This window comes from Oncorhynchus tshawytscha, linkage group LG24, assembly GCF_018296145.1.
Source record: "Oncorhynchus tshawytscha isolate Ot180627B linkage group LG24, Otsh_v2.0, whole genome shotgun sequence".
Classification (NCBI taxonomy): Eukaryota; Metazoa; Chordata; class Actinopteri; order Salmoniformes; family Salmonidae; genus Oncorhynchus; species Oncorhynchus tshawytscha.
Window position 1 is genome coordinate 34,271,002 of NC_056452.1, and position 144,179 is coordinate 34,415,180.

At 44.2% G+C, this 144,179-nt stretch overlaps 3 protein-coding genes across 9 annotated transcripts; 2 read left to right on the forward strand and 1 right to left on the reverse strand.

The window, feature by feature from the left end:
• The first annotated feature begins 17,407 nt into the window (after positions 1 to 17,407).
• Positions 17,408 to 88,712, forward strand: LOC112245593 (kelch domain-containing protein 3). 6 transcript variants are annotated; one of them, XM_042305717.1, is made up of 12 exons: positions 17,409 to 17,535; positions 24,908 to 24,974; positions 28,497 to 28,773; positions 31,811 to 31,987; positions 32,187 to 32,302; positions 32,405 to 32,476; positions 37,923 to 38,136; positions 42,245 to 42,331; positions 48,827 to 48,935; positions 79,328 to 79,401; positions 86,045 to 86,123; positions 87,972 to 88,712. In XM_042305717.1, exons 3-12 carry the CDS (start codon positions 28,620 to 28,622, stop codon positions 88,036 to 88,038), a joined length of 1,149 nt encoding a protein of 382 aa, XP_042161651.1. In that variant the 5' UTR covers positions 17,409 to 17,535; positions 24,908 to 24,974; positions 28,497 to 28,619; the 3' UTR covers positions 88,039 to 88,712. The 6 variants fall into 6 exon arrangements, with proteins under 6 accessions (XP_042161655.1, XP_042161656.1, XP_042161651.1 ...); XM_042305718.1 differs by having other exon boundaries at positions 17,496 to 17,600; XM_042305721.1 differs by lacking the exons at positions 86,045 to 86,123; positions 87,972 to 88,712 and adding an exon at positions 82,054 to 82,162 and having other exon boundaries at positions 17,408 to 17,535.
• A 21,558-nt stretch (positions 88,713 to 110,270) lies between these two features.
• Positions 110,271 to 120,176, forward strand: npas4l (neuronal PAS domain protein 4 like). Of its 2 annotated transcripts, XM_024413939.2 has the most exons (9): positions 110,271 to 111,231; positions 111,498 to 111,618; positions 112,411 to 112,574; positions 114,446 to 114,603; positions 114,773 to 114,872; positions 114,983 to 115,384; positions 117,120 to 117,255; positions 117,455 to 118,920; positions 119,182 to 120,176. In XM_024413939.2, exons 2-9 carry the CDS (start codon positions 111,521 to 111,523, stop codon positions 119,208 to 119,210), a joined length of 2,553 nt encoding a protein of 850 aa, XP_024269707.2. In that variant the 5' UTR covers positions 110,271 to 111,231; positions 111,498 to 111,520; the 3' UTR covers positions 119,211 to 120,176. The 2 variants fall into 2 exon arrangements, with proteins under 2 accessions (XP_024269707.2, XP_024269706.2); XM_024413938.2 differs by lacking the exon at positions 110,271 to 111,231 and having other exon boundaries at positions 111,250 to 111,618.
• Positions 120,177 to 128,689: 8,513 nt separating this feature from the next.
• LOC112245615 (sphingomyelin synthase-related protein 1-like) lies at positions 128,690 to 139,822 on the reverse strand. Its single transcript, XM_042305735.1, has 6 exons — positions 139,745 to 139,822; positions 131,336 to 132,001; positions 131,104 to 131,199; positions 130,183 to 130,300; positions 129,853 to 130,003; positions 128,690 to 129,670 (listed from the first exon to the last, which is right to left on the reverse strand). Exons 2-6 carry the CDS (start codon positions 131,986 to 131,988, stop codon positions 129,366 to 129,368), a joined length of 1,323 nt encoding a protein of 440 aa, XP_042161669.1. The 5' UTR covers positions 131,989 to 132,001; positions 139,745 to 139,822; the 3' UTR covers positions 128,690 to 129,365.
• Between the last annotated feature and the right edge of the window lie 4,357 nt (positions 139,823 to 144,179).

Here is a 144,179-nt window from a genome sequence, read left to right on the forward strand (position 1 = left end):
GTGTTGTTTCCTCTTCATCACTGTGTTGGTGTGTTGTTTCCTCTTCATCACTGTGATGGTGTGTTGTTTCCTCTTCATCACTGTGTTGTTTCCTCTTCATCACTGTGTTGGTGTGTTGTTTCCTCTTCATCACTGTGTTGGTGTGTTGTTTCCTCTTCATCACTGTGTTGGTGTGTTGTTTCCTCTTCATCACTGTGTTGGTGTGTTGTTTCCTCTTCATCACTGTGTTGGTGTGTTGTTTCCTCTTCATCACTGTGTTGGTGTGTTGTTTCCTCTTCATCACTGTGTTGGTGTGTTGTTTCCTCTTCATCACTGTGTTTGTTTCCTCTTCATCACTGTGTGTTGTTTTTCCTCTTCATCACTGTGTTGGTGTTTTCCTCTTCATCACTGTGTTGGTGTGTTGTTTCCTCTTCATCACTGTGTTGGTGTGTTGTTTCCTCTTCATCACTGTGTTGGTTCCTCTTCATCACTGTGTTGTTTCCTCTTCATCACTGTGTTGGTGTTGTTGTTTCCTCTTCATCACTGTGTTGTTTCCTCTTCATCACTGTGTTGGTGTGTGTTGTTTCCTCTTCATCACTGTGTTGGTGTGTTGTTTCCTCTTCATCACTGTGTTGGTGTGTTGTTTCCTCTTCATCACTGTGTTGGTGTGTTGTTTCCTCTTCATCACTGTGTTGGTTTTGTTTCCTCTTCATCACTGTGTTGGTGTTGTTTCCTCTTCATCACTGTGTTGTTTCCTCTTCATCACTGTGTTGGTGTGTTGTTTCCTCTTGATCACTGTGTTGGTGTGTTGTTTCCTCTTCATCACTGTGTTGGTGTGTTGTTTCCTCTTCATCACTGTGTTGTTTCCTCTTCATCACTGTGTTGTTTCCTCTTCATCACTGTGTTGGTGTGTTGTTTCCTCTTCATCACTGTGTTGGTGTGTTGTTTCCTCTTCATCACTGTGTTGGTGTGTTGTTTCCTCTTCATCACTGTGTTGGTGTGTTGTTTCCTCTTCATCACTGTGTTGGTGTGTTGTTTCCTCTTCATCACTGTGTTGTTTCCTCTTCATCACTGTGTTGGTGTGTTGTTTCCTCTTCATCACTGTGTTGGTGTGTTGTTTCCTCTTCATCACTGTGTTGGTGTGTTGTTTCCTCTTCATCACTGTGTTGTTTCCTCTTCATCACTGTGTTGGTGTGTTGTTTCCTCTTCATCACTGTGTTGGTGTGTTGTTTCCTCTTCATCACTGTGTTGTTTCCTCTTCATCACTGTGTTGGTGTGTTGTTTCCTCTTCATCACTGTGTTGGTGTGTTGTTTCCTCTTCATCACTGTGTTGGTGTGTTGTTTCCTCTTCATCACTGTGTTGTTTCCTCTTCATCACTGTGTTGGTGTGTTGTTTCCTCTTCATCACTGTGTTGGTGTGTTGTTTCCTCTTCATCACTGTGTTGGTGTGTTGTTTCCTCTTCATCTCTGTGTTGTTTCCTCTTCATCACTGTGTTGTTTCCTCTTCATCACTGTGTTGTTTCCTCTTCATCACTGTGTTGTTTCCTCTTCATCACTGTGTTGGTGTGTTGTTTCCTCTTCATCACTGTGTTGGTGTGTTGTTTCCTCTTCATCACTGTGTTGGTGTGTTGTTTCCTCTTCATCACTGTGTTGTGTTTGTTTTCCTCTTCATGTGTGTTTCCTCTTCATCACTGTTGGTGTTTGTTTCCTCTTCATCACTGTGTTGTTTCCTCTTCATTGGTGTGTTGTTTCCTCTTCATCACTGTGTTGTTTCCTCTTCATCACTGTGTTGTTTTCCTCTTCATCACTGTTTTTCCTCTTCATCACTGTGTTGTTTCCTCTTCATCACTGTGTTGTTTCCTCTTCATCACTGTGTTGGTGTGTTGTTTCCTCTTCATCACTGTGTTGGTGTGTTGTTTCCTCTTCATCTATGTGTTGTTTCCTCTTCATCACTGTGTTGTTTGTTTCCTCTTCATCACTGTGTTGGTGTGTTGTTTCCTCTTCATCTCTGTGTTGTTTCCTCTTCATCACTGTGTTGTTTCCTCTTCATCACTGTGTTGTTTCCTCTTCATCACTGTGTTGTTTTGTTTCCTCTTCATCACTGTGTTGTGTTGTGTTTCCTCTTCATCACTGTGTTGGTGTGTTGTTTCCTCTTCATCACTGTGTTGGTGTGTTGTTTCCTCTTCATCACTGTGTTGTTTCCTCTTCATCACTGTGTTGTTTCCTCTTCATCACTGTGTTGGTCACTGTGTTGTTTCCTCTTCATCACTGTGTTGGTGTGTTGTTTCCTCTTCATCACTGTGTTGTTTCCTCTTCATCACTGTGTTGGTGTGTTGTTTCCTCTTCATCACTGTGTTGGTGTGTTGTTTCCTCTTCATCGCTGTGTTGGTGTGTTGTTTCCTCTTCATCACTGTGTTGGTGTGTTGTTTCCCTCAGAACAGCCAGAACCCTCAGAACAGTCAGAACCCTCAGAACAGCCAGAACCCTCAGAACAGTCAGAACCCTCAGAACAGCCAGAACCCTCAGAACCCTCAGAATAGCCAGAACCCTCAGAACAGTCAGAACCCTCAGAACAGCCAGAGACCTCAGAACAGTCAGAACCCTCAGAACTGCCAGAACCCTCAGAAAAGCCAGAATCCTTTGAACAGTCAGAACCCTCAGAACAGCCAGAACCCTCAGAACAGTCAGAACCCTCAGAACAGCCAGAATCCTTTGAACAGTCAGAACCCTCAGAACAGCCAGAACCCTCAGAACAGCCAGAACCCTCAGAACAGTCAGAACCCTCAGAACAGCCAGAGACCTCAGAACAGTCCGAACCCTCAGAACAGCCTGAACCCTCAGAACAGTCCGAACACTCTGAAGTGGGACAATATGGAGCCAACAGACATGGCAACTCTGCTTCTAGCTCCTAACAAACGTTGCAGTATTTTGTTTTTGTGTCTGTTATTTCTTACATTATTAGCCCAGAATGTTTTTTGTGTTATTACATACAGCCGGAAAGAACTTTTGGATATCAGTGCGGCGGTTTTTGTTAATTAGCCATCCCGAAATCGGCCTCCACTCAGGACCCTGCCCTGATCTTAGTCACTGTCACTAGCCAGCTACCACCCAGTCACTCAAACCTGTACCGTAGAGGCTGATGCCCTACTGTATACATAGACATCGAATCAATGGTCACTTTAATCATGTTTACATACTGCTTTATTCATTTCATATGTATATACTGTATTATATTCTACTGTATTTACTAACTAGTCACTTTAATCATGTTTACATACTGCTTTATTCATTTCATATGTATATACTGTATTATATTCTACTGTATTTACTAACTAGTCACTTTAATCATGTTTACATACTGCTTTATTCATTTCATATGTATATACTGTATTATATTCTACTGTATTTAGGTCAATGCCACTCCGACATTGCTCATCCTAGTATTTAGTTATTTCTTCATTACATAATTTATTTTTAGATTTGTGTGTTTGTTGTGAATTATTAGATACTATTGCACTGTTGAAGATAGGAATACAAATATTTCGCAACACCCGCAATAGCATCTGCTAAATATGTGTATGTGTAAGGTGACAAAACACACTAGACAGAAAATAACCACCCACAAAACACAATGGAAAACAGGCTCCCTAAATATGGTTCTCAATCAGGGACAACGATTGACAGCTGCCTCTGATTGAGAACCATACCAGGACAAACACAGAAATAGAAAATCATAGACAAACTAACATAGACAACCCACCCAACTCACACCCTGATCATACTAAAACAAAGGACAAAACAAAGGAACTAAGGTCAGAACGTGACAGTATGTGACCAATTTGATATGATTTGAAAACTCAGGTTTCCTTCCTGTCCTCTCAGTGGGCAGTAGGAGGGTTAACCAGCCCGACTACTTATAAGGAGAGGCTATACTTTCCCCTGCCCACAAGGCATGGCTAAGCTCTGTCATCTCCAGAACAACAGTTGGTGGTTTACCAGTTGTTATTGACTAGCAGAGCTGGACAGTTGGACACCTCCTGTTGGGTGTATCAGGTGGCAAGGCAGAGCAGCAGACGGACACACACCCTGTGTTAGGCTGTAAACATTGTAAAACACACCACAAAAAGTTGTTCACTATATAAGGAATAACGTGCTATTTGGGACAGGACATACAATTGAAGTCGGAAGTTTACATACACCTTAGCCGAATACATTTAAACTCAGTTTTTCACAAATCCTGACATTTAATCCTAGTAAAAATTCCCTGTCTTAGGTCAGATAGGATCACCACTTTATTATAAGAATGTGAAATGTCAGAATAATAGTAGAGAGAATTAATTATTTCAGCTTTTATTTCTTTCATCACATGGACCTGTTTACATGGTTTATAACACTGTGGACCTGTTTACATGGTTTATAACACTGTGGACCTGTTTACATGGGTTATGACATGGTCCACAATTGTGGCTGTGATTTCATCAGGGACTCTCATTCTTTGCATTCTACCTCTTCCTCTATGATGTCTTCCCCTAACACCACCACCACAACCACCACACCACCACCCCCACCACCCCCAACACCACCACCACCACCACACCACCACCCCCCTCTACCACCCCCAACACCACCACCACCACCACACCACCACCACCCCCAACACCACCACCACCCCCAACACCACCACCACCACCACCACCACAACACCACCACCACCACCACACCACCACCCCCAACACCACCACCACCACCACCCCACCACCACCACCACCCCAACACCACCACCCCACCACCACCACCACCACCACCACCACCACCACCACCACCACCACCACCCCACCACCACCACCCCACCACCACCACCACCACCACCACCACCACCCAACACCACCACCCCACCACCACCACCACCACCACCCCCAACACCACCACCACCACCACACCACCACCACCACCACCACCACCACCACCAACACCACCACCACCACCCCACCACCACCACCACCCCACCACCACCACCACCACCCCACCACCACCACCACCCCAGCACCACCACCCCACCACCACCACCACCACCACCACCACCACCACCACCACCACCACCACCACCACCACCACCACCACCCCACCACCACCACCAACACCACCACCACCACCAACACCACACCACCACCACCACCACCACACCACCACCACCACCACCCCACCACCCCCAACACCACCCCCAACACCACCACCACACCACCACCCCACCACCACCCCCAACACCACCACCACCACCACACCACCACACCACCCCCAACACCACCACCACCACCACCACACCACCACCACCACACCACCACCCCCAACACCACCACCACCACCACACCACCACTAACACCACCCCCAACACCACCACCACCACCACCACCCCCACACCACCACCACCAACACCACCACCACCACCACCAACACCACCACCACCACCACCACCCCACCACCACCACACCACCACCACCACCACCACACCACCACACCACCACCCCCAACACCACCACCACCACCACCACACCACCACCCCACCACCACCACCACCACCACCACCACCACCACCACCACCCCCACCACCACCACCACCACCACCACCACCACCACCAACACCAACAACACCACCACCCCACCACCATCACCACCCCACCACCACCACCACCACCACCACCACCACCACACCACCACCACCACCAACACCACCACCAACACCACCACCACCACCACCACCACCCACCATCACCACCACCACCACCACCCCACCACCACCATCATCACCACCACCCCAACACCACCATCATCACCACCACCACCCCAAGAATATCAGTCTGTCCCTGATGTTTTTCCTGGAGAGAAGTTGCTTCTTTGCTGCCCTTCTTGACACCAGGCCATCCTCCAAAAGTCTTCGCCTCATTGTGCGTGCAGATGCACTCACACCTGCCTGCTGCCATTCCTGAGTAAGCTCTGTACTGGTGGTGCCCCGATCCCGCAGCTGAATCAACTTTAGGAGACGGTCCTGGTGCTTGCTGGACTTTCTTGGGCGCCCTGAAGCCTTCTTCACAACAATTGAACCGCTCTCCTTGAAGTTCTTGATGATCCGACAAATGGTTGATTTAGGTGCAATCTTACTGGCAGCAATATCCTTGTCTGTGAAGCCCTTTTTGTGCAAATCAATGATGACGGGGCGTGTTTCCTTGCAGGTAAATCAAATCAAATCAAATGTTATTTGTCACATACACATGGTTAGCAGATGTTAACGCGAGTGTAGCGAAAGGCTTGTGCTTCTAGTTCCGACAATGCAGTAATAACCAACGAGTAATCTCACCTAATGATTCTAACCTAACAAGGTAACCATGATTGACAGAGGAAGAACAATGATTCCAAGCACCACCCTCCTTTTGAAGCTTCCAGTCTGTTATTTAAACTCAATCAGCATGACAGAGTGATCTCCAGCCTTGTCCTCGTCAACACTCACACCTGTGAAATGTTTTTGGGGGATTCAGTTAATTTGCATGGCAAAGAGGGACTTTGCAATTCATTGCAATTCATCTGATCACTCTTCATACCATTCTGGAGTATATGCAAATTGCCATCATACAAACTGAGGCAGCAGACTTTGTGAAAATTTATATTTGTGTCATTTTCAAAACTTTTGGCCACAACTGTACATTCCCCACCAGACACACCACTATGGGTTTCTTCACAGTACCCAAACCAAAAATGTATTTAAAAATTGATTTGTTCAGTTATGTATAGAGTCATGTCATCATGGAATGATCTGTTACCAGAGGTTACTCAGGTATATATAGAGTCACGTCATCATGGAATGATCTGTTACCAGAGGTTACTCAGGTATATGTAGAGTCATGTCATCGTGGAATGATCTGTTACCAGAGGTTACTCAGGTATATATAGAGTCATGTCATCGTGGAATGATCTGTTACCAGAGGTTACTCAGGTATATATAGAGTCATGTCATCATGGAATGATCTGTTACTAGAGGTTACTCAGTTACGTATAGAGTCATGCCATCATGGAATGATATGTTACTCAGTTATGTATAGAGTCATGTCATCATGGAATGATCTGTTACCAGCCAAATCCAAGATGGCGTAGCAGCCAGACATCTGTCTTTGTTTTGTCTCGTCCCATGTGTATATATATTTTTCTTTGCGTTCTTTAAAAAAAAATTCCTAAACCTCAACTTCAAAATACTCTCCTTCAACCTGCCTCAACCAATGTGGTGTGGATCTGTTTTTTTTTTCATAAAGTATTTATATTTACCTCCGAACTGGAATACCTCAACTGAAGCTAGCTAGCTAACTAGCTACCAGCTATCAGTCAGCTAACCACTGCTAGCAGCCATCAGCAAACCTTAGCTCGGGAAAGCTCTCGCCAGTTCGGACAACGCGTTTCAAACCAGAGCACACCGGATCTATTTTTCTCTCCATATCCCCAAATTCCTACCCCAAACTCTGAACCATTTCATCTGGATCATCACAGCTAGCTAACCACAACCAGGGTTGACTAGGGTTTACTGCCGGTACGGGGCACGGAACCCCGCCGATCCTCTACGACTGGAATACCGACATAATCTGCCCGAGGATTCCAACAGGCTCCTAAGGCGCGATTCCCGCTGAAGGCCCATTCTGCTAACCTGCTAGCTACCTAGAGCTACTTGGAACCCTACTAATTCCACGACTGGTCTATCGGCGTCACCGCATGAAGAGGCAAAGACAGACTTACCCCCATCGCGACGTCCCCCAAAGGCTAAATTGCTAGGCCCGGTTTACTAACTGCTAGCCCCTGCTAACTGCGTGCATGCCTACCTCGGTCTGCTTACTGCTAGCCCCTGCTAACTGCTTGCTTGCTAACCCGGTCTGCTAACTGCTAGCTTGTTTTGCCCCAGCCTACTAACTGTTAGTGTGTTAGCATCTGCCTGCTAACTGTCTGAATCGCCGTGTTCCCAGTCAGCCCAACCACACACTGGACCCATATGTTCACTTGGCTACGCATGCCTCTCTCTAATATCAATATGCCTTGTCCATTACTGTCCTGGTTAGTGATTACTGTCTTATTTCACTGTACAGCCTCTAGCCCTGCTCAATATGCCTTAACCAACCATGTTGTTCCACCTCCTACATATGCGATGACATCACCTGGTTTAAACATCTCTAGAGACTATATCTCTCTCTTCATTACTCAATGCCTAGGTTTACCTCCAATGTACTCACATCCTACCTTACCTTTGTCTGTACAATATGCCTTGAATCTATATCTATTGTGCCCAGAAACCTGCTCCTTTTACTCTCTGTTCCGAACGTGCTAGACGGCCAGTTCGTATAGCATTTAGCCGTAAACTTCTCCTACTTCTCCTCTGTTCCTCTGGTAATGTAGTGGTCAACCCAGGACCTACAGTGCCTAGCGCCACTCCCACTCCCCAGGTGCTCTCATTTGTTGACTTCTGTAACCGTAAAAGCCTTGGTTTCATGCATGTTAACATTAGAAGCCTACTCCCTAAGTTTGTTTTACTCACTGCATTAGCACACTCAGCCAACCCGGATGTCTTAGTCGTGTCTGTATCCTGGCTTAGGAAAACCACCAAAAACCTTGAAATCTCCATCGCTAACTAAAGCATTTTCCGTCAAGATAGAATTTCCAAAGTGGGCGGTGTTGGAATGTACTGCAAAGATAGCCTGCAGAGTTCTGTATTACTATCCATGTCTGTACCCAAACAATTCTAGCTTCTACTTCAAAAAATGTATCTTTCCAGAAACAAGTCTCTCACTGTTGTCGCTTGCTATAGACCTCCCTCTGCCCCCAGCTGTGCCCTCGATACCATATGTGAATTGATTGCCCCCCATCTATCTTCTGAGCTCTAGGTGACCTAAACTGAGACATACTTAACACCCCCGCCATCCTACAGTCCAAGCTTGATGCCCTCAATCTCACACAAATGATCAATGAACCTACCAGGTACAACCCCAAATCCTTTAACACGGACACCCTCATAGATGTCATCCTAACTAACTCACCCTCCAAATACACCTCTGCAGTTTTCAATCAAGATCTCAGCAATCACTGCCTCATTGCCTGCATCGGTAATGGGTCAGCGGTCAAACGGCCTCCACTCATCACTGTCAAACGCTTCTTAAAACACTTCTGCGAGTAGGCCTTTCTAATTGACCTGGCCAGGGTATCCTGGAATGACATTGACCTCATCCCGTCAGTAGATGATGCCTGGCTATTCTTTAAAAGTGCCTTCCTCACCATCTTAAATAAGCATGCCCCGTTCAAAAAAATGTAGAACTGGGAACAGATATAGTACTTGGTTCACTCCAGACCTGTCTGCCCTTGACCAGCACAAAAACATCCTGTGGCGTTATGCATTAGCATTGAATAGACCCCGTGATATGCAACTTTTTAGGGAAGTTAGGAACAAATATACACAGGCAGTTAGGAAAGCAAAGGCTAGCTTTTTCAAACAGAAATGTGCATCCTGTAGTACTAACTCCAAAAAGTTATGGGATACTGTACAGTCCATGGAGAATAAGAATAAGAACACCTCCTCCCAGCTGCCCACTGCTCTGAGGCTAGGAAACACTGTCACCACCGATAAATCCACTATAATTGAGAATTTCAATAAGCATTTCTCTACGGCTGGCCATGCTTTCCACATGGCTACCCCTACCCCGTTCAACTGCCCGGCACCCTCCACAGCAACCCGCCAAAGCCCCCACCATTTCCCAGTTACCCAAATCCAGATAGCTGATGTTCTGAAAGAGCTGCAAAATCTGGACCCCTACAAATCAGCTGGACTCGACAATCTGGACATTCTCTTTCTAAAATTATCTGCTGAAATTGTTACAACTCCTATTAATAGCCTGTTCAAACTCTCTTTCATATCGTCTGAGATTCCCAAAGATTGGAAAGCTGCCACGGTCATCCCCCTCTTCAAAGGGGGTGACACTCTAGACCCAAACTGCTACAGACCTATATCTATCCTACTCTGTCTTTCTAAGGTCTTCGAAAGCCAAGTTAACAAACAGATTACCGACCATTTCAAATCCCACCGTACCTTCTCCGCTATGCAGTCTGGTTTCAGAGCTGGTCATGGGTGCACCTCAGCCACGCTCAAGGTCCTAAACGACATCATAACTGCCATCGATAAGAGGCATTACTGTGCAGCCGTATTCATTGACCTGGCCAAGGCTTTCGACTCTGTCAATCACCACATTCTTATTGGCAGACTCGACAGCCTTGGTTTCTCAAATGATTGCCTCGCCTGGTTTTCCAACAACTTCTCTGATAGAGTTCAGTGTGTCAAATCGGAGGGCCTGTTGTCCGGACCTCTGACAGTCTCTATGGGGGTGCCACAGGGTTCAATCCTCGGGCCGATTCTCTTCTCTGTATACATCACTGATGTCGCTCTTGCTGCTGGTGAGTCTCTGATCCACCTCTACGCAGACGACACCATTCTGTATACTTCTGGCCCCTCTTTGGACACTGTGTTAACTAATCTTCAGACGACCTTCAATGCCATACAACTCTCCTTCCGTGGCCTCCAACTGCTCTTAAATGCAGGGAAAACTAAATGCATGCTATTCAACCGATCACTGCCCGCACCTGCTCGCCTGTCCAGCATCACTACTCTGGACGGCTCTGACTTAGAATGCGTGGACAACTACAAATACCTAGGTGTCTGGTTAGACTGTAAACTCTCCTTCCAGACTGTAAACTCTCCTCCTTCCTTCCAGACTCCTTCCAGCATCTCCAATCCAAAATTACATCTAGAATTGGCTTTCTGTATCGCAACAAAGTATCCTTCACTCATGCTGCCAAACATACTCTCGTAAAACTGACCATCCTACCGATCCTCGACATCGGTGATGTTCTATAAAATAGCCTCCAACACTCTACTCAACAAACTGGATGCAGTCTATCACAGTGCCATCCGTTTTGTCACCAAAGCCCCATACACTACCCACCATTGCGACCTGTACTCTCTCGTTGGTTGGCCCTCGCTTCATACTCGTCGCCAAACCCACTGGCTACAGGTTATCTACAAGTCTCTGCTAGGTAAAGCCCAGCCTTATCTCAGCTCACTGGTCACCATAGCAGCACCCACTCGTAGCACGCACTCCAGCAGGTATATCTCACTGGTCACCCCCAAAACCAATTCCTCTTTTGGTCATCTTTTCTTCTAGTTCTCTGCTGCCAATGACTGGAAAGAACTGCAAAAATATCTGAAGCTGGAGACTCATATCTCCCTCACTAGCTTCAAGCACCAGCTGTCAGAGCAGCTCACAGATCACTGCACCTGTACATAGCCCATCTGTAAATAGCCCATCTATCTACCTACCTCATCCCCATACAGTATTTATGTATTTATCTTGCTCCTTTGCACCCCAGTATCTCTACTTGCACATTCATCTTCTGCACATCTACCATTCCAGTGTTTAATTGCTCTATTGTAATTACTTCGCCACCATGGTCTACTCCCTTATCCTCATTTTCACTCATTGTTTATAGACTTTTTGTTTTCTTTTGTTCCACTGTATTATTGACTGTATGTTTGTTTATTCCATGTGTAACTCCGTGTTGTTGTATGTGTCGAACTGCTATGCTTTATCTTGGCCAGGTCGCAGCTGTAAATGAGAACTTGTTCTCAACTAGCCTACCTGGTTAAATAAAGGTGAAATAAAATAAATAAATAAAAATACCAGAGGTTACTCAGTTCTGTATAGAGCCATGTCATCATGTAATGATCTGTTACCAGAGGTTACTCAGGCAAAAAGCAAGTTTAGCTTTAAAAAACATATTGTATCACAGAGCCTCTCTTCTTCCTTAAATATTTAATTTAACTGTGCTGTATACAGTGCCTTGCGAAAGTATTCGGCCCCCTTGAACTTTGCGACCTTTTGCCACATTTCAGGCTTCAAACAAAGATATAAAACTGTATTTTTTTGTGAAGAATCAACAACAAGTGGGACACAATCATGAAGTGGAATGACATTTATTGGATATTTCAAACTTTTTTAACAAATCAAAAACTGAAAAATTGGGCGTGCAAAATTATTCAGCCCCCTTAAGTTAATACTTTGTAGCGCCACCTTTTGCTGCGATTACAGCTGTAAGTCGCTTGGGGTATGTCTCTATCAGTTTTGCACATCGAGAGACTGAATTTTTTCCCATTCCTCCTTGCAAAACAGCTCGAGCTCAGTGAGGTTGGATGGAGAGCATTTGTGAACAGCAGTTTTCAGTTCTTTCCACAGATTCTCGATTGGATTCAGGTCTGGACTTTGACTTGGCCATTCTAACACCTGGATATGTTTATTTTTGAACCATTCCTTTGTAGATTTTGCTTTATGTTTTGGATCAATGTCTTGTTGGAAGACAAATCTCCGTCCCAGTCTCAGGTCTTTTGCAGACCATCTTCCCTGTCCCTGCTGAAGAAAAGCAGGCCCAAACCATGATGCTGCCACCACCATGTTTGACAGTGGGGATGGTGTGTTCAGGGTGATGAGCTGTGTTGCTTTTACGCCAAACATAACGTTTTGCATTGTTGCCAAAAAGTTCAATTTTGGTTTCATCTGACCAGAGCACCTTCTTCCACATGTTTGGTGTGTCTCCCAGGTGGCTTGTGGCAAACTTTAAACGACACTTTTATGGATATCTTTAAGAAATGGCTTTCTTCTTGCCACTCTTCCATAAAGGCCAGATTTGTGCAATATACGACTGATTGTTGTCCTATGGACAGAGTCTCCCACCTCAGGGGTAGATCTCTGCAGTTCCAGAGTGATCCAGAGTGATCATGGGCCTCTTGGCTGCATCTCTGATCAGTCTTCTCCTTGTATGAGCTGAAAGTTTAGAAGGACGGCCAGGTCTTGGTAGATTTGCAGTGGTCTGATACTCCTTCCATTTCAATATTATCGCTTGCACAGTGCTCCTTGGGATGTTTAAAGCTTGGGAAATCTTTTTGCATCCAAATCCGGCTTTAAACTTCTTCACAACAGTATCTCGGACCTGCCTGGTGTGTTCCTTGTTCTTCATGATGCTCTCTGCGCTTTTAACGGACCTCTGAGACTATCACAGTGCAGGTGCATTTATACGGAGACTTGATTACACACAGGTGGATTGTATTTATCATCATTAGTCATTTAGGTCAACATTGGATCATTCAGAGATCCTCACTGAACTTCTGGAGAGAGTTTGCTGCACTGAAAGTAAAGGGGCTGAATCATTTTGCACGCCCAATTTTTCAGTTTGAAATATCCAATAAATGTCGTTCCACTTCATGATTGTGTCCCACTTGTTGTTGATTCTTCACAAAAAAATACAGTTTTATATCTTTATGTTTGAAGCCTGAAATGTGGCAAAAGATCGCAAAGTTCAAGGGGGCCGAATACTTTTGCAAGGCACTGTATAATAATATGTCTATATGAATCGTGTGGAAATAGTATTTTGTTGTCTCTTGGTGTCTTTCTAATATACTGTAGAACTGTTATTTTATTGTAGTTTTTTATTTCTTATGTTGTTCTTGTCTATAACTGTTTGTCTTTGTTGTGTATTTGTATGTTTTAGGAAGAGTAGCAGCTGCATGTGCAACAGTTAATTGGGATCCTAATAAACTAAACTGTCTGTCTGTCTTTCTGTCTGCCTGCCCGCCCGTCCGCCTGTCTTTCTCTGTGGTCAGTGACTGTAGAGTAGTAGACTTTGCCTGGACAGTGGAGACAGTGCAGTCAGCCTGAAGAGTAGACAGTCAGGGCCAGCCTGAAAAGTAGACAGTATGGGCCAGCCTGAAGAGTAGACAGTCAGGGCCAGCCTGAAGAGTAGACAGTATGGGCCAGACTGAAGAGTTGACAGTCAGGGCCAGCCTGGGGGCAGCTGTCGCTGGGCTGGTCAGACCATGATGCCAAGACAATCTCCTTATTGTCTTGCCTGGCCCTGGGCTGGACGTAGGCTGCAGCTGGCATGGAGAATCCCTCCCTCCCCTGGGGCTGTATGTATGCAGGGTTCTGGGTCTGGTTGTTTGTAAAACATGTAGTACAGCACTGTAACAACCCCATGTTGTAGGTACAGCACTGTAACAACCCCATGTTCTAGGGTTAGATATGACAGCGCCACCTAATGGAAAGCCACACAAAGTAGAATTATGAGTAACAAGATGCTGTTGTATAGGGCACAGAGAGATGTTTTATACTGACTACATGACCACAATCCATCACTCTCCACCTCTGCACAGCCTCAGTGGAAGATGATCCATTCCAAAACAAGTAAACACTGCCAGCTAACTAATAAAACTGAAACTTTCGCTTAGATACAGTGGTGGAAAAGTACCCAAATATCATACTTGAGCAAAAGTAAAGATAAGTTAATAGAAAATGACTCAAGTAAAACTGAAAGTCACCTAGTAAAATCCTACTTTTTTTATATATATACTTACGTGGCAAAAGTAGAAGTAAAATATTAAATTATTTCAAATTCCTATTCCTATTAAGCAAACCAGACGGCACCATTTCATATTTTTTTTTTTTTAAATTAGGGATTGCATTGGGCACGCTATGACATCTGCTCCTGCCACACCCCCTAGTGGACATCCGGTGTCTCCTTGACCTGCAGTCCCAGTCCCAGTTCTCTCTCTCTCTCTCTCTCTCTCTCTCTCTCTCTCTCTCCCCCCCTTCTCTCTCTCCCCCTCTCTCCCTCTCCCCCCCTCTCCCCTCCCCCTCCCCCTCCCTCTCCCCCCCTCTCCCCTCTCCCCCCTCTCTCTCCCTCTCCCCCTCCTCTCTCTCCCTCTCCCCCTCCTCTCTCTCCTCCCTCCCCCTCTCCCTCCCCCTCTCCCTCTCCCCCCCTCTCTCCCCTCTCTCCCCTCTCTCTCTCTCTCTCCCCTCTCTCTCTCTCTCTCTCTCTCTCTCTCTCTCTCTCTCTCTGTGATTGTGTGGTTGGAGACAGGTGTGCTGGAGTCAGAGCAGATCCCCACCAGCTGCTACCCGTTCCATAATCAAGACCTCCACAAATACTCAGTCCTGCCACTTCCACTCTGCCAGATCGTAGTCTCCGTTCAGTCAGTCATGCTTCTAGCTATTTGTTGTTATTTAAGATCCTGTATCCTGCTGTGCCTGTTTCTGCTGTTTACCTCACTGCAGTTATGCCACTCTGGTTCCTGTCTCCTGTTCCACATCTTGCTACATCATTTACAAATGAAGCATTTAGTGAGTCCACCAGATCAGAGGCAGTAGGGATGACCAGGGATGTTCTCTTGATAAGTGTGTGAATTGGACCATGTTCCTGTACTGCTAAGCATTAAAAATGTAACGAGTACTTTTGGGTGTCAGGGAAAATGTATGGAGTAAAAAGTACATTATTTTATTTAGGAATGTAGTGAAGTAAAAGTTTTCTAAAATATAAATAGTAAAATACAGATACCCCAAAAAACAACTTAAAGTGGTTTTTCTGTTATAATCTGCACCCGGCACAGTCAGAATAGGACTGGCCTCCCCTCATTGCCTGGTTTCTTCCTAGGTTTTGGCCTTTCTAGGGAGTTTTTCCTAGCCACCGTGCTTTTACACCTGCATTGCTTGGTGTTTGGAGTTTTAGGCTGGGTTTCTGTACAGCACTTTGAGATATCAGCTGATGTATGAAGGGCATTATAAATACATTTGATTTGATCATTGAGTTTGCCGATGACACAACAGTGGTAGACCTGATCACCAACAACGATGAGACATCCTATAGGGAGGAGGTCAGAGACCTGGCCTTGTGGTGCCAGGACAACAACCTCTCCCTCAATGTGATCAAGACAAAGGAGATGATTGTGGACTACAGGAAAAAGAAGACCAAGCACACCCCCATTCTCATAGACGGGGCTGTAGTGGAGCAGGTTGAGAGCTTCAAGTTCCTTGGTGTCCACATCACCAACAAACTAACATGGTCCAAGCACACCAAGACAATTGTGAAGAGGGCACGACAAGACCTATTCCCCCTCAGAAGACTGAAAATATTTGTCATTGGTCCTCAGATCCTCAAAAGGTTCTACAGCTGCACCATCGAGAGCATCCTGACTGGTTGCATCACTGCCTGGTATGGCAACTGCTCGGCCTCTGACCACAAGGCACTGACCACAAGAGTAGTGCAAATGGCCCAGTACATCACCTGGGCCATGCTTACTGCCTTCCAGTACCTATATACCAGGCGGTGTCAGAGGAAGGCCACAAAAAATGGTCAAAGACTCCAGCCACCCTAGTCATAGACTGTTCTGTCTGCTACCGCATGGCAAGCGGTACCGGAGTGCGAAGTCTTGGAGGCTTCTAAACAGCTTCTACCCCCAAGCCATAAGACTCCTGAACAGCTAATCAAATGGCTACCCAGACTAAGTGCATTGCCCCCCTCGTTTACTCCACTGCTACTTTCTGTCGTTATCATCTATACAGTCACTTTAATAACTCTACCTACATGTACATATTACCTCAACCAACCGGTGTCCCCGCACATTGACTCTGTACCGGTACCCCCTTGTATATAGTATATGGGGTGGCAGGGTAGCCTAGTGGTTAGAGCGTTGGACTAGTAACTGGAAAGTTGCAAGTTCAAACCCCTGAGCTGACAAGGTACAAATCTGTCGTTCTGCCCCTGAACAGGCAGTTAACCTGCTGTTCCTAGGCCGTCATTGAAAATAAGAATTGACTTGCCTAAAGTTAAAATTAAAATAAATAAAAAATATATACAGTATATATATTGGAGAGTTTTATTTCACCAACTTTAAACATCTGCTATCTGAGCAGCTAACCGATCGCTGCAGCTGTACATAGTTCATCTGTAAATAGCCCACCCAATTTACCTACCTCATCCCCATACTGTTTTTATTTATGTACTTTTCTGCTCTTTTGCACACCAGTCTCTCTACTTGCACATGATCATCTGATCATTTATCACTCCTGTGTTAATCTGCTAAATTGTAATTATTCGCTATTTATTGCCTACCTCCTCATGCTTTTGCACACAATGTATATAGACCCCTTTTTTCTACTGTGTTATTGACTTGTTTATTGTTTACTCCATGTATAACTCTGTGTTGTTGTCTGTTCACACTGCTATGCGTTATCTTGGCCAGGTCGCAGTTGTAAATGAGAACTTGTTCTCAACTAGCCTACCTGGTTAAATAAAGGTGAAATAAAAAAAATAAAAAAATAGTCTCGCTATTGATATTTTACTGCTGCTCTTTAATTAGTTGTTACTTTGATTTCTTATTCTTATCTGTATTTTTTTTTAACCTGCATTGTTGGTTAGGGGCTCGTAAGTAGGCATTTCACTGTAAGGTCTACTACACTTGTTGTATTCGGCGCATGTTACTAATAAAATACAATTTGATATGATTTGAACTGTGGTTGACCACACACTTCAGCACAGTAGGTGGCGGAATGACGCTTTAACGTCTGTTTGCGGACCGCCATTTTGTCGAAGTCGGAGAAGAAGTCTGACACCGTAAACATTGCGTCAGGAGGCCCGAGAAGGGACCGCCTGGTTTCCAAGGTAATGTTGGTTACGAATAACGGTCGCAAATACATGTTCGCGTTAACTCAGAGTGACACCTTTGGGTAATACACGGTTATCTTACTAACCTTTTTGTTAATTGGTAATTGCAATTGTGTAATAGATGTGGGTCGTTAGCTGTCAAGTTTGATAGCTATCTAGCTTGCATAGCACATTTTGGATAGCTGGCTTGCTAGCTAGGTAGATAACGTTAATTTACAAATGGCCAACGTTAGGATGTTAGCTATGAAGATATCTATGTTTTTTTTTGTTTTGGTCATGTTCAGTGTTGTCTACTAACGTTATATCCCAACTAAAGATAGATAAGTTAGCTGGTTGGCTAAACTAGCTGGCTGGGTAGCTAGCGTAGCTACTTTACTAAGCTAGCTATCGTTAGCTGGCTGCTCTTGATATGAGGTGAATTGCTAACGTTAGTTAGTTGGCTGGTGAGAGCTAGGTTAGCTTGCACTCGCAAAGTTGACATTATTCCTGAAACTGTGTGGACATTATTTAATCAGTCAAACCTAACTGTTTAGTTTGCTACTCTAGCCAGAGGTTGGTAGCTTAATATGTTATATTTGTCAGACGGCAACAGATCATTGCTAACTATCCAAGTTAGCTAACGACTTTGACACTTGCACAATCGTTTAGATAGCTAGAGAAACTCAGATCTTAGCTAGCTCAATCATATTTTTGTCTGTCTTGCTAGGTAAGGAACCATTTAGATAATGAAATCAGTAACTAGTAGTGTTTTGGCATGTGTCTTGTAGTAGGGGCCTTTATCCTTGAGGTCATCTGGAAATAGAAGGGTGTGCATTATTAGTCCTCTGAGGGTTTATTTATAAGAGCTGTTAGAGGTCACTGGAACAGCAGACACACACTGGTTGAGAGTGGACCTGTCTGAGTCCTAAATGGCACCCTATTCCCAAATAGTCCATAGAGCTCTGATTTTGAGTGCACTATAGTAGTGCACTATATAGTGGAGAGTGACATTTGGGACTTATTCCAGGGGATATGTTTTTAGGACTGGGGGTGGGGTTTTTGGCAGTGTACCTGGTAGTTAGGCACAACTAGCCAGCAATGTTCTGCAGAGGAGAGGGACATGGGGTTATGTTTTTAGGACTGGGGACTTTGTTTGGGCAGTGTACTTGGTAGTTATGTATACCTAGCTAGTTCTAGACAGATTGGCTAACTGGATCTGCATTGTCTATGCCAGTCAATTTCAGTGATCATCGCTTATTATTACCCAACTAGTATGTCTGACATTGAGAGACATCAGGGAGTATTGCACTCTGTTTTTCATGAGAACTTGTTCTCAACTAGCTTACCTGGTTAAATGAAGGTGAAAAAACAAACAAACAAAAAAACTAGCAGATGATGTCCAGAGCTTCTTGACATAAGAACAGCGATTACTCACCTCAAACTGGACAAAGATTTTTTTATTTTATGAGTCCAACGCTAAGGAAATACTGCTTTCTTGAGATCAGCCCCAAATCCCAGTCATTCACGGGAAGAAAAGACTGAGAAAACGGGGGCGGAGGTCGGGGTGCCATGTGAGAATTCGTAGGTGAGTGGGTAAACCACCACTACCATCCAGTACTATTGGCAACATGCAATCATTGGGAAAATAAACTTGATCTAGGATTAAGACTATCCTACCAAAGGGATATTAAACTAATATGTTATGTGTCACCGAGTCGTGGCTGAACGACGACATGGATAATATAGAGCTGGCTGGCTTCTCCGTGCATCGGCAGGACAGAGCAGCTACGTCTGGTAAGACGAGGGAGGAGTGTATATGGTGCGCGATGTCTAATATTAAAGAAGTCTCAAGGTATTGCCCGCCAGTAGACCACACTATCTACCAAGAGGAGTTCTCATCTATATTATTCGTAGCTGTCTATTTACCACCACAAACCGATGCTGGCGCTAAGACTCCACCCAATGAGCTGTGTAAGGTCATAACCAAACAAGAAAATACTCATCCAGAAGCGTTGCTCCTAGTGGCCGGGGACTTAATTGCAGGCAAACTTAAATCAGTTTTACCTCATTTCTACCAGCATGTCACATTGACTCGGTACCCCCTGTTTATAGCCTCGTTATTTCATTGTATTACTTTTTATTTTATTTCCTACTTTATTTATTCCTGCAAATATTTTCTTAACTCTATTCCTTGAACTGCATTGTTGGTTAAGGGCTTGTAAGTAAGCATTTCATGATGATAAGTTCAACACCTGTTGTATTCAGCATTTCATGATGATAAGGTCAACACCTGTTGTATTCAGCATTTCATGATGATAAGGTCAACACCTGTTGTATTCAGCATTTCATGATGATAAGGTCAACACCTGTTGTATTCAGCATTTTATGATGATAAGGTCAACACCTGTTGTATTCGGCATTTCATGATGATAAGGTCAACACCTGTTCTATTCGGCGCATGTGGCAAATACTATTTGATTTGACTTAAGGTCATTAACCATGATGTTGAAACTGAGTAGACTGCAAACATTCCACTGGCAGCATTTCCCCTCAGATGGTTTTAAAAGAGAGAGGTCATATTGTCTGGAGTGAATACCTTTCCAGGCCAGACCTAGGCTGAAGCTTTTTCATACTCAGAGTTGACCTTTTACTTCTTATGACAAATGGACTTAGTTTTGCATGATAGTCCCATGTCTACAGAGTAGGAAAGTGGCAGTTAAATTGGTCTCCCTCCCCTCTGCCAGTCAGTTGTGTTGTTGCTTCTGTCTACTTTCTGATGTATCAGTGTGCTGTTAACTGACTAGCTTTGAGATGGATTGTGGGGACCCAGAGGTTGCCCTGGCTCTCTCACCCAGAGGTTGCCCTGGCTCTCTCACCCAGAGGTTGCCCTGGCTCTCTCACCCAGAGGTTGCCCTGGCTCTCTCACCCAGAGGTTGCCCTGGCTCTCTCACCCAGAGGTTGCCCTGGCTCTCTCACCCAGAGGTTGCCCTGGCTCTCTCACCCAGAGGTTGCCCTGGCTCTCTCACCCAGAGGTTGCCCTGGCTCTCTCACCCAGAGGTTGCCCTGGCTCTCTCACCCAGAGGTTGCCCTGGCTCTCTCACCCAGAGGTTGCCCTGGCTCTCTCACCCAGAGGTTGCCCTGGCTCTCTCACCCAGAGGTTGCCCTGGCTCTCTCACCCAGAGGTTGCCCTGGCTCTCTCACCCAGAGGTTGCCCTGGCTCTCTCACCCAGAGGTTGCCCTGGCTCTCTCACCCAGAGGTTGCCCTGGCTCTCTCACCCAGAGGTTGCCCTGGCTCTCTCACCCAGAGGTTGCCCTGGCTCTCTCACCCAGAGGTTGCCCTGGCTCTCTCACCCAGAGGTTGCCCTGGCTCTCTCACCCAGAAACACACACACGTCTTGGCATAAGGAAACACACACACATACTTCTTGACCAGGCTCTATCTGAACTACAGTCTGCCTTCATTGTATTACATCAAACTTTATTGACCTGAAATTAGTATTGATTGCAGGTAACTAAGTATATGATGTTCTCTAGAGCGCATAAAAATAAGTCTGATAATTTAATCATTTGTACTGTTGATTGTGTCCACATTGATCGTGTCCGTGCTTACAAATACCTTGGCATCTGGATGGATGAAAAGCTGTCTTTTATAAATCATATTGTTCACTTAAACTGCATCCAACATCTTTAATGAAGTGTCAGCTGTGTTCATACAGATGTGGCCATGGCTCTCACCCCGAGGTTGGACTGTCAACGGAATAATCTGCCCTGGCTATTTCAGCCAGAGGTTGCCCTGGACCTTCATAGAAGTTGCCATTTTTCTTCTCCCAGCTTGCTTGACTAATCAGATCAGAGGTTGCCCTGGCTGTCACATGCAGAATACAACAGGCTGTACACCTTAGAGTGAAATGGCTTAAGAGGTTGCCCTGGCATTTCACTAGAGGTTGCCCTGGCTGTCTCACCCAGAGGTTGCCCTGGCTGTCTCAACAAATAAAATTGGCCTCACCCAGAGGTTGATGGCTAGTCACCCAGAGGTTGCCCTGGAGGTTGCCCTGGCTGTCTCACCCAGAGGTTGCCCTGGCTCTCTCACCCAGAGGTTTTCTCTCAGACAGAGGTTGCCCTGGCTCTCTTGGATGTCATCCCTGGTTCTCTATCAGACAGTTGGTTTGCCCTGGCTGTCATCACCCAGTTTTCATCAAACAGTTTGGCATGGCCCTCTTGGATGTCATCAGGCTTCTCTACCAGACAGTTGGTTGGTCCTCTTGGATTCATCAAACTTTCTTGACCAGAAATTAGTTGGATTGGTCCTCTTTGATGTCATCAGAGCTAAAAATAAGTCTGATTCTCTAATCAGACAGTTGATTGGTCCTCTTGGATGTCATCACTGCGTTCTCTATCAGACATTGGATGGATGGCCCTCTTGGATGTCATTACTGCATTCACTATCAGACAGTTGGTTGGTCCTCTTTGATGTCATCAATAATCTGCGTTCTCTATCAGACAGTTGGTCCTTTTGATGTCATCACTGCGTTCTCTATCAGACGGTTGGTCCTCTTGGATGTCATCACTGCGTTCTCTATCAGACGGTTGGTCCTCTTGGATGTCATCACTGAGTTCTCTATCAGACAGTTGGTTGGCCCTCTTGGATGTCATCAACAAATAAAATTAGTTCTCTATCAGACAGTTGGTTGGCCCTCTTGAATGTCATCACTGTGTTCTCTATCAGACAGTTGGTTGGCCCTCTTGGATGTCATCACTGCGTTCTCTATCAGACAGTTGGTCCTCTTGATGTCATCACTGCGTTCTCTATCAGACAGTTGGTTGGTCCTCTTGGATGTCATCACTGCGTTCTCTATCAGACAGTTGGTCCTCTTGGATGTCATCACTGCGTTCTCTACCAGACAGTTGGTTGGTCCTCTTGGATGTCATCACTGCGTTCTCTATCAGACAGTTGGTTGGCCCTCTTGGATGTCATCACTGCGTTCTCTATCAGACAGTTGGTTGGCCCTCTTGGATGTCATCACTGTGTTCTCTATCAGACAGTTGGTCCTCTTTGATGTCATCACTGTGTTCTCTATCAGACAGTTGGTCCTCTTGGATGTCATCACTGTGTTCTCTATCAGACGGTTGGTCCTCTTGGATGTCATCACTGCGTTCTCTATCAGACAGTTGGTTGGCCCTCTTGGATGTCATCACTGCATTCTCTATCAGACAGTTGGTTGGCCCTCTTGGATGTCATCACTGTGTTCACTATCAGACAGTTGGTTGGCCCTCTTGGATGTCATCACTGCGTTCTCTATCAGACAGTTGGTTGGCCCTCTTTGATGTCATCACTGCATTCTCTATCAGACAGTTGGTTGGTCCTCTTGATGTCATCACTGCGTTCTCTATCAGACAGTTGGTTGGCCCTCTTGGATGTCATCACTGCGTTCTCTATCAGACAGTTGGTTGGCCCTCTTGGATGTCATCACTGCGTTCTCTATCAGACAGTTGGTTGGCCCTCTTGGATGTCACGTAAGTTGATACATTGCTATGTTTTCATTTTATGAAGTCCTTTTACAAAAAGTCCCATTGTACCGAACATCATTACCAGGGGGTGAAACTTTCACAAAGCGTCAACGGTGTGCTTAAGGACTATCAGGACGCCTCTGAGCGGTCTGGTAGGCTGTGCAGTTTTCAGAAGGCTAGATTTAGGACCACGCCACACCACAGAGTGGGATGACAGGCTGTGTGAAGGCAAAAGTTCTGGAAGGCTGGCTGGATCAGGACAGGAGAGTTGATCATAGTGTAGAGTTTTAAAATACAACAGAGCAGTTGACTGATGTAGCTGGCACGGTGACTTCTTGGTGACGGGGCAGTATTTTCACGTCCGGATGAAATGCATGCCCAAATTCAACTGCCTGCTACTCATCCTCAGAAGATAAGATATGCATATTATGAGTACATTTAGATAGAAAACACTCAAACTGGTTGAATCATGTCTGTGAGTATAACATTTAGCTGGCGAAACCCCGAGGACAAACCTTTACGTTTTTGTTTTTTTGAGGTCACTCTCTTTTCAATGCGATTTCATTGGGAATTCAGATTTCTAAGGGACCTTGTTGCAGTTATATTTATTTAAAAATAGTCTGTATGATACATTTCTCATTACCGAACAGAAGTTCTCTCTACCGCAACTGGCCTTAAATTGTAGCGGTAAATGAGAATGGTGTTGCTGAGGATGAATAAACTTGGCATGTTTTGCTAACAATAGAGAATACATGATGACTAAGCACATTTTTATTCAATGTACATAATTAGGCATTATTTAAGTATATTTTCATAGAACATTTTAAATCAAACTTTTTTCTAATTGTGGAAAACTACCTTTATCTGTAATGATAATCAATAGTGTCGTGTACGCAGTCTGACAAGAGAATGTTTAACGTTGTAACTGGAGAAATATAAAGATATCTGCTTACCTGGTAGCCATCTTGAAGGTAGTGGCAGATGCTTACCTGGTAGCCATCTTGAAGGTAGTGGCAGATGCTTACCTGGTAGCCATCTTGAAGGTAGTGGCAGTTGCTTACCTGGTAGCCATCTTGAAGGTACTGGCAGATGCTTACCTGGTAGCCATCTTGAAGGTAGTGGCAGATGCTTACCTGGTAGCCATCTTGAAGGTAGTGGCAGATGCTTACCTGGTAGCCATCTTGAAGGTAGTGGCAGTTGCCCTGGTATCATCTTGAAGGTAGTGGCAGATGCTTACCTGGTAGCCATCTTGAAGGTAGTGGCAGATGCTTACCTGGTAGCCATCTTGAAGGTAGTGGCAGTTGCTTACCTGGTAGCCATCTTGAAGGTAGTGGCAGATGCTTACCTGGTAGCCATCTTGAAGGTACTGGCAGATGCTTACCTGGTAGCCATCTTGAAGGTACTGGCAGATGTTGCTTCATTGAAAATCAAACTTTATTTAAAATTCTCTGTGTGAACAGTCCTTCAAAAATGTTATGGAGGTGAGAACGTCAGTCAGGGATACTTGGATTTTCCACTATCTTTTCATAATTATTATTATACATAAATATTCAGTTATTAATTTCTGTCATTTTAAAACATCTAGTAGAACATCCATTAATTTTTTCCAGAATATTTTCATTGAAATGACTCTTTGTGCAAGGTAGAGAACACTATCTTTATTATGATATTTTGTTATATTACTAACTTCCATGTTTTACATTTAAAATCATTACTTGGTATTTGAATGGTTTCACGAGAATGACCCGGGTAGACCTACAGTAGCTACAGTCTGGGTTCTGGCAATGATGGTCATTTCAAATATTCAACCATTGATTCTGTTCTTGGGTAATATATTGTATAAATATACACCAAGGTCATTCTTTGCCATGCTTCATTTTAGGAGGATCAGAGAGTGACAGGGGTTTCAGCAGGATCAGGCAGCCAGGGAAGACCAGTCTGTGACAGAGGTGAGGTGAATTTTTACAAATAGAACACTTTATTCTCTGTGCATTAAACACTGGACAAGCTAGATGCTATTCTGTCAAACCTCAAAAGTTGATTTGCAAACTGTATCGAGGGTTGATACAGGCTTTTCCCGATGACACCACATGTCGAACAAAAATGTGAGGTAGACCAGGTAGAAGCTGATGATGAGTAGATGCAGATGTTTGAATCCCCAGTCATGTTCATATCTCAGACATAAATTAATACAGTTTATGACCATCCCATAGAACGTGCTATATGCTGGGTTTCGATGACCATCCCATAGAACGCTATATGCTGGGTTTCGATGACCATCCCATAGAATGCTATATGCTGGGTTTCGATGATGGCGCAGACAGACATGGCAGTATTTAAAAAATATTTGTGTTATTTCTTACATTATTAGCCAAGAACGTTTTTGTGTTACATACAGCCGGAAATAACTTTTGGATATCAGCGTGGTGGTAACTCTTCAGCATTACGACCAGGAATACGACTTTCCCGAATTGGATCCTTAGTTCGTACCCTCCAGGGCAATTGAACTTATCCCAGAGGCTGCTCCAAGACGCCGCCGGCGGAGAAGCGGTATTCGAGGTGGATTTCTATTACTCGCTAATGTTCAGTCTCTGGACCATAAAGTAGACAAGCTCAGGATGAGGATCACCTTCCAGAGAAACATAAGGGATTGTAACATACACTGTTTCACTGGAACATGGCTCTCGGGATATACTGTCCCCATCCATCCAGCCAGCTGGGTTCTCAGTACATTGCGCAGACAGGAATTAAGAACTCTCCGGGAAGAAGAAAGGCGGTAGTGTATGTTTCATGATTAACTACTGTGATTGTGACATACAGAAACTCCTTTTGTTCACCTGACCTAGAATACCTCACAATCAAATGCAGACTGTATTACCTCCCAAGAGGTACCTCCCAAGAGGTAGTCACAACCATGTATATTCCCACGATGGCCCTCAAGGAACTGAGGCCGCATTTATTGTAGCTGAGGATTTTAACAAAGCAAATTTGAGGAAAAATCTACCGAAGTTCTATCAACACATTGACTGTAGTACTTAGTGCTGGAAAAACACTCAACCACTGCTACTCCCCCTTCCGGGATGCCTACAAGGCCCTCCCCCGCCCTCCCTTCGGCAAATCCGGTCACAACTCTATTTTTGTCCTCCCTTCCTATAGGCTGAAGCTCAAACAGAAAGTACCCGTGCTTAAAGGTTAATCAACGCTGGTGTGACCAATCGGAATCCACGCTTCAAAATGGTTTTGATCTAACGGACTGGGATATGTTCCGGTAGCCTCTGAGAATAACATTGACTTATACACGGACACAGTGACTGAGTTCATCATGTATAGGGATGTTATTCCCACTGTGACTATTAAAACCTACCCAAAACAGAAACCGTGGATAGATGGCAGCATTCGAGCAAAACTGAAAACGTGAACCACCACATTTAACCATGGCAAAGTAACTGGGAATATGGTTGAATACAAGTCAGTGTAGTTATTATCTCCGAAAAGGCAATCAAACAGGCAAAATGTCAGTACAGAGACAGTGGAGTGGAAATTCAGCAGCTCAGACACGAGATGTATATGGTAGGGATTACAGACGTTCTACAGACAATCATGAATTACAAAGGAAAAACCAGCCATGTTGCAGACACTGAAGTCTTGCTCCGGGGCAAGCTAAAAACCTCAAATTGGGCGAATAAGGTGAACACAGTGCCTCCAAAGCGGCCAGACTCCCAAGAACTGTGGGCTCTCGTTCTCCGTGGCCGACGTGAGTAAGACATTTTAAGCGTGTTAACCCTCGCAGGGCCACCGGCCCAAACGACATCCCTAGCCGCATCCTCAGAGCATGTGGAGACCAGCTGGCTGGAGTGTTTACGGACATATTCAATCTCTCCCTGTCCCAGTCTGCTGTCCCCACATGCTTCAAATTGTCCACCATTGTTCCTGTACCCAAGAAAGCAAAGGTAACTGAGCTGAACGACTATCGCCCCGTAGCACTCACTTCAGTCATCATGAAGTGCTTTGAGAGACTAGTCAAGGATCATATCACCTCCACCCTACCTGACACCCTAGACCCACTCCAATTTGCTTACCGCCCAAATAGGTCCACATACGATGTAATCGCAATCGCATTGTCCTATCCCATCCGGACAAGAGGAATACCTATGGAAGAATGCTGTTCATTGACTATAGCTCAGTATTCAACACCATAGTACCCTCCAAGCTCATCATTAAGCTCAAGGGCCTGGGTCTGAACTCTGCCCTGTGCAACTGGGTCCTGGACTTTCTGACGGGTCGCCCCGAGGTGGTGAAGGTAGGAAACAACACCTCCACTTCGCTGATCCTCAACACGGGGGCCCCACAATGGTGCGTTCTGAGCCCTCTCCTGTACTCCCTGTTCACCCATGACTGCATGGACAAGCATGCCTCCAACTCGATCATCAAGTTTGCAGACGACACAACAGTGGCAGGCCTGATTAGCAACAACGACGAGACGGCCTACAGGGAGGAGGTGAGTGCCCTCAGAGTGTGGTGTCAGGAAAATAACCTTTCCCTCAACAAAACGAAGGAGCTGATCGTGGACTTCAGGAAACAGCAGAGGGAGCACCCCCCTATCCACATCAACAGGACCGTAGTGGACAAGGTGGAAAGCTTCATGTTCCTCTGCGTACATATCTCTGACAATCTGTTTTTATGCGCTACTCTTTTTAGTGTTATGTTGTCAGTGACCACCTCCTATAATACCCTCCTAGGGGCCCAACCAGTGACCACCTCCTATAATACCCTCCTAGCAGAGGCCATGACCACCACCTATAATACCCTCCAAGTAAAGGGGACAATTGGATTTAGAGGCCCAACCAGTGACCACCTCCTATAATACCCTCCTAGCAGAGGCCCAACCAGTGACCACCTCCTATAATACCCTCCTAGCAGAGGCCCAACCAGTGACCACCACCTATAATACCCTCCAAGCAGAGGCCCAACCAGTGACCGCCTCCTAGCAGAGGCCCAACCAGTGACCACCTCCTATAATACCCTCCTAGCAGAGGCCCAACCAGTGACCATCTAGCAGGGATAATACAGGGGCCTGAGGAGCTGTCAACAGCCAAACAGAAATGAACCCAGAGGACTGTCTTCATATCTCCTTCTCAGTCATCTTAATTTCTACTCAGAGTTAATGATTTTTCAACATACTCACTCCTACAATGGTGCTTTACTTGCAATGACTGATGTGGTTTTTGACCTTGCTTAGTTGAATGCATTTGACTAAGTCGTTCTGGTTAAGACTGTGATGGTGTAGGAATGCTGTAACATCTAACCTCTCTGTCTGGGTAGGTAGTGTCTGTCTGAATGACTGTAACATCTAACCTCTGTCTGGGTAGGTAGTGTCTGTCTGAATGACTGTAACATCTAACCTCTCTGTCTGGGTAGGTAGTGTGTGTCTGAATGGCTGTAACACCTCTCTTCTCTCTCTGTCTGGGTAGGTAGTGTCTGAGGGTGGATGAGGTGGCAGCAGAACACAGGGTGATGGTGTAGCACTGGGTGACAGGCTGCCAGGGTGAGGAGGACAGGTGCGGTGCTAGCTGAGTGGAGGGGCGTGGTGTGGGATGTGGCGCTGGACGACCCACCTGGACGGAGGGCCGCGGAGGGTGAACCATGCTGCCGTCTCCATGGGACACAAGGTGTACTCCTTCGGAGGGTACTGCTCTGGAGACGACTATGAGACGCTGAGACAGATAGATGTACATGTCTTCAACACAGGTAGGTTATTGTTATAGACCAAACAGAGCTCGATTATTAATGATATGACTGTCTAGGCTTAGGTTCCGTCAGTTCTAAGTATGTCCCATGCATGCTCGTCTTTCCCTAAATTACCTCCGGTTTTCTCAATTTCAAATGGCCAGTCCTTTGATATTGAAATCTAACCACTTTCATCTTAAGATCTATCATTTTGCCCTCTGATGTCATGGTGACATCAGGATCTGTCGGTCATTATGAAGTAGTGTAGTTCTTCAGATGAGTGTGGAAGAAAGGAAGTCAATCTGGAAGAGCAGGACGTGGGGAATGGGGTCAGTAGGTATAGAAGAGCAGGACGTGGGGAATGGGGTCAGTAGGTATAGAAGAGCAGGACGTGGGGAATGGGGTCAGTAGGTATAGAAGAGCAGGACGTGGGGAATGGGGTCAGTAGGTATAGAAGAGCAGGACGTGGGGAATGGGGTCAGTAGGTATAGAAGAGCAGGATGTGGGGAATGGGGTCAGTAGGGGAATGGGGGAATGGGGTCAGTAGGTATAGAAGAGCAGGACGTGGGGAATGGGGTCAGTAGGTATAGAAGAGCAGGATGTGGGGAATGGGGTCAGTAGGTATAGAAGAGCAGGACGTGGGGAATGGGGTCAGTAGGTATAGAAGAGCAGGACGTGGGGAATGGGGTCAGTAGGTATAGAAGAGCAGGACGTGGGGAATGGGGTCAGTAGGTATAGAAGAGCAGGACGTGGGGAATGGGGTCAGTAGGTATAGAAGAGCGGGACGTGGGGAATGGGGTCAGTAGGTATAGAAGATCCGGAGGTCTAACCTCCAGCACCTCTCTTGGGTTCCACACCATCTAGTCCTAATCTGTTTCTAACCTTTGTCTGTCTGCCACACACTCACAGGTGTTTTTCAGCACAGCTGAATAAAGAGAACCTTCACTGCTTGACACTATTTGGGGTGTAGTTTTCTCGCCAGAAGATACATTGGTTGGTAGAGCCTGCTGTCTGATCTAAAAATGAGTGAAGTCATGTTTTGTAGCATCAGTTATGGCCTTTTTTCAGGCTAGCAGAGAGTAGATATGGCTGTCCTTGTTCAATAGAGCCATTGGACTTGTCTCAACGATGTTGCTATCTGCCAGGACAATGCGGGATATGTAGGTTGACTCATTTTCCCTGGCTTTGTAAAGACTACAGCCTGACGGGAACCCTACTTCCTTGTCCCACCCTCAAAGGCAGGCTTTTCAAAACGAGGGCGGTACCAGTTTCTACAGGGAGCTATCTGAGATGGCGAAAACATTACAATCAAATCAAATGTATTTATATAGCCCTTCGTACATCAGCTGATATCTCAAAGTGCTGTACAGAAACCCAGCCTAAAACCCCAAACAGCAAGCAATGCAGGTGTAGAAGCACGGTGGCTAGGAAAAACTCCCTAGAAAGGCCAAAACCTAGGAAGAAACCTAGAGAGGAACCAGGCTATGTGGGGTGGCCAGTCCTCTTCTGGCTGTGCCGGGTGGAGATTATAACAGAACATGACCAGCATGTTCAAATAATAATAAGGCAGAACAGTTGAAACTGGAGCAGCAGCACGGCCAGGTGGACTGGGGACAGCAAGGAGTCATCATGTCAGGTAGTCCTGAGGCATGGTCCTAGGGCTCAGGTCCTCCGAGAGAGAGAAAGAAAGAGAGAATTAGAGTGAGCACACACACATTCACACAGGACACCGAATAGGACAGGAGAAGTACTCCAGATATAACAAACTGACCCTAGCCCCCCGACACAAACTACTGCAGCATAAATACTGGAGGCTGAGACAGGAGGGGTCAGGAGACACTGGCTGCTTCTGATGATTCATCTTTCCAAGAAGAGCTAGATGACGAAACAGGTTTTGATTTTCTTTTACAATCAAACAATTAAGTTGTTTTGAAACTATTATAAAGATACTTTTGGTATGTGGACACCTGCTCCTCCAACATCTCATTCCAAAATCATGGGCGTTAATATGGAGTTCTTCTGGGAAGGCTTTCCACTAGATGTAGGAACATTGCTGCCATAACAGCCTCCACTCTTCTGGGAAGGCTTTCCACTAGATGTAGGAACATTGCTGCCATAACAGCCTCCACTCTTCTGGGAAGGTTTTCTACTAGATGTTGGAACATTGCTGCTACAACAGCCTCCACTCTTCTGGGAAAGCTTTCCACTAGATGTTGGAACATTGCTGCTATAACAGCCTCCACTCTTCTGGGAAGGTTTTCTACTAAATGTAGGAACATTGCTGCCATAACAGCCTCCACTCTTCTGGGAAGGCTTTCTACTAGATGTAGGAACTATGCTGCTATAACAGTCTCCACTCGTGTCTCTCTGTAGTAATACTCGTCTCGGTCTCTTCTCTCTAGTGTCTCTGTAGTAATACTAGTGTCTCTCTGTAGTAATACTCGTCTCGGTCTCTTCTCTCTATTTTCTCTGTAGTAATACTCGTCTCCTCTAGTTTCTCTCTAGTAATACTGGTGTCTCTCTGTACTAATACTAGTGTCTCTGTAGTAATACTTGCGTCTCTCTGTAGTAATACTAGTGTGTCTCTGTAGTAATACTCGCGTCTCTCTGTAGTAATACTCGTCTGTCTCCTCTAGTTTCTCTGTAGTAATACTAGTGTGTCTCTGTAGTAATACTAGTGTGTCTCTGTAGTAATACTAGTGTGTCTCTGTAGTAATACTAGTGTGTCTCTGTAGTAATACTAGTGTGTCTCTGTAGTAATACTAGTGTGTCTCTTGTAGTAATACTAGTGTGTCTCTTGTAGTAATACTAGTGTGTCTCTTTGTAGTAATACTAGTGTGTGTCTCTGTAGTAATACTAGTGTGTCTCTGTAGTAATACTAGTGTGTCTCTGTAGTAATACTAGTGTGTGTCTCTCTCTGTAGTAATACTAGTGTGTGTCTCTCTCTGTAGTAATACTAGTGTGTCTCTCTCTGTAGTAATACTAGTGTGTCTCTCTCTGTAGTAATACTAGTGTGTCTCTCTGTAGTAATACTCGTGTCTCGGTCTCCTCTCTCTAGTTTCTCTGCGGTGGATGAAGTTGCCTCCAGTGAGAACAGGTGGTAGGGAACATGCCAGGGATGTCCCCTACATGCGTTACGGTCACACAGCCGTGCTGCTGGACGATACCATCTACATCTGGGGGGGTCGTAACGACACGGAGGGGGCCTGCAACGTCCTCTATGCCTTCCACGTCAGTAAGTACACCTGATGGTTTGTGTTGTATGTCGGCTTGATTTGGAAATGGAGATACACCCATTGTTGGAAGGAATAAAGCAGACCAAGCTCTAACACCTGCCTGGCTAACTATGTGGGTTAGATGTTTCCACTTGGTGTATCCATAGCTGCAGCCTCTAGAACAGTATCTCCTGGATAACATGCCTGTTTGGTCCCCAGACAACCACCGGTGGAACACCCCTAAGATATCTGGGACGGTTCCGGGAGCGAGAGACGGCCACTCAGCCTGCATCCTGGGGAAGGCCATGTACATCTTTGGAGGGTATGAGCAGCTGGTAAGAATCCTTGACCTCTAACCCTGACCCGTGTGTCCTGGGGAAGCTCCTCTGTTTGTTTGGTGTTACCATGACATTCCCCTGTTCTCTTCTGTCTTCCAGGCTGACTGCTTCTCTAATGACATTCACAAGCTGGACACTACCACCATGGCCTGGTCACTAGTCAACGCAAGGGTGAGTTACCCAACCCTAACCTCTGACCATTTCACTTCCTGGGGGTTGGCGTTACCAGTCCAGTTTGAGACCATTTCACTTCCTGGGGGTTGGCGTTACCAGTCCAGTTTGAGACCATTTCACTTCCTGGGGGTTGGCGTTACCAGTCCAGTTTGAGACCATTTCACTTCCTGGGGGTTGGCGTTACTAGTCCAGTTGAGACCATTTCACTTCCTGGGGGTTGGCGTTACCAGTCCAGTTTTATTGAGTGGACATAACAGAGAGGCCCTTAAACATCCTCTGGTAATCAGCCAAGAACTAAAAGGGAGAGAATTTTACACTACATTATACTGTTACCCTGCCCATACCTTGCCTGCTGAAAACGATATCACTACAGGGTGAAAACTGTAAAGTTTTATGTAGTGATAGGGGAAAATTCGGAAGTTACATATTGCTGTTATTTTGGACAATATTATACTGAAGGAAATGATATATGCAAAATGTACAGTACAGCTGCCGCTTTCAAGGAGCTTATAAGAAATCCCGCTATGCCCTCAAATAAAAACATCAAACAGGCAAAGCATCAATACAGGATTAAGATTCAATCATACTACACCGGCTCCGACGCTCGTCGGATGTGCCAGAGGTTGCAAACTATTACGGACTACAAAGGGAAGCACAGCCGCGAACTGCCCAGTGACATGAGCCTACCATACGAGCTAAATAACTTCTATTCTCACTTCGAGGCAAATAACACTGAAGCATGCATGAGAGTATCCGCTGTTCTGGAAGACTGTGTGATCACACTCTCCGTAGCCAATGTAAGTAAGACCTTTTAAACAGGTCAATATTCACAATGTCGCAGGGACAGACGGATTACCAGGTGTACCGCAAACATGCGCTAATATTCACTATTACTGCAATAGTCCCTCACACACCACTACCAGAGGTTCATCTTTGTGTTGTACATGTCATCAAACACTTTGCAGGAATGTTTAACTTCTTGACGCTACCCATCCCGTTAGCGGGATAATTGTCATCAACAACCGCTAAATTGCATAGTGCCACATTCAAATAATATTACTAAAAATATTTAATTTTCATGAAATCACAAGTGCAATATAGCAAAACCCATCTTAGCTTGTTGTTAATCCACCTGGTGTCAGATTTCAATACAGCTTTTTGGTGAAAGCATAACAAGCGTTTATGTAAGAACATCTCAGTAGACAAAATATTACAAACACTAGCAGCCAAGTAGATTGGTCACGAAAGTCAGAAAAGCAATAAATTAAATCGCTTACCTTTGATGATCTTTGGATGTTTGCACTCACGAGACTCCCAGTTACACAATAAATACTCATTGTTCCATAAAGATTATTTTTATATCCAAAATACCTCTGTTTGTTTGGCGCGTTATGTTCAGAAATCCACAGGCTCGAGCGGTCACGACAACGCAGACACAAATTCCAAATAGTATCCGTAATGTCCACAGAAACATGTCAAATGTTTTTTATAATCAATCCTCAGGTTGTTTTTAAAATATATCATCGATAATATATCAACAGGGACTGTAGCTTTTTCAATAGGAGAGGGAGAGACAATGGCTGCCCCACTCTGTTGCGCAAGCAAAACTCTGCAAACACCCAGCTATCCACTGACACGATGTGATCTCTCTCGCTCATTTTTCAAAATAAAAGCCTGAAACTATGTCTAAAGCCTGTTGACACATTGAGGATAGGAAAATTAATCTGGTTGATATCCCTTTAAATGGAGGCAAGGCATCCAATGGAACAGAGAGCTTTCAGGAAAAACAGGTTTTCCTCAGGTTTTCGCCTGCAATATCAGTTCTGTTATACTCACAGACAATATTTTGAAAGTTTTGGAAACTTTAGTGTTTTCTATCCTAATCTGCCAATTATATGCATATTCTAGTTTCTGGGCCTGAGAAATAGGCAGTTTCAAATGGGTATGTTTTATTGCCAAAAATGAAAATCCTGCCCCCTACACTCAAGAAGTTAAGGAAAAGCACCTTTAGGAAAAGCACCACCTCTCTGTGAGAGCTTCCCATGTCTGGAATACACTGCCATCAGACACACATAACTGAACCACATATCACACTTTCACAAAATGCATGAAGACATGGCTAAAGGTCAATCAGATTTGTGAACATAATCCCTAGCTGTGTATTGCTGTTTTCCATGTTGTCTGTTATCTGTAGCTTGTGAGGTGTGGAAACTTTTTACGTTTTTATGGATTTTGTTCTGTTGCCTTTTGTTCTATGTTTCTCTGCCTGCATGCTATGTCTTGCTTGTTCTATGTTGCTCTGTCTGTATGCTATGTCTTGCTTGTTCTATGTTCTGTGTGTATGCTACGTCTTGCTTGTTCTATGTTGCTCTGTCTGTATGCTATGTCTTGCTTGTCCTATGTTGCTCTGTGTGTATGCTTTGTCTTGCTTGTTCTATGTTGCTCTGTCTGTATGCTTTGTCTTGCTTGTTCTATGTTGCTCTGTCTGTATGCTATGTCTTGCTTGTCCTATGTTGTTCTGTGTGTATGCTATGTCTTGCTTGTCCTATGTTGCTCTGTCTGTATGCTATGTCTTGCTTGTCCTATGTTGTTCTGTGTGTATGCTATGTCTTGCTTGTCCTATGTTGTTCTGTGTGTATGCTATGTCTTGCTTGTCCTATGTTGCTCTGTCTGTATGCTATGTCTTGCTTGTCCTATGTTGTTCTGTGTGTATGCTATGTCTTGCTTGTTCTATGTTGCTCTGTCTGTATGCTATGTCTTGCTTGTTCTATGTTGTTCTGTGTGTATGCTATGTCTTGCTTGTCCTATGTTGCTCTGTGTGTATGCTATGTCTTGCTTGTCCTATGTTGCTCTGTGTGTATGCTATGTCTTGCTTGTCCTATGTTGCTCTGTGTGTATGCTATGTCTTGCTTGTCCTATGTTGCTCTGTGTGTATGCTATGTCTTGCTTGTCCTATGTTGCTCTGTGTGTATGCTATGTCTTGCTTGTCCTATGTTGTTCTGTGTGTATGCTATGTCTTGCTTGTTCTATGTTGTTCTGTGTGTATGCTATGTCTTGCTTGTTCTATGTTGCTCTGTCTGTATGCTATGTCTTGCTTGTCCTATGTTGTTCTGTGTGTGCTCACTGCTCAATGATTGTCTGTATTGTAATTGTCTTAATAACCTGCCCAGGGACTGCAGTTGAAAATGAGCTGGCTGGCTAAAACCGGCACTTTTACTGAAACATTGATTAATGTGCACTGTCCCTGTACAAATAAACTAAACTCCTAAACTCACTCACAACCAAAGGTCATTCTGACATGTATTGTGTAATGTGTGTATGAATAAGTAGTTGAATTTGTTTATTGTATTTTATTTTGTATATGAACAGGTAGTTGAATTAGTTTGTTATATATGAATGTGCAGTGTCATGTCTTTGGCATCATTAAAGTGAAGACTGTTATTTTATCAAATCAATTCTCCAGTTATTATTACGTGATTAAACTGATCATGTAAATGTAATTAACTAGGAAGTCGGGGCACCAAGGAAGATCTTCAGATTACAAAGTTATACTTTTCCTAATATAACTCTTCAGATATTTTAATATCTGATCAATTAGTCTTCTAATTAATGAATTATTCTTTACCTCACGTTAGTCTCATTCCAAACATTGTATATTGTTGGTTATCTGCACGAACCCAGTCTTTACTATGAATCATCCATACACCAATTGTCTTAATCATTTATTTACTAAATAACTAAATAAACACAGAAATGCATCAACAAACACAGTAGATATGGTTACAAGGAAATTATCCGGGAGGTTCCCTAGTGGGCTAAGCTGATATGACGGCTTGGTGGACAGAGGGAAGTGGGTGTGGACTGAAAACAGGCGGGAAAGAACAGAGGGCTCACTACACACAGTTGATAATTATATTAATTGAGATGCTAATCCTTTGCACATGAACGCTCACTAATTCGGGAATAATTGCAATCAATACATATATTTATGCCCAGTGTGTCGTCGTGATCTCCTTTGGAATCATCCGTTTTTCTGTTGGAAAGTTCATCCGAGCATCTTTCTCTCTTTCCTGAAGTCTTTTATGGTTAGAATGGGTACTTCAGAGTACCATTCAGGAATATTCTCATAGAATAGGTGTTTCGGCGGTTGTCGGTCTTCGCATCCCAGGTTGACATAATTTATAGCTGCAGACTAGTAATTAGTATCAAAGATTTGCTCTTATTCTGTCAGGATCGATAGTCTCAGAGTTTAACCATTTCCCGCCTTGTAGCCAATGCTCCACCTAACATCACCTTACATCATTTCACAAATAGTTTCATCTCTACCCATTCATTTTATACAATAATTAGATGCAAACCTCATAACAGAGGCACCTGTCTTAACAGAATTATGGTAATAAACATGAAACAAAACTGACCGGGTCGTAGATGGCTTCTCCACTGACTGTTTTAACACATTCTCCAAAACATTGATATTGTTCAGTTCTCAAGTTCCTTTGTTCTACTATGAAACTCTCTCTCAATACCGAATGAAGGAGAGAGTCTCCTCCAGGAATTTACGACCTGAGATAACAACCTGGGTGTAGGAGGGAGAGAGGGGGAAGCCACTAGCTATACCCAAAGAGGGCCACGTCATGACAGTAGTTTAGTGTGTTTATTGCATTGTGGTGCAATACAGGACTCATCTGGAAAGATACCTTGGTCTCAGCATTGACTCCCTGTCAAAATTACTTATGTAAATTAGATTTCTTTATTTCAATTTCAATAAATGTTAAAAATAAAATAAAAACATTCTAAAAACAAATGTTTACTTTGTCATTATGGGGTATTGTGTGTAGATGGGTGAAACATAAACTATTATTTAATCCATGATGAATTCAGGCTGTAACAACCAAATGTGGAATAAGTCAAAGGGTATGAATACTTTCTGAAGGCCCTGTATACCACAGGTAGATCACGTTTTTGACTGCATGGGGCCTTGAACAGGATTATAGACTGTGAATGTTATGGCATTAGATATGTTGAAGGAGATTCTCTCCTCTATTCTAGGATAATCCTGCTTGTTAGAGGGACTTCTTCTTCTCTGTCACCATCACCACTAACTCTCCTCCCCTCTCCGCCCTTCTCCTCTCCCCTCTCCACCCTTCTCCTCTTGCCCCCCTCTCCTCCTCTCTCTCTATCCCTCCCCTCTCCCTTCTTCTCTCTCTCTCTTCTCTATCCCCCCCTCCCTTCTCTCTTCCCCCTCTTCCTCTTCTCTCTTCCTTCTCTCTCCTCTCTTCTCCTCTATCCCCCTCCCTCTCTCTCTTCCCCTCTTCCCCCTTCTCTCTTCTTCTCTCTCCTCTCTTCTCCTCTATCCCCCTCCCCTCTCTCTCTTCCCCTCTTCACCCCCTTCTCTCTTCTCTCTCTCCTCTCTTCTCCTCTATCCCCCCTCTCTCCTCTCCAGGGTACTCCAGCTCGTTGGAGGGACTTCCACTCTGCCACAATAATTGGCACTAAGATGTTTGTGTTTGGAGGCAGAGCAGATCGCTTCGGTCCGTTCCACTCTAGTAATGAGATCTACTGCAACAAGATAAAGGTGTTTGATACAGAGACCAACAGCTGGCTGAACACTGCTACTGCTCAGCTCCCACCAGAGGGACGACGTAGCCACTCAGCCTGTAAGAGACAGACAGACAGACACACAGACAGACGTTGCATTTTTCAACCTTTTAACTGTTATTATAGCATTTTGGCTCTAAAGCACTTTCAGTTATGAACAGTGGCAATTAAAAGGCTCTGTCAATGCATTCATCATAAGTTCAACAGAGAAGACTTTAATGTCAATGGATTCATTATAAGTAAAACAGAGAAGGGTAAAATTGTCCCGCTTTCTTACTTTTATGATGTCATTATGTTATATTGACTGCAGTTCTCTCCTCCATGACCTTTCAGTCTCACTGTCACATGGGGTGTGTTTGTGTCATAAGGGCCCCACTGTTCCTGTTGGGGTCTTTAGGGCCCCACTGTCTTTAGGGCCCCACTGTTCCTGTTGGGGTGTCTTTAGGGCCCCACTGTTCCTGTTGGGGTGTCTTTAGGGCCCCACTGTTCCTGTTGGGGTGTCTTTAGGGCCCCACTGTTCCTGTTGGGGTGTCTTTAGGGCCCCACTGTTCCTGTTGGGGTGTCTTTAGGGCCCCACTGTTCCTGTTGGGGTGTCTTTAGGGCCCCACTGTTCCTGTTGGGGTGTCTTTAGGGCCCCACTGTTCCTGTTTTAGGGTGTCTTTAGGGCCCCACTGTTCCTGTTGGGGTGTCTTTAGGGCCCCACTGTTCCTGTTGGGGTGTCTTTAGGGCCCCACTGTTCCTGTTGGGGTGTCTTTAGGGCCCCACTTTTCCTGTTGGGGTGTGTTTAGGGCCCCACTATTCCTGTTGGGGTGTGTTTAGGGCCCCGCTGTTCCTGTTGGGGTGTGTTTAGGGCCCCCTGTTCCTGTTGGGGTGTCTTTAGGGCCCACCACTCCTGTTGGGGTGTCTTTAGGGCCCCACTACTCCTGTTGGGGTGTCTTTATGGCCCCACTGTTCCAGTTGGGGTGTCTTTAGGGCCCCACTGTTCCTGTTGGGGTGTCTTTAGGGCCCCACTGTTCCTGTTGGGGTGTCTTTAGGGCCCCACTGTTCCTGTTCTTTAGGGCCCCACTGTTCCTTTAGGGTGTCTTTTTAGGGCCCCACTGTTCCTGTTGGGGTGTCTTTAGGGCCCCACTGTTCCTTTGGGGTGTCTTTAGGGCCCCACTGTTCCTGTTGGGGTGTCTTTAGGGCCCCACTGTTCCTGGGGTGTCTTTAGGGCCCCACTGTTCCTGTTGGGGTGTCTTTAGGGCCCCACTGTTCCTGTTGGGGTGTCTTTAGGGCCCCACTGTTCCTGTTGGGGTGTCTTTAGGGCCCCACCACTCCTTTTGGGGCCCCACTACTCCTGTAGGGGTGTCTTTAGGGCCCCACTGTTCCAGTTGTGGTGTGTGTTTGTGTCTTTAGGGCCCCACTGTTCCTGTTGGGGTGTCTTTAGGGCCCCACTGTTCCTGTTGGGGTGTCTTTAGGGCCCCACTGTTCCTGTTGGGGTGTCTTTAGGGCCCCACTGTTCCTGTTGGGGTGTCTTTAGGGCCCCACTGTTCCTGTTGGGGTGTCTTTAGGGCCCCACTGTTCCTGTTGGGGTGTCTTTAGGGCCCCACTGTTCCTGTTGGGGTGTCTTTAGGGCCCCACTGTTCCTGTTGGGGTGTCTTTAGGGCCCCACTGTTCCTGTTGGGGGTGTCTTTAGGGCCCCACTGTTCCTGTTGGGGTGTCTTTAGGGCCCCACTGTTCCTGTTGGGGTGTCTTTAGGGCCCCACTGTTCCTGTTGGGGGTGTCTTTAGGGCCCCTGTTGGGGTGTCTTTACTGTTCCTGTTGGGGTGTCTTTAGGGCCCCACTGTTCCTGTTGGGGTGTCTTTAGGGCCCCACTGTTCCTGTTGGGGTGTCTTTAGGGCCCCACTGTTCCTGTTGGGGTGTCTTTAGGGCCCCACTGTTCCTGTTGGGGTGTCTTTAGGGCCCCACTGTTCCTGTTGGGGTGTCTTTAGGGCCCCACTGTTCCTGTTGGGGTGTCTTTAGGGCCCCACTGTTCCTGTTGGGGTGTCTTTAGGGCCCCACTGTTCCTGTTGGGGTGTCTTTAGGGCCCCACTGTTCCTGTTGGGGTGTCTTTAGGGCCCCACTGTTCCTGTTGGGGTGTCTTTAGGGCCCCACTGTTCCTCCCCCACTGTTCCTGTTGGGGTGTCTTTAGGGCCCCACTGTTCCTGTTGGGGTGTCTTTAGGGCCCCACTGTTCCTGTTGTTGGGTGTCTTTAGGGCCCCACTGTTCCTGTTGGGGTGTCTTTAGGGCCCCACTGTTCCTGTTGGGTCTTTAGTGTCTTTAGGGCCCCACTGTTCCTGTTCCTGGGGTGTCTTTAGGGCCCCACTGTTCCTGTTGGGGTGTCTTTAGGGCCCCACTGTTCCTGTTGGGGTGTCTTTAGGGCCCCACTGTTCCTGTTGGGGTGTCTTTAGGGCCCCACTGTTCCTGTTGGGGTGTCTTTAGGGCCCCACTGTTCCTGTTGGGGTGTCTTTAGGGCCCCACTGTTCCTGTTGGGGTGTCTTTAGGGCCCCACTGTTCCTGTTGGTGTTTGTGTCTTTAGGGCCCCACCCCACTGTTCCTGTTGGGGTGTCTTTAGGGCCCCACTGTTCCTGTTGGGGTGGGCCCCACCGTTCCTTTAGGGTGTCTTTAGGGCCCCACTGTTCCTTTAGTTGTTGGGTGTGTTTAGGGCCCCCCCCACTGTTCCTGTTGGGGTGTGTTTAGGGCCCCACTGTTCCTGTTGGGGTGTCTTTAGGGCCCCACTGTTCCTGTTGGGGTGTGTTTTCCTGTTGTGATTTAGGGCCCCACTGTTCCTGTTGGGGTGTTTAGGGCCCCACTTTAGGGCCCCACTGTTCCTGTTGGGGTGTCTTTAGGGCCCCACTCCTGTTGGTTCCAGTTGTTGGGTGTCTTTAGGGCCCCACTGTTCCTGTTGGGGTGTGTTTAGGGCCCCACTGTTCCTGTTGGGGTGTCTTTAGGGTCCCACTGTTCCAGTTGGGGTGTGTGTTCCTGTGTGTCTTTAGGGCCCCACTGTTCCTGTTGGGGTGTCTTTAGGGCCCCTGTACTCCTGTTGGGGTGTCTTTAGGGCCCCACTGTTCCTGTTGGGGTGTCTTTAGGGGTGTTCCTGTTTTGGTGTCTTAGAGCCCCACTGTTCCTGTTGGGGTGTCTTTAGGGCCCCACTGTTCCTGTTGGGGTGTGTTTAGGGCCCCACTGTTCCTGTTGGGGTGTCTTTAGTGTTCCTTTTTAGGGCCCCCCCACTGTTCCAGTTGGGGTTTGTGTGATTAGGGTGTCTTTAGGGCCCCACTGTTCCTGTTGGGGTGTCTTTAGGGCCCCACTGTTCCTGTTGGGGTGTGTTTTTAGGGCCCCCTGTTCCTGTTCCTGGGGTCTTTAGGCCCCACTGTTCTTTAGGGCCCCACTGTTCCTGTTGGGGTGTCTTTAGGGCCCCTGTTGGGGTGTCTTTATGGCCCCACTGTTCCAGTTGGGGTGTGTTTGTCTGATTAGGGCCCCACTGTTCCTGTTGGGGTGTGTTTAGGGCCCCACTGTTCCTGTTGGGGTGTGTTTAGGGCCCCACTGTTCCTGTTGGGGTGTGTTTAGGGCCCCACTGTTCCTGTTGGGGTGTCTTTAGGGCCCCACTGTTCCTGTTGTGTGTTTAGGGCCCCACTGTTCCTTTAGGGTGTGTTTAGGGCCCCTGTTCCTGTTCCTGTTCCTGGGGTGTCTTTAGGGCCCCACTGTTCCTGTTGGGTGTCTTTAGGGCCCCACTGCTCCTGTTGGGGTGTCTTTAGGGCCCCACTGTTCCTGTGTCTTTAGGGCCCCACTGCTCCTGTTGGTGTCTTTAGGGCCCCACTGTTCCTGTTGGGGTGTCTTTAGGGCCCCACTGTTCCTGTTGGGGTGTCTTTAGGGCCCCACTGTCCCTGTTGGGGTGTCTTCTGTAGGGCCCCACTGTTCCTGTTGGGGTGTCTTTCCTGTTGGGCCCCACTGTTCCTGTTGGGGTGTCTTTAGGGCCCCACTGTTCCTGTTGGGGTTTCTTTAGGGCCCCACTATTCCTGTTGAGGTGTGTTTGTGTCTTTAGGGTGGGTGGCTGTGTGACCTTGATACTGTTGATATATGTTTTTTAAACAGAAATACATTTCCCCTATGTTCATGTTATATTAATTTTCCTGTTTCCTTTTCCTCCAGTTTCCTACAACGGGGAGCTGTATATATTTGGGGGCTATAACGCTCGTCTGGACCGACACTTCAATGACCTCTGGAAGTTCAACCCAGGTGATCAACCGTTCTAAGAACAGAAAAGTATCCATCCATTCTACGCTCTGAGGTTTGGTAGGATACGTACGAGCTAGTGTTGGGTTGGTAGGACAGGCAGGGAGCTAGTGTTGGGTTGGTAGGACAGGCAGGGAGCTAGTGTTGGGTTGGTAGGACAGGCAGGGAGCTAGTGTTGGGTTGGTAGGACAGGCAGGGAGCTAGTGTTGGGTTGGTAGGACAGGCAGGGAGCTAGTGTTGGGTTGGTAGGACAGGCTGGGAGCTAGTGTTGGGTTGGTAGGACAGACTGGGAGCTAGTGTTGGGTTGGTAGGACAGTCATATTGGTTGGTAGGACAGGCAGGGAGCTAGTGTTGGATTGGTAGGACAGGCAAGGGAGCTATTGTTGGGTTGGTTGGACAGGCAGGGAGCTAGTGTTTGGTTGGTAGGACAGTCATGTGGGTTGAGAGGACAGTCATGTGGGTTGGGAGGACGGTCATGTGGGTTTGTTGGACAGGCAGGGAGCTAGTGTTGGGTTGGTAGGACAGGCAGGGACTGAACATCGCGGGCCTGGGTAGGGTAGGGACTGACCATTTCGGGTCTGTGCTCTGCTTTTGACCAGGGCCTGTAGTGATCTATAGGGGATATGGTGCCATTTGGGGCACTGTGTCACTGAGCCATCTATTCCCGCTGTTCTAAATCTGTCCACTAGATGGCAGCACAACCTCTCTGTTCAGGCCTTGATCTATGGCGCTGAAAGGCCTGAACAGCTTGTTGCCACAGCGGGTCCATGGTGATGCCTTATAAGGGATGATTGAATACTGATGCCTTATGAGGGATGATTGAATACTGAGCAGCCACACAGTCACTGATCTATCTGCCACACAGAGTGGAGAGAGAGAAAAATAGGTTATGCTGTTTCTGATGTACAAGGTTCTATATTAATAAACTAATGTTGTCCTCCTGGCTGTAACCTCTCTCTCCGTCCTATCGTTCTCTTTGTCTGTTTTAAATAAAGGGACCAGATGAATGAATTGAAGAGTTCAATAGAGACTAGATCAGGTTTATGTAAGATTAACTACCTGAGGTTGTCTACTTCTAAATAGAGATACAACACAGCCACCTACCTATTACCCATTACCTATTACCACCTACCCATGACCTATTACCACCTACCTATTATCCCATTCCTATTACCACCTACCTATTACCCATTACCACCTACCTATTACCCGTTACCTATTACCACCTACCCATGACCTATTACCCCATACCCATTACCTATTACCCCATACCCATTACCTATTACCCCATACCCATTACCTATTACCACCTACCCATTACCTATTACCACCTACCTATTACCTATTACCCCATACCCATTACATATTACCACCTACCTATTACCCATTACCTATTACCACCTACCCATGACCTATTACCCCATTACCTATTACCACCTACCCATGACCTATTACCACCTACCTATTACCCCATACCCATTACCACCTACCTATTACCCGTTACCTATTACCACCTACCCATGACCTATTACCACCTACCTATTACCCCATACCCATTACCTATTACCACCTACCTATTACCTATTGCCACTTACCTATTACCCCATACCCATTATCTATTACCACCTACCTATTACCCATGACCTATTACCCCATGCCCATTACCTATTACCACCTACATATGACCTATTACCCCATACTCGTTACCTATTACCAGCTACTTATTACCCCATACCCATTACCTATTACCCCATACCCATTACCTATTACCCCATGCCCATTACCTATTACCACCTACATATGACCTATTACCCCATACTCGTTACCTATTACCAGCTACCTATTACCCCATACCTATTACCCCATACCCATTACCTATTACCACCTACCTATTACCAATTAACTATTGCCCCACACCCATTACCTATTACCACCTACCCATTACCTATTACCACCTACCCATTACCTAATACCCCATACCCATTACCTATTACCTATTACCACCTACCATTACCTATTACCCCATACCCATTACCTACTACCCATTACCACTTACCCATTACCACCTACCTATTACCCATTACCTATTACCCTACACCCACTACCTATTACCACCTGCCTATTACCACCTACCTATTACCCACTACCTATTACCACCTACCTATTACCCCATACCCATGACCTATTATTACCCATTACCTATTACCCCATACCATTACCTATTACCACCTACCTACCCATTACCTATTACCCCATACCTATTACCACCTTATACCCATTGCCTACCCCATTACCTATTACCTATTACCCCTACCTACCCATTACCTATTACCACCCACCTATTACCACCTACCTATTACCCCATACCCATTGCCTATTACCACCTACCTATTACCCATAACCTATTACCCCATATCATTACCTATTACCCATAACCTATTACCCCATACACATGACCTATTACCACCTACCTATTACGCATGACCTATTACCCCATATCCATTACCCATTACACCTACCTATTACCACCTACCTATTACCACCTACCTATTACCCATAACCTATTACCCATAACCTATTACCCCATATCCATTACCTATTACCACCTACCTATTACCCCATACCAATTACCTATTACCACCTACCTATTACCCATAACCTATTACCCCATACCCATGACCTATTACCCCATACACATGACCTATTACCACCTACCTATTACCGTGACCTTACTTTTCAACCATTTAGCAGATTTGGTCCTTATTAGGATCCCCATTTAGCAGATTTGGTCCTTATTAGGATCCCCATTTAGCAGATGGTTATGGGTCTTTATTAGGATCCCTATTTTAGCAGATGGTAATTGGTCCTTATTAGGATCCCCATTTAGCAGATGGTATTGGTCTTTATTAGGATCCCCATTTAGCAGATGGTAATTGGTCCTTATTAGGATCCCCATTTAGCAGATGGTAATTGGTCCTTATTAGGATCCTATTACATTTAGCAGATGGTAATTACCTATTACCCCATTTAGCAGATGGTAATTGGTCCTTATTACCCCCCTATTTAGCAGATGGTATTGGTCTTTATTAGGATCCCCATTTACCAGATGGTAATTGGTCCTTATTAGGATCCCCATTTAGCAGATGGTAATTGGTCCTTATTAGGATCCCTATTTAGCCATGGTATTGGTCTTTATTAGGATCCCTATTTAGCAGATGGTATTGGTCTTTATTAGGATCCCCATTTAGCAGATGGTAATTGGTCTTTATTAGGATCCCCATTTAGCAGATGGTAATTGGTCCTTATTAGGATCCCCATTTAGCAGATGGTAATATTACCTTATAACCCCATTTACCCATAGATGGTAATTGGTCTTTATAGGATCCCCATTTACCAGATGGTAATATTACCCCTTACCATTACCTATTCCCATTTAGCAGATGGTATGACCTTTATTAGGATCCCCATTTAGCAGATGGTAATTGGTCTTTATTAGGATCCCCATTTAGCAGATTTGGTCCTTATTAGGATCCCTATTTAGCAGATGGTATTGGTCTTTATTAGGATCCCCATTTAGCAGATGGTAATTGGTCTTTATTAGGATCCCCATTTAGCAGATGGTAATTGGTCCTTATTAGGATCCCCATTTAGCAGATGGTAATTGGTCTTTATTAGGATCCCCATTTAGCAGATGGTAATTGGTCTTTATTAGGATCCCCATTTAGCAGATGGTAATTGGTCCTTATTAGGATCCCCATTTAGCAGATGGTAATTGGTCCTTATTAGGATCCCCATTTAGCAGATGGTAATTGGTCCTTATTAGGATCCCCATTTAGCAGATGGTAATTGGTCCTTATTAGGATCCCCATTTAGCAGATGGTAATTGGTCCTTATTAGGATCCCTATTTAGCAGATGGTATTGGTCTTTATTAGGATCCCCATTTAGCAGATGGTAATTGGTCGAAATCGGATTGTTTTTTGCAAATTCTTTTGATTCGACAGATTCTTTTGATTCAACAGATTCTTTTGATTCGACAGCCAATTAGTTTGCCCTACAGCCAATTCTGTCGAATCAAAAGAATTTGCAAAATACAATCCGATTCCGACAGAAATATGGCTGAGACGCAAAGAAAGTTCAAGGAGAGGGGCTACAAGAATGATCAGATTAATATTGCCATTGAGAAAATTCAAAACGAGACATGACCTTTTTCAAGGTCAGTCTCGCAAAAAGACGCATTCTTGCGTTCTAACTACCCGCTATTTAAAGTGCTCTGAACTAATTAAGGGAATTGTTCACAAACATTGGCACATCCTAAAATCCGATGATAGTCTTGGTAATGTGTTTTCGGACCTTCTCTTGGTCGTATTCTCGCGGGGCAGAAATCTCAGAGACCAATTGGTAAACTCTGATTTACCAACCCAAGATATTCCTGAACAACGTCTATTTGCGCCCCTACTGGATGGAAATTACAAATGTAATGGCTGTGCTCAATGCAATGGCACTTATAAATGTAGATCCTTCGAACACCCACAAACGGGGAAATCGATCCCAAAAAAGGTGTTATTACGTGTTCCACTAAGGCAGTTACTTATCTTATAACTTGTCCTTGTGGTAAAGATGATGTGGGTAAAACAAAGCGTGAATTAAAAGTATGTATCTCAGAGCATCGTAGCACCATTAGGTGTAAAAACTTTACTTATCCAGTTGCGGCCCACTTCTTGGAGGCAGGCCACTCGATTTCGTCTCTGCGTTGTATTGGCATCGAACATGTCACCCTCCCTAGGAGAGGGGGTGACCTTAATAATTTATTGTTAAAACGAGAGGCTGCCTGGATCTTTAATTTAAAGACCCTTGCTCCCTTCGGTCTCAACGTAGACTTTGATCTGAAGACATTCTTGTGATTAATGTGACTTTGCCATTGTAATTGTTTGTAAGCTTGTGTAGTCAAATTAATCTATGATCGTATGCTATCCATTTGTTGTTTGTATGCTGTTCTTTGTATGACATTTTAATATTTGATTATTAACCAATGATATTAGGCCACTCTTGGCCATGATTACAGACACCTGTGTCTTTTGACACTATATAAACGAGTCATCCCACAGTGTTTGTGATTATACCCTGATGAAGACAGCTTGGCTGTCGAAACGTTGGTAATTACATTTTTGCATCTGAGCTCCTAGAGTGTGCGGCTCTCTTTTATTTTAAAGCTTTTAAAGCTACCAGCAGATGGTTAAGTTCCATACATTTCAAATCAAATTGTATTTGTCACATACACATGGTTAGCAGATGTTAATGTGGGTGCATCGAAATGCTTGTGCTTCTAGTTTAGACCATGCAGTAATATCTAACAAGTAATCTAACAATTCCCCAACAACTACCTTATACACACAAGTGTAAAGGAATGAATAAGAATATGTACATTTAAATATCTGGATGAGTGATGGCCGAACGGCATAGGCAAGATGCAGTAGATGGTATAGAGTACAGTATATACATATGAGATTAGTAATGTAGGGTATGTAAACATTATATAAAATGGCATTGTTTAAGTGACTAGTGATACATTTATTACATCCAATTTTTTTATTATTAAAGTGGCTGGAGTTGAGTCAGTATGTTGGCAGCAGCCTCTCTGTGTTAGTGGTGGCTGTTTAACAGTCTGATGGCCTTGAGATAGAAGCTGTTTTTCAGTTTCTCGGTCCCAGCTTTGATGCACCTGTACTGACCTCGCCTTCTGGATGATAGCGAACAGGCAGTGGCTCAGGTGGTTGTTGTCCTTGATGATCTTTATGGCCTTCCTGTGACATCGGGTGGTGTAGGTGTCCTGGAGGGCAGGTAGTTTGCCCCCGGTGATGCGTTGTGCAGACCTCACTACCCTCGGTAGAGCCTTACGGTTGTGGGCGGCACAGTTGTCGTACCAGGCGGTGATACAGCCTGTCTGGATGCTCGATTGTGCATCTGTAAAAGTTTGAGAGAGTTTTAGATGACAAGCCAAATTTCTTCTGCCTACTTGTGCCTTCTTCACCACACTGTCTGTGTTGGTGGACCATTTCAGTTTGTCCGTGATGTGTACGCAGAGGAACTTAAAACTTACTACCCTCTCCACTGCTGTCCCATCGATGTGGATGGGGGCTGCTCCCTCTGCTGTTTCCTGAAGTCCACGATCATCTCCTTTGTTTTGTTGACGTTGAGTGTGAGGTTATTTTCCTGACAACACACCCCAAGGGCCTTCACCTCCTTCCTGTAGGCCGCCTCGTCGTTGTTGCTAATCAGGCCTACCACTGTTGTGTCGTCTGCAAACTTGATGATCGAGTTGGAGGCGTGCTTGTCCATGCAGTCATGGGTGAACAGGGAGTACAGGAGGGGGCTGAGAACGCACCCTTGTGAGGCCCCAGTGTTGAGGATCAGCGAAGATGAAATGCCATGGTGTGGTGGATAAACATTATTTTTCTCACATGATTGTGTGTGTGTGTGTGTGTGTGTGTGTCCTCCAGAGGCGTTCTCATGGAAGAAGGTGGAGCCTCAGGGTAAAGGTCCGTGTCCCAGGAGGAGACAGTGCTGCTGCTTGGTGGGAGATCGTATCATCCTGTTTGGAGGAACCAGGTAAGGGGCAGTAGTTTTTAGTACACATCATAGTAGTCTTTGACGGTTTGTCATACAGACCTTGTGCCTTACTGGGATATTCAGTAATACTGGCACTGAACAGAAGGGGCGCTGTTGTCAAACCCCACTCATACTCTGTAATCTGAAGGTTTAGCAATGCTAACAAGTACATGTAAATCCCCGTAGAGAATGCTACCTAAATGCTAACGAGAGCATTGTGAACATTTTCTACAGTCTCTGACCTAAAGTATTTGTAAAGTATTTGCAGGACAGACATCCCAGCTGATAAAGTTATACAAGTAACTAAAATATGCTACTCACTGTTTGCTCCATGCCCAAAACAGATAGTAGACAACATGGCTCTTTATCCAGGACGGAATTCTCTGCTGTTACCAAGCAAATTGATTTGAGAAGAAGGGAACTAGTTACTGAATTAACAAACCAAATGCACAACGGCAGAGCATTTAGCACATTTTAGACAGTTAATAGTTATCAGATATCTAGCTGGCAAACATCTAGTTGTGCATTCCCTCCTGTAACTAGATCAGCTGGCACATGCTGCACAACTTTATTTTTTAGGGTTAAAAATAAAATGGAACCTTTTTATTTGACTCCCAAGGCTCTGGTCTCTCGTTGTTGTGCTTGTTAACAAACACCACATGTATGGGAACTACCAGTAAGATTCAAAATCAAACAGTATATGACAGTTGAAATGAAGAACACAACCCTTTTTGTCTCATAACGTGTTGCACAGGTTGACTTCGGTATGCACTTAAAAAGTAGCTACAAATATTCACATTTATAGAAAATCTTTAAATAAATATTTTTAACAGCTCAGAGACCCAGCCCCCATGTCTTCCAGCCCCAACCCTGCTCAGCCCACCTCTGAACCCCACTGAGACAGCCTGATACTGGGGATAACAGCTCAGTCCCAGCCCCCATGTCTTCCAGCCCTGCTCTACCCACCTCTGAACCCCACTGAGACAGCCTGATACTGGGGATAACAGCTCAGTCCCAGCCCCCATGTCTTCCAGCCCCAGCCCTGCTCAGCCCACCTTTGAACCCCACTGAGACAGCCTGATACTGGGGATAACAGCTCAGAGTCTTACACTGCTGGAAGGGCCCGGCTGAAGGTTTCTACACTGACATCATTAGCTTTCACCTGCAGGAGAAAGTGTTTGATAAAATATTTTTATTAGAATGACTGGTGTTATTAGTCATGTAATGACAGGTGTTATTAGTCATGTAATGACTGGTGTTATTAGTCATGTAATGACAGGTGTTATTAGTCGTGTAATAACTGGTGTTATTAGTCATTTATAGACTGGTGTTATTATATTGACTGTGGTGTTATTAGTCATGTAATGACTGTGGTGTTATTAGTCATGTAATGACTGTGGTGTTATTAGTCATTTATAGACTGGTGTTATTATATTGACTGTGGTGTTATTAGTCATGTAATGACTGGTATTATTGATCATGTAATGACTGGTGTTATTAGTCATGTAATAAATGTGGTGTTAGTCATGTAATGACTGTGGTGTTATCAAATCAAATCAAATTTTATTTGTCACATACACATGGTTAGCAGATGTTAATGCGAGGGTAGCGAAATGCTTGTGTCATGTAGTCATGTAATGACTGGTGTTATTGGTCATGTAATGACTGGTGTTATTGGTCATGTAATGACTGGTGTTATTGGTCATGTAATGACTGGTGTTATTGGTCATGTAATGACTGGTGTTATTGGTCATGTAATGACTGGTGTTATTAGTCATGTAATGACTGGTGTTATTAGTCATGTAATGACTGGTGTTATTAGTCATGTAATGACTGGTGTTATTAGTCATGTAATGACTGGTGTTATTAGTCATGTAATGACTGGTGTTATTAGTCATGTAATGACTGGTGTTATTAGTCATGTAATGACTGGTGTTATTAGTCATGTAATGACTGGTGTTATTAGTCATGTAATGACTGGTGTTATTAGTCATGTAATGACTGGTGTTATTAGTCATGTAATGACTGGTGTTATTAGTCATGTAATGACTGGTGTTATTAGTCATGTAATGACTGGTGTTATTAGTCATGTAATGACTGGTGTTATTAGTCATGTAATGACTGGTGTTATTAGTCATGTAATTAATGACTGGTGTTATTAGTCATGTAATTAATGACTGGTGTTATTAGTCATGTAATTAATGACTGGTGTTATTAGTCATGTAATTAATGACTGGTGTTATTAGTCATGTGATGATTGCGTTCTGTGGGACTTCCCCTGGGATTTAGTTAGAAGGATAGTCTTACAGGAGTCATGATTTCCTGTCGTCAGGCAGCAGATAGGGAGGGGTCATGGTGTGGGTAAGATAGGGAAAACAAGCGTCTTTGTGATAGTCTGTTGTCTGACCAGTGGAGGAAATACAACACCTCTCGTCTCAGACAGACAGGCAGATGGGCTGATGACCTGGTCCTGTGGTAGGATCCCTTTATCTATATCTATCTACAGCCTACCGTTGTATCCACACACACCTACACATATCCACACACACCTACACATATCCACACACACCTACACATATACACACACACCTACACATATACATATACACACACCTACACATATACACTCACACCTACACGTATCCACACACACCTACACGTATCCACACACCTACACGTATCCACACACATCCACACACACCTACACGTATCCACACACACCTACACGTATCCACACACACCTACACGTATCCACACACCTACACATATCCACACACACCTACACATATACACACACACCTACACATATACATATACACACACCTACACATATACACTCACACCTACACGTATCCACACACACCTACACGTATCCACACACACCTACACGTATCCACACACACCTACACTAGAGGTCGACCGAATATGATTTTTCAACGCCGATACCTATACCGATTAATCGGCTGATTTAAAAATATATTTTTTATTTATTTATTTGTAATAATGACAATTACAACAATACTGAATGAACACTTATTTTAACTTAATATATTACATCAATAAAATCAATTTAGCCTCAAATAAATAATGAAACATGTTCAATTTGGTTTAAATATTGCAAAACCAAGTGTTGGAGAAGAAAGTAAAAGTGCAATATGTGCCATGTAAGAAAGCTAATGTTTAAGTTCCTTGCTCAGAACATGAGAACATATGAAAGCTGGTGGTTCCTTTTAACATGAGTCTTCAACATTCCCAGGTAGGAAGTTTTAGGTTGTAGTTATTATAGGAATTATAGGACAATTTCTCTCTCTACCATTTGTATTTCATTAAACTTTGACAATTAGATGTTCTTATAGGCACTTTAGTATTGCCAGTGTAACAGTATAGCTTCTGTCCCCCTCCTCGCTCCTCCCTGGGCTCGAACCAGCAACACAACGACAACAGCCACCCTCAAAGCAGCGTTACCTATGCAGAGCAAGGCGAACAACTTCTCTAAGTCTCAAATCGAGTGACGTTTGAAACGCTATTAGTGCACACCCCGCTAACTAGCCAGCCATTTCACATCGGTTACACCAGCTTAATCTCGGGAGTTGATAGGCTTGAAGTCATAAACAGCTCAATGCTTGAAGCACAACGAAGAGCTGCTGACAAAACGCAGTAAAGTGCAGTTTGAATGAATGCTTAAGAGCCTGCTGCTGCCTACCGCCGCTCAGTCAGACTGCTCTATCAAATCATAGACTTAGTTATAACATAATAACACACAGAAATACGAGCCTTAGGTCATTAATATGGTCGAATACGGAAACTATCATCTCGAAAACAAGACGTTTATTCTTTCAGTGAAATATGGAACCGTCCAGTATTTTATCTAACGGGTGGCATCCATCAGTCTAAATATTCCTGTTACATTGCACAACCTTCAATGTTATGTCATAATTACGTAAAATTCTGGCAAATTAGGCGGCCCAAATTGTTGCATATACACTGACTCTGCGTGCAATGAACGCAAGAGAAGTGACACAATTTCACCTGGTTAATATTGCCTGCTAACCTGGATTTAAATATGCCGATTTAAAAATATACTCTTCTGTGTATTGATTTTAAGAAAGGCATTGATGTTTATGGTTAGGCACACATTGTTTTTTATAAGATAAGTTTAATGCTAGCTACCAACTTACCTTGGTTTCCTGCATTCGCGTAACAGGCAGTCTCCTTGTGGAGTGCAATGAGAGGCAGGTGATTAGAGCTTTGGACTAGTTAACTGTAAGGTTGCAAGATTGAATCCCCCGAGCTGACATGGTAAACATCTGTCGTTCTGCCCCTGAACAAGGCAGTTAACCCACCGTTCCCAGGTCGTCATTGAAAATAAGAATGTGTTCTTAACTGACTTGTCTAGTTAAATAAAGATTAAATGAAGTAGTTAAAAAAAAAAAAAAAGTCAAAAATGACCGATTTCCGATTGTTATGAAAACATGAAATCGGTCCTAATTAACACACACCTACACATATCCACACACACCTACACATATACACACAGCTGGGTGTCTGTCTGTCTGTCTGTCTGTCTGTCTGTCTGTCTGACTTCCGGGTTTTGTTTCTGTCCGTCTGTCTGTCTATTTGGGTGTTGTTTCCTGATACTGTAAAAATGAGTCTGATCCCTACAAGACAACGTGGTCACCCACAGCTGATCCCCGATGCACTCTGAGCAACAACCCACAGACTGTCTGTTTAGTTACACTAAGACACTAGATCCACACACAGGTTCATATTAGGCTGGGCTGTTGTTGTTTACAATAAGACAATGGTTCCCATACTGTTTCAATCAGGCACCCATTCCATCATTAGGGAACATTTACAAGTTACAGAGCTAAGTTGAAAGCCGGACCCTAAAAAACTCCCCGCCGACCACTCGCGCGCCCCCTCCCCCCCGACCCCTCACGCGCCCCCTCCCCCAACCCCTCACGCGCCCCCTGACCACTCGCTCGCCCTCCCCCGACCACTCGCCCTCCCCCGACCACTCGCCCTCCCCCGACCACTCGCCCTCCCCCGACCACTCGCCCTCCCCCGACCACTCGCCCTCCCCCGACCACTCGTCCGCCCCCGACCACTCGTCCGCCCCCCGACCACTCGTCCGCCCCCGACCACTCGTCCGCCCCCCCGACCACTCGTCCGCCCCCGACCACTCGTCCGCCCCCGACCACTCGTCCGCCCCTGACCACTCACCCGCCCCCTCCCCCGACCACTCGTCCGCCCCCTGACCACTCGCCCTACCCCCTGACCACTCGTCCGCCCCCTGACCACTCGTCCGCCCCCTGACCACTCGTCCGCCCCCTGACCACTCGCCCGCCCCTGACCACTCGTCCGTCCGCCCCCTGACCACTCGCCCGTCCGCCCCTGACCACTCGCCCGTCCGCCCCTGACCACTCGCCCGTCCGCCCCCTGACCACTCGCCCGTCCGCCCCCTGACCACTCGCCCGTCCGCCCCCTGACCACTCGCCCGTCCGCCCCCTGACCACTCGCCCGTCCGCCCCCTGACCACTCGCCCGTCCGCCCCTGACCACTCGCCCGTCCGCCCCCTGACCACTCGCCCGTCCGCCCCCGACCACTCGCCCGTCCCCGACCACTCGCCCGTCCGCCCCCGACCACTCGCCCGTCCGCCCCCGACCACTCGCCCGTCCGCCCCCGACCACTCGACCACTCGCCCGTCCGCCCCCGACCACTCGCCCGTCCGCCCCCGACCACTCGCCCGTCCGCCCCCGACCACTCGCCCGCCCGCCCCCGACCACTCGCCCGTCCGCCCCCGACCACTCGACCACTCGCCCGTCCGCCCCCGACCACTCGCCCGTCCGCCCCCGACCACTCGCCCGTCCGCCCCCGACCACCGCCCGCCCGCCCCCCGACCACTCGTCCGCCCCCGACCACTCGTCCGCCCCCGACCACTCGTCCGCCCCCGACCACTCGTCCGCCCCCCGACCACTCGTCCGCCCCCTGACCACTCGCCCTCCCCCGACCACTCTCTCGCCCCCTCAGTTTGGGAACCACTGCACTAAGACACTTAAGACCCACACTCAGGCTGAGGACCAAGTCATAACAGCAGCTGATTTACTCTCCCTCCTATTTAAACAGTGAAGAGGAGAAGTGTGCCCTGAGTCGGAGGTGTCCTCCCTGTGTCCATCTTTATTGTGACACCTTACCTGCTTAGATTTCACACAGGACATTGTGTGTTCATTGAAATACCCACATGTATCTTATTCTTTGAGATGTATTACATGTTGATCATTTAGCCGTTATCTGTTATCCAGAGTGACATACAGTCAGTTCCGTTAACCAAGCTAGGATAGACATCCACATATCAGTCATTACCAGGAAATCAGAGCTAGTTACAAAAGACAAGTGTTAGTGCCAGAAAGGGGATCAGTTGAACAACTGAATGCATTCAACCCAAATGTGTCTTCTGCATTTTCTGCAGAATGGCAGATTTTTCCACCTTGCCGGCTCTGGGATTTGAACCAGCGACCTTTGGGTTACTGGCCCAACACTCTTAACCACTAGGCTACCTACCTGTATGTCTGTGGAACGTCTATAAGCCAATGTGCTCTGTGTTTTGTGTTTATTTTCCTGGGGCTTAACTACTTTCAGAGTCATTAGGCAGCTATTAACCCCAGCTTTAACCCTAGCTTTAACCAGCTAAAGACTTATTTGTTTCTGTCTACATTAAATAGACAAACGCCTGCTCGGCCCATCATGAATTACCCAGCAGACACCTTGCTTGTGTTCTTTATAACACTTCCGGATCCTAGGAAGCGTGGCAAGGAAACACTGTCAGATTTATGTGTGAGTGTGTTTGTGCGTAGGAGCGTGGCTAAGAAACACTGTGTAAATTTATGAGGACTCTTCTATACCACTATTGTTTATCTTTCAGTCTGAGCCAGACCAGAACACTGAATGATATTTATTTAAAACATTCTGTTGTATTTATTCACTCTTTATGATATTTACTTTACCTGCAGGAATTTGTTGGCCATTAATTTATTGTTTTAGTGAAGCATAATAAAAGGATTAAGTTGTGGGCCCGCTGTGTTCTCACTGTGTTCAAAGGGTCAGCTATAGGACTGGACTAGAGGTGTTTGTCTGGGAAACTCTCACCTTAACTAACCCTATTAGAACCCTGTGTGGGAATTATTACAGCAATATAGACTGGGGGAAACTGGGTACACAACAGAGCAAAATGGATGTTCATTAGGTTGAACCACCATGTGTAAGGGTTCACCATTAGGGGCTGTATTTTTATTCACTATTGACTGTTGTTTTAATGTGTGCTTTAGGACAGCAACTTGGAATTAGTTCCCATTTATAAAGTGATTTAGTGCAGCAGTTTAACCTGGGTGTGTATGAGAAAGAGATCTGCCAGCAACACACAGCCTCTCTCTCTCTCTCTCTCTCTCTCTCTCTCTCTCTCTCTCTCTCACACACACTCCTCACCTCCACTTACTCCAGAGTAAACAGCCTGCTGAGCTGTAGAGAGGCAAGACATTCTGTCCTGATTTATGAGCTCAGGGAGCCTCCTCTCTGTGTCACACAGCGACACCCGAACCCTAACCCTCTGTTACCCCTCACTGGTCCTCTGGGGCTCTGGTTAACTCATCTACTCAAACAGGCAGCATGCATGAGTGACTCCACCTGCACAGACCTTAGCCTAGCAACACTAGCTCTATAGTCACTCTCTATGTCTAATACTAGCTTCCTTCCGGTCACTAGTCCAACGCTCTAACCACTAGGCTACCCTGCCGCCCCATATGATACTAGCTCTATAGTCACTCTCTCTGTCATACTATTTCTATAGTCACTTTCTGTCTGTTATACTTGCTCTATAGTCACTATCTCTGTCATACTAGCTCTATAGTCACTCTCTGTCTGTTATACTAGCTCTATAGTCACTCTCTCTGTCTGTTATACTAGCTCTATAGTCACTCTCTAGGTCTGTTATACTAGCTCTATAGTCACTCTCTAGGTCTGTTATACTAGCTCTATAGTCACTCTCTATGTCTGTTATACTAGCTCTATAGTCACTCTCTATGTCTGTTATACTAGCTCTATAGTCACTCTCTAGGTCTGTTATACTAGCTCTATAGTCACTCTCTATGTCTGTTATACTAGCTCTATAGTCACTCTCTATGTCTGTTATACTAGCTCTATAGTCACTCTCTAGGTCTGTTATACAAGCTCTATAGTCACTCTCTATGTCTATTATACTAGCTCTATAGTCACTCTCTATCTATTGTTACACGTTCTAATACTAGCTCTATAGTCACACTCTGTCTTTTACATCCAGTCTAGTGAGTGTCTAGCTACCTCCAGTCTAGTGAGTGTCTAGCTACATCCAGTCTGGTGAGTGTCTAGCTACCTCCAGTCTGGTGAGTGTCTAGCTACCTCCAGTCTGGTGAGCGTCTAGCTACCTCCAGTCTGGTGAGCGTCTAGCTACCTCCAGTCTGGTGAGTGTCTAGCTACCTCCAGTCTGGTGAGTGTCTAGCTACCTCCAGTCTGGTGAGTGTCTAGCTACCTCCAGTCTGGTGAGCGTCTAGCTACCTCCAGTCTGGTGAGCGTCTAGCTACCTCCAGTCTGGTGAGCGTCTAGCTACCTCCAGTCTGGTGAGCGTCTAGCTACCTCCAGTCTGGTGAGCGTCTAGCTACCTCCAGTCTGGTGAGCGTCTAGCTACCTCCAGTCTGGTGAGCGTCTAGCTACCTCCAGTCTGGTGAGCGTCTAGCTACCTCCAGTCTGGTGAGGGTCTAGCTACCTCCTGTCTGGTGAGGGTCTAGCTACCTCCTGTCTGGTGAGGGTCTAGCTACCTCCTGTCTGGTGTGGGTCTAGCTACCTCCTGTCTGGTGTGGGTCTAGCTACCTCCAGTCTGGTGTGGGTCTAGCTACCTCCAGTCTGGTGTGGGTCTTCAAGCCAGTTAATGATTCACTGGTACAGGCAGCACCTGCTGGAACCCATGTAGTGTCAGTACACGTTGGCTCTCACATTTGTCTGTGTGTCTGTCTGAAGTTGGGGACGCCTTGACTTGTTTTGTGTGTATATATTAGGGATGTTGCTGCTGGCTAACAGGCCTTCATTAACCAGTGAACAAACAGTAAAATGACGTGTCCAACAGAATATACTCTGCATGCATACAAGGAACAGATTCGTATATACACTATCGTCATACAAGGAACATATTCATATATACACTATCGTCATACAAGGAACATATTCATATATACACTACCGTCATACAAGGAACATATTCATATATACACTACCGTCATACAAGGAACATATTCATATATACACTACCTTCATACAAGGAACAGATTCATATATACACTACCTTCATACAAGGAACGGACATTTTTCATAAAGAGCTTAATGGAAACGGGCTGGGTATTGCTGCATATCGTCTTACAGTCAAGCAGCTGTTGCCTATTATTAGACATGCAGCTCCTGTAATTAAGCAGCTAATTCAACGTCATTTAAACATGTCAAATTGTCTGGAAAAGTCTGTTGGAAACAGTTCACCTGAGTGTTTCTGTAGAAGCCAGTTGGAAACAGTTCACCTGAGTGTGTCTGTAGAAGACAGTTGGAAACAGTTCACCTGAGTGTTTCTGTAGAAGACAGTTGGAAACAGTTCACCTGAGTGTGTCTGTAAAAGACAGTTGGAAACAGTTCACCTGAGTGTGTCTGTAGAAGACAGTTGGAAACAGTTCACCTGAGTGTGTCTGTAGAAGACAGTTGGAAACAGTTCACCTGAGTGTGTCTGTAGAAGCCAGTTGGAAACAGTTCACCTGAGTGTGTCTGTAGAAGCCAGTTGGAAACAGTTCACCTGAGTGTGTCTGTAAAAGACAGTTGGAAACAGTTCACCTGAGTGTGTCTGTAGAAGACAGTTGGAAACAGTTCACCTGAGTGTTTCTGTAAAAGCCAGTTGGAAACAGTTCACCTGAGTGTGTCTGTAGAAGCCAGTTGGAAACAGTTCACCTGAGTGTTTCTGTAAAAGCCAGTTGGAAACAGTTCACCTGAGTGTGTCTGTAGAAGCCAGTTGGAAACAGTTCACCTGAGTGTGTCTGTAGAAGACAGTTGGAAACAGTTCACCTGAGTGTGTCTGTAGAAGACCAGTTGGAAACAGTTCACCTGAGTGTGTCTGTAGAAGCCAGTTGGAAACAGTTCACCTGAGTGTGTCTGTAAAAGACAGTTGGAAACAGTTCACCTGAGTGTGTCTGTAAAAGACAGTTGGAAACAGTTCACCTGAGTGTTTCTGTAAAAGACAGTTGGAAACAGTTCACCTGAGTGTTTCTGTAGAAGACAGTTGGAAACAGTTCACCTGAGTGTGTCTGTAGAAGACAGTTGGAAACAGTTCACCTGAGTGTGTCTGTAGAAGCCAGTTGGAAACAGTTCACCTGAGTGTGTCTGTAAAAGACAGTTGGAAACAGTTCACCTGAGTGTTTCATATGTGCCAGAGCTGAAAACCTCAAACGTAGAAAGACTGGGAACCTAATAGCAACAACTAGGATGGGTTGCCAATATGACTAGGATTGTACCTTTGGGCTTCTGGACAACGAAAGAAAGTTGATATGAAAATCAATAGAACAGGAGAGAAATGCTGGTTAATGACATGAGGAAGTCTTTATATAATAATTACCCCCACATTTCTATGGATGGATTTTGGCTAGGCTACTGTGAAGCAAGGTAAGACATGCCTCATTATCAGAAGTAAAGTAGTACGTTCAGCTTTCAAACAATGATACTGCCTCAAGCTCCCATTACATTATACTGCCTCAAGCTCCCATTACATTATACTGCCTCAAGCTCCCATTACATTGTACTGCCTCAAGCTCCCATTACATTATACTGCCTCAAGCTCTCATTACGTTATACTGCCTCAAGCTCCCATTATGTTATACTGCCTCAAGCTCCCATTACATTATACTGCCTCAAGCTCCCATTACATTGTACTGCCTCAAGCTCCCATTACATTATACTGCCTCAAGCTCCCATTACATTATACTGCCTCAAGCTCTCATTACGTTATACTGCCTCAAGCTCCCATTATGTTATACTGCCTCAAGCTCCCAATATGTTAAACTGCCTCAAGCTCCAATTACATTATACTGCCTCAAGCTCCCATTATGTTATACTGCCTCAAGCTCCCATTATGTTATACTGCCTCAAGCTCCCATTATGTTATACTGCCTCAAGCTCCCAATATGTTATACTGCCTCAAGTTCTCATTACGTTATACTGCCTCAAGCTCCCATTACGTTATACTGCCTCAAGCTCCCATTACGTTATACTGCCTCAAGCTCCCATTATGTTATACTGCCTCAAGCTCCCAATATGTTAAACTGCCTCAAGCTCCCATTTACACGATACTGCCTCAAGCTCCCATTACGTAAAAAATACTGTGACTTACCAAGACAGTTAGTGGATAAAGTATCCTGAGATTAAGTATTTTCGGAACAGAGCATTCGTTTCCGTACTTCCGAGAACACAAACACTCATGTGCGCTAGCTAGGGATGGATAGAGACGGGAGGGGCACAGTATAGGCAGGTCAGCCACCAGACCGACAGATCCGTGCACTAGGCGTATCTCAAATCAAATTATATTGGTCACATACACATGGTTAACAGATGTTAATGTGAGTGTAGCGAAATGCTTTTGCTTCTAGTTCTGACAGTGCAGCAATATCAAACATGTAATCTAACAATTCCACATCTACCTAATACACACAAATCTAAGTAAAGGAATGGAATAAGAATATGTACATGTAAATATATGGTTGAGCAATAACAGAGCGGCATAGGCAATGTGCAATAGGTGGTATAAAATACAGTATATACATATGAGATGAGGAATGCATTATTAAAGTGGCATTATTAAAGTGCCTAGTGATCAATTTGTTAGAGTGACCAATGATTTCAAGTCACTATGTTGGCAGCAGCCTCTCTGTGTTAGTGATGACTGTTTAACAGTCTGATGGCCTTGAGATAGAAGCTGTTTTTCAGTTTCTCGGTCCCAGCTTTGATGCATCTGTACTGACCTCGCCTTCTGGATGATAATAGGGTGAACAGGCAGTGGCTCAGGTGGTTGTTGTCCTTGATGATCTTTATGGCCTTTCTGTGACATCGGGTGGTGTAGGTGTCCTGGAGGGCAGGTAGTTTGCCCCTGGTGATGCGTTGTGCAGACCTCACCACCCTCTGGTAAGCCTTATGGTTTTGGGCGGAGTAGTTGCCGTACCAGGCGGTGATACAGCCTGACAGGATGCTCTCGATTGTGCATATGTAAAAGTTTGTCAGTGTTTTTGGTGACAAGACAAATCTCTTCAGTCTCCTGAGGTTGAAGAGGCGCTGCTGCGCCTTCTTCACCACACTGTCTGTGTTGGTGGACCAATTCAGTTTGTCTGTGATGTGTACGCCGAGGAACTTAAAACTTTCCACCTTCTCCACTACTGTCCCGTTGATGTGGATAGGGGGGTGCTCCCTCTGCTGTTTCCTGAAGTCCACGATCAACTCCTTTGTTTTGTTGATGTTGAGTGAGGGGTTGTTTTCCTGACACAACAATCTATCAGTATAGGCAGGTCAGCCACCAGACAGACCGTCAGAGCCGTGCACTAGGCCCATCTAGTGCACGGAGGTTGCGCGTTCCCCCAGAGGTTGCGCGTTCCCCCAGAGGTTGCGCGTTCCCCCAGAGGTTGCGCGTTCCCCCAGAGGTTGCGCGTTCCCCAGAGGTTGCGCGTTCCCCCAGAGGTTGCGCGTTCCCCCAGAGGTTGCGCGTTCCCCCAGAGGTTGCGCCCAGAGGTTGCGCGTTCCCCCAGAGGTTGCGCCCAGAGGTTGCGCGTTCCCCCAGAGGTTGCGCGTTCCCCCAGAGGTTGCGCGTTCCCCCAGAGGTTGCGCGTTCCCCCAGAGGTTGCGCGTTCCCCCAGAGGTTGCGCGTTCCCCCAGAGGTTGCGCGTTCCCCCAGAGGTTGCGCGTCGCCCCACCCTATCTGCTGTATGACCAATGAAACACTTTAACAAACTCCTGTTTCCAGCCGTCATCAGTTTTCTGTGCCTATAGTTGATGTATCTAGCGTCCTTCACAGTGTTTTAATTGGCTCATATGCATCACACCGAGAGTAAACAGCTCAGTAGCAGTCTTACGTGCTTCACTATGTTAAATTGACCTTTACTATGAATGACTGACTGAGAGGCTGATTGATGTTGTCTCTGCAGCTCCCCTCCATGCTCTCTCTGCCAGGCTGGAACAGGCCTGCTGTTATAGAATCCTACTGTCAGAAAGATCCGTCCTTACTTGGCCAGACACTGTTAGGACTGGGTGATATATCAGATTCATTTGAATCTGCAGTGCCTTCAGAAATTATTCATACCCCTAGATTTATTCCACATTTTGTTGTTACAGCCTGAATTCAACATGGATTAAATTGATTTTTCTCACCCATCTACGCACAATGTCCCATAATGACAAAGTGAAAATATGGTTTTAGACATTTTTGCACATTTATTGAAAATGAAATACAGAAATACTGTATTCATACCCCTAAGTCAATAATGTTACAATCACCTTTGGCATCGATTACAGCTGTCAGTCTTTCTGGGTAAGTCTCTAAGAGTGATTACAGCTGTGAGTCTTTCTGGGTAAGTCTCTAAGAGCTTTCCACACCTGGATTGAACAATATTTGCACATTATTAAAACAAATTTGTCAAGCTTTGTAAAGTTGGTTGTAGATCATTCCTAGACAGACATTTTTATGTCTTGCCATATATTTTCAAGGTGATTTAAGTCAAAACTGTTAATCGGCCACTAAGAAACATTCAATGTCTTCTTGGTAGGCAACTTCAGTGTACTCTTGAGTGTACAAAACATTAGGAACACCTTCCTAATATTGAGTTGTACCCCCTTTCCCTTCCCTTTACCTAGTCTATACAGGTCGATTTACACTGGGTGGACAAAACATTAGGAACACCTTCCTATTATTGAGTTGTACCCCTTTTTGCCCTCAGAACTGCCTCAGTTCATCCAGACATGGACTTTACAAGGTGTTGAATGCGTTCCACAGGGATGATGGCCCATGTTGACTCCAATGCTTCACACAGTTGTGTCAAGTTGGCTGGATGTCTTTTGGGTGGTGGACCATTCTTTATACACACGGGAAACCGTTGAGTGTGAAAAACCCAGCAGTGTTGCCGTTTGTAACACAAACTGGTGCGCCTGGCACCTACTACCATACCAAAGGCACTTACATTTTTTGTCTTGCCCACTGATTGAATTGGATTTAACGAGTGACATCAATTTTATTTTTTATTTTACCTTTATTTAACCAGGCAAGTCAGTTAAGAACACATTCTTATTTTCAATGACGGCCTGGGAACAGTGGGTTAACTGCCTGTTCAGGGGCAGAACGACAGATTTATACCTTGTCAGCTCGGGGTTTGAACTCACAACCTTCCGGTTACTAGTCCAACACTCTAACCACTAGGCTACCCTGCCACCCCGGCTACCCTGCCAATAAGGATCATAACTATCTTGGCATTCACATGGTCAGTTTCCTGGAAAGAGCAATTATTCCTAATGTTTTGTACACTCGGTGTATGTTTGGCCTTGTGTTGTAGGTTATTGTCCTGTTGAAAGGTGAATTTGTCTCCCAGTGTCTGGTGGAAAGCAGACTGAAGCAGGTTTTCCTCTAGGATTTTGCCTGTGCTTATCTCCATTCGGTTTATTTTTATCCTAAAGAACTACCCAGTCCTTGCCGATGAAAAGCATACCCATAACATGATGTAGCCACCACCATGCTTGAAAATATGCAGAGTGGTACTAAGTGATGTGTTGGATTTGCCCCAAACCATAACACTTCGTATTCAGGACATAAAGTTCATTTATTCTTCCATGTTTTTGTAGTTTTAATTTAGTGGCTTATTGCAAACATAATGCATGTTTTGAAAATTCTTTATTCTGTACATTGTCCTTTAGGTTAGTATTGTGGAGTAACTACAATGTTGTTGATCCATCCTCAGTTCTCTCTTATCACAGCTATTCAACTCTGTAACTGTTTTAAAGTTACCATTGGCCTCACGGTGAAAATCCCTGAGCGGTTTCCTTTCTCTCCAGCAACTGAGTTAAGAAGGACGCCTGTATCTTTGTAGTGACTGTGTGTATTGATACACCATCTAAAGTGTAACTAATAACTTCACAATGCCCAAAGAGATATTCATTGTATTTATTTTTGTATTTTTTTACCCATCTACCAATAGGTGCCCTTTTTTCCAAGGCATGGTCTTTGTGGTTAAATCTGTGTTTGAAATTCACTGCTCGACTGGGGGACCTTACAATTATCTGTATGTTTGGGGTACAGAGATGAGGTAGTCATTCAAAAATCATGTTAAACACTATTGAACAAAGTGAGTCCATTCAACTGATGTGAATTGTTAAGCACATTTTTACTCCTGAACTTATTTAGCCTTGCCATAACAAAGAGGTTGAATACTTATTGACCAAAGACATTTCAGATTGTAATTGTTTATACATTTGTAAAAAAAAATATATATATATATAAAAGCATAATTCCACTTTGACATTATATGGGGTATTGTGTGTAGGCCAGTGACACGCAATCTCAATTTAATCAATTTTAAATTCAGGCTGCAACACAACAAAATGTGGAAAAAGTTGAGGGGTGTGAAAACTTTCTGGAGGCACTGTATGTTTAAGGGTGATGTTCCAAATGTCCGTATCGCAAGAATCAAGGTTTTTATACATTTTTTTATCAGCGTTTTCTTTTTGGTCTTGTCTTCTGTGCTGTGTGCACTGTGCACCTTCACTCTCGTACACAGACACCAAACCCCTCCCCCTGCCACTTACAACCACTATGACTAAATATCACCTCTCTGACAACAAGCAGTTTCAACTCTAAAGATCACTTCTTCCTCTCTGACAACGAGCAGTTTCAACTCCATCTTTCCATTTGAGGTTTGGTCCAACAGAATTGGTCATATGGAGATCTGACTAGACTAGGTGTAGTGGAGGAGGTCTGACTAGGTGTAGTGGAGGAGGTCTGACTAGGTGTAGTGGAGGAGGTCTGACTAGGTGTAGTGGAGGAGGTCTGACTAGGTGTGGTGGAGGAGGTCTGACTAGGTGTGGTGGAGGAGGTCTGACTAGGTGTGGTGGAGGAGGTCTGACTAGGTGTGGTGGAGGAGGTCTGACTAGGTGTGGTGGAGGAGGTCTGACTAGGTGTGGTGGAGGAGGTCTGACTAGGTGTGGTGGAGGAGGTCTGACTAGGTGTGGTGGAGGAGGTCTGACTAGGTGTGGTGGAGGAGGTCTGACTAGGTGTGGGAGGAGGTGGGTGTAGGAGGTCTGACTAGGTGTAGTGGAGGAGGTCTGACTAGGTGTAGTGGAGGAGGTCTGACTAGGTGTAGTGGAGGAGGTCTGACTAGGTGTAGTGGAGGAGGTCTGACTAGGTGTAGTGGAGGAGGTCTGACTAGGTGTAGTGGAGGAGGTCTGACTAGGTGTAGTGGAGGAGGTCTGACTAGGTGTAGTGGAGGAGGTCTGACTAGGTGTAGTGGAGGAGGTCTGACTAGGTGTAGTGGAGGAGGTCTGACTAGGTGTAGTGGAGGAGGTCTGACTAGGTGTAGTGGAGGAGGTCTGACTAGGTGTAGTGGAGGAGGTCTGACTAGGTGTAGTGGAGGAGGTCTGACTAGGTGTAGTGGAGGAGGTCTGACTAGGTGTAGTGGAGGAGGTCTGACTAGGTGTAGTGGAGGAGGTCTGACTAGGTGTAGTGGAGGAGGTCTGACTAGGTGTAGTGGAGGAGGTCTGACTAGACTAGGTGTAGTGGAGGAGGTCTGACTAGACTAGGTGTAGTGGAGGAGGTCTGACTAGACTAGGTGTAGTGGAGGAGGTCTGACTAGACTAGGTGTAGTGGAGGAGGTCTGACTAGACTAGCTGTAGTGGAGGAGGTCTGACTAGACTAGCTGTAGTGGAGGAGGTCTGACTAGACTAGCTGTAGTGGAGGAGGTCTGACTAGACTAGCTGTAGTGGAGGAGGTCTGACTAGACTAGACTGTAGTGGAGGAGGTCTGACTAGACTAGCTGTAGTGGAGGAGGTCTGACTAGACTAGCTGTAGTGGAGGAGGTCTGACTAGACTAGCTGTAGTGGAGGAGGTCTGACTAGACTAGCTGTAGTGGAGGAGGTCTGACTAGACTAGACTAGCTGTAGTGGAGGAGGTCTGACTAGACTAGCTGTAGTGGAGGAGGTCTGACTAGACTAGCTGTAGTGGAGGAGGTCTGACTAGACTAGCTGTAGTGGAGGAGGTCTGACTAGACTAGCTGTAGTGGAGGAGGTCTGACTAGACTAGCTGTAGTGGAGGAGGTCTGACTAGACTAGCTGTAGTGGAGGAGGTCTGACTAGACTAGCTGTAGTGGAGGAGGTCTGACTAGACTAGGTGTAGTGGAGGAGGTCTGACTAGACTAGCTGTAGTGGAGGAGGTCTGACTAGACTAGCTGTAGTGGAGGAGGTCTGACTAGACTAGCTGTAGTGGAGGAGGTCTGACTAGACTAGCTGCTGTAGTGGAGGAGGTCTGACTAGACTAGCTGTAGTGGAGGAGGTCTGACTAGACTAGCTGTAGTGGAGGAGGTCTGACTAGACTAGCTGTAGTGGAGGAGGTCTGACTAGACTAGCTGTAGTGGAGGAGGTCTGACTAGACTAGCTGTAGTGGAGGAGGTCTGACTAGACTAGCTGTAGTGGAGGAGGTCTGACTAGACTAGCTGTAGTGGAGGAGGTCTGACTAGACTAGCTGTAGTGGAGGAGGTCTGACTAGACTAGCTGTAGTGGAGGAGGTCTGACTAGACTAGCTGTAGTGGAGGAGGTCTGACTAGACTAGCTGTAGTGGAGGAGGTCTGACTAGACTAGCTGTAGTGGAGGAGGTCTGACTAGACTAGCTGTAGTGGAGGAGGTCTGACTAGACTAGCTGTAGTGGAGGAGGTCTGACTAGACTAGGTGTAGTGGAGGAGGTCTGACTAGACTAGGTGTAGTGGAGGAGGTCTGACTAGACTAGCTGTAGTGGAGGAGGTCTGACTAGACTAGCTGTAGTGGAGGAGGTCTGACTAGACTAGCTGTAGTGGAGGAGGTCTGACTAGACTAGCTGTAGTGGAGGAGGTCTGACTAGACTAGGTGTAGTGGAGGAGGTCTGACTAGACTAGCTGTAGTGGAGGAGGTCTGACTAGACTAGCTGTAGTGGAGGAGGTCTGACTAGACTAGCTGTAGTGGAGGAGGTCTGACTAGACTAGCTGTAGTGGAGGAGGTCTGACTAGACTAGCTGTAGTGGGGGGGGGTTAGGGAACTGTAAAGGTTTAGAGGACCACAGAGGGAGTAATTCCTGTACATAGCCAAAACATCCCAGTCCCTAGCCTGTTCCTGTGCCTGGGGTTTAATCCCCATTACCAAACCACAACCTCACCCTTAATCCATGGCATGTAATCTGTACAGAACCTCCCAGTCTGCTGAAGGTTGTTCGAGCAGGGTGTTTCTTTGAGCTGCAGGTACCAGAGCTGTTTAGGGTTAGTGTATCAGATATGTCAGAATGTGTTGCTGCCACCATACAGCTTTACTGGCTGGTAGAGCTCCTAGTCCAGCTGCATATAAATCTATTATCTCTGTATTCTACATCAGGGTTCATAGGGCAGACTAACGCCAAGGCATTGAGATGGGCCAGAGAAGAGGAATAGCTACCTCATGCCAAGGTATTGAGATGGGCCAGAGAAGAGGAATAGCTACCTCATGCCAAGGCATTGAGATGGGCCAGAGAAGAGGAATAGCTACCTCATACCAAGGCATTGAGATGGGCCAGAGAAGAGGAATAGCTACCTCATGCCAAGGCATTGAGATGGGCCAGAGAAGAGGAATAGCTACCTCATGCCAAGGCATTGAGATGGGCGAGAGAAGAGGAATAGCTACCTCACGCCAAGGCATTGAGATGGGCGAGAGAAGAGGAATAGCTACCTCACGCCAAGGCATTGAGATGGGTGAGAGAAGAGGAATAGCTACCTCACGCCAAGGCATTGAGATGGGCCAGAGAAGAGGAATAGCTACCTCACACCAAGGCATTGAGATGGGCCAGAGAAGAGGAATAGCTACCTCACGCCAAGGCATTGAGATGGGCCAGAGAAGAGGAATAGCTACCTCACGCCAAGGCATTGAGATGGGCCAGAGAAGAGGAATAGCTACCTCACGCCAAGGCATTGAGATGGGCCAGAGAAGAGGAATAGCTACCTCACGCCAAGGCATTGAGATGGGCCATGCCATATTGTCTGTACTCCTGAAGGTCAGAGGTTTCTCCATAGTCAAGCCCTCCCAAACACACTCCCTGAGATGCAGCCTGTCACATGGATGTTCAGAACCTGGTCAGGACCTCAGGTCACTGTGGTCAGCACAGAGCAGTATCCGGCTCGTGGCTGAGAGACTGTCATTTACTCTTCAAATCTTCAACATGTCCTCTGTTCCCAAACCCACCTTATCTGTAACCCTTTAACCCACTACCTGGTTGTATACAGAGGCTTTGGGGGTTGAGTGTTACACATAAACACATGTGATGTGTGTAGTCTTGTCTCCCTTTCTGTCACAACAAATTAGGCAGTGATAAAACTGAAGAAGAGATTTGATGTTAGACTGAAGAACAATAGTCTAGTATGATCCCAGTTGAGCTGTTTGGATGGACACTATCTCTCCCAGATAACTGTCTCTCACCTCCAGAGTAGGACTGAAGTCTGTCTCACCTCCAGAGCAGAGCAGGACTGAAGTCTGTCTCACCTCCAGAGCAGAGCAGGACTGACGTCTGTCTCACCTCCAGAGCAGAGTAGGACTGACGTCTGTCTCACCTCCAGAGCAGAGTAGGACTGACGTCTGTCTCACCTCCAGAGCAGAGCTGTCTCACCTCCAGAGACTGAAGTCTGTCTCACCTCCAGAGCAGAGTAGGACTGAAGTCTGTCTCACCTCCAGAGCAGAGTAGGACTGAAGTCTGTCTCACCTCCAGAGCAGAGTAGGACTGAAGTCTGTCTCACCTCCAGAGCAGAGTAGGACTGACGTCTGTCTCACCTCCAGAGCAGAGTAGGACTGACGTCTGTCTCACCTCCAGAGCAGAGTAGGACTGACGTCTGTCTCACCTCCAGAGCAGAGTAGGACTGAAGTCTGTCTCACCTCCAGAGCAGAGTAGGACTGAAGTCTGTCTCACCTCCAGAGCAGAGCAGGACTGAAGTCTGTCTCACCTCCAGAGCAGAGTAGGACTGAAGTCTGTCTCACCTCCAGAGCAGAGTAGGATTGACGTCTGTCTCACCTCCAGAGCAGAGTAGGACTGACGTCTGTCTCACCTCCAGAGCAGAGTAGGACTGACGTCTGTCTCACCTCCAGAGCAGAGCAGGACTGACGTCTGTCTCACCTCCAGAGCAGAGCAGGACTGACGTCTGTCTCACCTCTAGAGCAGAGCAGGACTGACGTCTGTCTCACCTCTAGAGCAGAGCAGGACTGACGTCTGTCTCACCTCCAGAGTAGGACTGAAGTCTGTCTCACCTCCAGAGCAGAGCAGGACTGAAGTCTGTCTCACCTCCAGAGCAGAGCAGGACTGAAGTCTGTCTCACCTCCAGAGCAGAGCAGGACTGACGTCTGTCTCACCTCCAGAGTAGGACTGACGTCTGTCTCACCTCCAGAGCAGAGCAGGACTGAAGTCTGTCTCACCTAAACACATGTAGCAGACAGACCCGTAACAACTGATTTGAGTCTGGTCAGCCACTACTGTCTGGTCAGCCACTACAGTCTAGTCAACCACTATAGTCTAGTCAGCCACTACAGTCTAGTCAACCACTATAGTCTAGTCAGCCACTACAGCCTAGTCAGTCACTACAGTCTGGTCAGTCCCTACAGTCTGGTCAGCTACTACAGTCTAGTCAGCCACTACAGTCTGGTCAGTCCCTACAGTCTGGTCAGTCCCTACAGTCTAGTCAACCTCTATAGTCTAGTCAGCCACTACAGTCTAGGCAGCCACTACAGCCTGGTCAGTCACTACAGTCTAGTCAGTCACTACAGTCTGGTCAGTCACTACAGTCTGGTCAGTCACTACAGTCTGGTCAGTCACTACAGTCTGGTCAGTCACTACAGTCTGGTCAGTCACTACAGTCTGGTCAGTCACTACAGTCTGGTCAGTCACTACAGTCTGGTCAGCCACTACAGTCTGGTCAGCCACTACAGTCTGGTCAGCCCCTACAGTCTGGTCAGTCCCTACAGTCTAGTCAGCCACTACAGTCTAGTCAGCCACTACTTAGCCACTACCCAGGATGGGGCACAGATACATTGAAGGCTGCCTGAGATTCGGGCAAGTAAGTTTATCTACTCCCCCAGATTTAGATGAAATTGTGGTTACAATGTTTATGTTGTTGTATGAAGATAGGGGTAGTTTAGCAATCCAATGCTAACTAGCGTTAGCGCAGTAACTTGAAGTCTACAGCTAGGGTAGCGAATGTATGTTGTATCTCAGTTTCCCTTTGGAGGAAATGAGCCCTGTAGAGGAATGGAAGGATTCTCAGCGTTGGTTGCCCCACTTCAGGATCTGATTGGTTTGTCTGTGAGCTGGTGCCAGGATAGAGTAGACTTCAACATTAACTGTAGTCAGCACAGTGAGGACAGGACATTACGATACTTAAATATTCACTTGCCGACTACCCCTGTTCCTCCTTATAGTGTTGTGGTGCCAGGTAGGATAGATACCAGACTGGTTAGGTTTAGTCACATAAAGGGTGTGACTTCAACTATACCAGAGAGACCCCTTCACACCATGTTATAGAGACAAAGGCCCTACAACTATACCAGAGAGACCCCTTCACACCATGTTATAGAGACAAAGGCCCTACAACTATACCAGAGAGACCCCTTCACACCATGTTATAGAGACAAAGGCCCTACAACTAACCCAGAGGAACCTTGAAACAGCTCGAGAAAACACAATTGTTTGTGATTCCAACAACAACTTTCACATGTCCAACAACGATGCTACTCTTTAGCAGATAAGGAAATGCCATCACACCTTCATGTGCTATGCCTTCATGAAGACAAGCCCCAGTGATGATCTATCCCTGGCCTGAACAAGCACTGGGAGTCTGTTATCGGCTGTATCCTCAGTCTTGGACAGATTTGATGTGAGACTGCTTCCTGCTTCATCCTCTGTCCACTTCCTGTTAAGCTGTGGACCTTCAGAATCATTACACTACTTCCTGTTCATCCTTCAGAACCTTCTGGTCAGAGGAACTCATCATGCTACAATATGACTTCCTGTCAGACTCTTATCAGGAGGAACAGATACAGGCCCTAATGCTAACATCGTCTCACCGTGTGTCTCCCCCCTCTGTCTCTGGTGATCAGCCTAGTGTAACCCTATGAACTGCCGTTCTGCACAGTTTCCCATTTGTGTCAGAAATCTGCTGTACTGAACGAGAGAGAGGGGCATGTCTGTTTAAAGTGCAAATCTGCTGTACTGAACGAGAGAGCGGGGCATGTCTGTTTAAAGTGCAAATCTGCCACGTTTTAACATCTCCAGCACCAAACCTGTGTCTCCATCTGAAAACGGCGTGTTTCTATGAACTGTGGTTAAAAAGATAGGTCCTAAAATGCTTCTGCTGTGACATCACAGGGTAGGATTTAAATTTCTAAAACTTTCTAGCCAGAGAGAGGGTGTTGTCTTTCTCCCCACGTCACCTCTAATCTCATTGTGTTTGAAAATTGCTGTAAGCTGCTGGGGGAGGTTGGTGGGGTGGTCAGGGTTAGGGGACCTACCAAGGAGGGGGGTAGTAGAAGATCTGGGTGGGGGGGGTAGAGTTGGTGCGTAATGAGTTCCCCAGCTGGCCCCCTGGGACCTGTGGGCTCGTGCTCCGTTCCTCTCCTGGCCGCTTTAAATCCACAAGCTGTTTATTTAGTCAAGATTAGGAACGTAAAACCTTACAACATCCTGGGAACGCGGAGAGAGATGGATAATGATGGAGTAAGTAATGAAAATGAATGGAGAGAGCGAAAGGAGGAGATGGGAAAACAGAAGGAAGAGGGATAGTGAAATTCACCTTCTACAGGATGTCATTCAACAAATGGATGTTATTGTAATTAAGTGATAACTGTTTTCCTCTTATTTCAAGCAATATTGGCTTTCACATCCTCACACCGAATTGACTTTAGCCAAAGCAGACTGTACATGGTTCAGCTATTCCCTTGCCTTAGCTGCTACAGATAAATACTGTATACCTGATTCAACTGATGGCTGATTCAAAATGGTGGCAACAGACAACTATACCTGATTCAACTATAGCTACAGACAACTATACCTGATTCAACTGATAGCTACAGACAATTATACCTGATTCAACTGATAGCTACAGACAATTATACCTGATTCAACTGATAGCTACAGACAATTATACCTGATTCAACTGATAGCTACAGACAATTATACCTGATTCAACTGATAGCTACAGACAATTATACCTGATTCAACTGATAGCTACAGACAATTATACCTGATTCAACTGATAGCTACAGACAATTATACCTGATTCAACTATAGCTACAGACAATTATACCTGATTCAACTATAGCTACAGACAATTATACCTGATTCAACTATAGCTACAGACAATTATACCTGATTCAATTATACCTGATTCAACTATAGCTACAGACAATTATACCTGATTCAACTGATAGCTACAGACAATTACACCTGATTCAATTATACCTGATTCAATTATAGCTACAGACAACTATACCCGATTCAACTGATAGCTACAGACAATTATACCTGATTCAACTATAGCTACAGACAATTATACCTGATTCAACTATAGCTACAGACAGTTATACCTGATTCAACTATACCTGATTCAACTGATAGCTACAGACAATTATACCTGATTCAACTATAGCTACAGACAATTATACCTGATTCAACTATACTTGATTCAGTTATAGCTACAGACAACTATACCCGATTCAACTGATAGCTACAGACAATTATACCTGATTCAACTATAGCTACAGACAATTATACCTGATTCAACTATAGCTACAGACAGTTATACCTGATTCAACTATACCTGATTCAACTGATAGCTACAGACAACTATACCTGATTCAACTATAGCTACAGACAACTATACCTGATTCAATTATAGCTACAGACAACTATACCTGATTCAACTGATAGCTACAGACAACTATACCTGATTCAACTGATAGCTACAGACAACTATACCTGATTCAACTATAGCTACAGACAACTATACCTGATTCAACTGATAGCTACAGACAATTATACCCGATTCAATTATAGCTACAGACAACTATACCTGATTCAACTATACCTGATTCAACTATAGCTACAGACAATTATAACTGATTCAACTATAGCTACAGACAATTATACCTGATTCAACTATAGCTACAGGCAACTATACCTGATTCAACTATAGCTACAGACAATTATACCTGATTCAACTAAACCTGATTCAACTATAGCTACAGACAATTATACCTGATTCAACTGATAGCTACAGACAATTATACCTGATTCAACTATAGCTACAGACAACTATACCTGATTCAACTATACCTGATTCAACTGATAGCTACAGACAATTACACCTGATTCAATTATACCTGATTCAACTATAGCTACAGACAATTATACCTGATTCAACTATAGCTACAGACAATTATACCTGATTCAATTATACCTGATTATACTATAGCTACAGACAATTATAACTGATTCAACTATAGCTACAGGCAACTATACCTGATTCAACTATAGCTACAGACAACTATACCTGATTCAACTGATAGCTACAGACAATTATAACTGATTCAACTATAGCTACAGACAATTATACCTGATTCAACTATACCTACAGGCAACTATACCTGATTCAACTATAGCTACAGGCAACTATACCTGATTCAACTATAGCTACAGACAATTATACCTGATTCAACTAAACCTGATTCAACTATAGCTACAGACAATTATACCTGATTCAACTGATAGCTACAGACAACTATACCTGATTCAACTATAGCTACAGACAATTATACCTGATTCAACTATAGCTACAGACAATTATACCTGATTCAACTATAGCTACAGACAATTATACCTGATTCAACTATAGCTACAGACAATTATACCTGATTCAACTATAGCTACAGACAGTTATACCTGATTCAACTATACCTGATTCAACTGATAGCTACAGTCAATTATACCTGATTCAACTGATAGCTACAGACAATTATACCTGATTCAACTATAGCTACAGACAACTATACCTGATTCAACTGATAGCTACAGACAACTATACCTGATTCAACTATAGCTACAGACAACTATACCTGATTCAATTATAGCTACAGACAACTATACCTGATTCAACTGATAGCTACAGACAACTATACCTGATTCAACTATAGCTACAGACAACTATACCTGATTCAACTATAGCTACAGACAACTATACCTGATTCAACTGATAGCTACAGACAATTATACCTGATTCAACTATAGCTACAGACAACTATACCTGATTCAACTATACCTGATTCAACTATAGCTACAGACAATTATAACTGATTCAACTATAGCTACAGACAATTATACCTGATTCAACTATACCTACAGGCAACTATACCTGATTCAACTATAGCTACAGACAACTATACCTGATTCAACTATAGCTACAGACAATTATAACTGATTCAACTATAGCTACAGACAATTATACCTGATTCAACTATAGCTACAGACAACTATACCTGATTCAACTATACCTGATTCAACTATAGCTACAGACAATTATAACTGATTCAACTATAGCTACAGACAATTATACCTGATTCAACTATACCTGATTCAACTGATAGCTACAGACAATTACACCTGATTCAATTATACCTGATTCAATTATAGCTACAGACAACTATACCTGATTCAACTGATAGCTACAGACAATTATACCTGATTCAATTATACCTGATTCAACTATAGCTACAGACAATTATACCTGATTCAATTATACCTGATTCAACTATAGCTACAGACAATACACCTGATTCAAATATAGCTACAGACAATTATACCTGATTCAACTATAGCTACAGACAACTATACCTGATTCAACTATAGCTACAGACAATTATACCTGATTCAACTATAGCTACAGACAATTATACCTGATTCAACTATAGCTACAGACAATACCTATACTATACCTGATTCAACTGATAGCTACAGACAATTATACCTGATTCAACTATAGCTACAGACAATTATACCTGATTCAACTGATAGCTACAGACAACTATACCTGATTCAACTATAGCTACAGACAACTATACCTGATTCAATTATAGCTACAGACAACTATACCTGATTCAACTATAGCTACAGACAATTATACCTGATTCAACTAAACCTGATTCAACTGATAGCTACAGACAATTACACCTGATTCAATTATACCTGATTCAACTATGGCTGATTCAACTATACCTACAGGCAACTATACCTGATTCAACTATAGCTACAGGCAACTATACCTGATTCAACTATACCTGATTCAACTATAGCTACAGACAACTATACCTGATTCAACTATAGCTACAGACAATTATACCTGATTCAACTATAGCTACAGACAATTATACCTGATTCAACTATACCTACAGGCAACTATACCTGATTCAACTATAGCTACAGACAATTATACCTGATTCAACTAAACCTGATTCAACTATAGCTACAGACAATTATACCTGATTCAACTGATAGCTACAGACAACTATACCTGATTCAACTATAGCTACAGACAACTATACCTGATTCAACTATAGCTACAGACAATTATACCTGATTCAACTATAGCTACAGACAATTATACCTGATTCAACTATAGCTACAGACAATTATACCTGATTCAATTATACTATAGCTACAGACAATTATACCTGATTCAACTATACCTGATTCAACTGATAGCTACAGACAATTATACCTGATTCAACTATAGCTACAGCAACTATACCTGACAACTATAGCTACAGACAATTATACCTGATTCAACTATAGCTACAGACAACTATACCTGATTCAACTATAGCTACAGACAATTATACCTGATTCAACTATAGCTACAGACAACTATACCTGATTCAACTATAGCTACAGACAATTATACCTGATTCAACTATAGCTACAGACAATTATACCTGATTCAACTATACCTGATTCAACTATAGCTACAGACAATTATACCTGATTCAACTGATAGCTACAGACAATTATACCTGATTCAACTATAGCTACAGACAACTATACCTGATTCAACTATAGCTACAGACAACTATACCTGATTCAACTATAGCTACAGACAATTATACCTGATTCAACTATAGCTACAGACAATTATACCTGATTCAACTATACCTACAGGCAACTATACCTGATTCAACTATAGCTACAGACAATTATACCTGATTCAACAATATACCTGATTCAACTATACCTGATTCAACTATAGCTACAGACAATTATACCTGATTCAACTATAGCTACAGACAATTATACCTGATTCAACTATAGCTACAGACAATTATACCTGATTCAACTATACCTGATTCAACTATAGCTACAGACAATTATACCTGATTCAACTGATAGCTACAGACAATTATACCTGATTCAACTATACCTGATTCAACTGATAGCTACAGACAATTACACCTGATTCAATTATACCTGATTCAATTATAGCTACAGACAACTATACCTGATTCAACTATAGCTACAGACAATTATACCTGATTCAACTATAGCTACAGACAATTATACCTGATTCAACTATAGCTACAGACAACTATACCTGATTCAACTATAGCTACAGACAACTATACCTGATTCAATTATAGCTACAGACAACTATACCTGATTCAACTGATAGCTACAGACAACTATACCTGATTCAACTGATAGCTACAGACAACTATACCTGATTCAACTATAGCTACAGACAACTATACCTGATTCAACTGATAGCTACAGACAATTATACCCGATTCAATTATAGCTACAGACAACTATACCTGATTCAACTATACCTGATTCAACTATAGCTACAGACAATTATAACTGATTCAACTATAGCTACAGACAATTATACCTGATTCAACTATACCTACAGACATACCTGATTCAACTATAGCTACTGATTCAACTATAGCTACAGACAATTATACCTGATTCAACTAAACCTGATTCAACTGATAGCTACAGACAACTATACCTGATTCAACTATAGCTACAGACAACTATACCTGATTCAACTGATAGCTACAGACAATTATACCTGATTCAACTATAGCTACAGACAATTATACCTGATTCAACTATAGCTACAGACAATTATACCTGATTCAACTATACCTGATTCAACTGATAGCTACAGACAATTACACCTGATTCAATTATACCTGATTCAACTATGGCTGATTCAACTATAGCTACAGACAATTATACCTGATTCAACTATAGCTACAGACAATTATACCTGATTCAACTATACCTGATTCAACTGGATAGCTACAGACAATTACACCTGATGCAATTATTACAGACAACTTACCAGTGATTCAATTATAGCTACAGACAACTATACCTGATTCAACTGATAGCTACAGACAATTATACCTGATTCAACTATACCTACAGACAATTATACCCTGACGGTTCATGTCATAGCTACAGACATGTTATACCTGCATTCAACTATACCTGTTTCAACTGATAGCTACAGTCAATTATACCTGATTCAACTGATAGCTACAGACAATTATACCTGACATTCAACTATAGCTACAGACAACTATACCTTCAACTATAGCTACAGACAACCCCTACCTGATTCAGAGGGTCAGTATTGTCTACAGACAACTATACCTGATTCAACTGATAGCTACAGACAATTATACCTGATTCAACTACATGACAACTATACCTGATTCAACTGATAGCTACAGACAACTATACCTGATTCAACTATAGCTACAGACAACTATACCTGATTCAACTGTAGCTACAGACAATTATACCCGATTCAATTATAGCTACAGACAACTTATAACTGATTCAACTATAGCTACAGACAATTATACCTGATTCAACTATACCTACAGGCAACTAAACTGATTCCTATAGCTACAGACATTATACCTGACTATAGCTACAGACAATTATAGCTGCAACTATACCTGATTCAACTATGGCTGATTCAACTATGGCTACAGCAATTATAACTGATTCAACTATACCTGATTCAACTATAGCTACAGGCAACTATACCTGATTCAACTATAGCTACAGGCAACTATACCTGATTCAACTATAGCTACAGACAATTATACCTGATTCAACTATAGCTACAGACAATTATAACTGATTCAACTATACCTACAGGCAACTATAGTTGGTTCGACGATACCCGATTAGACGATAGCTTATTCAAGTGATAGCTGCAGTGTTGGTTGTGTGTGAGAGGCTAATGGATGTGATGTGTGTTGTACTAGGTCTTCTGTGGTGCACCAGTCTGCCCCAGCAGACAGCAGGACATGACAGGTGTGTGTAGTACTAGGTCTGAGGCAGGGCAGGAAACAGATGTGTTGTGATGCTAGATGCTACAGAGGGCTTTAAGAGGGGGGTGCTACTATCAGTACTGTCGTCTGACCACCTCTCTCCTCTCTCCTTCCTGTGGGCCTAATAAGAGCTGCTCTCATCTTCTGATAACAACCCCAAAACACAGGATGCAGGTCCTTCTGATCACCATGTACCCTAGGTCTATGTGTGACCGACTGGCTCCCTGTCTGGTCCTTGTTCCTGAGATCTTGAATTTGTACCTCCTGGGTTTACTACCAGGTCTGGGGCTGACAGGGCTCAACCTGGGTGATGAAAGGGTTAACACTGGAGGAGGTGCAGGTCAAGTGTTCCCTGCAGGGGTTCTGTGGTCAATATGGACATACAGTTCATGTCTCAATCACACCAGTCATAGTACCACATGGATGGGATGCTAGGTAGATGCTTTGGTTGGAGGAGAAACACTATCTCCAGTGAGACCAAGGAGAGACACAGGAAGTAGGGGGTTAATGTGGACTTCCTGTATGTGTTAGAAGCCTTGAACAGTATGCTTCCTCTTCCTGCTAACCCTGTGTGATGACACCTCTATGGCCCTGTACGGTGTGATGTCATGAGCTCTCAGACATGTCCAGAACAGCAGTGTAACTAACATGTTGTCTCCTCTCTACAGCCCATGTCCAGAGCAGGGGATGGGAGATGAGTTTAACCTCATGGATCATTCAGACATCTACATACTAGACTTCAGTAAGTTGTTATTTTTTCACACACACACACACACACACACACACACACACACACACACACACACACACCCTGTTCCTCCCACAGCCCCTACAAAGCCATGGCCAGCTGGCAGAGGGTCAGTCTCATTGTCACAGAGAGGGTCAATGTTTGTGGGCTGTAAATAAACCTGAGGACAGTGTGGACTGGCAGTGCCCATCCTGTCCCTGTCTCTGTGCCAGCAGCATGCCAACCCCTGAGCCTCTGTCTGTCTGTCCGTATTGCAGCAGCAGCCAACCCCTGAGCCTCTCTCTGTCTGTCCGTATTGCAGCAGCATGCCAACCCCTGAGCCTCTGTCTGTCTGTCCGTCTGGTTGCAGCAGCAGCCAACCCCTGAGCTCTGTCTCTCTGTCTGTCTCATATACTAAACAGCATCATAACCCTGAGACAGTCTGTCAGCCGTCTTCAGACCTTGCCAACCTCTGAGCTCTCTGTCTGTCCATATTGCAGCAGCATGACTCAGAGCCTTTGTCTGTCCATGACTGCAGCAGCATGGTTCCCCTGAGCCTCTGTCTGTCTGTCCGTCAAATGGCAGCAGCAGCCAACCCCTGAGCCTCTGTCTGTCTGTCCATATTGCAGCAGCATGCCAACCCTGAGCCTCTGTCTGTCTGTCTGTCCGTGCCAGCAGGGTTCAACCCCTGAGCCTCTTCTCTGTCTGTCCGTATCTGCAGCAGCATGCCAACCCTGAGCCTCTGTCTGTCTCATTGTCTAACCCCAAGCCTCTCTGCCATATTAAGCAGCAGCCAACCCCTGAGCCTCTGTCTGTCTGTCCGCTAGTAAGCAGCAAATGCATGTCTGTCCATATTCAACCCAACCCCTGAGCCTCTGTCTGTCCATATGCAGCTGCATGCCAACCCCTGAGCCTTTGTCTGTCCATATTGCAGCTGCATGCCAACCCCTGAGCCTCTGTCTGTCTGTCCATATTGCAGCAGCATGCCAACCCCTGAGCCTCTGTCTGTCCATATTACAGCAGCAGCATGATACCAGCGGTGGCACAACCCTTTTAAGGGCACAAGCTGAATGGAAGTTTGTTTCTTCTCACGGGAGTGGGGGTGGGTTACGGGGACTTTATTAGAGTGATTAAGTCTGGTTATAGTATATCAAGATGGCGCCAATAGAGATAGTCGCCTCGCCTCTAGCTCTTCGGAAACCATGCAGTATTTTGTTAGCCCAGAAAATCGTAAGTGTTATTACATACAGCCAGGGAAGAACTATTGGATATCAGAGCGACGTCAACTTACCAACATTACGACCAGGAATATGACTTTCCCGAAGTGGATCCTTAGTTCGAACTACCCAAGGCATTCAAACTGTTTCCAGAGGCTGACCCAAAACAACGTCGCCACAGGAGAGGTAGACAGGGTGGCCTTCTGGTCAGACTTCAGAGGCACGCACACCACCCAACGCTTCTGCATATTTTACTCACTAATGTCCAGTCTCTAGATAACAAAGTAGACTAAATTAGGGCTAGGGTTGCTTTCCAGAGAGACATCAGGGATTGTAACATACTCTGTTTCACAGAAACATGGCTCTCTGGGGACATGCTCTTGGAGTCGGTACAGCCACTGGGATTCTTTATGCGCCGCGCCGACAAAATAAACATCTCTTAGAGAAGAAGAAAGGCAGGGGTGTATGCTTCATGATTAACGACTCGTGGTGTAATTGTAACAAAACAAATGTTATTGGTCACATACACGTGATTAGCAGATGTTATTGGCTGTAGCGAAATGCTTGTGCTTCTAGCGCCGACAGTGCAGTAATATCTAACGAGTAATATCTAACAATTACACAACATGTACTCAATACACACCAATCTAAGTAGGAATGAATAAAGACTATATACATATGGACGAGTGATGTCAGAGCGGAACCGACTAAGATACAGGTGAATAGTATAGAAAGCAGTATATACATATGAGATAAGTAATGCAAGATATGTAAACATGAAGTGACTAAGATACCGTAGAATAGTATAGAATACAGTATATGCAGTTGAAGTCGGAAGTTGACATACACTTAGGTTGGAGTCATTAAAACTGATTTTTCAACCACTCCACAAATGTATTATGTATAGTTTTGGCAAGTCGGTTAGGACATTACTTTGTGCATGACACAAGTAATTTTTCCAACAATTGTTTACAGACAGATTATTTCACTTATAATTCACTGTATCACAATTCCAGTGGGTCAGAAGTTTACATACATGAAGTTGACTGTGCTTTTAAATAGCTTAGAAAATTCCAGAAATTATTTCATTGCTTTAGAAGCTTCTGATAGGCTAATTGACATAATTTGAGTCAATTGGAGGCATACCTGTGAATGTATTTCAAGGCCTACCTTCAAACTCAGTGCCTCTATGCTTCACATCATGGGAAAATCAAAATCAATCAGCCAAGAACTCAACAAGTCTGGCTATATCTCCATCCTGAGGCTGCTATTTATTATAGCTGGGGATTTTAACAAATTCTAAATTCTATCTGGATATTGATTGCAGTACACAGGCGAGTAACACGCTCAATCACTGCTACTCTAACTTCCGCGATGCATACAAGGCCCTCCCCCGCCATCCGTTCTGCAAATCCGACCACGACTCCATTTTGCTTCTCCCCTCCTACAGGCAGAATCTCAATCAGGATGTTCCCGTGACTAGAGCTGGTCTGACCAATCGGAATCCATACTTCAAGATTGTTTTGATCACGCGGACTGGGAAATGTTCCGGTCAGCCTCAGAGAATAACATTGATTTATACGCTGACTCTGTGAGTGACTTTATAAGGAAGTGCATTGGAGATGTTGCACCCACTGTGACTATTAAAACCTACCCCAACCAGAAACCGTGGATAGATGGCGGCATTTGCGCAAAACTGAAAGCGCGAACCACTGCATTTAACAATGGAAAGATGTCTGGGAATATGGCCGAATATAAACAGTGTAGTTATTCCCTCCGCACAGCAATCAAACAAGTGAAATGCCGGTACAGGGACAAAGTGGAGTAGCAAATTAACGTCTCAGACATGAGACATGTGGCAAGGTCTACAGACAATCATGGATTACAAAAAGAAAACCAGCCCCGTCGCGGACACCGACGTCTTGCTTCCAGACAAACTAAACACCTCCTTTGCTCGCTTTGAGGATAATACAGTGCCACTGACGCGGCCCGTTACCAAGAACTGTGGGCTCTCATTCTTCGTGGCCGACATGAAAAAGACATTTAAACGTGTTAACACTCACAGGTCTGCTGGCCCAGACGGCATCCTGAGCCGCGTCCTCAGAGCATGTGCAGACCAGCTGGCTGGTGTGTTTACGGACATATTCAATCTCTCCCTATTGAATGTTGTCCCCACATGCTTCAAGATGGCCACCATTGGTTCTGTACCCAAGAAGGTAAAGATAACTGAATTGAATGTCTATTGCCATGTAGCACTCACTTCTGTCATCATGAAGTGCTTTGAGAGACTAGTCAAGGATCATATCACCTCCACCTTACCTGACACTCTAGACTCACTTCAGTTTGCATACTGCCACAATAGGTCCGCAGACGATGTAATCGCCATCACACTGTACACTGCCCTATTCCATCTGGACGAGAGGGATACCTATGTAAGAATGCTGTTCATTGACTACAGCTCAGCATTCAACACCATACTGACTCCAAGCTCATCATTAAGCTTGAGGCCCTGGGTCTCAACCTCGCCCTGTGCAATTTGGGTCCTGGACTTCCTGACAGGTTCCCCCGAGGTGGTGAAGGTAGGAAACAACATCTCCACTTCGCTGATCCTCAACACAGGGGCTCCACAAGGTTGTGTGCTCAGCCTCCTCCTGTACTCCCTATTCACCCATGACTGCATGGCCATGCAGGCCTCCAACTCAATCATCAAGTTTGCAGGCGACACAACAATAGTGGGTTTGATTCCCAACAACAGCGAGACAGCCTACAGGGAGGATGTGAGGGCACTCGGAGTGTGGTGTCTGGAAAACAACCTTACACTCAACGTCAATAAAACAAAGGAGATGATTGTGGACTTCAGGAAGCAACAGAGGGAGCCCCCCCCTATCCACATCGACGGAACAGTAGTGGAGAAGGTGGAAAGTTTTAAGTTTGTCGGCGTACACATCAAGGACAAAGTGAAATGGTCCACCCACACAGTGTGGTGAAGAAGGCCCAGCAGCGCCTCTTCAACCTCAGGAGGCTGAAGAAATTTGTCTTGTCACCTAAAACCCTCAAACTTCTACAGGATGAGAGCATCCTGTAGGGCTGTATCACAGCCTGGGAAGGCAACTGCACCGCCCACAACTGCAGGGCACTCCAGAGGGTGGTGAGGTCTGCACAACTCATCACCGGGGGCAAACTACCTGCCCTCCAGGACACCTACAGCACCTGATGTCACAAGAAGGCCAAAAAGATCATCAAGGACATCAACCTCCTGAGCCACTGCCTGTTCACCCCGCTATCATCCAGAAGGTGAGGTCAGTACAGGTGCATCTTAGCTGGGACCAAGAGACTGAAAAACAGCTTCTATCTCAAGGCCATCAGACTGTTAAACAGTCATCACTAACACAGAGAGGCTGCTGCCAACATAGTGACTTGAAATCATTGGTCACTCTAACAAATGGATCACTAGTCACTTTAAACAATGCCACTTTAGTAATGTTTACATACCTTCCATTACTCATATCATATGTATATACTGTATTTTATACCATCTACTGCATCTTGCCTATGCCGCTCTGTCATCGCTCATCCATATATTTATTTGTACATATTCTTATTGCACCCCTTTAGATTTGTGTGTATTAGGTGGTTGTTTGTTGATTACATGTTTGATATTGCTGCACTGTCAGAACTAGAAGCACAAGCATTTCACTACACCCACATTAACATCTGCTAACCATGTGTATGTGACATAAAAAAAATTAAACAATTAAGTTAACACACTGGATCATCATCCAGACCTCTACTGGTAATAGTTAACACACTGGATCATCATCCAGACATCTACTGGTTATAGTTAACACACTGGATCATCATCCAGACCTCTACTGGTTATAGTTAACACACTGGATCATCATCCAGACCTCTACTGGTTATAGTTAACACACTGGATCATCATCCAGACCTCTACTGGTTATAGTTAACACACTGGATCATCCAGACCTCTACTGGTTATAGTTAACACACTGGATCATCATCCAGACCTACTACTAAACACACTGGATCATCATCCAGACCTAGTTAACACACTGGATCATCATCCAGACATCTACTGGTTATAGTAAACACACTGGATCATCATCCAGACCTCTACTGGTTATAGTAAACACACTGGATCATCATCAGACCTCTACTGGTTATAGTAAACACACTGGATCATCATCCAGACCTCTACTGGTTATAGTAAACACACTGGATCATCATCCAGACCTCTACTGGTTATAGTAAACACACTGGATCATCATCCAGACCTCTACTCTGGATCATCATGGTTATAGTTAAACACACTGGATCATCATCCAGACCTCTACTGGTTATAGTAAACACACTGGATCATCATCCAGACCTCTACTGGTTATAGTAAACACACTGGATCATCATCCAGACCTCTACTGGTTATAGTTAACACACTGGATCATCCAGACCTCTACTGGTTATAGTTAACACACTGGATCATCATCCAGACCTCTACTGGTTATAGTAAACACACTGGATCATCATCCAGACCTCTACTGGTTATAGTTAACACACTGGATCATCATCCAGACACACTGGATCATAGACTGGTTATAGTAAACACACTGGATCATCCAGACCTCTACTGGTTATAGTTAACACACTGGATCATCATCCAGACATCTACTGGTTATAGTAAACACACTGGATCATCCAGACCTCTACTGGTTATAGTAAACACACTGGATCATCATCCAGACCTCTACTGGTTATAGTAAACACACTGGATCATCATCCAGACCTCTACTGGTTATAGTAAACACACTGGATCATCATCCAGACCTCTACTGGTTATAGTAAACACACTGGATCATCATCCAGACCTCTACTGGTTATAGTAAACACACTGGATCATCATCCAGACCTCTACTGGTTATAGTAAACACACTGGATCATCATGCAGACCTCTACTGGTTATAGTAAACACACTGGATCATCATCCAGACATCTACTGGTTATAGTAAACACACTGGATCATCATCCAGACCTCTACTGGTTATAGTTAACACACTGGATCATCATCCAGACCTCTACTGGTTATAGTAAACACACTGGATCATCATCCAGACCTCTACTGGTTATAGTAAACACACTGGATCATCATCCAGACCTCTACTGGTTATAGTTAACACACTGGATCACACTGGTATAGCTCTGCCTCTCTGACCTTCTACTGAGTCAGGCTGATGTTGTATATCTCTGCCTCTCTGACCAGTGGTTAGATAAGGATTTTTTGTTGACTCTGACTTTCTCTCTGTCTCTGTCACTTTGTCTCTCTGTATCTGTGTCTCTCTGTGTCTGTCTCTGTGTCTCTGTCTCAGTGTGTGATTAGCTCTGCCTGATGGCAATGTTAAAGGTGTTAATATCCTTTCCTGTCTCAGGTCCTAATCTGAAGACGTTATGCAAGCTAGCTGTTATTAACTACAGTCTGGACCAGCAGGGACTACCACACGACATCAGGTAACACCTTCCCCTAACCCTTAACCCCTGACCCTAACGCAAGCTAGCTGTTATTAACTAGTCTGGGCCAGGGTGGTCTACCACACAACCTCAGGTAACCCCTTCCCCTAACCCTTAACCCCTAACCCAAGCTAGATATTATTAACTAGTCTGGACCAACTAGGACTACCACACTCTCTTCTCTTCTCCTCCTCACCTCTTTCTATCTACTCTTTTCTCTCTTCTCTCGTCCAGTAAAAGGTTTTATTTTCCATGCTAATGTTCTGCTAGTCGACACGTTTATCTGCTACCACTACTAATGTTCACCTGATAATTAACTGAATACGCGTGTGTGAACACACACACCACTCTGGTGGGATCAGGCGGGTCCCAGTGACTGATCTTCAACCCCCTGTCCCACAACACACTGGAGTCATCCCCCTCCTCACACACGCTTCCAGCAAGTCAGAAAAAGTGTGTGTTACAAGAGAGAGAGAAAGGGAGGGAGTGAGTTTGAAAGGCGAGCCAGTGAAAACAACCAGTGACCTGTCATCAGGCCAGCTCTCATCTCCGTCCCTCTAGTCTCCCTCTGTAACCCTCAGCCACTCTAGTCTCATCAGTCTCTCTCCCGAGCCCACAGCCTCTCTAGTCTCATCAGTCTCTCTCCCTAGCCCTCAGCCTCTCTAGTCTCATCAGTCTCTCTCCCTAGCCCACAGCCTCTCTAGTCTCATCAGTCTCTCTCCCTAACCCTCAGCCTCTCTAGTCTCATCAGTCTCTCTCCCTAAAAGCCCACAGCCTCTCTAGTCTCATCAGTCTCTCTCCCGTGTAACCCTCAGCCTCTCTAGTCTCATCAGTCTCTCATCCCCCTCCTAACCCTCAGCCTCTCTAGTCTCATCAGTCTCTCTCCGTCCCTAGCCCTCAGCCTCTCTAGTCTCATCAGTCTCTCTCCCTAGCCCACAGCCTCTCTAGTCTCATCAGTCTCTCTCCCTAACCCTCAGCCTCTCTAGTCTCATCAGTCTCTCTCCCTAACCCTCAGCCTCTCTAGTCTCATCAGTCTCTCTCCCTAACCCTCAGCCTCTCTAGTCTCATCAGTCTCTCTCCCTAGCCCACAGCCTCTCTAGTCTCATCAGTCTCTCTCCCTAACCCTCAGCCTCTCTAGTCTCATCAGTCAAGCTCCCTAACCCTCAGCCTCTCTAGTCTCCCTCTGTAATCCTCACCACTAGTTGTGCTGCTCCCTTATTGTCATGTTACTGCCTACTCAAAGCCTCAGTGCGGCTTCCCTGAGCCTGTCTACAGAATCACTGAGAGAACAAACAACCAGAGGTCCTCAATGAATGACAAAGGATGTTGATTTAGCCAATTGTTACGCATTGACTCTTTCTCTCTCTTTCTGTGTCTCCTGTCTGGGTCTCCTGTCTGGGTCTCCTGTCTGGGTCTCCTGTCTGGGTCTCCTGTCTGGGTCTCCTGTCTGGGTCTCCTGTCTCCTGTCTGGGTCTCCTGTCTGGGTCTCCTGTCTGGGTCTCTTGTCTCCTGTCTGGGTCTCTTGTCTCTTGTCTCCTGTCTGGGTCTCTTGTCTCCTGTCTGGGTCTCTGTCTCTCTCCGTTTGTCACCTGTCTGGGTCTCTCTCTCTCTCTCTCTGTCTGGGTCTCTCTCTCTCTTGTCTCCTGTCTGGGTCTCTTGTCTCTCTCTCTGTCTCTCTTGTCTGTCTCCTTTCTGGGTCTCCTGTCTCTTTCTCCTGTCTGGGTCTTCTGTCTGGGTCTCTCTCCTGTCTGGGTCTCCTGTCTGGGTCTCTCTCCTGTCTGGGTCTCCTGTCTGGGTCTCTCTCCTGTCTGGGTCTCTCTCCTGTCTGGGTCTCTGTGTTCCATGTAGGTGGGAGTTGAACGCCATGACGACCAACAGTAACATCAGTAGACCCATCTTCTCCTCTCACGGCTAATCTGGACTGGTACCCTCCCCAGTACCAGAACACCAGGGCTGAACTGACCCAGAGATACCACAGTATCTGAACACCAGGGCTGAACTGACCCAGAGCTACCACAGTACCAGAACACCAGGGCTGAACTGACCCAGAGCTACCACAGTACCAGAACACCAGGGCTGAACTGACCCAGAGATACCACAGTACCAGAACACCAGGGCTGAACTGACCCAGAGATACCACAGTATCAGAACACCAGGGCTGAACTGACCCAGAGATACCACAGTACCTGAACACCAGGGCTGAACTGACCCAGAGCTACCACAGTATCTGAACACCAGGGCTGAACTGACCCAGAGATACCACAGTACCAGAACACCAGGGCTGAACTGACCCAGATATACCACAGTATCTGAACACCAGGGCTGAACTGACCCAGAGATACCACAGTATCTGAACACCAGGGCTGAACTGACACAGAGATACCACAGTACCTGAACACCAGGGCTGAACTGACCCAGAGCTACCACAGTACCAGAACACCAGGGCTGAACTGACCCAGAGATACCACCGTATCTGAACCCTACTGTCTGGACTGATTCAACCAGAACCCTACTGTCTGGACTGATTCCACCAGAACCCTACTGTCTGGACTGACTCCACCAGAACCCTACTGTCTGGACTGATTCCACCAGAACCCTACTGTCTGGACTGATTCCACCAGAACCCTACTGTCTGGACTGACTCCACCAGAACCCTACTGTCTGGACTGATTCCACCAGAACCCTACTGTCTGGACTGACTCCACCAGAACCCTACTGTCTGGACTGATTCCACCAAAACCCTACTGTCTCTTGCTGTTGGCTAAGTAAAATCATTGATCTCCCAGTTCACCAGATCTTCTCTATTTTAGCCCCTGGACACTGACAGGAGGGGTTCTATTGGTGCTGAATGCTGTTTTAGTATCTGGGTTTGTGTTGCTCTAATACTCACAACTCAATGAGAATCACTTTGATTGTTAACTAGTGTTACAATGAGCCGAACATATTCTCCCTGATTGTTTTACCACTATTATAATGAGCAGAACATATTCTCCCTGATTGTTTTACCAGTATTATAATGAGCAGAACATATTCTCCCTGATTGTTTTACCAGTATTATAATGAGCAGAACATATTCTCCCTGATTGTTTTACCAGTATTATAATGAGCAGAACATATTCTCCCTGATTGTTTTACCAGTATTATAATGAGCAGAACATATTCTCCCTGATTGTTTTACCAGTATTATAATGAGCAGAACATATTCTCCCTGATTGTTTTACCACTATTATAATGAGCAGAACATATTCTCCCTGATTGTTTTACCACTATTATAATAAGCAGAACATATTCTTCACTCAACACTGATATTTTTTTAAAATTGCAATGATAATGCTGACATGTTCTTGTTTTCTCTGGTCCGTTCTCTTCTCTCTGACTGATCAGATCAGTCTGTAGTGATTATCATGTTTTTAAAGGAGAAATCCGCCATTAGAAAAGCATCTACAGTGGGGCAAAAAAGTATTTAGTCAGCCACCAATTGTGCAAGTTCTCCCACTTAAAAAGATGAGAGAGGCCTGTAATTTTCATCATAGGTGCACTTCAACTATGACGGACAAAATGCGGAAAAAAATCCAGAAAATCACATTGTAGGATTTTTAATGAATTTATTTGCAAATTATGGTGGAAAATAAATATTTGGTCAATAACAAAAATGTATCTCAATACTTTGTTATGTACCCTTTGTTGGCAATGACAGAGGTCAAACATTTTCTGTAAGTCTTCAAGGTTTTCACACACAGTTGCTGGTATTTTGGCCCATTCCTCCATGCAGATCTCCTCTAGAGCAGTGATGTTTTGGGGCTGTTGCTGGGCAACACGGACTTTCAACTCCCTCCAAAGATTTTCTATGGGGTTGAGATCTGGAGACTGGCTAGGCCACTCCAGGACCTTGAAATGCCTCTTACGAAGCCACTCCTTCATTGTCCGGGGGGTGTGTTTGGGATCATTGTCATGCTGAAAGACCCAGCCACGTTTCATCATCGATGCCCTTGCTGATGGAAGGTTTTCACTCAAAATCTCACGATACATGGCCCCATTCATTCTTTCCTTTACACGGATCAGTCGTCCTGGTCCCGTTGCAGAAAAACAGCCCCAAAGCATGATGTTTCCACCCCCATGCTTCACAGTAGGTATGGTGTTCTTTGGCTGCAACTCAGCATTCTTTGTCCTCCAAACACGACGAGTTGAGTTTTTACCAAAAGTTCTATTTTGGTTTCATCTGACCATATGACATTCTCCCAATCTTCTTCTGGATTATCCAAATGCTCTCTAGCAAACTTCAGACGGGCCTGGACATGTACTGGCTTAAGCAGGAGGACACGTCTGGCACTGCAGGATTTGAGTCCCTGGCGGTGTAGTGTGTTACTGATGGTAGGCTTTGTTACTTTGGTCCCAGCTCTCTGTAGGTCATTCACTAGGTCCCCCCGTGTGGTTCTGGGATTTTTAATCACTGTTCTTGTGGTCATTTTGACCCCACGGGGTGAGATCTTGCGTGGAGCCCCAGATCGAGGGAGATTATCAGTGGTCTTGTATGTCTTCCATTTCCTAATAATTGCTCCCACAGATGATTTCTTCAAACCAAGCTGCTTACCTATTGCAGATTCAGTCTTCCCAGCCTGGTGCAGGTCTACAATTTTGTTTCTGGTGTCCTTTGACAGCTCTTTGGTCTTGGCCATAGTGGAGTTTGGAGTGTGACTGTTTGAGGTTGTGGACAGGTGTCTTTTATACTGATAACAAGTTCAAACAGGTGCCATTAATACAGGTAACGAGTGGAGGACAGAGGAGCCTCTTAAAGAAGAAGTTACAGGTCTGTGAGAGACAGAAATCTTGCTTGTTTGTAGGTGACCAAATACTTATTTTCCACCATAATTTGCAAATAAATTCATTAAAAATCCTATGTGATTTTCTGGATTTTTTTTCTCATTTTGTCTGTCATAGTTGAAGTGTACCTATGATGACAATTACAGGCCTCTCTCATCTTTTTAAGTGGGAGACCTTGCACAATTGGTGGCTGACTAAATACTTTTTTTGCCCCACTGTAAGTGGTTACACAGCTCACATTGGGAAAGTTCCGTTATTCATCAGGAGTTCTGTCATCTCTTCTCTCTGTGGAACAACTGGACGCCACAAAAATGTCTTCTACCTGACAGAATGCCTCCAACTAACCCCCATAGTTTACTGAGATGATCCTAACCCCCATAGTTTACTGAGATGATCCCAACCCCCATAGTTTACTGAGATGATCCCAACCCCCATAGTTTACTGAGATGATCCCAACCCACATAGTTTACTGAGATGATCCCAACCACCTAGAACAAGTTAACAAAGATTATATCCATCTCCTGGTTAGTCATTTATACAAAAATACCAGTTACCTTGCTTTTCTTGCTCTGATTTTACCTATCCTGGCACAGCAGAGTATACAGCTTACCTATACTGGCACAGCAGAGTATACAGCTTACCTATACTGGCACAGCAGAGTATACAGCTTACCTATACTGGCACAGCAGAGTATACATCTTACCTATACTGGCACAGCAGAATATATAGCTTACCTATACTGGCACAGCAGAGTATATAGCTTACCTATACTGGCACAACAAAGTGTACAGCTTACCTATACCACTCCCGTAACCTAGCCAACCGTTAGCAGCTGATGCCAGCCAGATGGCTGTGTCCTGTCTGTCTAATGTACAGTCTACCTGTTCTGTACCCTGTCAGTACATTCTGAAAGTATTCAGACCCCTTGACTTTTTTCACATTTTGCTACGTTACAGCCTTATTCTAAAATGGATTACATTGTTGTTTTTTGCCTCATCAATCTTCACACAGTACCCCATAATGACATCACAGTACCCCATAATGACATCACAGTACCCCATTATGACATCACAGTACCCCATAATGACGTCACAATACCTCATAATGACATCACAATACTGCATAATGATGAAGCAAAATAAATAAATCACATTTACCTAAGTATTCAGACCCTTTACTCAGTACTTTGTTGAAGCACCTTTGGCAGCGATTACAGCCTCAACTCTTCTTGGGTATGATGCTACAAGCTTGGCACACCTCTATTTGGGGATCTGCAGACCCTCTCAAGCTCTGTCAGGTTGGATGGTGAGTGTCGCTGCACAGCTATTTTCAGGTCTCTCCAGAGATTTGATCGGGTTCAAGTCCAGGCTCTGCTGGGCCACTCAGGGACATTCAAAGACTTGTCTCGAAGCCACTCCTGCGTTGTCTTGGCTGTGTGGCTAGGGTTTTTGTCCTGGTGGAAGGTGAACCTTCGCCCCAGTCTGAGGTCCTGAGCGCTCTGGAGACGGTTTTCATCAAGGATCTCTCTATAGTTTACTCCGTTCATCTTCACCTCGATCCTGACTAGTCTCCCAGTCCCTGCCGCTGTAAAACCTCCCCACAGCATGATGCTGCCACCACCATGCTTCACCATAGGGATTGTGCCAGTTTTCCTCCAGATGTGACGCTTGGCATTCACGCCAAAAAGTTCAATCCTGTTCAATCCTGGTTTCATCACACCTGTCTTTTGGCAAACTCCAAGCGGGCTGTCATGTGCCTTTTACTGAGGAGTGGCTTCCATCTGGCCACTCTACCATAAAGACCTGATTGATGGAGTGTTGCAGAGATGGTTGTCCTTCTGGAAGGTTCTCCCATCTCCACAGAGGAACTCTGGAGCTCTGTCAAAGTGACCATCAGGTTCTTGGTCACCTCCCTGACCAAGACCCTTCTTCCCTGATTGCTCAGTTTGCCCAGGCGGCCAGCTCTAGGAAGAGTCTTGGTGGTTCCAAACTTTTTCCATTTAAGAATGTTGGAGGCCACTGTGTTCTTTGAACTTTTTTTTGGTACCCTTCTCCATATCTGTGCCTCGACACAATCCTGTCTCAAAGCTCTACGGACAATTCCTTTGACCTCATGGCTTGGTTTTTGCGCTGACTTGCATTGTCAACTGTGGGACCTTATATAGACAGGTGTTTGCCTTTCCAAATAATGTCCAATCAATTGAATTTACCACCGGTGAACTCCAATCAAGTTGTACAAACATCTCAAAGATGATCAATGGAAACAGGATGAACCTGAGCTCAATTTCAAGTCTCATAGCAAAGGGTCTGAATACTTTTGTAAATCAGATATTTCTGCAAACATTTCAGGATTTTTATTTAATCAATTTTAGAATAAGGCTGCAACATAACAAAATGTGGAATAAGTCAAGGGGTCTGAATACTTTCAGAATGCCCTGTATATTAATATGGGCTATGTTCAGCCCTTTATTGTGTAGCTTATCAGAGATAGATATAATATGGAAAAGAGCAAACAAAGCAAGATAAATATATATAAATTCAGCACTCCATTAATCAGTTGGTGTGTGTCCCGTGGGGTTGAGGCTACGAACCCATAGGCTTGGCTCTCTCATACCTTCTGGGAGGGAGGGTGGACAATGAGCCTGTCATAGTGGATGTCCCCATGTGCTCTGGCAGCTTTCATGGCTGTGATCAGTTCTTTCCTCTTCTGGCAAACAGCTTCAGGATAGTCCTCGTTGAGGAAGATATACGTCCCTCTCATGTTCTTGGCTCTTTCCAGAACAGCTACCTTGTCCTTGAACCTCAGGAACTTGACCACTATCAGACTGGGTCTGTAACCTGGGCAGACGGTGGGTTTTCTAGTCCTGTGAACGTGCTCCACCTCAATCTTCCTGTGGTCCATCTTCAATTTCTCAGAGATCATTTCCCTCACTTTGTCCTCAGACTCTGTCCAGGTCCCATGTGGAGATTCTGCAATTCTGTCCACAACCATGTTGTTTCCGCCTTATCCGTCATTGTTATCATGGATTCACACACATAACTGATGTCCTCAATGACTTGCAGGTTGCTTTCATCTTGCTGTTGTCCTGTTTCAACTCATCGAGCTGATCCTGGGGGAACTGCAGACTGGTCTTCAGGTCGTCCAATCTTTTGTTAGTTGAATCCACCAGTATTTGGACAAAACACTTGAAGCTGTGTCAGTGTGTTGTGACAACTACACATTTTAGAGTGGCCTTTTATTGTCCCCAGCACAATGTGCACCTGTGTAATGATCATGCTGTTTAATCAGCTTCTTGATATGCCACACCTATCAGGTGGATGGATTATCTTGACAAAGGAGAAATGCTCACTAACAGGGATGTAAACAAATGTGTGCATAACATTTGAGAGAAATATGTTTTTTGTGCATATGGAACATTTCTGGTATTTTTTATTTCAGCTCATGAAACATGAGACCAACACTTAATATGTTGCGTTAATGTTTTTGTTCAGTGTATGTTTGCATATAATGACAATAAATTTAAAAAACTATACTGGTATTCTTTTGTCGATTTATTTACTTGTTTATTAAATTATATTCTTAGCTCAAAGTGACTATTTAATAGTAGTAGCCATAATTCATAAATGGCAGCTTGCAGGGTTCTAGTTCAGTGAAGAAGAACCTCTAGGTTTCTGACGAAAGGACCCTATAAAAGGGGGATATGACGCAATCATGGTTCTTTAAGGAACCTTTTCTACTAAAAGTGTATAAACTGTGTGCACACAGGCTAATGATAAGCACAATCTCACACCAAGTTCAGTTTTTAGAAAGAGCAACTTTTGAGTGAAAACTGGCACTGGTATATTTTGTGCACCATGTTTATATATTAGACACCTTTCTCTGGGAAGCCGAACGAGGAGGTTACAGCAGAGAATGTGTCTAAAGGAGAGAATCCCAACAGTAAGTCTAGACTACAGCAGAGAATCCCAACAATAAGTCTAGACTACAGCAGAGAATCCCAACAGTATGTCAAGGCTACAGCAGAGAATCCCAACAGTAAGGCTAGACTACAGCAGAGAATCCCAACAGTAAGTCTAGACTACAGCAGAGAATCCCAACAGTAAATCTAGACTACAGCAGAGAATCCCAACAGTAAGTCTAGGTTACAGCAGAGACTGTGTCTAAAGTAGAGAATCCTGCACATGTGCAGAAGCTTGTACCCCTAAAGAAAGGTCCTACCAATGTTTGTTGTTTGTCCAGTTTTGTGACCATGTTGACTTCTGAGGTTTTATAGTTTTGGTTTTTTTGACTGATAAGTTGAACTACAAGGACATTATCCAGTATGCCTTTGTTATGAACTACAAGGACATTCTCCAGTATGCCTGGGTTATGAACTACAAGGACATTATCCAGTATGCCTGGGTCATGAACTACAAGGACATTATCCAGTATGCCTGGGTTATGAACTACAAGAACATTATCCAGTATGCCTGGGTCATGAACTACAAGGACATTATCCAGTATGCCTGGGTCATGAACTACAAGGACATTATCCAGTATGCCTAGGTTATGAACTACAAGGACATTATCCAGTATGCCTGGGTTATGAACTACAAGGACATTATCCAGTATGCCTGGGTCATGAACTACAAGGACATTATCCAGTATGCCTGGGTCATGAACTACAAGGACATTATCCCGTATGCCTGGGTCATGAACTACAAGGACATTATCCAGTATGCCTGGGTCATAAACTACAATGACATTATCCAGTATGTCTAGGTTATGAACTACAAGGACATTATCCAGTATGCCTGGGTTATGAACTACAAGGACATTATCCAGTATGCCTGGGTTATGAACTACAAGGACATTATCCAGTATGCCTGGGTCATACTTTACACACTATTTAACTTGTGTTGTTGACCAATGTTGTTAACCGCTGTGGTAGCTCTGCTTTGTTGTGGTCAAGTTTACTAACCATATTAACCACTGTTGTTAATCTCCTAGCTGCAGCTTGTTGTCAAGGTTGTCAGGGTCAGAGGTTAAGTATCAGAGTTGGTCAGTCCTAATGGACGCTTTCTCTTGGGTGTCTGGTTTCCCTGTGTGTAGCTCCTAATGGCCTGGGTGATGACTTGTGGGTGTGTGTGTGTCTGTCCTCGGGGAGAGCTACTTAAGGCAGACCCTGAATCTAAATGAGTTTTGTGTGAATGAGGCTAAGGGTTGTTATGACTTGGTATTCCCATGGCGGTCTACTGCAAGTCACAACCATTCTAGATGGATCTTAAATTAGTTCACCGTTGTGATTGATTATCAGGTAAAGACATTTCATCTGTCAATCATCTGAGATATTTTAACAACACATTAATCACAAGTCAACTTTAGTCAATATGTGTTTAATGAGATCACAGTAAGTCAAGATTGGTATTGTCCTGTTTTCTTACGTTAATATTCCGTTAGAGCTTAGGGTCTCACTCACAAATATCTTAGGATCTTTCTTAGGGTCTAAGTTCTTGGGGGCCAAATGCCCATTAAACAGTCTGTCGTCACTCTGTTGTGAGTCCCGTCTTGTGGCGCTTCATGGTCCCCAGACTACTGCCATGTGGCCTCTGAGGCTCCCTGGCGGAGGCCCCCTGGCCCCTGGTGGTGTCCTGCTAAAAGCCAGTGTATGAATGCCCTCTGCTCCAGTCGTCACGTCTGCCTGGCCCCGGACAGACCACTCAAGTGGCCATTTTGGGACGTCCTGTCTTGTGGCACCCCACCCTCTTTCTGCACTTGGCCAACACTAGGCTGCTAGAGAACGTATGTCTCATCATAAGGGGAGTGTCCCATAGCCAACCCTGCCTGCCCTGCTCTTTCTCAATTTCAATTCAATTTCAATTTAAGGGACTTCATTGGCATGGGAAACCATATGTTAATATTGCTAAAGCGAGTGAAATAGATAAACAAAAGGGAACTAAACAATAAAAAAAATAACAGTTAACATTACACTCAAAAAAGTTCCAAAAGAATAAAGACATTTCAAATGTCCTATTTTGAGGTGGCAGCCTAGTGGTTAGAGCGTTGGGCCAGTAACCAAAAGGTTGCTGGATTGAATCCCCGAGCTGACAAAGTAAAACTCTGTTTTAAACCCACTGTTCCCCTGTAGGCCGTCACTGTAAATAAGAATTTGTTCTTAACTGACTTGCCTAGTTGAAGTCGGAAGTTTACATACACCTTAGCCAAATACATTAAAACTCAATTTTTCACAATTCCTGACAGGTAATCCTTGTAATAATTCCCTGTTTTAGGTCAGTTAAGATCACCACTTTATTTATTTTAAGAACGTGAAATGTCAGAATAATAGGAGAGAGAATGATTTATTTCAGATTTTATTTCTTTCATCACATTCCCAGTGGGTCAGAAGTTTACATACACTCAATTACTCTTTGGTAGTATTGCCTTTAAATTGTTTAACTTGGGTCAAATGTCTCGGGGTAGCCTTCCACAAGCTTCCCACAATAAGTTGGGTTTAGGCCCAATCCTCCTGACAGAGCTGGTGTAACTGAGTCAGGTTTGTAGGCCTGCTTGCTCGCACATGCTTTTTCAGTTCTGCCCACAAATTTTCAATAGGATTGAGGTCAGGGCTTTGTGGTGGCCACTCCAAAACCTTGACTTTGTTGTCCTTAAGCCATTTTTCCACAACTTTGGATGTGTGCTTGAGGTCATTGTCCATGATGTCTTGAGATGTTGCTTTAATATATCCACGTAATTTTCTTCTCTCATGATGCTATCTATTTTGTGAAGTGCACTAGTCCCTCCTGCAGCAAAGCACCCACACAACATGATGCTGCCACCCCTGTGCTTCATGGTTGGGATAGTGACCTCTGGCTTGCAAGCCTCCCCCTTTTTCCTCCAAACATAACCATGGTCATTATGGCCAAACAGTTCTATTTTTGTTTCATCAGACCAGAGGACATTTCTCCAAAAAGTACAATCTTTGTCCCCATGTGCAGTTGCAAACCATAGTCTGGCTTTTTAATGGCGGTTTTGGAGCAGTGGCTTCTTCCTAGCTGAGCGGCCTTTCAGGTTATGTCAATATAGGACTAGTTTAACTCTGGATATAGATACTTTTGTTCCTGTTTCCTTCAGCATCTTCACAAGGTCCTTTGCCGTTGTCTGGGATTGATTTGCACTTTTCGCATCGAAGTTCGTTCATCTCTAGGAAACAGAACGCGTCTCCTTCCTGAGCGGTATGACGGCTGCGTGGTCCCATGGTGTTTATACTTGCGTACTATTGTTTGTACAGATGAATGTGGTACCTTCAGGTGTTTGGAAATTGCTCCCAAGGATGAACCAGACTTGTGGAGGTCTACAATTATTTTTCTGAGGTATTGGCTGTTTTATTTTTTAGATTTTCCCATGATGTCAGCAAAGAGGCACTGAGTTTGAAGGTCAGCCTTGAAATACATCCACAGGTACACCTCCAATTGACTCAAATTATGTCAATTAGCCTATCAGAAGCTGCTAAAGCCATGACATCATTTTCTGGAATTTTCCAAGCTGTTTGAAGGCACAGTCAACTTAGTGTATGTAAACTTCTGACCCACTGGAATTGTGATACAGTGAATTATAAATGAAATAATCTGTCTGTAAACAATTGTTGGAAAAACTACTTGTGTCATGCACAAAGTAGATGTCCTAACCGACTTGCCAAAACTATAGTTTGTTAACAAGAAATGTGTGTTGTGGTTGAAAAACAAGTTTTAATGACTCCAACCTAAGTGTATGTTAACTAGTTTTAATGACTCCAACCTAAGTGTATGTAATGACTCCAACCTAAGTGGATGTAAACTAGTTTTAATGACTCCAACCTAAGTGTATGTTAACTAGTTTTAATGACTCCAACCTAAGTGGATGTAAACTAGTTTTAATGACTCCAACCTAAGTGTATGTTAACTAGTTTTAATGACTCCAACCTAAGTGGATGTAAACTAGTTTTAATGACTCCAACCTAAGTGGATGTAAACTAGTTTTAATGACTCCAACCTAAGTGGATGTAAACTAGTTGTAATGACTCCAACCTAAGTGTATGTAAACCTCCGACTTCAACTGAAAATGAAGATCAAATATATATACACTGCTCAAAAAAATAAAGGGAACACTTAAACAACACAATGTAACTCCAAGTCAATCACACTTATATATATATATATATATATATATATATATATATATATATATATATCTGTCCCAAAATCAAACTGTCCAAAATAAAGGGAACACTTAAACAACACAATGTAACTCCAAGTCAATCACACTTCTGTAAAATCAAACTGCAAGGAAGCAACTGATTGACAATACATTTCACATGCTGTTGTGCAAATGGAATAGACAACAGGTGGAAATTATAGGCAATTAGCAAGACACCCCCAATAAAGGAGTGGTTCTACAGGTGGTGAACACAGACCACTTCTCAGTTCCTATGCTTCCTGGCTGATGTTTTGGTCACTTTTGAATGCTGGCGGTGCTTTCACTCTAGTGGTAGCATGAGAAGGAGTCTACAACCCACACAAGTGGCTCAGGTAGTGCAGCTCATCCAGGATGGCACATCAATGCGAGCTGTGGCAAGAAGGTTTGCTGTGTCTGTCAGCGTAGTGTCCAGAGCATGGAGGCCCTACCAGGAGACAGACCAGTACATCAGGAGATGTGGAGGAGGCCGTAGGAGGGCAACAACCCAGCAGCAGAACCGCTACCTCCGCCTTTGTGCAAGGAGGAGCAGGAGGAGCACTGCCAGAGCCCTGCAAAATGACCTCCAGCAGGCCACAAATGTGCATGTGTCTGCTCAAACGGTCAGAAACAGACTCCATGAGGGTGGTATGAGGGCCCGATGTCCACAGGTGGGGGTTGTGCTTACAGCCCAAAACCGTGCAGGACGTTTGGCATTTGCCAGAGAACACGAAGATTGGCAAATTCGCCACTGGCACCCTGTGCTCTTCACAGATGAAAGCAGGTTCACACTGAGCACATGTGACAGAGTCTGGAGATGCCGTGGAGAACGTTCTGCTGCCTGCAACATCCTCCAGCATGACTGGTTTGGCGGAGGGCAGTCATGGTGTGGGGTGGCATTTCTTTGGGGGGCCACACAGCCCTCCATGTGCTCGCCAGAGGTAGCCTGACTGCCATTAGGTACCGAGATGGCCCTCATGTGGCTGGAGTGTGTCAGCAGTTCCTGCAAAGGAAGTCATTGATGCTATGGACTGGCCCGCCCGTTCCCCAGACCTGAATCCAATTGAGCACATCTGGGACATCATGTCTCGCTCCATCCACCAACGCCATGTTGCACCACAGACTGTCCAGGAGTTGGCGGATGCTTTAGTCCAGGTCTGGGAGGAGATCCCTCAGGAGACCATCCGCCACCTCATCAGGATTATGCCCAGGCGTTGTAGGGAGGTCATACAGGCACGTGGAGGCCACACACACTACTGAGCCTCATTTTGACTTGTTTTAAGGACATTACATCAAAGTTGGATCAGCCTGTAGTGTGGTTTTCCACTTTAATCTTGAGTGTGACTCCAAATCCAGACCTCCATGGGTTGATACATTTGATTTCCATTGATAATTTGTGTGATTTTGTTGTCAGCACATTCAACTATGTAAAGAAAAAGTATTTCATAACAATATTTCATTCATTCAGATCTAGGATGTGTTATTTTAGTGTTCCCTTCATTTTTTTGAGCAGTGTATATTTTTTTAACATGTCTATATACAGTGTTGTAATGATGTGAAAAATGTTCAAAAGGGAAAATAAATAAACATAAATATGGGTTGTATCTAAAATGGTGTTTGTTCTTCACTGGTTGACCTTTTCTTGTGGCAGCTGATCAAAAATATTGATGCTGTGATTACTCACTATGGTTTTTGGCACAGTATATATGAGAGTATCAAAATTGGGTTTTTTCGAATTCTTTGTGTATCTGTGTAATCTCTGTGAAATATGTGTCTCTAATATGGTCATACATTTGGCAGGAGGTTAGGAAGTGCAGCTCAGTTTCCACCTCATTTTGTGAGGCAGTGAGCACATAGCTTGTCTTCTCTTGAGAGCCATGTCTGCCCACGGCGGCCTTTCTCAATAGCAAGGCAATGCTCACTGAGTCTACATAGTCACAGCTTTCCTTAAGTTTGGGTCAGTCACAGAGGTCAGGTATTCTGCCACTGTGTACTCTCTGTTTGGGGCCAAATAGCATTCTAGTTTGCTCTGTTTTTTTGTTCATTCTTTCCAATATGTCAAGTAATTATCTTTTTGTTTTCTCATGATTTGGTTGGGTCTAATTGTGTTGTTGTCCGGGGGCTATATGGGGTGTGTTTGTGAACAGAGCCCCAGGACCAGCTTGCTTAGGGGACTCTTCTCGAGGTTCATCTCTCTGTAGGTGATGGCTTTGTTATGGAAGGTTTGGGAATCGCTTCCTTTTAGGTGGTTATCTGCTCTCTCTCTCTGCCCCTCTCTCCCTGCTCTCTCTCTGCCTTCTCTCTCTCTGTCCCTCTGCCTGCTCTCTCTCTCTGCCCCTCTCCCTGCTCTCTCTCTCTCTGCCCCTCTCCCTGCTCTCTCTCTCCCTGCTCTCTCTCTCTCTGCCCCTCTCCCTGCTCTCTCTCTCCCTGCTCTCTCTCTCTCTGCCCCTCTCCCTGCTCTCTCTCTCTCTGCCCCTCTCCCTGCTCTCTCTCTCCCTGCTCTCTCTCTCCCTGCTCTCAATTCAATTCAAGGGCTTTATTGGCATGGGAAACATGTGTTAACATTGCCAAAGCAAGTGAGGTAGATAATATATAAAGTGAAATAAACAAAAATTAACAGTAAACATTACACATACAGAAGTTTCAAAACAATAAAGACATTACAAATGTCATATTATATATATATACAGTGTTTTAACCATGTACAAATGGTTAAAGGACACAAGATATAATAAATAAGCATAAATATGGGTTGTATTTACAATGGTGTGTGTTCTTCACTGGTTGCCCTTTTCTCGTGGCAACAGGTCACAAATCTTGCTGCTGTGATGGCACACTGTGGAATTTCACCCAGTAGATATGGGAGTTTATCAAAATTGGATTTGTTTTCGAATTCTTTGTGGATCTGTGTAATCTGAGGGAAATATGTCTCTCTAATATGGTCATACATTGGGCAGGAGGTTAGGAAGTGCAGCTCAGTTTCCACCTCATTTTGTGGGCAGTGAGCACATAGCCTGTCTTCTCTTGAGAGCCATGTCTGCCTACGGTGGCCTTTCTCAATAGCAAGGCTATGCTCACTGAGTCTGTACATAGTCAAAGCTTTCCTTAATTTTGGGTCAGTCTCTCTCTGCCTGCTCTCTCTCTGCCCCTCTCTCCATGCTCTCACTCTGTCCCTCTCCCTGTTCTCTCTCTGCCCCTCTCCTTGCTCTCTCTGCCTGCTCTCTCTCTCTGCCCCTCTCTCCCTGCTCTCACTCTGTCCCTCTCCCTTCTCCATCGCTCTGCCTGCTCTCTCAATTCTCAATTCAAGGGCTTTATTGGCATTGCCATCTTCCTGCTCTCCCCTTTCTGCCTCTCTCTGTCCCTCTGCCTGCTCTCTTTCTGCCTGCTCTCTCTCTGTCTCTCTCCCTGCTTTCTCTCTGCTCTCTCTCTGCTCTCTCTCTGCTCTCTCTCCCTGCTTTCTCCGCCTGACAGTTTGTCCCTGCTGTCAGTAGCCTCCTCCTATAAAGCCAGTGTTATCTGTAGTTTTAAGTGCAGCTCACAGACGCCACAGACAGACGGCAGGAGCGGAGCAGCAGAGACACCCTACTCTGGGCCTGCCTTTGGTTGCACACAGGAAGTGGGTCCCTAGCAGATCCAGAGCCCCCCGGACTCCCTGTCTGGCCCCAGTCCAGACACCTAATCCCAGACCTCCAGGTGCCTCCAGTCCAGACCCCTCGACCCAGTCCAGACCCCTCAACCCAGTCCAGACCCCTCGACCTAGTCCAGACCCCTAGACCCAGACCAGACCCCTTGACCCAGACCTCCAGGTGCCTCTAGTCCAGACCCCTCGACCCAGTCCCCTCAACCCAGACCCCCAGGGGCCTTCAGTCCAGACCCCTCGACCCTGTCCAGACCCCTCGACCCAGTCAAGTCCCCTCGACCCAGACCAGACCCCTCGACCCAGGGGCCTTCAGTCCAGATGTTAATGGAGGGAGACACAGCATATTAACTCGATGTGGCCTTGAGAATGACTGACCTGATCCATTGTTTAAATCTTCTAGTTTCTCTCTTTCCTCCCCCTCATAAATTACTATGAGACCGTTAGAGAGTAACTTGTTACAACTAGTTAATTACCTGCTGTAACTGGTTTATAACCTGTTGGTTTATAACCTGTTGTAACTGGTTTTTAACCTGTTGGTTTATAACCTTTTGTAACTGGTTTATAACCTGTTGGTTTATAACCTGTTGTAACTGGTTTATAACCTGTTGGTTTATAACCTGTTGGTTAATAATCTGTTGGTTTATAACCTGTTGGTTTACAACCTGTTGTGACTGGTTTATAACCTGTTGGTTTATAACCTGTTGTAACTGCTTTATAACCTGTTGGTTTATAACCTGTTGGTTTATAACATGTTGTAACTGGTTTATAACCTGTTGGTTTATAACCTGTTGTAACTGCTTTATAACCTGTTGGTTTATAACCTGTTGGTTTATAACATGTTGTAACTGGTTTATAACCTGTTGGTTTATAACCTGTTGTAACTGCTTTATAACCTGTTGGTTTATAACCTGTTGTAAATGGTTTATAACCTGTTGTAACTGGTTAATAACCTGTTGGTTTATAACCTGTTGGTTTATAACCTGTTGTAACTGGTTTATAACCTGTTGGTTAATTACCTGTTGGTTTATAACCTGTTGTAACTGGTTTATAACCTGTTGGTTTATAACCTGTTGGTTTGTAACCTGTTGTAACTGGTTTATAACCTGTTGGTTTGTAACCTGTTGGTTTATAACCTGTTGGTTTATAACCTGTTGTAACTGGTTTATAACCTGTTGGTTTATAACCTGTTGTAACTGGTTTATAACCTGTTGGTTTATAACCTGTTGGTTTATAACCTGTTGTAACTGGTTTATAACCTGTTGGTTTATAACCTGTTGGTTTATAACCTGTTGTAACTGGTTTATAACCTGTTGGTTTATAACCTGTTGTAACTGGTTTATAACCTGTTGGTTTATAACCTGTTGTAACTGGTTTATAACCTGTTGGTTTATAACCTGTTGGTTTATAACCTGTTGTAACTGGTTTATAACCTGTTGGTTTATAACCTGTTGGTTTGTAACCTGTTGTAACTGGTTTATAACCTGTTGGTTTATAACCTGTTGGTTTATAACCTGTTGGTTTATAACCTGTTGGTTTATAACCTGTTGTAACTGGTTTATAACCTGTTGGTTTATTACCTGTTGTAACTGGTTTATAACCTGTTGGTTTATTACCTGTTGGTTTATAACCTGTTGTTTTATTACCTGTTGGTTTATAACCTGTTGGTTTATAACCTGTTGGTTTATTACCTGTTGGTTTATAACCTGTTGTTTTATTACCTGTTGGTTTATAACCTGTTGGTTTATAACCTGTTGGTTTATTACCTGTTGTTTTATTACCTGTTGGTTTATAACCTGTTGTTTTATTACCTGTTGGTTTATAACCTGTTGTAACTGTAACCTGTTGGTTTATAACCTGTTGGTTTATAACCTGTTGTAAGTGTAACCTGTTGGTTTATAACCTGTTGTTTTATTACCTGTTGGTTTATAACCTGTTGTAACTGTAACCTGTTGGTTTATAACCTGTTGTAACTGTAACCTGTTGGTTTATAACCTGTTGGTTTATAACCTGTTGGTTTATTACCTGTTGGTTTATAACCTGTTGGTTTATAACCTGTTGTAACTGGTTTATAACCTGTTGGTTAATTACCTGTTGGTTTATAACCTGTTGGTTTATAACCTGTTGTAACTGTAACCTGTTGGTTTATAACCTGTTGGTTTATTACCTGTTGGTTTATAACCTGTTGGTTTATTACCTGTTGGTTTATAACCTGTTGTAACTGTAACCTGTTGGTTTATAACCTGTTGGTTTATTACCTGTTGGTTTATAACCTGTTGGTTTATTACCTGTTGGTTTATAACCTGTTGGTTTATTACCTGTTGTAACTGGTTTATAACCTGTTGGTTTATAACCTGTTGGTTTATTACTTGTTGGTTTATAACCTGTTGTTTTATTACCTGTTGGTTTATAACCTGTTGGTTTATAACCTGTTGGTTTATTACCTGTTGGTTTATAACCTGTTGTTTTATTACCTGTTGGTTTATAACCTGTTGGTTTATTACCTGTTGTTTTATTACCTGTTGGTTTATAACCTGTTGTTTTATTACCTGTTGGTTTATAACCTGTTGTAACTGTAACCTGTTGGTTTATAACCTGTTGGTTTATAACCTGTTGGTTTATAACCTGTTGTAACTGTAACCTGTTGGTTTATAACCTGTTGTTTTATTACCTGTTGGTTTATAACCTGTTGTAACTGTAACCTGTTGGTTTATAACCTGTTGTAACTGTAACCTATTGTTTTATAACCTGTTGGTTTATAACCTGTTGGTCTATTACCTGTTGGTTTATAACCTGTTGGTTTATAACCTGTTGTAACTTGTTTATAACCTGTTGGTTTATAACCTGTTGGTTTATAACCTGTTGTAACTGGTTTATAACCTGTTGGTTTATAACCTGTTGGTTTATAACCTGTTGTAACTGTAACCTGTTGGTTTATAACCTGTTGGTTTATTACCTGTTGGTTTATAACCTGTTGGTTTATTACCTGTTGGTTTATAACCTGTTGGTTTATAACCTGTTGTAACTGTAACCTGTTGGTTTATAACCTGTTGTAACTGTAACCTGTTGGTTTATAACCTGTTGTAACTGTAACCTGTTGGTTTATAACCTGTTGTAACTGTAACCTGTTGGTTTATAACCTGTTGGTTTATTACCCGTTGGTTTATTACCTGTTGGTTTATAACCTGTTGTAACTGGTTTATAACCTGTTGTAACTGTAACCTGTTGGTTTATAACCTGTTGGTTTATAACCTGTTGGTTTATAATCTGTTGTTTTATTACCTGTTGTTTTATTACCTGTTGGTTTATAACCTATTGTAACTGTAACCTGTTGGTTTATAACCTGTTGGTTTATAACCTGTTGTTTTATTACCTGTTGGTTTATAACCTGTTGTAACTGGTTTATAACCTGTTGTAACTGGTTTTATTACCTGTTGGTTTATAACCTGTTGTAACTGGTTTATAACCTGTTGTAACTGTAACCTGTTCTATCCACTAAAGAATAACTTTTAAATCATTAAAAAAAAAACTTTATAGCAACAGAGCAATTTGCCTTGCTTATGTTGTCCACATGTCTTCAGCCAATCAGTTAGTAGTGAAGCCAGTCCAGAGTTCCTCTCTTCCTCCCCTCTTCACCCTCTCAGACCCATCCTTTACCCAAAACAATATGCCGACCACTGGTATCAAAACTGGTAACTTCAAACCACTAACAGCCTAAAGAGGATGTTACTGGGACATGGCAGCTCATACAGACAAACTTGACATTGTGTCTGAGTAAGGCCCTGTCGGCAACCTGAGACACGGCTCTCTCTCTTACACTCCCTCTCACCCAGTCCCTTAGCACTCATGCAACGCGTGGGCACATAGGTAGGGCTGGCTCTCGAGAGATGACTGCCTGTGGCGACCTCTCTCAATAGCAAGGCTATGCTCACTGAGTCTGTACATAGTCAAAACTTTCCTTAAGTTTGGGTCAGTCACAGTGGTCAGGTATTCTGTGTACTCTCTGTTTAGGGCCAAATAGCATTCTAGTTTGCTCTGTTTTTTGGTTGATTCTTTCCAGTGTGTCAAATAGTGATCTTTTTGCTCTCTCATAATTTCCCTCTCATTGAATATAAGGTTCTTTATTGGCATGGGAAACATATGTTTACGTTGCCAAAGCAAGTGATAATAAATAATAAACAAAAGTGAAATAAACAGTAAACATTACACTGACAAAAGTTCCAAAACATCCAAGACATTACAAATGTCATATTATGCACAAATAGTTCAAGTTCAAAATGGAAAATAAATATACAAAGATATTGGTTGTATTTACAATGGTGTTTGTTCTTCACTGGTTGTCCTTTTCTTGTAGCTGTGGTATTTCACCCAATAGATATGGGAGCTTAGCAAGATTGGATTTGTTTTCGAATTCTTTGTGGGTCTGTGTAATCTGAGGTAAATATGTGTCTAATATGGTCATACATTTGGCAGGAGGTTAGGAAGTCTCTCTCTCTCTCTCTCTAGACTACCTGCCTCTCTCTCAATTCAGTTCAAAGTGATTTATTGGCATGGGAAACATATGTACAGGGTTGTAATTATGTGTATTTGATGTGTGAAAATTAAGAAACTGATATATACAGTTCCCTTTTTTCATATTTTGTATTCAGACCCTTTACTCAGCCTCAAGTTTTCTTGGGTATGATGCTACAAGCTTGACACACCTGTATTTTGGGATCTGCAGATCCTATCAAGCATTGTCAGGTTGGATGGGGAGCGTTGCTGCACAGCTATTTTCAGGTCTCTCCAGAGGTGTTCGATCGGGTTCAAGCCCGGGCTCTGGATGGGCCTCTCAATGACATTCATAGACTTGTCCCGAAGCCACTCAGTCTAAGGTCCTGGCTCTCAAGAGAAGACAGGCTATGGCGGCCTCTCTCAATAGCAAGGCTTCGCTCACTGATTCATACTCTCTCTCTAGGCTCCCTGCTACCCTCTCTCTCTCTCTCTCTGTTACCGGCTTCTCTCTCTATCTCATCATCACTATCCCTCTCTCAAACCTTCATCACTATCCCTCTCAGACCTTGATCACTGTCCCGCTCTCAGACCTTCATCACTGTCCCTCTCTCAGACCTTCATCACTGTCCCTCTCTCAGACCTTCATCACTGTCCCGCTCTCAAACCTTCATCACTGTCCCTCTATGACCTTCATCACTGTACCTCTCTGACCTTCATCACTGTCTCCCTCTCAGACCTTCATCACTATCCCTATCTGATCTTCATCACTATCCCTCTCTCAGACTTTCATCACTGTCCCTCTCTGACCTTCATCACTGTCCCTTTCTCAGACTTTCATCACTGTCCCGCTCTCAAACCTTCACTGTCCCTCTCTGACATTCATCACTGTCCCTCTCTCAGACCTTCATCACTGTCCCTCTCTGGTCTTCATCACTGTCCCTTTCTCAGACCTTCATCACGGTCACTCTCAGACCTTCATCACTGTCTCTCTCTCAAACCTTCATCACTTTCCCTCTCTCAGACCTTCATCACTTTCCCTCTCTCAGACCTTCATCACGGTCACTCTCAGACCTTCATCACTGTCTCTCTCTCAAACCTTCATCACTTTCCCTCTCTCAGACCTTCATCACTTTCCCTCTCTCAGACCTTCATCACTGTCCCTTTCTCAGTCCTTCATCACTATCCCTCTCTCATACTTTCATCACTGTCCCTCTCTCAGACCTTCTTCACTGTCCCTCTCTCAAACCTTCATCACTGTCGCTCTCTCAGACCATCATCACTGTCCCTCTCTCACACCTTCATCACTGTCCCGCTCTCAAACCTTCATCACTGTCCCTCTCTGACCTTCATCACTGTCCCTCTGACCTTCATCACTGTCCCTCTGACCTTCATCACTGTCCCTCTCTGACCTTCATCACTGTCCCTCTCTCAAACATTCATCACTGTCCCTCTCAGACCTTCATCACTGTCCCTCTCTCAGACCTTCATCACTGTCCCTCTCATGTCTTCATCACTTTCTCTCTCTCAGACTTTCATCACTGTGCCTCTCTCAAATCTTCATCAATGTCCCTCTCTGACCTTCATTACTGTCCCTCTGACCTTCATCACTGTCCCTCTCTCAGACCTTCATCACTGTCCCTCTCTGATCTTCATCACTGTCCCTCTCAGACCTTCATCACGGTCCCTCCCTCAGACCTTCATCACTGTCCTCTCTCAGACCTTCATCAATATCCCTCTCTCAGACTTTCATCACTGTCCCTCTCTGACCTTCATCACTGTCGCTCTCTCAGACCTTCATCACTGTCCCTCTCTCAGAACTTCATCACTGTCCCACTCTCAAACCTTCATCACTGTTACTCTCAGACCTTCATCGCGGTCCCTCTCTCAGATCTTCAGCACTGTCCCTCTCTCAGACCTTCATCGCTGTCCCTCTCTCAGACCTTCATCACTGTCCCGCTCTCAAACCTTCATCACTGTTCCTCTCTGAATTTCATCACTGTCCCTCTCTGACCTTCATCACTGTCCCTCTCTGACCTTCATCACTGTTCCTCTCAGACCTTCATCACGGTCCCTCTCGCAGATCTTCATCACTGTCACTCTCTCAGAGCTTCATCACGGTCCTTCTCTCAGACCGTCATCACGGTCCCTCTCTGACCTTCATCACTGTCCCTCTCTGACCTTCATCACTGTCACTCTCTCAGACCTTCATCACTGTCCCTCTCTCAGACCTTCATCACTGTCCCTCTCTCAGACCTTCATCACTGTTGCTCTCTCAGACCTTCATCACTGTCCCTCTCTCAGACCTTCATCACTGTCCTGCTCTCAAACCTTCATCACTGTTCCTCTCTGACCTTCATCACTGTCCCTCTCTGACCTTCATCACTGTCCCTCTCTGACCTTCATCACTGTCTCTCTCTCAGACCTTCATCACGGTCTTTCTCTCAGACCTTCATCACTGTCCCGCTCTCAAACCTTCATTGCTGTTCCTCTCTGACCTTCATCACTGTCCCTCTCTGACCTTCATCACTGTCTCTCTCTCAGACCTTCATCACGGTCTTTCTCTCAGACCGTCATCACGGTCCCTCTCTGACCTTCATCACTGTCCCTCTCAGACCTTCATCACTGTCCCTCTCAGACCTTCATCACTGTCCCTCTCTCAGACCTTCATCACTGTCCCTTTCTCAGACCTTCATCACTGTCCCTCTCTCAGACCTTCATCACTGTCCCTCTCTCAGACCTTCATCACCATCCCTCTCTCAGACCTTCATCGCTGTCCCTCTCTCAGACCTTCATCACTGTCCCTCTCTCAGACCTTCATCACTGTCCCTCTCTCAGACCTTCATCACTGTACCTCTCAGACCTTCATCACTGTCCCTCTTTCAGACCTTCATCACTGTCCCTCTCTCAGACCATACTGGAGCTGAGTCAGCGTCCCTGCTCCCTGACCCGGACATAGATTGTATTTAGCCATTGTGTGTCATAACTTCAACATTATCATTAATAGTATCTACAAAAGAGGTTATCGTCAACATGATCATTCATAGTATCTACAACAGAGGTTATCGTCAACATGATCATTCATAGTATCTACAACAGACGTTATTCTCAACATGATCATTCATAGTATCTACAACAGAGGTTATTCTCAACATGATCATTCATAGTATCTACAACAGAGGTTATTCTCAACATTATCATTCATACTATCTATAAAACAGAGGTTATCCTCAACATTATCATTCCTAGTGATGCTCCAACCATGGAGAGATATAGGTTACCATTCTCCTACTGATCTGTTTCTCCCACTAGGTCTATTACATGTTTTTATTAGATCCATGGTATGTTACTGAACAACTACTATTAGGCTATAACATGGAATTGGAAGATTGCCTGTCCTTAACCCCGACTGGGCACACTGGTTGAATCAACATTGTATCCTTGTCATTGAAATTAAATTACATTGCAAAGTAGAATATAATTTACTTCTGTGCCCAGTGGGCCACTTTTTCCCAGTTTAGTCATGTAACCACATTTTAAATGACAGGAAGTTGAGATTCTTTTGATTTCACAGTGTGTAGACCTATGATCATTATTAGCTGCAGTTCGAGACGAATGTTTGAAGCCCTGTAGCATAGCCCATTATGTACAGTCCAGTTCTCTACAGTTGGATTTCAGTCTGATAAAATGGGAATTCCCGATATCGTTAGATAGTCTTTGTTTTTGCTCTTAGTTGTTTGTATATCTGTTATCGCACCGCTCCACTCTGGCGGGGCTCCGTCCGACGCTGCAGTTATTTTTTACAGAGCGCGTAAGGAACCTCTACTTGTCCTACGTCACAACACGTAACGTTACACGGGTTTCTTCTCTTTCTGCCGCAGAGTTGAAACAAGGTGTCGGGTTAAGACGGCACGACTATAAAGGAGAGGGGCAGGCAGGCTGGACACAACCAAATAGATAGACCGTCTGAAAGTAAGGAGAATATCGGAATTTTTAGGCTAAACACATCTCAATGTTTTATTCCCAGCGGTACATTGGGTTTCCAAACGATGTTGTCTTTAATATGTATTTAAATGGATAACCAATAGTTAATGTATTAATATGGGAATTGTATTTTCCCTTGTTCATTTCTGTTTATTGGAAATAGTTTATTTCTCTTCTATGTTTGCGTTGCAAAGTCGATTGTATTTATCACGAAGATGGATAAATGTCTGATTTGATCATATCTGTACTTTTAGGTGTTGAAACAACGAGTGGCAGAATGACGGTTTGTTGTGAGTCGTGGAGCAGTGAGCGCTGCTCCTTTCATCTGTTCAGCGGGGAGACAGAAAGCCGCCTGGGACTCTGCAAGAGATTCAGGTTAGTGCAGCCAGACTGGCTCCATCCGTGCGCGGCTTCTAGTGGTCAAACCGCTACAATCTGGACTCAGGGGTGGCAATAACATACCTACTGTACATACCATACCTTGGTATATATTAACTTGTGGATGTCATTCATACAGTTTGTTTGCTATGTTTCTAATTACAATTTGTGTGTTATGTTATGAATTACGATTCATACAATATGTTACGAATTTGCAATTCCAATTTGTTGTGGCTGGTGTTAGCTAGGGAAAGAGGAGCGTATGCAGTCCAGCCTCCTACTTTCTGTCTGACACCCACACTCTCTGATGCTGCCTTTGGCTCTACCAACAAAAACCGGCTAGAGAGCTCTCTTCTCTACTGATAAAACCGGCTGATCACACAGAGCAGCTAGAGAGCTCTCTTCTCTACTGATAAAACCGGCTGATCACACAGAGCAGCTAGAGATCTCTCTTCTCTACCTCAGATAGACAGAGCCACATACAGCAACAGTTGTTTCCATAGGAACCACAGAAGCTCACACTTTAGCAAACTGCTATCCATCCCCATCCAGTCTGTGGCTAGGGTACACCGCCTTTCCTTCAGTAAGGCACAGTGAGAAGCCGGAAAGTAACACATTTTCTCAGTTTTGACTTTGGATTATTTTTGCCATGTAACAAAGAGCAGCTTTTCACTAGACTGAGAGAGACTAGGAAGAGTTTGGACGTAGTAGGATACCCTGTGCTCAGTTCTACCTCTGCCCTCTCTGGGCCGTCACATCCTGACCTGTGAACATGGTGTTGCTACACAGGTCTACTAAGGGAGCATCTAAAGCCAGGAGGGACCAGATCAACTCTGAGATCAGGAACATGAGAACTCTGCTCCCCATCCCTCAGGAGGACCAGGACAGACTGTCATACCTCCACAGCATGGCGGTTATCACAGCATACATCAGGAAGAGCCTTCTGTATAAGGGTGAGTACAAAACCAGGAGAGGAACTGTCATGTACAGATGGCAATCTGTAGTTAGTACATCCATGTTTGGACTTATAAATGATATACATGAATGTAAAGATATAATTTAATCATATTATTATACATAGTAGAAAGCATTAGAAGAAGCCCACATAACCAACCCATGAAGGAAAATGTAACATCCATATATGGCCAGCTATGTAAACTTTAACATGGATTTATCCTGCAATAGATGTCGTTCAATTGGTAACATACATGTTGTCTTCTTCTAGTACCTCTTAATTAAGGGAAAATACATCTAAAAGTAACTGAATGTAGTCAGATTACATTTCTGAGTTTGGGTAATCCAAAAGTTACTGATTATAATTTTGGACAGGTAACTAGTAACTGTAAAGGAACTACATTTAAAAAGTAACCTACCCAAACCCAGTTAGAACTGTAGGACATTTTCAACTTGAAGAATGGATGCTAAGGCATCTTAGAATTGATGATTGAAACGTCCTGTCAATTTAAACATGTATTTTTAACAGTATATCTTCCAAGGTCTTGTGATGGATCCATACCTACTGAGACCTGTAATGTTGTGATGGATCCATACCTACTGAGACCTGTAATGTTGTGATGGATCCATACCTACTGAGACCTGTAATGTTGTGATGGATCCATACCTACTGAGACCTGTAATGTTGTGATGGATCCATACCTACTGAGACCTGTGATGTTGTGATGGATCCATACCTACTGAGACCTGTGATGTTGTGATGGATCCATACCTACTGAGACCTGTGATGTTGTGATGGATCCATACCTACTGAGACCTGTAATGTTGTGATGGATCCATACCTACTGAGACCTGTGATGTTGTGATGGATCCATACCTACTGAGACCTGTGATGTTGTGATGGATCCATACCTACTGAGACCTGTAATGTTGTGATGGATCCATACCTACTGAGACCTGTGATGTTGTGATGGATCCATACCTACTGAGACCTGTGATGTTGTGATGGATCCATACCTACTGAGACCTGTGATGTTGTGATGGATCCATACCTACTGAGACCTGTGATGTTGTGATGGATCCATACCTACTGAGACCTGTGATGTTGTGATGGATCCATACCTACTGAGACCTGTGATGTTGTGATGGATCCATACCTGCTGAGTTCTCTGATGTTGTGATGGATCCATACCTACTGAGTTCTCTGTGATGCTGTGATGGATCCATACCTACTGAGTTCTCTGATGTTGTGATGGATCCATACCTGCTGAGTTCTCTGTGATGTTGTGATGGATCCATACCTACTGAGTTCTCTGTGATGTTGTGATGGATCCATACCTACTGAGTTCTCTGATGTTGTGATGGATCCATACCTGCTGAGTTCTCTGTGATGTTGTGATGGATCCATACCTACTGAGTTCTCTGTGATGTTGTGATGGATCCATACCTACTGAGTTCTCTGATGTTGTGATGGATCCATACCTGCTGAGTTCTCTGTGATGTTGTGATGGATCCATACCTGCTGAGTTCTCTGTGATGTTGTGATGGATCCATACCTACTGAGTTCTCTGATGTTGTGATGGATCCATACCTACTGAGTTCTCTGATGTTGTGATGGATCCATACCTGCTGAGTTCTCTGTGATGTTGTGATGGATCCATACCTACTGAGTTCTCTGATGTTGTGATGGATCCATACCTGCTGAGTTCTCTGTGATGTTGTGATGGATCCATACCTACTGAGTTCTCTGATGTTGTGATGGATCCATACCTGCTGAGTTCTCTGTGATGTTGTGATGGATCCATACCTACTGAGTTCTCTGTGATGTTGTGATGAAACTAATCCTGAGTTGTATTTCTTCCGCTTCCAGGATTATCAGCTGATCAGAGTCGTCTCTCCTCTTCCTCCTCCTATCCTCTGTACGAGACCTTCCTCCCAGCCGTGCATGGTTTCATTCTGATCCTCTCCTCCCGGGGCAGGCTGGTCTACGTCTCTGAGAACGTCTCTGATTACCTGGGGCTCTCCATGGTGAGTACCAACCTGATGAAGACCTGGCGTCCAAAATATATGGAATTGTATAGGAAATAGAACATTGTTTTTCTGTGGTTGTGTAACATTACATCTGCTGTGTTACTGAATGCTGTGTAGGGCAGGGTGTTAGTCACTAAAGTTGATCCTTTCTTCTTCTCTCTTATAGGTTGATGTTCTTCAGGGAGACACATTCTATGACCTGGTGGAGAGTCAGGACGTGGAGACAGTTAGATCTAACCTGGAGACAGACAACACAACGTCAACTGGTAAGAGACTATACTATCTAAAGGAAAATAAAATAAAATGGACAGATTTAAGAGTTCATGAAACCCAATGGAGGACGAGACTAATCTCATGTTATTGTTCTGTTCCCCAGCAGAGAGGAGTTTTGTGTGTCGGATGCACACCTCCAAGGCCTTCAGACTAGAGTACGGTAACTGCTGTTCTATAATGGTCCGAGGACGCTACCAGACCATCCCACAATCCCCCCAGTCCACCCCCACATCCTCCCCAGACCGTGGCCGATCTGGCCCCCCTGTGGACAGGGTGTTCTTGGCTCTCTGCACACCCACAGTGAACCACCTGGGCAACAGCATCTTCTCCTCCTGCTCCTCCTCCTTCACCAGCCTCCATAGACCAGACATGAGCTTCAGTCACCTGGACGAAAGTGTTGTGTTTTACTTGGGCTACTCATCGGAGGAGCTGATTGGTCGATCGTGGTACAGCCTCCTCCACCCTGAAGACCTCTCCTTGAGTGCCTACTCACATAAGAGTCTGAGTAAGTAGAAAAACATGAAAACTACCCTTGATACTATACTCAGCAAAAAAAGAAACGTCCTCTCACTGTCAACTGCGTTTATTTTCAGCCAACTTAACATATGTAAATATTTGTATGAACAGAACAAGACTCAACAACTGAGACATAAACTGAACAAGTTCCACAGACACGTGACTAACAGAAATTGAATAATGTGTCCTTGAACAAAGGGGGGGTCAAAATCAAAAGTAACAGTCAGTATTTTGTGTGGCCACCAGCTGCATTAAGTACTGCAGTGCATCTCCTCCTCGAGGACTGCACCAGATTTGCCAGTTCTTGCTGTGAGATGTTACCCCACTCTTCCACCAAGGCACCTGTAAGTTCCTGGACATTTCTGGGGAGAATGGCCCTAGCCCTCACCCTCAGATCCAACAGGTCCCAGACATTTCTGGGGGGAATGGCCCTAGCCCTCACCCTCCGATCCAACAGGTCCCAGACGTGCTCAATGGGATTGAGATCCGGGCTTTTCGCTGGCCATGGCAGAATGGCAGAACACTGACATTCCTGTCCTGCAGGAAATCACGGACAGAACGAGCAGTATGGCTGGCGGCATTGTCATGCTGGAGGGTCATGTCAGGATGAGCCTGCAGGAAGGGTACCACATGAGGGAGGAGGATGTCTTCCCTGTAACGCACAGCTTTGAGATTGCCTCCAATGACAACAAGCTCAGTCCGATGATGCTGTGATACACCGCCCCAGAACATGACAGACACTCCACCTCAAATCTATCCCGCTCCAGAGTACAGGCCTCGGTGTAACGCTCAATCCTTCGACGATAAACGTGAATCTGACCATCACCCCTGGTGAGACAAAACCGTGACTCATCAGCACTTAATGCCAGTCCTGTCTGGTTCAGCGACGGTGGGTTTGTGCACATAGGCGAAGTTGTTGCCGGTGATGTCTGGTGAGGACCTGCCTTACTACAACAAGCCTACAAGCCCTCAGTCCAGCCTCTCAGAGCCTATTGCGGACAGACTGAGCACTGATGGAGGGATTGTGCGTTCCTGGTGTAACTCGGGCAGTTGTTGTTGCCATCCTGGTCCTGTCCCGCAGGTGTGATGTTCGAATGCACGGATCCTGTGCAGGTGTTGTTACACGTGGTCTGCCACTGCGAGGATGATCAGCTGTCCGTCCTGTCTCCCTGTAGCACTGTCTTAGGCATTTCACAGTACGGACATTGCAATTTATTGCAGCATGCCTAAGGCACGTTCAAGCAGATGAGCAAGGACCCTGGGCATCTTTCTCTTGGTGTTTTTCAGAGTCAGTAGAAAGGCCTCTTTAGTGTCCTAGGTTTTCATAATTGTGACCTTAATTGCCTACCGTCTGTAAGCTGTTAGTGTCTTAACGAGCGTTCCACAGGTGCATGTTCAATAATTGTTCACGGTTCATTGAACAAGCATGGGAAACAATGTTTAAACCCTTTACAATGAAGATCTGTGAAGTTATTTGGATTTTTACAAATTATCTTTGAAAGACAGGGTTCTGAAAAAGGAACTTTTCTTTTTTTGCTGAGTTTACATAATACTACATTATACCCGTTATGCTATATTCTAACATATTATAACAAATAACAATGACGAACCCAAATGGAAGCATCTCACGTTGTTATGTATGAACAGTAGTCTTCCTTAGTGTAAGATGCTAGAGAAATATAGTGGACATTATAGTAATACTTTTCTGTCCTCTCCTCACCCAGTGCAGGCAGACGAGGGTAGGCAGATGGAGATGGTTCTGAGGCTCCAACACAGCGACCTCTCATGGTCCTGGATCTACACTAGAGCTGCTAAGCATTCTGGGAACCAGGAAGTGAGCTGCTGTAACTACATTATCAGGTACTAGATGCTCTGAATGCTTTCATGATTTTAACTGCAGTCTTCAGAATATGTCTGTGTATGTACAGTTTGATTATTGTTTTGTCTTAAACAAGAAAAATGAAATAATAAAGGGAGATGTGTAGTAATAATTGTAGTTGCCTGTATTGAGTAACTTTGCTCTGAGAGACTGGAGTAACTTGTATTCTTTCCTTCACAGTGAAACAGAAGCCATGTATCTGAGGAAAAACATCCACAGCGATGCTTTCAGAGCCTCTCCTCCTCAGCCCTACTGCCCCTCTCCCACCCCCCAGCTGACCCAGAGCTGTTGCCCCACCAGGGACCTAAAGAGACAGAGAGCATTCAGCCAGTGCAGTAGTATATCTGAGACTGAGAACAGGTCTAAGACCAGCAGGAGACAGAGAGCAGAGTCTAATGCTGTGTTCTACGTGACATCATGTAGCTCCTCCTCCCAGGCCTCACCTGTCGCCGCCTTCTCCACCCCTCCCTACAGCCCCACCTCCTCCCACTACAGCTCCTCCCACTCTCCAGCACAGCAGGACGACACCAGCTCTGACTCTCTGTTGGATGTGTATGGCTACACAGAGAACTTAACCTCCTACTACCATTGCCCTGAGGGAGGGACTGAGGTAGGGACTGGGCCTTCCTGCCTCCTCTCCCCCTCTAGGTCCTTCCAGCCCAGCTCGGAGCAGTCCTTCCACCAGGGTATCTTCAGCCAGACTGACGCATTCTCTCCTCAGTCCTGCCCTTCTTCTCCCCAGCATGATTGCCCAGCATGCCCTGCTGATGCCCGGCTGGTCCCTGACTGTCTATCTGTATCAGACCTGTTAGAGAGTTCAGCAGACTGCCCCATCACCATCCATACTGAAGACTACAGCCTCTCGGTTCAGCCACAAGGTGGTGCCACCAGTCCATACAGCCTCTCGGTTCAGCCACAAGGTGATGCCACCAGTCCATACAGCCTCTCGGTTCAGCCTCTAGGTGATGCCACCAGTCCATACAGCCTCTCGGTTCAGCCACAAGGTGGTGCCACCAGGACATACCAGAGCCACCATATACCTCAGACTGTCGCTCCTCCTATTGGAGGCCTGCTGACCCCTAGCCCCTCCCCGACCTCCGACCTCTCCTTCCTCTACAGTGACAGAGACAAGGTAGAGATCAGTATCCTAGCCCAGCAGATCTCCTCTCTGGCCTCCAGCTTCGACCTGTTCAACACCCTGAGCCCCATCCAGACCCCACATCAGCCCAGCTCAGAACCCCTTCCCTGGGCACAGCTCCCAGGTCACTCCCCTGTCCCCCTCTGCATCAAGCCAGAGCTGGTGCTGGATGAGGGAGTGTTTGATAGTCTCCTGAAGGATCTGAGCATGGTTCAGGGACCTGGGAGTCTGTCTCACTGCTACCAACCTCAGGACCCTTCCACCCTGGCTCTGTCTTCTCTAGTGGACCCTCTATCCACGGAGCAGTCATGCCGCTCTCTCTCCCTCCCCCTGGAACTCCCCTCATCCCTCTCTCTCTCCCTCCCCCTGCAACACCCCTCGTCCCTCTCTCTCTCCCTCCCCCTGGACCCATTTCACCCTAACCTGGATCCCTTCTCTCTGAGGACAAGCTGTCATAATCAGACCTCTGAGTTGCATCAACTCAACCTGCCCCACAGTCTCCATCAAGGTGATTTATACACATTACACATTACACAATACACATTTACACATTATACACAGCTCAACCTGCAGCATTATAACACATTATACACATTATATAATAACATGCATGTATTAATACCAATAATGACAGGAATTATTTTAACATGGTAGTTGTGGTTGGGGGGGATGAGTCATTCCTGTGTGTTGTCTGACTGACTCTTATTTGAGTAAATCCTTGAGTTGATTGTTGAAATGACACTAACATGACGTTACCATTCTATTTCAGATGGGCTTGTTGAAGAATCCATGTACTGATGTGAGTCTAAATAGACTTACAGTACTAGCCCTCGTATGGCATATTGTCATGACTACCAAGTCTTCCAGCCAGAGTCCAAAATGAAGACTTTTAAAATAATAAATACCTTTTAAAGACTTCTACAATATTTAGTAGTTGGTACTTTTCAAGGGAACATGTTTCCCAAATATCTATTATTTTTGTAAATTAAATTGTGATGAGAGGAAGTGAATCTTATCCAGTGGACCAAACTGCTGAGGAGCTTGTTACTATTTTGTTGTTGTGTTAACTATATTGATACCTGTTGACTGCTGTAATTCACCATCTGTGTTGATGATGATGTTGTCCTGATTCTGGTAGCATTGTACTGCACTGTTACCATCTAGAAAACTGACGACCAGATATGTAGAATTGATGTTTCTGTGAATGTCGAGGGACCGTGATGATGATTTATTACTGAGCACTTTCTGGATGTGTTTGAGCTGTTTGAGATAATGTCACATGTGGGACGCGACGTGGAGACCTCCTCCCAGAGGAGGTTGAAGCAGAATAGTAGATTCTAAAGTGCGACCCAAATGACACACTATTCCCTGTATAGTGCACTACTTTTGACCAGAGCCCTATGGAGATATAGGGTGCCATTTGAGAAACATCCATAGGTGTTAAAAAGATAATGAAGTAACTACCTCAGTAATGCCACTACATTCATTCCTAGCCTGAAACTACTGTTTAGTAAGTGTGTGTATTTATTGGTAGAGATGACTGTTATACATATTGTTTCATTCCCGTGTTTGTCTACTAGTTGTGCTACTGAAAACTCTTTGTTTGTAACCATTGGTAACCATTATTCAGTACATTTGTCTAGAATACATATGTTGTTTTGATAAAATGCTGCTTGGTTGGATGTAATTGTACAAAAGCAAAGTATTTTTGCAATTGGTTTTCTAATTTTTTAAATGCAAGTTATTAAAACGCATAAAATATGATTGTGATGTGATATCTTAGTTATGACAAAATAAAAAAGCTACAAGACAATATATGATCACAATAACTAGCTGTATCTCATGAATGAGAAGAACAGGCAGAGATGTGTTTTAAAGCTGATCTTGTCCTGACAAAGCCGTATGAATGTGCTTGCCTGGGCCCATCAGGAGGCAGGTTTCCATTGGCCCATCAGGAGGCAGGTTTCCATTGGCCCATCAGGAGGCAGGTTTCCATTGGCCCATCAGGAGGCAGGTTTCCATTGGCCCATCAGGAGGCAGGTTTCCATTGGCCCATCAGGAGGCAGGTTTCCATTGGCCCATCAGGAGGCAGGTTTCCATTGGCCCATCAGGAGGCAGGTTTCCATTGGCCCATCATGAGACAGGTTTCCATTGGCCCATCAGGAGGCAGGTTTCCATTGGCCCATCATGAGACAGGTATCCATTGGCCCATCAGGAGACAGGATCCATTGGCCCATCATGAGACAGGTTTCCATTGGCCCATCAGGAGGCAGGTTTCCATTGGCCCATCAGGAGGCAGGTTTCCATTGGCCCATCAGGAGGCAGATTTACATTGGCCCATAAGGAGGCAGGTTTCCATTTATTTTATTCCACAAAATCAGTGTCACAAAAAAAAACACATTGAGACATATGTAATGGAATCGGCAGATAGAGGAGACATATGTAATGGAAACGGCAGATAGAGGAGACATATGTAATGGAATCGGCAGATAGAGGAGACATATGTAATGGAAACGGCAGATAGAGGAGACATATGTAATGGAAACGGCAGATAGAGGAGACATATGTAATGGAATCGGCAGATAGAGGAGACATATGTAATGGAAACGGCAGATAGAGGAGACATATGTAATGGAATCGGCAGATAGAGGAGACATATGTAATGGAAACGGCAGATAGAGGAGACATATGTAATGGAATCGGCAGATAGAGGAGACATATGTAATGGAAACGGCAGATAGAGACATTTCTTAAGATCAAAAACATTTTTATCCAAAGCCTCCCGGGTGGTGCAGTGGTTAAAGGCGCTGTACTGCAGCGCCAGCTGTGCCACCAGAGACTCTGGGTTCGCGCCCAGGCTCTGTTGCAACCGGCCGCGACCGGGAGGTCCATGGGGCGACGCACAATTGGCCCAGCGTCATCTGGGTTAGGGAGGGTTTGGCCGGTAGGGATATCCTTGACTCATCGCGCACCAGTGACTCCAGTGGCGGGCCAGGTGCAGTGCGTGCTAACCAAGGTTGCCAGGTGTACGGTGTTTCCTCCGACACATTGGTGCAGCTGGCTTCCGGGTTGGATGCGTGCTGTGTTAAGAAGCCGTGTGGCTTGGTTGGGTTGTGTATCGGAGGACACATGACTTTCATCCTTCGTCTCTCCTGAGCCCTTACGGGAGTTGTAGCGATGAGACAAGATAGTAAGTCCCGAGACGAGGTGAAGGACGGACTGAAAGCTGCTGACATGAGATTTGACACATTATTTGTGTTGTTATCTTGCTGCCTGTGGAGATGTCTACTAATATTGTGCTATGGGTATTAGCTTGGGTATTACAAGCTATCCCTCACCTTGTCACTGTAGCTGCTCTTGTCACTGTAGCTGCTCACTGTACTGCAGCTCTCCCTCACCGTGTCACTGTAGCTGCTCACTGTACTGCAGCTCTCCCTCACCTTGTCACTGTAGCTGCTCACTGTACTGCAGCTCTCCCTCACCTTGTCACTGTAGCTGCTCACTGTACTGCAGCTCTCCCTCACCTTGTCACTGTAGCTCCTCACTGTACTGCAGCTCTCCCTCACCTTGTCACTGTAGCTGCTCACTGTACTGCAGCTCTCCCTCACCGTGTCACTGTAGCTGCTCACTGTACTGCAGCTCTCCCTCACCGTGTCACTGTAGCTGCTCACTGTACTGCAGCTCTCCCTCACCTTGTCACTGTAGCTGCTCACTGTACTGCAGCTCTCCCTCACCGTGTCACTGTAGCTGCTCACTGTACTGCAGCTCTCCCTCACCGTGTCACTGTAGCAGCTCACTGTACTGCAGCTCTCCCTCACCGTGTCACTGTAGCTCCTCACTGTACTGCAGCTCTCCCTCACCTTGTCACTGTAGCTCCTCACTGTACTGCAGCTCTCCCTCACCTTGTCACTGTAGCTCCTCACTGTACTGCAGCTCTCCCTCACTGTGTCACTGTAGCTGCTCACTGTACTGCAGCTCTCCCTCACCTTGTCACTGTAGCTGCTCACTGTACTGCAGCTCTCCCTCACCTTGTCACTGTAGCTGCTCACTGTACTGCAGCTCTCCCTCACCTTGTCACTGTAGCTGTCACTGTGCAGCTCTCCCTCACTGTCACTGCTGCTCAGCTGCAGCTCTCCCTCACCTTGTCACTGTAGCTGCTCACTGTACTGCAGCTCTCCCTCACCTTGTCACTGTAGCTCCTCACTGTACTGCAGCTCTCCCTCACCTTGTCACTGTAGCTGCTCACTGTACTGCAGCTCTCCCTCACCTTGTCACTGTACTGTACTGCAGCTCTCCCTCACCTTGTCACTGTAGCTCCTCACTGTACTGCAGCTCTCCCTCACCATGTCACTGTAGCTCCTCACTGTACTGCAGCTCTCCCTCACCTTGTCACTGTAGCTCCTCACTGTACTGCAGCTCTCCCTCACCTTGTCACTGTAGCTGCTCACTGTACTGCAGCTCTCCCTCACCGTGTCACTGTAGCTGCTCACTGTACTGCAGCTCTCCCTCACCTTGTCACTGTAGCTCCTCACTGTACTGCAGCTCTCCCTCACCTTGTCACTGTAGCTGCTCACTGTGTCACTTTGGTTTCTATTGACAGCTTTTTGAGAGGACATAGTTTGTTTGGACCACAGTCAGAGCTAACCACTAACTCTATTCTCTATCCTAACTTGGCAGCGGACTGAACGTAACAGCGTTTAGTTCTATGTTTAACCGCTAGATGGCGTCAGAGTTCAAACTTGGAGCGCCATACTGGGTTCAAGGGTTCTCTATTTGAATCAAGTCTATAGCTCTCTGGTCCAAACTGTAGGTGTCTTACTGCGATTAGCTATGGCTGATCTATAGGCATGTTACTGCAAAGCAACACTGTTCAAAACAGCATTAATGGACAGAGTAAATCACAGGCTGTGTCCCTGGCTAAAGTGTTGAATCAAATCTGTTGTGTGTTTAATAAACTACTCTATGCCAGCCCAACAAACATTTCTACACGACTTGTGCATCAACCCCTCCTTTATTGACCAAGGAAGTAAGGCTAAGTTTCAAATCAACATAATTAGTTTGTTATTTCAGTAGGCGACACAAACACTTTGAAGTAGATGAGTGAAACCAAATGGAAATACAATATACTGGTCCTACAGTACTCAGGGTGTCCACCCACTCTGCAGGGTGAAAATTCGATTTGGTGATGACATTTCACTTCCTTATGTTATACAATACATTTTATCAATACAAATAGAATTATTCATGTTCTGAATCGTTCAGTGGGGTCTTTCTCAAACATATTAACATTATATACAAAAAGACAGATTTCATACCCTAATACATCCGATAATAAGCACCGAGTTCTGTTGACAGAGCAGTGCTGCTTTATCGCTGAAACTTTTGAGGATTTTACATTTGTGGTCATCGTCTTCCAAGCTGTTTCCACGGGTAGCAAACAATAATTTATATATACACTAGATGATGAGCAGAGGGCGCTTTTTTTATAGCCGCCGCACCTCCATCTTTGCGTTCCCCCATCATTGGGAGATAAAGAAATGCATTTACTAATGTCTACAATTGTTTTTGCCTCACTCATTATATTACAGACACCTTCTTACTTTAAAATGATATTACGTGAGCTAAACATTTAAAGAAAATATACAAACATTTTCCATAAAGTATATATATATTTTTTAAATACTAATGTTACTGTCCCTACTACAAAAAACTACTTAAAAACATGTTGTCATTTTGTCATTGAAACATTTAAATGAAATGCTGTAAAATTCCATTCATTCCTATAGAATGGAGGTGTTATAATACCCATAAACCTAGAGGTCAAACAGGGAAATGGTTCCAATCACTTTTTCCACCATTCATTTTTCCCATAGGGAATTTTAGAAACACTTAAAACTCTTTTGGGATAGGGGGCAGCATTTTCACTTCTGGATGAATAGCGTGCCCATAGTGAACTGCCTCCTCCTCTGTCCCAGATGCTAATATATGCATATTATTATTGGATATGGTGTTGGATAGAAAACACTCTGAAGTTTCTAAATCTGTTTGAATGATGTCTGTGAGTATAACAGAACTCATATGGCAGGCGAAAACCTGAGAAAAATCCAACCAGAGAGTGGGACATCTGAGGATTGTAGTTTTTCAAAGCTTGGCCTACCTAGGAAGTGCAACTTTATCCATATATGGATAAAGTTGCACTTCCTACGGCTTCCACTAGATGTCAACGTCTTTAGAAACTTGAATGAGGATTCTACTATAAAGGAGGGGCTCATGAGAGCTCTTTGAGTCAGTGGTCTGGCAGAGTGCCTTGGTCTCATGACGCACGCTCCCGACAGAGTTACCTTTCGTTCCAGTGCTTTTCTTCAGACATAGGAATTCTCTGGTTGGAACATTATTGATGTTTTATGTTAAAAACATCCTAACAATTGATTCCATACATCGTTTGACATGTTTCTAAAGGACTGTAACGGAACGTTTCGAGTTTTTGTCTGGACAAAGTGCCTGCGCCTCATGAAGATGGATTACTGGGCTGAACACGCTAACAACAAGTGGCTATTTGGACATAAATGATGGACTTTATGGAACAAATCAGTCATTTATTGTCGAATTGGGATTCCCAGGAGTGCCTTCTGATGAAGATCATCAAAGGTAAGTGAATATTTATAGTGTTATTTCTAACTTCTGTTGACTCCAAAATGGCGGATATTCCTCTGGCTGGTTTGGGCTCTGAGCACCGTTCTCAGATTATGCTTTTCCTTAAGTTTTATTGAAGTCTGACACAGCGGTTGCATTAAGGAGAAGTCTATATTTAATTCTGTGAATAACAGTTGTATCTTTTATCAATGTTTATTATGCGTATTTCTGATAAATCCCCAGATGTTTTGGAATCAAAACATTACTGCACGTAACACGCCAATGTGAACTGAGATTTATGGATATAAATATGCACATTATCGAACAAAACATACATGTATTGTGTAACATGATGTCCTATGAGTACATAGTGAATATACATAGTGAATTGTGACCTTGTCTCCGTATACATAGTGAAATTCACCTTGTCTCCGTATATATAGTGAATTTCACCTTGTCTCTGTATAAATCATGAATTTCACCTTGAGGATCTAGTGTCCAATAGAACAGGATCTAGTGTCCAATAGAACAAGAGAACAGGATCTAATGTCCAATAAAACAGGATCTAGTGTCCAATAGAACAACAGAACATCATCTAGTGTCCAATAGAACAACAGAACAGCATCTAGTGTCCAATAGAACAACAGAACAGGATCTAGTGTCCAATAGAACAGGATCTAGTGTCCAATAGAACAGGATCTAGTGTCCAATAGAACAACAGAACAGCATCTAGTGTCCGATAGAACAACAGAACAGGATCTAAGGTCCAATAGAACAGGATCTAGTGTCCAATAGAAGAACAGAACAGGATTTAGTGTCCAACAGAACAGGATCTAGTGTCCAATAGACCAACACAACAGGATCTACTGTCCAAAAGAACAACAGAACAGGATCTAGTGTCCAATAGAACTACAGAACAGGATCTACTGTCCAATAGAACAGGATCCAGTGTCTGATAGAACAGGATATAGTGTCCAATAGAACTACAGAACGGGATCTAGTGTCCAATAGAACAGGATCTAGTCTCCAACAGAACAGGGTATTTTGTCCAATAGAACAACACAACAGGATCTATTGTCAAAAAGAAGAACAGAACAGCATCTAGTGTCCAATAGAACTACAGAATGGGATCTACTGTCCAATAGAACAGGATCTAGTGTCCGATAGAACAGGATCTGGTGTCCAATAGAACTACAGAACGGGATCTAGTGTCCAATAGAACAGGATCTAGTGTCCAATAGACAACAGAACAGGATCTAGTGTCCAATAGAACAGGATCTAGTGTCCAATAGAACTACAGAATGGGATCTACTGTCCAACAGAACTGGATCTAGTGTCCAATAGAACAACAGAACAGGATCTAGTGTCCAATAGAACAGGATCTAGTGTCCTATAGAACAACATAACAGGATCTAGTGTCCAATAGAACAACAGAACAGGATCTAGTGTCCAATAGAACAGGATCTTCTGTCCAATAGAACATCAGAACAGCATCTAGTGTCCAATAGAACAACAGAACAGGATCTAGTGTCCAATAGAACAACAGAACAGGATCTAGTATCCAATAGAACAACAGGACAGGATCTAGTGTCCGATAGAACAGGATCTAGTGTCCAATAGAACAACAGAACAGCATCTAGTGTCCAATAGAACAACAGAACAGGATCTAGTGTCCAATAGAACAACAGAACAGGATCTAGTGTCCAATAGAACTACAGAATGGGATCTACTGTCCAACAGAACTGGATCTAGTGTCCAATAGAATAACATAACAGGATCTAGTGTCCAAAAGAACAGAACAGCATTGTAAACAGGATATGGATTACTTAGGTTGTGTTCCGTTGTAAACTTAGTATGGTTCTAACCCTTCTTATGCCCTGCTACTAGTAAAATCATTTCTGCATTACAAACAATTATTCATCAACAACAAAACAAGTATCTAAGCTCCTGAGTGGTGCAGCGGTCTAAGGCCCGGCATCTCAGTACAAGAGGTGTCACTGCAGTCCCTGGTTTGAATCCAGGCTGTATCACATCCGGCTGTGATTGGGAGTCCCATAGGGCGGTGCATAATTGACTCAGCATTCATCCGGGTGTCACGTACACTCCCTCTCCGGCCTCTAGGTCATCAGGCTGCTGATTATCCCGCACACCTGTCAACATCGTCTGCGCCTCATGACCTGCGCCTCATGACACTCACCTGGACTCCATCACCTCCTTGATTATCTTCCCTATATCTGTAATTCCCCTTGGTTCTTTCCTCAGTGTTACTGACACTGTTTTCATGTCGGTGCGTTGTTTGTGTTTCGTGTCCATTGTTTCTTTTATTTAGTAAAACACTCACTCCCTAAACTTGCTTCCCGACTCTCAGCGCACTTGTTACACCGGGTTTGGCCGGGGTAGGCCATCATTGTAAATCAGAATTTGTTCTTAACTGACTTGCCTAGTTAAATAAAAAATACATGTTTTTTAAAATCAATAAATGAACTGAAACATACACTGAGTGCACAAAACATTAGGAATACTTTCCCAATATTGAGTTGCACTCGCTTTTGTCCTCAGAACAGCCACAATTCCTCGGGGCATGGACTCTAAAAGTTGGCGGAATCATTCCACAGGGATGCTGGCCCATGTTATCTGCAATGCTTCCCATAGTTGTATCATGTTGGTGGGTTTGGATCTCTACTCTTAATAGCTCGTTCCATCTCATCCCACAGATGCTCAGTTTGTTTGACATCTGGCGACTGGGAAGACCACTGCAATAAGCTGAATTCACTGTCATGTTTGTGGAACCAATCCTAGCCTTGTGGCATGGGGCTGAAAAAAATATATTTGCAGATGGATACACTGCTGCCATGAAGGGATGCACCTGATTGGCAATGATGTTCAGATATCCTGTGACATTCAAACATTGCTCCACTTTTACCAAGGGGTCCAATGTGTGTCCTTAAAACACACCCACACCATCATACCAACAAGCTGCAATGTTGGCACGTGACATGGATGCATGTACTCATGGTATTCTCCATACCCTAGTCCTCCCATCACAACATGATGTACTCATGGTATTCTCCATACCCTAGTCCTCCCATAACAACATGATGGATACATGTACTCATGGTATTCTCCATACCCTAGCCCTCCCATCAGAGTGAAACAGCAGGAACTGGGATTCATCAGACCAGGAAATGTTTTTCCAATTCTCCAGTGTCCAGCGTTTTCGTTCCTTAGCTCACTGCAAACACTTTTTTTTTTAAAGAATTGGAACTCTGTAAGGTTGTGTCAAGGTACGACAAGTTGTGCATTATTATATGGGTCTTTGGCAGCTGTACTGGACTGTCAGTTGACTAACTGTAGCCCATCTGTTGCTCTGCACAGCTTTCCCTGTCCTCTTTCATCAATGACCCATTGGCTGAATGTTCTTTGGGTGGTAGGACTGTTGAGTGTGAAAAACCCAGCAGCGTTGCAGTTCTTGACACACTCAAACCAGTGCGCCTGGCACCTACTACCATACCCTATTCAAAGGCACTTAAATATTTTGTCTTGCCCATTCACCCTCAATGACACACATACATATTCCATGTCTCAATTGTCTCAAGGCTTAAAAATCCTTCTTTAACCTGTCTCCTCTCCTTCATCTACAATAATTGAAGTGGATTTAACAGGTGACATCAATACATCAATACTTTCACCTTGATTCACCTGGTCAGTCTATGTTGTGGAAAGAGTCCTAATGTCTAGTACACTCAGTGTACATACATGATGTTAATAAAGCACAGATTCCAATACATTAAATATGGCCAGATACATACACTACCACACAACTAACTGATTAAACTCATCAATAAACAACATACATTATACACAGCTCAATATCTACTGCTAGCCATACATTATACATAGCTCAATATCTACTGCTAGCCATACATTAAACACAGCTCAATATCTACTGCTAGCCATACATTATACACTGCTCAATATCTACTGCTAGCCATACATTATACTCAGCTCAATATCTACTGCTAGCCATACATTATACATAGCTCAATATCTACTGCTAGCCATACATTAAACACAGCTCAATATCTACTGCTAGCCATACATTATACACTGCTCAATATCTACTGCTAGCCATACATTAAACACAGCTCAATATCTACTGCTAGCCATACATTATCTGTATATTACTGAAAGTACAATATGCAATTCTTTAGAATCTAGAACATAGTTAATTCCCCAGGTTGGAGTTCAAATCTGGCCAATTGAACCCTGACACTAACTAAAGCCTAACCCTACCTTTGTGTGTGTGTGTGCTGCGTTGTGTTATCCAATCAGTGTCTTCATACAGGCAGGCCGACTGAAGGGCCAGTTGTACTGGTTATGAACAGGACCGTTGACGTTACACTCGAAGAAGGAGAACATGGGAAACCAGATCCGAGCACGGCGGCTGTGTTGGAAGGCCCTGGTGTTGGCCAGAGTGTGGTAATACAGGAACAGTCTGGTGGTGATGTAGAAAGCTATGAACACATCTATGGAGTAGTGCTCATGAGCCGCCAGGATGAAGAAGATACCAAACAGATTCAGTACCCAGGAGATGGTATGGATCAGGTGCCAGCTACGAGGAGTATCTACAGGATATACAGTATATAATCAGGCATTATAATATCCCTCTCTGATCTCTAGTAGGGCATGTTGTTAATCAGCACTTGTGACAAATGTTTTTGTTGCACACACACACACACACACACACACACACACACACACACACACACACACACACACACACACACACACACAGAGTACGACTCACACTCTGTGATGAAGAAGTTGAGTATGGTGAGTACCACAGTGTGACCAGAGAACATGTAATCTCCACAGGTATCCACTCCATTCAGCGTCATGCCAAAGCCACTCCATATAGCTAACACCCTCTGGACCTTAGACCACGTATCACCATACATCTATATATATATATATATATATACACACACACAAACACACACACACACACACACACACACACACAAACACAGTTAGCAATGATCTGAACATTGTGTCCAGTAATCACCCAGTCATCAGACTCTGCCCTATAATCACCCAGTCATCAGGTAGTCTGGGTGTGTTAGTATGTGTATCCCACCTTACTGGAGCACTGTAGATGTTGTCCAGGTACAGAGAGGGAGGTAACAAACATGGTGACGCAACGCAGCAGAAACACTGTTCCAATCAGAGAACACAGACGCCGCAATATGATAGACCTAGAGAGAGAGAGAAAGACATATTATAGACGTAGATAGAGAGACACCTCAATATGATAGACCGAGAGAGAGAGAGACCTCAATATGATAGACCTAGAGAGAGAGAGAGATACCTCAATATGATAGACCTAGAGAAAGAGAGAGAGACCTAAATATGATAGACCTAGAGAGAGAGAGAGAGACCTCAATATGATAGACCTAGAGAGAGAGAGAGACCTCAATATGATAGACCTAGAGAGAGAGAGAGAGACCTCAATATGATAGACCTAGAGAGAGAGAGAGATACCTCAATATGATAGACATAGAGAGAGAGAGAGAGAGACCTCAATATGATAGACATAGAGAGAGAGAGAGACCTCAATATGATAGACCTAGAGAAAGAGAGAGACCTCAATATGATAGACCTAGAGAGAGAAGTACAGCAGTAGTAGTAGCTGAAGTAGCAGTAGTAGTAGTAGCAGAAGTAGTAGTAGTAGCTGAAGTAGCAGTAGTAGTAGTAGCTGAAGTAGCAGTAGTAGCAGTAGCAGTAGTAGCAGTAGTAGTAGTAGTAGCAGCAGTAGTAGCTGAAGTAGCAGTAGTAGTAACTGAAGTAGCAGTAGTAGTAACTGAAGTAGCAGTAGCTGAAGTAGCAGTAGTAGTAGTAGTAGCAGCAGTAGTAGTAGTAGCTGAAGTAGCAGTAGTAGGAGCTGAAGTAGCAGTGGTAGTAGTAGTAGTAGTAGTAGTAGTAGTAGTAGTAGTAGTAGTAGTAGTAGTATTGCAGTAGTACACATGTTTGTCTAGTTGTAGTAGTAGTGCAGTAGTACCTGTGTTTGTGTAGTAGTAGCACCAACAGGAAGATGTAAACTAGGATTAAACCACAAGCCTCCGCCATCGCAAAAGCCCAAGGGATTCTGGGTACACTGTCAGAGAAAAATAGAATAATAACGTTGGAATAATAATGTGAGGCCAGAGGTTAGAGGTCTAGCTCACCTATTCAGGAAAATGTCTGGCAGTAGGATTAGAGGTCAGGGGTTAGATGTTAAAGGTCAGACTCACCTATCCAGGAAGATGTCGGGCAGTGGCGGGTAAATTGTCATATCGGGAACGCGGTCGTGGACGATCACCATGACGAAGGAGGTAAATCCGAAGACGAGCATGACGTAAACAGAGCTGACTACTGTCTTCCACAGCTCTGGGTCCAGACGCCCTAGAAGGCACTTCCTGTCCCCAGTTGAGTGAATGTGACACTGGTCTTCTTCTAACGCCATCCCTGACCGGGGTCGCGACCCTGACCATGACCCTGAGACCCCACAGTCCACCTGATGGCGCCCTGCCCCGTTACACACACGATCCCCTCTATTACACCGCCTGTCAGCCCTGTGATCCCCCCAGTCTTCCCCATGACAGGCCCTGTCCCCCCCAGCAGCAGCCCCTAATCCCTCTAACCCTATCCCCAGCTCCTCCATTTGCTTCTGGTTCTGTATTTGGAGCCTCCGCAGGGCCAGGGCCAGCCTCTTGATGTCCCCCAGCACAGTGAGGCTCAGAGGGGGTTCACGCAGGTCAGCCTCCCTTAAAGTCAGCAGGCTGGGGCCATCCACACGATGTTTAGAACACAGCAGCTCCACATACTGCCCAAACCCCTCCTGCTCCAGCCAGCCAGACACCTGCTTACTACTCCACGTACTAACACTACTCTGAGACACCGCCATAGCATTCCTCCCTCTGAGAGAGAGGGAGAGAGACAGACAGTGTTAATACAGTGGTAACACAACGGCAATGTAATAACAGACCTAATAGTTTGTTCTGGGAAGACAGCATTAAGTCACAGAGGCCAATCACAACAGAGATAGACCACATACAGTATATACTCATTATTGGCTTAGACCACCAGCTCCATTCAAACTAGACAGTACAAGTAGCCAGTAAACATGAATAATGATACTGAGACTGAAAAACAGCTGCTATCTCAAGGCCATCAGACTGTTAAATAGTCACCACTAGCCAGCCTCTGCCCAGTACTCTGACCTGAATTTAGTCACTGTCACTAGCCGGCTACCACCTGGTTACTCTACCATGCACCTTTAGAGGCTGCCGCCCTATTTACATAGCCATGGAACACAGGTCACTTTAATAATGTTTACATACTGTTGTACTCATTTCATATGTATATACTGTATTCTATTTAACTATTGCTGTGCATATACTATTCTGTCCTACATATTCTACAGATATACAACATATTATATCCACATACTGTCTATAATGTCTATACATCCAATCATATGTACAGTATGTACTACCGTTCGTTTGGGGTCACTTAGAAAGCATTTTTTGTCCATTAAAGAAGCATTTTTTGTCCATTAAATTAACATCAAATTGATCAGAAATACAGTGTAGACATTGTTAATGTTGAAAATGACTATTCTAGCTGGAAATGGCAGATTTTTTATGGAATATTTGCATAGGTGTACAGAGGCCCATTATCAGTAACCATCACTCCTGTGTTCCAATGGCACGTTGTGTTAGCTAATCCAAGTTTATAATTTAAAAAGGCTAATTGATCATTAGAAAACCCTTTTGCAATTATGTTAGCACAGCTGAAAACTGTTGTCCTGATTAAAGAAGCAATAAAACTGGCCTTCTTTAGACTAGTTGAGTATCTGGAGCATCAGCATTTGTGGGTTCAATTGCAGGCTCAAAATGGCCTGAAACGTGTCAGTCTGTTCTTGTTCTGAGAAATTAACGCTATTCCATGTGAGAAAGATCTTGTACAATGCTGTGTACTACTCCCTTCACAGAACAGCGCAAACTGGCTCTAACCGGAATAGAAAGATGAGTGGGAGGCCCCGGTGCACAACTGAGCAAGAGGACAAGTACATTAGAGTGTCTAGTTTGAGAAACAGATGCCTCACAAGTCCTCAACTGGCAGCTTCATTAAAAATAGTACCAGCAAAACATCATTCTCAACGTCAACAGTGAAGAGGCGACTCCGGGATGCTGGCATTCTAGGCAGAGTTTCAAAGAAAAAGCCATATCTCAGACTGTCCAATAAAAATAAACGATGAAGATGGGCAAATGAACACAGACACTGGACAGAGGAACAGAGTCACCTCTTCACTGTTGACGTTGGGTTAAGCTCCAAAATGCAGGTGTTTCAGCCTAGCTCAGTGCTTTCTGTGGTGGTGAGGCAGCCAGCGGAAAATATGGAGCGTAGGGGTTGGTAATGTTCTCTAGATGCGCCGTGATTGGCTCAGTGTTCTGTCACTCATGGGGACACCATGTCACCACCAAATTCAAAAGGGTAGAGCTTGAACATTCAAGCCCCCTTGGGTACTGCCATAGAGTTACATTAGAAGTGCCCATCCAAGAAGGCTCAAAATCATTGGCCACAGATAAAATGACGTCAAATCACGTTATATCTACACTAGCTTTGATTGTACTAATCATGTCAACATCATACTTTCAAAATCTTAGCTAGCAAACTAGCAGTCATCATCACGAATCAAGTCGACAATCTACAAGCAAATCCTTTTCAATCCTTGTCATATGAAGAGAATTAATGATGAGAAATTATAGATAAAACATATCGGTGCTCAACGGCCATTGGACAAACATTACACAACAAGTTGGAAATCGTTAGTTCAAAAATGAGTGGTTTGGAAGGAATCAGTGGCTAACTGCAAGCATTGCAAAGCAATCACTAGCCTGCTATTCAGTGGAGTTTTAAGGGTCTGTTTTCCAAGCATAAATGGATAAACATTCAACATTGGCCTTGCTGTCAATCCAGCACGACTTCTACCGAGCTCAAAACAAATGGAAACTCAGAACTGGGAAATCTGACATCAGTGAGTTCAACACAACTTGTTCTGGGAACTCAGAAAAAAACGAGCTCCGACTGGAAAAATACGTTCTGACAGTCATCCAACTCAGAATTGCAAGTCGGGAACTCGGGCCTCTTTCTAGAGCTCTAACCTGAAGATCACTGACGTCATGATTCAACCTTGTTTTTTTTCAGTTCCCAGTTGTCTTGAAGGCACCATAAATCTAAAGAATGCCAGACTATGATGACAAAGGTTGATTGTGACATTTTCCCACAAAGGACCGCTGCGCCACCTTCCTGTTCAAGTGAGCACAGTACAACAGGGTGAGTCCAAACATGTATTGTATGCTGCTGCATACATGATGTAATATGCCAGGGAGATATGTATACTGTAGCTAAGAAAGTAATACTAAGTGTATGTTGTGTAGTAAGCTGTTCGTAGCTCATGTTCCTCACCCTAATAATTTGTTCTGACTTGGTGCTGCACATGTAGCCTATAGCCTGTTATAGAGAAATATAATCATTGAATATTGTAAGAGCTTTCATTGTCTGCTTACAGTGCATTCGGAAAGTATTCAGACCCCTTCAGTTTTCCACATTTTGTTACGTTAGTCTTATTCTAAAAATTATTAAATACATGTTTTCCTCATCAATCTACAAAACCCCCTAATGATCAACAGAAAACAGTTTTTTTTTTTAATATTTGCAATAAAATAAAGAATTATTTGCAAAATTATTCAGACCCTTTGCTATGAGACACGAAATTGAGGTCAAATTGTGCATCCTGTTTCCATTGACCATCCGTGAGATGTTTCTACAACTTGATTGGAGTCCACCTGTGGTACATTCAATTGATTGGACATAATTAGGAAAGGCACACACCTGTCTCTATAAGGTCCCACAGTTGACATTGCATGTCAGAGCAAAACCAAGCTCCGAGACAGGATTGTGTCGTGGCACAGATCTGGGGAATTTTACCAAAACAATTCTGCATTGAAGGTCCCCAAGAACATAGTGGCCTCCATCTTTCTTAAATGGAAAACGTTTGGTTCCACCAAGACTCTTCCTAGAGCTGGCAGCCTGGTCAAACTGAGCAATCAGGGGAGAAGAGCCTTGGCCAGGCAGGTGACCAATAACCCGATGGTCACCCTGACAGAGCTCCAGAGTTCCTCTGTGGAGATGGGTGAACCTTCCAGAAGGACAACCATCTCTGTAGCACTCCACCAATCAGGTCTTTATGGTAGAGTGGCCAGACGGATGCCACTCCCCAGTAAAAAGCACATGACAGCCCGCTTGGAGTTTGCCAAAAGACACCTAAAGGACTCTCAGGCCATGAGAAACAAGATTCTCTGGTCTGATGAAACCAATATTGAACTCTTTGGCCTGAATGCCAAGCATCGCGTCTGGAGGAAACCTGGCACCATCCCTACGGTGAAGCATGGTGGTGGCAGCATCATGCTGTCAGGATCGAGGGAAAGATGAATGGAGCATAGTACAAAGCGATCCTTGATGAAAACCTGCTCCAGAGCGCTCAGGACCTTAGGCCTGGGCAAGGGTTCACCTTCCAACAGGACAACGACCCTCAGCACACAGCCAAGACAACGCAGGTGTGGCTTCGGCACAAATTTCTGAATGTCCTTGAGTGGCCCAGCCAGAGCCCGGACTTGAACCCGATCGGACATCTCTGGAATAGCTGTGCAGCGACGCTCCCCATCCAACCTGACAGAGGATCTGAAGAGAAGAATGGGTGAAACTCCCCAAATACAAGTGTGCCGGGCTTGTAGCATCATACCCAAGAAGACTCAGGCTGTAATCGCTGCCAAAGGTGCTTCAACAAACTACTGAGTAAAGGGTCTGAAAAGTTATGTAAATGTGATATTTTTTTATTAAATTATTTTATTTATACGGTCGTGTCTTTGGCACCATTAAATTGAAGACTGTTATTTTATCAAATCAATTCTCTCTAATTATTATTACGTGATTAAACTAATCATGTAGATGTAATTAACTAGGAAGTCGGGGCACCAAGGAACATCTTCAGATTACAAAGTTATACTTTTAATATCTGATCAATTAGTCTTCTGATTAATGAATGATTCTTTACCTCACGTTAGTCTCATTCCAAATGTCGCAAATTGTTGGTTATCTGCACGAACCCAGCTTTTACTATGAATCATCCATACACCAATTGTCTTAATCATTTATTTACTAACTAACTAAATAATCACAGAAATGCATCAACAAACACAGTAGATATGGTTACAAGGAATTGATATGGGAGGTTCCCTAGTAGGCTAAGCTGATATGACAGCTTGGTGGACAGAGGGAAGTGGGTGTGGACTGAAAACAGGCGGGAAAGAACAGAGGGCTCACTACACACAGTTGATAATTATATTAATTAAGATGCTAATCCTTTGCACATGAACGCTCACTCATTCGGGAATAATTGCAATCAATATATATTTATGCCCAGTGTGTCGTCGTGATCTCTGTAGGAATCGTCAGTTGTTGGAGTCAGTTCATCATCGTCTCTCTCTGCTTCCCTGAAGATCAAAGTATTTCCTGGTTAGAATGGGTACTTCAGAGTACCATTCAGCAATGTTCTCATAGAATAGATGTTTCGGCGGTTGTCGGTCTTCGCATCCCAGGTTGACATAATTTATAGCTGCAGACTAGTAATTAGTATCAAAGATTTTCTCTTATTCTGTCGGGATCGATAGTCTCAGAGTTCAACCATTTCCCGCCGTGTAGCCAATGCTCCACTTGGTATGGTTAGGAATTCAACAGCCATTGCAACCTTAGCCTAAACTGAGATTTTTGTGGTCTAAACTCAACCTGTGCCCCCTCAGTGTCCATCGAGGTACGAGTGGGCTAAAGAGGATTTCCTCAGGAGGGGTTTTTATTCATAACAATATAAAAGGCGGGTCTATGACGCCAGATCATGTCTATGCTCACTGGGGCGGGCCAATGACTTAGTTAAACTTTGAATGGAATACAATTATCTTTCATTAAAGGTTTAATATCACCTTACATCATTTCACAAATAGTTTAATCTTTACTCATTCATTTTCTACAATAATTAGATGCAAACCCCATAATGGAGAAATGTACATATTCAGAGATATAGTTTATTCACCATTTGTTCTCTCTATGTGTTTCTTTCTGCATGGCCAGGGGGAGAGAGTCTCTGAATGCCCTGTATATATAATGCAAAAGAAATTCAAGTTTTTGACAGCACTGGGCCTTTAACCTCAGTCATTTCAAATTCAAAGTACAGAGCCAAAACTGTCCAAATATTTTTGGACCTCTTTGTATATTTACAATGTATTATTATTATCACTATTATTGTTATTGTTATTATTCCAGTTAAGTTAGAGAGTATACAGTATTACCAGTCAGTTAAACTAGAGAGTACATGACCAGTTAGTTAAACTAGAGAGTACATTACCAGCCAGTTAAACTAGAGAGTACATTACCATTCAGTTAAACTAGAGAGTACATTACCATTCAGTTAAACTAGAGAGTACATTACCAGTCAGATAAACTAGAGAGGACATTACCAACCAGTTAAACTAGAGAGTACATTGCCAGTCAGTTAAACTAGAGAGTACAGTACCAGCCAGTTAAACTAGCGAGTACATTACCAGTCAGTTAAACTAGAGAGGACATTACTAATACATTACTAGTACATTACTAGTACATTACTAGTCAGTAAAGCGCCGCCTTAACTCAGCTCACTGGTCACCATAGCAGCACCCACCCGTAGCACGGGCTCCAGCAGGTATATCACACTGGTCAGCTCCAATGCCAATTCTTAATTTGGCCGCCTCTCCTTCCAGTTCTCTGCTGCCAATAACTGGAACGAACTGCAAAAATCACTGAAGCTGGAGACTTACATCTCCCTCACTAGCTTTAAGCACCAGCTGTCAGAGCAGCTCACAGATCACTGCACCTGCACATAGCTCATCTGTAAATAGCCCATCCAATCTACCTCATCCCCATACTGTATTTATTTATTTATCTTGCTTCTTTGCACCCCAGTATCTCTACTTGCACATTCATCTTCAGCACATCTACCATTCCAGTGTTTAATTGCTATATTGTCATTAATTTGCCACCATGGCCTATTTATTGCCATACCTCCCTTATCCTACCTCATTTGCATATGCTGTTTATATATTTTTCTACTGTATTATTGATTTTATGTTTGTTTACTCCATGTGTAACTCTGTGTTGTTGTTTGTGTCGAACTGCTTTGCTTTATCTTGACCAGGTCGCAGTTGTAAATGAGAACTTCTTCTCAACTGGCCTACCTGGTTAAATAAAGGTGAAAAAAAAAGTTCAACTATAGTACATTACCAGCCAGTTAAACTATAACACATTACCAGTACATTACCAGCCAGTGAAACCATAGAGTACATTACCAGCCAGTTAAACAATAACACATTACCAGTACATTACCAGCCAGTGAAACCATAGAGTACATTACCAGCCAGTTAAACTATAATACATTACCAGTACATTACCAGGTTATTACAAGTCAGTGAAACCATAGAGTACATTACCAGCCAGTTAAACTATAACACATTACCAATACATTACCAGCCAGTTAAACCATAGAGTACATTACCAGGTTATTACAAGTCAGTGAACCCATAGAGTACATTACCAGCCAGTAAAACTATAACACATTACCAATACATTACCAGCCAGTTAAACCATAGAGTACATTACCAGGTTATCACAAGTCAGTGAAACCATAGAGTACATTACCAGGTTATTACAAGTCAGTGAAACCATAGAGTACATTACCAGCCAGTTAAACTATAGCACATTACCAGTACATTACCAGCCAGTTAAACTAGAGAGTACATTACCAGGTTATTACAAGTCAGTGAAACCATAGAGTACATTACCAGGTTATTACAAGTCAGTGAACCCATAGAGTACATTACCAGCCAGTTAAACTATAGCATATTACCAGTACATTACCAGCCAGTTAAACTAGAGAGTACATTACCAGGTTATTACAAGTCAGTTAAACTAGAGAGTACATTACCAGGTTATTACAAGTCAGTTAAACTAGAGAGTACATTACCAGTCAGTTAAACTAGAGAGTACATTACCATTCAGTTAAACTAGAGAGTACATTACCAGTCAGTTAAACTAGAGAGTACATTACCATTCAGTTAAACTAGAGAGTACATTACCATTCAGTTAAACTAGAGAATACATTACCAGTCAGTTAAACTAGAGAGTACATTACCAGTCAGTTAAACTAGAGAGTACATTACCATTCAGTTAAACTATAGAGTACATTACCATTCAGTTAAACTAGAGAGTACATTACCATTCAGTTAAAGTTAAACTAGAAAATACATGACCAGTAGTTAAACATTACCATTCAGTTAAACTAGACAGTACATTACCAGTCAGTTAAACTAGAGTACATTACCATTTAGTTAAACTAGAAAATACATTCAGACCAGTTAAACTATAGAGTTAAACTAGAGTACATTACCATTACCATTACCATTCAGTTAAACTATAGAGTACATTACCATTCAATTAAACTAGAGAGTACATTACCATTCAGTTAAACTATAGAGTACATTACCATTCAGTTAAACTAGAGAGTACATTACCAATCGTTCTCTCTCTGTCTTCTGTGACTCCAATACTCCTTTGCTCTCCAGCACACACTTCCTCCTAATCCAAAGGACTGTTGGACCTAAACTGCTGAGTAAGCTGCTCTCCATATCAGGACCTTTCTCCTACTGATAGATAGGCTGCTGTCTCCATATCAGGACCTTTCTTCTACAAATTGGAGGTATCAAGGAGATGTGCTCTGATAACAATGTTGTCCACACTGATCTACCCTGATCACTGATCAACCCTCGTCAACAGAACTCAGTAGAACCACTACATGATCAACAGCATTAGTTTAGTAAAAAACGTGTGTGAGTAAATACATGTTATCATCTGTGTTTAGAAAAGAAACTCAGCCTTTGACCTTGAATCTTGAGTACTGGTGAGTACACTAGCCAAGTAGTTGGCGGTAATGAGCCATTAAAGTTGGTTGACACACTCAATGAACACCACAGAAGAAGAAGCTTCTGACGTCAATATTGTGCAATCTCGCGTGTTAGCTGAAGGCAGAATCGGAGGACGATGCCAAGATGGCTGCTTGAACAGACGCTTTTTTACCGAGCTCCGTACCAAACTTCAGAAAGATTGTGAAAAAAAAAAGTTTAGTCATTATTATTTTTATTTGTTCAAGATATAAGACCTTTCCTGTGACTGGAATGATAATTGGATCATTTATTTCAGCATGTCCATGCAAAGTCGTGACAAAAGAAGAAAGGAAGAAGTTAGCCGTTCTATTGCTAATCAACAAGAGAGAAACGTGCTTATAGACAACTGCCATAACTACACTTGGCCTATGGATAATATCATCCTTTCGAATGCTGAAGATGACGAATTCCCCTCTTTACCGGTTACTCCGTGTAAACCTCCACCCTCCAAAAAACCCAACATGAACTCTGACATCGTGGCTACCCTCTCCTTACTCATCAACTCCAGGTGTGACGCCATTGAGAAAATGGTAGGCGCGAACACCATGGTCATCGAAGGCTTGAAAAAGACTGGAGTTTACATGTGGTGAAATTAATGATGTGAAAACGAGAGTGGCAAAAGTTGGAAAAAATGTGGAAAGGGTGGAAAAGAATAACAATGAATAGCAATACACAAGAAAATGGAACTACTCATAGAGGTGGAGAAGGAAGATGGAACCTGAGACTCTCAATGATCTGAGAACAATAAGATGGAACCTGACAAGAAAATGGAACCTGAGACTCTACGGCTTGCCAGAGGTGGAGAATGAAGATGGAACCTGAGACTCTACGGTTTGCCAGAGGTGGAGAATGAAGATGTGCTATCCGTATCTGCCAAGAAGTTTTGCCTGCAGAGAAGAACAAAGTTGGTGATACCATCGACGTTGTGCATCGCCTCGGCAAGAAGCAACAGCAAAACGATTCAAGACCAAGGGGTATCATCATCCTCTTCACTGCCAGATTCTACAGGGATGCTGTCTGGAATGCTGCTAGGACGAATGCCTTCCTTCAGAGCCATGGTATGCGTTTCGCTGAGCATCTCAGCCCGGAAGACATAGAAAGAAGGAACAAGTTGTGGCCAACGATCAAGATAGCACGAAGTGAGGGGAAGGCTGCTTACTTCGTCGGAGGACGAGGTTTCGTCAACGGTTCAGAAATCCATATTCCTCCCTAAAATTTCACCAGAAGGAACAGGTTGATGGTTTCAGCCATGGTATTCTCATTTTCCTTATGTTGTTTACCTAACAAGCATCAGGTGACTATTTTACAGGAATACTCAGGTATTTCAATTCATTAGTTTGTTCTTGTATGACCAGAAGTCCTATTTTGTTTACAAACTTACGAAGAAGATTGAAAGCTGAATTTATGTTTTATGTATACAGTAACTAAGATACTGTTTTAAATGGCATTCAGGTCTGCTCTGACTTTACACGGTTATTGTTCTATTTAGTTAGTACTACTTATTTCCAAAAAAGGTCTTAGGAACGTTTATATGTAAAACATTTTGTTATTCAATTATTTTCTGATCAGTTTTCATATGTACTTAAAATAGTAGGTACCCTATTATTTAAATGATTATTTGTTGTTTTATTTCTCAGAATAGTTCCTGATTACACTAAAGAGGGTTTTTAGTCTCTCTTACTACAAGAACCCTTGGTTTGGTCTTGAACATAATTTCCAGTTGAGTTGAATTTCAAAGGTTATGGAATAAGCTATTTTCACTTTAAATTGACTTAAATGGTGCAGATCTCGGTTCCTTATCGTTTACGTTCACTGCTCCTACGTCTTTGACTCATCCTACTACAGTTTATACTTTTATATAATCTTTGTTGTTTTGTCTTCGTCTATAGTTTCTCTTAATGCTAGGGGGTTATGAAACAGTGTGAAGCGCAAGGCCTTATTTTTATTTGCCAAACAATTTCGAACAGATTTTTGCTTTTTTCAAGAGTCTCACTCAATTTCTGCTGATGCCAACTTCTGGAGGTCACAGTGGGGCAACGATATTTGGCTTTCCCATGGATCTGAACGCTCTGCTGGTGTCACTACAATGAAAAATACCTTTGGTGGTAATATTCTACACTTGGAATGTGACCCCTTTGGTCACTTCATTTGTCTTGTGATCAGTTACAATGACATTACGCTCATTAAATCAAATCAAATCAAATCAAATCAAATTTTATTTGTCACATACACATGGTTAGCAGATGTTAATGCGAGTGTAGCGAAATGCTTGTGCTTCTAGTTCCGAAAATGCAGTAATAACGAACAAGTAATCTAACTAACAATTCCAAAAAAACTACTGTCTTATACACAGTGTAAGGGGATAAAGAATATGTACATAAGGATATATGAATGAGTGATGGTACAGAGCAGCATAGGCAAGATACAGTAGATGATATCGAGTACAGTATATACATATGAGATAAGTATGTAAACCAAGTGGCATAGTTAAAGTGGCTAGTGATACATGTATTACATAAGGATGCAGTCGATGATATAGAGTACAGTATCAACGTATGCATATGAGATGAACAAAGTAGGGTAAGTAACATTATATAAGGTAGCATTGTTTAAAGTGGCTAGTGATATATTTACATCATTTCCCATCAATTCCCATGATTAAAGTGGCTGGAGTAGAGTCAGTGTCATTGACAGTGTGTTGGCAGTAGCCACTCAATGTTAGTGGTGGCTGTTTAACAGTCTGATGGCCTTGAGATAGAAGCTGTTTTTCAGTCTCTCGGTCCCAGCGTTGATGCACCTGTACTGACCTCGCCTTCTGGATGACAGCGGGGTGAACAGGCAGTGGCTCGGGTGGTTGATGTCCTTGATGATCTTTATGGCCTTCCTGTAGCATCGGGTGGTGTAGGTGTCCTGGAGGGCAGGTAGTTTGCCCCCGGTGATGCGTTGTGCAGACCTCACTACCCTCTGGAGAGCCTTACAGTTGAGGGCGGTGCAGTTGCAGGTGCAGTTTAGTGTAAACTTCTACGGGTACAACACCAAACATGAGAATGATGAGTTGCTTGAATCTATAGAGAAACATATACTTCATTGGTTATCTAAATTTCCCAATTCGTTAATATCGATAGGAGGGGACTTTAACATTACAATAGATTAAAAACAATGTTCTCCATCCTACAATGAGTCAGGGGTTAATAACACTGATACCTAAGCCTAAAAAAAGAAGTGCTGCTCATCGATAACTGGCGTCCAATTTGTCTTCTTAATAATGACTATAAGATATTAGCCTCACTACTTGCAAAAATAATTAAAGAAGTCCTGGATGCAATCATTGATGAAACAGTCTGGCTTCATGAGGAACAGACATATTTCTAACAATGTCAGACTAGTATTAGACGTACTTGACTACTCAGACCTAATAACTGAGGATAGCTTCATATTATTTTTAGATTTTTATAAAGCATTTGACACGGTAGAGCATCAGTTTATCTTCCACTCCCCTGAGAGACTTGGCTTTGGGGATTTTTTCTGTAAGGCCATTAAGACTCTCTATGCAAATGGTAACAGCTCTATCAAATTGAAATATGGTACCTCACCTAGATTTGAGTTAAAGAGAGGTATTAGGCAAGGTTGTCCTATCTCTCCGTACCTGTTTTTATTAATCACCCAACTTCTTGCAAATTGTTTAAATAATAGTCCTGTACAAGGTATTTCCATAGCTGGTAAATCAATTATTATAAGCCAGCTGGCTGACGATACTACACTTTTTCTGAAAGACGCTAACCAAATTCCCATATCGATCAATGTGATACAATCCTTTCCCAAAGCGTCTGGTCTATATCTTAACATTAAGAAATGTGAACTCATGGCTGTCAAAGATTGTGTGACACCTTCATATTATGGTATTCCAGTGAAAGAAGAACTTACATATTTAGGCATAACCATTACAAAGGATCAGAAGTCTAGAGGCTTACTACATTTTAACCCTCTTATTAAAAAAAACCAGAAG

Bases quoted from the DNA above. Each gene is read 5' to 3' on its own strand.
- LOC112245593 (XM_042305717.1), top strand. From the start codon at position 28,620: ATGTGGCGCTGGACGACCCACCTGGACGGAGGGCCGCGGAGGGTGAAC. The intron at 28,774-31,810 runs GTAGGTTATTGT...TCCTCTCTCTAG, and splicing joins TGTACATGTCTTCAACACAG to TTTCTCTGCGGTGGATGAAG. The intron at 31,988-32,186 runs GTAAGTACACCT...TTTGGTCCCCAG, and splicing joins CCTCTATGCCTTCCACGTCA to ACAACCACCGGTGGAACACC.
- npas4l (XM_024413938.2), top strand. From the start codon at position 111,467: ATGTCTGATTTGATCATATCTGTACTTTTAGGTGTTGAAACAACGAGT. The intron at 112,575-114,445 runs GTGAGTACAAAA...TTCCGCTTCCAG, and splicing joins GAAGAGCCTTCTGTATAAGG to GATTATCAGCTGATCAGAGT. The intron at 114,873-114,982 runs GTAAGAGACTAT...TCTGTTCCCCAG, and splicing joins AGACAACACAACGTCAACTG to CAGAGAGGAGTTTTGTGTGT.
- LOC112245615 (XM_042305735.1), bottom strand. From the start codon at position 131,988: ATGGCGGTGTCTCAGAGTAGTGTTAGTACGTGGAGTAGTAAGCAGGTG. The intron at 130,301-131,103 runs GTACTACTGCAC...CTCTCTCTCTAG, and splicing joins CTACTACTACACAAACACAG to GTCTATCATATTGCGGCGTC. The intron at 130,004-130,182 runs GTGGGATACACA...ATATATATATAG, and splicing joins ATCTACAGTGCTCCAGTAAG to ATGTATGGTGATACGTGGTC.